We start from the raw sequence: 144179 nt of genomic DNA, 5'->3' as shown, positions 1-144179 counted from the left end.
AACGATCCGAACTTACCCGAGCTTAAACTTGCACTACAAGAAAAAGCACCTTTGGCGACCGAAATTGGCGACTAAAAAAAAATTAGTCGCCAAAAGTTATGGAATTGGCGACTAACATTTTTTTGTCGCCAAAAGTACAATATTTAGCTACTAAATTTTTTTAGTCGGGGTATATTCATTATTGGCGACTAAAAAAAATGTAGTTGCTAAAAATGCCAGAATTTGCGACAAAAAAAAAACTTAGTCGCTGTACATTGATTTTTGGCTACCAAAATATTTAGTCGCCGAATGGAAAATAAAAAAATTATTTTTTCTCTTTGGCGACTAAAGTTGCCAAAAACTTACTTTCAATGACAAAAAAACATTTAGTCGTGGTATATTGATTTTTGGCTACTAAAATATTTAGTCGCCGAATGGAAAATAAAAAAAAAATTTATTTTTTCTCTTTGGCGACTAAAGTTTTAGTCTCCAAAAACGTACTTTCAGCGGCAAAAAATTATTTTAGTCGCCTTTGGCTAACTTTTTCCAACTAAAAGTTTAGTCGCCAATTGTAATTAACATTTTCAAAGAAAGATTTTGAATTTTTGGTGGACTCCTTAATTAATTAATGACGAACCTATATTTTAGTCGGAGAAGGAATGTAAAATGAATGGCTAAGATCGATCACTTGAAGAACTAACGGATGGAGATCAATACCTCACCAATAAAATATTAAGGTAGGTGAAGAGAAGAAGAGAAGATGAAGGGGGCGAAGATGTCCCGCTGCGTCGTCATCCCGCCGCCGCTTCTCCTCACGTTCATCGGCAATCGGAGCACCTCCTCCTCCTCCGTCATCGCCATCGTTACTGCTGCGATCACCACTGTCGCCGCTACCACCTGCGTCACTGCCCTCTTTTCACGCCGCCGCCTCTCCCTCCTTCGCCGATCTTCACAGATCCACCACCACTACCGCGAGATCCAAAGGCTTCATCACTGAGAAGAGACTCCCTTGATGCTCCGTCTCGTGTATGCTTTCCCCCTCTCTCTCTCTCTCTATATATATATATATGTTTTAGTAGCAGATTTTTGTTTAACAAATTATGCAAAACATGACCCTACCTTACCAATTTATTTAACAAATTCAACGGGCAGTGATGACTCCAATGTGGTCTACAAGTTTGGGATTGATTTAAAAAAACATAATAGAAGAAAAATTGGAAATGTGTTTTTCAAAGTTACGATATTTTACTTTAAAGTTTTTGTTATCTGCATAGAATTTTACCAAGGCATGGATGTTAAGCATCCATAATGATGGGATTGTGTCAATTAAAATAGTGTGAGTGAGTTGTTTGATAGTTATAATGGAACTCGATTACACAAGTCTACCCTTCAATATAAAAGTAAACCCTAGTAAGTATTGAAATTAAATTTTAACAATAACTCTCATATTATCATTTTTAAAAATCTGACAATAACTCTAAATAAATTGTATTTTTAATTTTTAAACATCTCTTAAAAAGCCATTTACTGAAATTAATCTTTTAATAGTCAGTTACATTCACTACTACAAAAATAGTTAAAAATCACACTTTGACAAAAAAAAAAAAAAAGATCTCACTTTTATTGGAAGTGTGATAAAAAAAATTAGATTGATATTTTAATCACACTTAATTTGATTGAGTGTGATAATATTTATTTTTTATGTCACTTTTCAATTAAGTGTGATTATATATATATTTTTTAATCACACCTTTTAATTAAAAGTGCGATTATATATACACTACTACTTTTTAATCACACTTTTAAACAAGTGTAATTATATATACACTACTACTTTTTAATCACACTTTTTAAATAAGTGTGATTATATATATATTTTTTAATCACACCTTCTAATTAAAGTGTGATTATATCACTATTACAAAAACAGTTAAAGATCATACTTTGACAAATAAAAATATCTCACTTTTATTGAAAGTGTGATAAAAAAAATTAGATTGATATTTTAATCATACTTAATTTGATTGAGTGTAATAATATTTATTTTTTATGTCATTTTTAAATTAAATGTGATTATATGTATATTTTTTATTCACACCTTTTAATTAATGTGACTGTAGATAGTTTTGAATATTTGTTTTTATATAATAATATATCCCAAACTGGTGCCTTTTTCTCTTCCATTACTCTCAGCAGGCAAAACAAGATTGAATTTGTAAGGACAAATCGTTTTGAGACTTTTTCCAAATAAAACCCTAGCAGCTCATTGTATGCTCAATGTCAACATCTCTTCAGCCTCTTCCAATCTCCCTCACAATGGACTGGCCAACCCTTCTCCCTTACAAAGGTATGGCCTCTCTCTCTCTCTCTCTCTCTCTCTCTCTCTCTCTGTGTTGTTTAATGGTGGGGTAAGGGTTTTCGGTAACGTGGTAGTGCTGTGGTGGGGATGGAATGGTGTAACGGGAGGTGCGGTGTGAGAGGAGGGCTAGTGGTGCTATAGTAGGGAGGGAAAGGGTAGGCATTTCAGATTTGTGGTGTAGAAAAAGAGTAGTTTTGTGGTTGTAAATAAGAGGGAAAGAGACAATGGATCTATGGTAGTAGAGGGTTGGAGGGGCTGTGGCAAGGGGCGAAAGGGGAAGTGTAACCAGGTGGGATAGGGGTTCCTAAGGGGAATGAAGAGGTTGGGGAGCTATAAGAGGGTTGGGCGAGGGAGACGGTGTAAAAGCCCTTCTTGTGTTTGATAAAATACCTATGTGAAACATTGCCATATTGTTGGGTATTTTTCTCTTCTCTTCTCTTCTTATTCTTCGTAGAAACACTGCTGTGCTTTTGATTATTGGACTGGGTTGCTTATGGTCATTGAGATTTTCCGAGTCAAAGTTTCCACAAGGTGAAGGTAAGAAGATTTCCTCATTTTATATTGATAGTTATTTCTGTTTGGGCGCCAAGAAAATGCAAGAATAATCAATCAAACTATAGAAATTTTGAGTATTGGTGTTTCATTATATGGGTTCAGTTAAAATGAGCCTGTCTTTGGTATTTTGGGTTAGTTTAGTTTGATTTTTGGGGAAAATCAAATAAATAGCAAACAAAAGATTTAGAGAATTTATATTCTCGTGTTTGATTTTCTTGAATCAAATAGAATGCCCATTTTGGTTATTTCTGTTGGTTTTAGATGAAAATTTATCATTCTATATGTCCTTCTGGCTTGTGATCTTCAATATGTTTCCAGTCTAACAATGAGCTGGTTGTTATTTTTTTGGGTTTACTCGTGTAGTTTTAACTCTCAAAGTTGAGTGATAGAGTATTTGTGCCTAGTCAACAGGTTTAAGCTTAAAGTAGTAATGTTTCTTCATCTTTCTCTTTGATCTTTATTATTCTGTTGGAGGTTGGATAGCTTGTTTTGATTTTTCAAATTTTAGAGCATTTTTTAATTTCATTTAAAGGTGATCCCATTCTTTAGAAATTCCAAATTGAGTTGAAAAGAAAAGAATATGCACTATTTTCTCATTTAAGATTTTTATATTGGGGCCTAGTCTTGAAAACAAATTTAAAAAAAAAAAAATTTGATTTCATCACATTGATATGTGGAACCCATGGTGAGGGTATGGAATAATCAGAATGCAAGTAGTCTATTAGTTACTGTGAGAATAATATTAAGCTAACAATCTTTCTTTCTCAATTTAGGTAATATAATATCATCTAGGATAGAATTTATTATTTTGGTTGTTACAGGTATGTTTTAAACTCTCACAGTGAAGGCTATTGAATAACTTTGTATATCGGTGGTCCAATTGGTGAGTATTGTCAACTATACATGGGCATTTCACGATGAGGATCAGTAGAGCATTTGAAAACTGAATGATGTTAATAGATTGATTAAATTAAGAGCTTGAATTGTCCACATGGTTCAATAAAAGTGATGTGATCTAGTTAGTGCCTGTTGAAATGTAAACATTTGTTTTAGATTGAGGAAAGTGCTACACCTAAATATTTGGTTTTGTAGGCTCAAGCTTTTAACTGATGCAATGTGTAGACACCCTATTTTTGACCGTCCTCAAGACTTGGACGTTATCGTTTGAACACTCGATGATCATCCATGTTCGTGTTCGTCTTGAGTTCTCGGAGGTTTCGGCTACGCGCTTTGCCTCAAGACCTCTCGACTTGTTTGTTTTGTGTTTGGTTTTACATCAAACACTTATTGTTTGCTTTTGAGGGTGGGAAATAGCTTGTAGGCCATCCCCACACCTCACCGCCCATGGCTTGAGGCCACCGGCCTTGTTTCCTTGCCACCGGCCACTGGTGATGGCCGGTCGGCACTGCTGATGGTCGGTCGGCACAAAGTTGGCCGATTAGCCACTTTTTCTGACCGAGACATTTTCTTGAGGGGGGTTTGAACCTTTTGAACCCCTTGTTTTAGCTTCTTGAGGAAGCTTGAACCTTTTGAACTCTTAGTTTTGGCTTCTTGAGGAAGCTTGAACCTTTTGACCCTTTTTAGCTTCTCCAAGAAGCTTGACCCTTTTTTTTAGCTTCTCCAAGAAGCTTGATCCTTTTTTAGCTTCTCCAAGAAGCTTGAATCTTTTGACCCTTTTTAGCTTCTCTAAGAAGCTTGACCATTTTTTAGCTTCTCCAAGAAACTTGATCCTTTTTTAGCTTCTTGAAGAAGCTTGAACCTCTTGACCCTTTTGCCTAGCTTCTCCAAGAAGCTTGGCCCTTTTGCTCCAAGCTTCTAAGAGAAGCTTGGCCTTTTTGCTCAAAGCTTCTAAGAGAAGCTTTGCCCCCTTGGTTTCTCTATAAAAAGAGGGCCTCTCCTCCCTTTTAGGGGGCTAGAAAAATATGATATATAGGATATATATATATCACTCCCTCTCTATATCTCCCTCTCTCTCTACATTTGTGTGGGTTAGAGGGTTCAAAAGGGTCTAGTTCTTGCACATTTACACTACAACTCTTGGCCTAACACCTCCATCATCAACCTAAGGAGCTTGGAGGCCATTTTCAGAGGCTAGGGGACTGTTTTTTTGGACCAAGAGGCTGCTGTCCCCTTTTGGCTACAAAGGTAACTCCTTCTCCCTCTTTATTTCCCGTTTTTGCACACACTTTTAGCCTATCTTTCTTACTGTTTTGAGCTTTGTGTATAACATAAAAAAGTTCTATTTTTTGGTGTTTAAGATACTTCATTAAGGTCACTTTTGTGTTTGGGGTCGTTTACCCCCTCTTAGGCCTTGTTTGGCCTCAATTTTGTGTGTTTTTGGTGAGCTCCGGGACCACCTTGTTTGGGCCTCCTCACCACTGAAATCTTGAGGGATTTCAGTGGTGAGGATGGTATCTTAAGGTCCTAAGAAGAAGAGGGCCATCCCCTCTCCTTGTTGCCTTCAATATTGGCCATTTTAGCCTCATGTGTGAGCACCATTTTTGCGTTCATGTTGGCCGTGTCTTAAGTGTTATTTGTGCTTATTTTGCCATGATAAAGCACTTTTTTAACTTGGTTTAGACACACCATGCTTGCTATGCATACTTGTCTTGTAATGCCATGAATTGCCTTAACATGTGCCTAACATTTAGACCACTATGCTTACTTGTTTTGGCTTAGCTTTGTGAAGCTTTTGTGTATGTTTTAGTGTGCTTGAGGTCTGTTTTTGGTCATTCGGGTTATCCATGCTTTGCTTTGTATAGCTACCTGTAGACGTCCCCGAACGCCCCGGGAGGATGAGGTCCCGTTCTGTTCGTATTGGGCTCACTACAAGTTCCGACTCTCAAATTGTCACGGTTCTTAATCTGAACCAAAGAGTCCAAATCCGGCAAATCGTTTTGAGAAAACAGATTTTTTTGAAAGAAGTACCAAACATGGACTGCTTTGCCAGATACAGAGTCGCCACCTAAATATTTTATTTTTGGGAAATTTAGGAAACCCTGACTCGTTGCCTAAGGCCACGTGTCCGTCATCACCAAAGTTGCCTCGGCTCGGGAACTTGGGTACGATTGGGGAAGGTCACTTCGTGAGCACCCCCGCTCGCCCGATCAAAGATTGGCCTCTACTAACCATGATATCTAGTTTTGAAAACTTTATGCGTTTTTATTCCGGTTATTATATGTGATGCGCACAGCATACAAGTATAGACTGGATCGTCTGAATTGGAACAAAACATTTCATGTTTATTTTTGAAAGTAGTTTGATGGTGCTACCCGCAAGTAGGCTAAGACGTGGATTTGCTACCCTCGGGTGGGCTTAGAAAAACATGATTTTGCCACTATCTAGTGGGCTTAAAACTCACAGTCAATGCATTTATTCCAATTCAAATAATCCAACCTTCACCCACAGGCATTCAGGCAGTTATATCACATAAGCATATAGCCTCATGGTAAGCATGCTATCATGGCAGTCACTCACACACATGCAAGGATGCTAAAGCATAAACACTTACCGAGTACTCCAAGCCAAAACAAAAACTACATTAGAAATCCATGCATGATCTTAACTATACAGAGATGCCTAATGCAACACATGCAAAATGCAACTAAGATAGCCTCGGCTATTCTAAAGATGGCATGTGAAATGCTACAACTAACATGCATTCAACTTGGAATTGAAGTACAAATGCAGTTAGTATGATGCGCCGAGCCCGATGCATGCAAAACAGATGAATGAATGCAAACATGCTATCATACTGTATGCTAATTGAAACATGCCCTAATCTAACCATCATAAGCTAGTAAATAAAAGAGAGAAAGATGTGGGATTGGAAGACATACATCACACGCGCGCACACTTATTACAGTTGTGCCCTCGCTCAGAGGGTCCGAATAAATAATACACCCCCGAATAAATACAGAATCCTAATTAATTAATAAATTAATTTAGGAAAGCAGTAAATTGGCACGCAAATCTATGGACTGCCTCAGCTCTGTTCCAAATGATGAATGATGCATGCTCGGGTTGCCTTGTGCGCAGAATCCCTTGCGATGCCTCGGTTTGCCTCTATTTGCAATTATTCTTGGGATGCGTGCCAGGCTCTGAAAGGTTGTTGATTTCTGATTTGCTGCAACAGAGAGCAACAAAGGGGCATGGTAAAGTATTTTCACATATGTATGCATGACTACTCTTCAGGGAGTGTAGTCCTCGATCCTCGTGCCACCAATTACGTATCTCGATGCATGATGGCCGAGAAGTCGAATTGCATGACTCAATATGAAATGAATGCACATATGGACCCAACAAGGCCTAGACTCCATCATGGATAATCCGGACTGTCGGCGACCGGGAATTGAGACACGTTCCGTCACTCGGAGTACGAAACGTCCCTCGTTTCCCGTGCTTGGGCTAACTCCTATCCCAAGCACAATGCAATATGCATGATATGCATGAATGAAACCCTAACATGCAACCTAGCATACACAATGCTATGAAATGGCATACACAATGCACGATGTAACGAGGCATACACAATGCTCTAACATACAACCTAGCATACACAATGCTATGAAATGAAATGGCATACGCAATGCATAATGGACTTACACTAACATGAGTGGACCTCAGCCACACTCACATCAGTAGCCATTAGGTGAAAATGAGGCTCTCGAAATGCGTGCACGCATGCACACAAACTGAGGACCGAACCTAAGGCATATCATGTAACTCTAACAAGGCATGGCAAGGGATGCAAGATGGCATGCAAACTCACAAATTCCAGCACTGAAATATGATGCTAAACAGCCCCGAAACATGGAAAGATGGCACCCGATGCATGAGATGAAACCTGAAACTCGAAACTAGGCACATGGAATGACTTATAGCTATACAAAGCATGCATTATTTGATCATGAAGCATGAAGACAGAGCCAAGGCAGTTCCAAAACATGAACATTTCCAGTTCAAAGCATGGCCAAAAAGTGCTAGCAAGATGGACTAAAGTAGCATGCAACTTTGACTAGCAAACATGGTTTACATGGCAAGTGTGTGAAGCATATGGAATCTCACCAAACCAGCAAAAAATCAGTGAACAAAACATGTGAAAATAGGCCCAAATAACCACTGATATGAAACCATGGTATGCAAAAATAATGAGTTACTTTGGAGGGCCATGCAAGGAGTTATTAAGCACATGCAAGGTAGACATTTAGCATGGCATAAACAACTATGAAAATAAAATATGGTAGTCCTAAAACTCACCAAATTGACCCTGAAAAGTGACTTCGAAGCATGCAAGATAGGGTCTCTTTGGAAGGCCAAAATGACCACCAAACAAGTCAAGGAGAGAGGGGGTCACCCCCCTCTGATTTGGAGGCTCAAAATAGTGTGCTAGCCACTGAAAATCCACTGGATTTCAGTGGCTAGAAGGCCAAACAAAGCATGCAACAAGAGCTTAGGTGTAAGGCTCAAAACAAGGGACAATCAAGCATAAAAGGAAGCATATGACCTCAAACTAGAAAATTCCCTGAATCAAACATGAAGATGATGTCAAAATGAGACTTTTTCCAGTTTATAACAGATCTCAAAAATGAACAGATCTCAAAAGTAAACACAAATAGGGCTAATCTATCATGCAAAAATGGCCCTAAAAGAGAGGATAGAGACAAGGGACAGAAGCTGGCCTCAAGCAGTGAAGAGCCCTTCAACAAAGTTGAAGAGGGGCTCAAAATGAAGCACTTTACAGTTTATGACCAAGTCCAAAACAGCTCACAAGGAAGGCTACAATGTGATGTAAAAAAGGCCCTAAAAGAGAGATAGAAAGCAAGAGGCAGTAACTGGAATCAAACAGTGAAGAACTCTTTAACAAAGTTGAAGAGGGGCTCAAAATTAAGCACTTTACAGTTTGGCTCGAAGCCCAGAAATGCTTACAAACAGGGCTAACATATCATGCAAGAAATAGCCATAAAAGAGGGATAAAGGGAAAGGGGTAGCAGGTGGCTTCAAATAGAGAAAAACCCTTGATCAAACATGAAGATAAGCTCAAAATAAGACCATTTCCAGTTTGGGTCGGAACCCAAAAATGCTAGTAAATATGGCTTAGATATAGAGCAAAATAAGGCAAGAAAAGAGGGGAAGAAGACTTACCCTTGAAGACCAAACTTTAGCAGCTTTTGGACCAAATTTCTGAGCTCTCAACCTTTTCAAAACAGTCCCAAAATGCTGGAATGGAGGATGGAGGCCTTGTGCTATGGGTTGGTGTGTAAATGGCCAAGAACCAAGGGTGTTTTGAGGCTTGGAAGAGAGGGAGAGGGAGGATTGTATGCAATGGCCTTAAACAATTTTTGTAACCCTTAGAAATGGAGGAGAGGTGCTAGTTTTATAGAGGGAGAGAGTGGAGGAATGGGGGGGAAATCAAATTCAAATTTCCCCCCCCCCAAAGGCAGCCCCTCCGGATACAAAATCTGGGGAAAAACAGAGGGTACATCTGGAAGGCATTTGGAGAGGGGATTCTGGCCGGCCAGGTTCAAAAGGTTCAAGTGGCCGGTCGGCCGGCCAGGGGTCAAAAGGGTCAATGAAAATTGCTGGCCGGCCACCCCAAAAAGGTGGCCTCTCATGTGTGCACAACAAAAATATGTGGTCAAAACCTAGAAAATGTGAACCAGGAGAGAGAAAAGCCAACTTTTAGAGGGGTTCAAAAGGGTCAAGGACAATTACTGGCTGGCCTATACATATTGGTGGCCTCCCAGGTGTGTGCAACACAAATATGGGGTTTAGGGCTAAAGAAAGTAGCCATAGGGTGGTCAACATTAGCTTTTTAGTGAGGAAAATGGGCGACGGAAAGCGATGAAGAAATAAAGCTGGCTTTTCAGAACAATTGCTAGCCTCCCACCCTCCTATAAGCTTTCTAACAACGAAAATAAGGTCTCCACCAAAAATGAACCAAAACGGATGCAAAACGGTGGTTCGGGGACCGAAACGCGCGACCCGGGGCCCCAAAAATGGGCTGTTAAGCACCGAAGGTGGCATTCGACCACGAAGTTGGTCTCTCGGGCCACAGTGTTCCTCAAAAGGGAGGAAATAAGGTGTACACCAAAAAATGGAGCAAACGGAGGTGGTCAGGCGGTCCCAAACCGAGGCACACGGCCGTCGGCTCCGAAAAATCGGAAACTGGGCTCCAAATAGAAAAATTGGCCTACGGCCGTGAAACGTAGCCTACGGCCACTGAGAGATGGTCTACGAGACCTCTCCCTCCCTTCGGGAAGAGAAGACAGAGAAAACAGGACCTGGTTCGCAAACCGAGGCAAAGCGCAAAAGAGTCCGGAAGTCCGGAGGCAAGGCTTGCAGCCGGGGCTCTGAAACTTCTGAACGAGCACAATATGCAATATCACCGAGCGCTCAACTGGTGACGTCTGAGTCTTAAGGTCGGTCAAAAATGGGGTGTCTACAGTTGCCCCTCTTTGACAGAACTCGGAAGTCATAAGTGATGGGAGTGAATGTTAAAGCCTAGAGACGACCCATTTTTGACAAGGCCGAAGACTTAGACAAACGGGCGAGATAAACAGAGATGCGCCCGCAGGCGTGCCCTCAGGCAGGGGCAAAATGCAAAATGATATGCACAAAGACGGACGTAACTTATGATTATGCAAAGCAGCAAGCATATTGTAGACACCCCATTTTTGACCGTCCTCAAGACTTGGACGTCACCGTTTGAAAACTCGGTGATTATCCATGTTTATGTTCGTTTGGAGTTCCCGGAGGTCTCAGCTGCGCGCCTTGCCTCAGGATCTCCGAACTTGACCGTTTAGTGTCTGGTTTCACACCAAACACTTGTGTTTTGTCTTGGAAGGGGAGGGAATGCCTTGTGAGACATCCCCATATACCACCGGCAGTGGCTAGATGCCACCGGCTGGTTTTTGCTTCCATCGGCAATCTTTTATGCCGGTCGGCAAATTTTGTTGCCGGTCGGCAAATTTTGTTGTCGGTCGGCACTAAATTTTGTCAAAATGACATTTTTGGGCAGCCGACCACTGTTCATCTATTTTATGGAGATATTTTGTGCCAGCTGTGATAGTTGGCACCAACTCTGCCTCCCTCCATACACGTGTATGGAGGGATCTCCCTCTAAGCAAGCTTGTTGTATAAGCTTTGCAAGAGGGAGTCCTATAAGAGGAAGGCTCTCCTCTTGGCTCTAGGTTAGAGACTTGGAAGCAAAAACCAGAGCTTAGAGATATAGATACATCCTATCTCTATATCTCCCTCCCTCTCCTCCTTTGTGTGTGTTATTTGGCCTAAAAGTGTGATTTTACCTTACTTTTGCACCATTACACACACTATTACACCTTGCTCCGAGTTTGAGGGACTTGGGGGGTTGATTCTTGAGTTTTTGGACTGATTTTGATCAAAAGAAGAGGGCTAGACCATTTGTTCTTCAAAGGTTCTTCAAGGGTGAGCATCTTGCTTTATTTTCCCCAAACTTGCAATAGTTTTTTACCTATCTTGCTTGCTGATTTAGCTTTTGTGCATAACATGAAAAAGGCTTATATTTTCATGCTTTAGAACTTTCATTAAGGTTGTCTTGTAGTTTGAGTGCAAACTCACCTTGTTAGGCCTTATTTGGCCCCTTTTGTTGCCTCTTTGGTAAGGCTTTGTTTACTTCAGTGTTTTGATCTCCTCACCACTAAAAACCAGCGTATTTTCAGTGGTAAGGAAGGCGGTTTGAAGTCTTGCATAGGGGAGGGACACCCCTCTCCCTTCATTGTCTTGTTTCCTTGCTTTTTGGCTTAAAAGGGTAGCATGTATGCTTGATCATTTTTGGCCTCATTTCAGAAGTTTTTTGGGTGTTTTAGGTCATGTGTGACCTCTGTTTTTGGCCGGATTTATGTCTCTTTGCATGCTTAAAGTACTTGCTTTGTATTGCTCCATTTGGCCTAGAAATGCCCCTTGTGCTTAGGCCATGATTCTTGCATATATTGGCATGGTTCCATGAAGGTTTTGGTATTATTTTATCATGTTTGAGGTCTGTTGGTCATCTATTTCAGCCATGTTCGCCTTGTTTGATGTCATCTCTTTGTGTTTTGGCTTGTAAGCTTTGAGAATGTTGACCTCTAGCATGCATAGTTTGGACCATCCTCATGTTTTGGCATCATTTAGGACCATATTTCAGTCCATAAATCATGCTCATATGTGTGCATTTGTGACCTCTTTTGTGCCTTGAAGGCGTGCCCTCTTATGCCTACACATGAACCTTAGTGCATACACCCCTTTGGAGCCATCTTAGCTGCCATATTAGGAGGGTTTGGAGCCCTATTTTGCCTGTAAAAATTCTGTTTCTTACTTGTCTAAATCATGCTATGATTGGTCATGTTATGGGAGTGAGGTACCTCCTTTCTTGTGCCTTAGTTTCGAGACCATTGGCTTGCATGTTGGCATGAGAGTTTGTCCACCGTTTTAGGCACTTTTGGCCACTGTTTTAAGATGGTTTGATGTCTGCCCCTTTGTGGTTTATGGTCACCCTTGCATGCTTATCTCATGTTTGTTGCATAATTGCTTCATTAAGTGTTGTAACATGTCGATCCCATTGCCTAAATGGCCCATGTTTGCACTACATTTGCATCTCGTATGCCTAACATTGCATGCTTGCCATACTAGTTGCACCACACTTGGCATGCCTTGCATCTTGGTATCATGTCGCATTTTAAGCCATGTTTGCATAACATACATTGCATTATTTGGTTTGGGGTGTCAAGCCAAATGTGGGGATCAAGGGACATTCATACTTCAAGTGATGTAATGTGCCTTGATTCTCGGTCACCGAGGCCTTTGACTCCGATTTGGTAAGGCTTTGGTTCTCATCTTGTTTGTTGCATGCATCTTTACATCAAGTGGCAAATTTGATCCCTTGGGCTATCATGCACCATTGATGGCTCGAGGATCGAGGGCCATGCTTCCTTGAGTTTAAAGCATGATAGGAAGCATGACCATGCTTACATATGCCTGAAATCCCATGCCATACTGTCTGTCCTCTGTTTGCTGTCAAAACTGTCTTCTGCAGGAAGTTTCTGCTGACCGGCAATCTGTTTACAGCCGATAGATCCAAAAGCGGCCGGTGGGAATTGTGCACTACCGGTGGTAATTTCCCTTGGCCGGTGGTACTCTGCAGCATGCAAGGAACCTGTTCTGGGACTTTGGGAATTTTCAGAGAAGCAAGGCAGTATAAACAGAGGTGGCAGTAATGTGGTACGGGTTTTCCAGGCGAGCCGGGTTTCGAGCATGCATCATTCGCGCATCCCGAAGCAGAGGCTGCGACCACCCCTTTCCTTTCTCTTTGCATTCTTTTTTATTAATTAATAAAAAATTCTGTAATAATTTTATTTGCTTATCATTTGGACTGTAATATTTATTCGGTCCCTTCGAGCGAGGGCAATGATGTAATAAGTGTGCGTGAGTGTGTGTATGTCTTCCAACCTCACGTCTTTCTTCCCTTTTATTTACCTGTTTATGATGGTAGACTAAGGCATTTTTTAAATTAGTATACCTTATGCAACGCATGCGTGCATCCATACATTTGTCCCACATGCACTGGGCTCGGTACATCATGCTAACTACATTTGTATTTCTAGATTCCAAATTGAATACGTGAAATCAATTGGTTGCATTTCACATGCCATATTTAGGTTAGCCGAGCCTACTCTAATTGCATCCTGCATGTGTTGCATTAGTCAAACTTGACATGGACTAGGACATGTATTTTTGCTAACTAGTTTGTTGTTTTGGCATGGAGTACGATGTAAGTATTTATGCTTTAGCATACCACATGCGTGTGAATGCTGCCATGATAGTATGCCTACCATGTGGCTAAGTGCTTATGTGAGATAAACTATTTGAATGCATGTGGGTGAAGGTTGGATTGCCCGAGTTGGAAAAACTCGTTGAAATCTGTGTTTTAGCCTACCTACGAGTAGCAAATTTCAAAACATTTTTCGAAACAAAACGGATATGCAATGCTTGTTTCCAAATTAGGCAATCTAGTCTATACTTGTTTGCTGTACGCATAACATAGTAATTCTAGGCTAATAAATGGAATAAGAACACATAACGTTTTCAAAAACGGATATCACGGTTAGTAGAGGCCGATCTTCGGATCGGGCGAGAGGGGGTGCTCATAGCTGACCTTCCCCAATCGTACCCTAGCTCCCGAGCCGAGGCAACTCTGGTGATGAAGGACATGTGGCCTTCGGCACCGAGTCAGGGTTTCCTAAATTCCCCCATAAAAAATATTTAGGTGGCGACTCTGTATCTGGCAAAGCAGTCCATGTTTGGCACTTCTTTTCAAAACAAATCTGTTTCTCAAAACGATTTGCCAGATTTGGACTATTTGGTTCAAGATGAAGAACCGCGTAACAAAATTGAGTCCGAACTGTAGTAGCGAAGGCCCCCACACGGGCACGTCTACAGTTTCTGGCGACTCTGCTGGGGAAATTAGAGAGCTTGACTCGAACTCGTGATATCCCATTTTGACTTCATCTATGTGTCTCTTTGCATTGCATTTGCATTGGTGCGCCTAAGAACATAGTGTTTGCCATCTGCCATTTCTGAACGGTTTGCCGGAGGCTTGTCTTGTCAAGGCATGACCATAAGGTTGACCGGTTATGGGCTCTGACAGCATAGGAACACAAACCCCGGTTTACCGGGGCACCCTTTCCGACCATTCGACCTAGTGCATATTCGGATCCATAGTGACCATTCCAAATTAGGACATGCTGCTTACCCGATATTAGGTTGTTTGAGAACCGCTGCGTACATAGTGAAACCCTAGTTCTTGACAAAATAGGACAGGGAAACCCTACCCCAACATAGGGGTGTTTTGGCTCTCTTTACTTGCTATGTGCTTTTAGAGTGTTGCTCTACAGGAACGTGCATATCAGTTTGCAAAATTGAGTATTAGGCCTGAGGGCATCAGTATCAGTTTATGAGAATCAATTATCTGCGGGTATCAGGTTCAGTTTTGGGAACAGAGATTTTGGGGAACAGTGATCAGTATCGAGGAACAGTGTGTTCAGCTTACCGACTATGTATTATGAATATCCAACTGTGTATTATATGTTTATTTTATGCCGTTGTGCTGTCTGGTTGTTGGTTTATTTATCTTTTTGCTAGGTAGTTTAGCATCATTGCTTCCAACCCGGTAGATATTCCCCAAGCACTCTGGATCAGAGGTCGTCGGCTCCATCGATCTGAGGATCTGATAGCAGGACAACCGGTGTACTACTCTCTACCCCCGGTCGCTAAACGGAGGACAGCCAGGCAGAAAGTATCAGTTCAACAGTCAGTTCAGAGGGCCTTATCTACCCCACCTGAGTTCAGTAGGGATCAGGGTCCTGTTTCACCCACAGAGAGGGAACGCATACCAGTAATTCAACCAGAGCAGAATAGTATGGATAGCTTAGAGGAGATGGTGCGCCAACTTCAGGAAAGCATGAAAATGATGCAGCAGGATGTTGTCCGACAGGCAGAATTCGCCAAACAACAAGCCACAGTTATGAATGAGCAAGCGGAGTTAATCGGGAGATTGCAGCAGCAAACTGGGGCGTCAGCTTCACAGCAAGTCTCTCCCCCACTAAGGGTTCCAATACCCGAAGAGACGCCAAACGCCCGGAATGTCCAAGAAGATATAGACATCCCAATGGGGCCGGCTCCACCCCCGATTCTGCCTCAACAATCGAAGGCACCCACTCCTATCAATCTATCGGATTCTCCCTTCGAGTCTGAAGTAGACCCCGTGGCATTAAAAATTCACAAGCTTGAAAAGCTGTTCAAAAAATCTCAAGGTGTGAAATCCATTCCGGACATTGGAGACGGATACATTGACGCAGCCGTGACACTGCCAGATCGGTTTAAGATGCCACAAATTGATCGTTTTGACGGATCTGAGGATCCCATGGTACACCTGCGACTATTTTCAGACGTCCTAAGGCCAATGGGCCTCACCAGATTGCAGAAGCTGTCTTTGTTTGGCCGGACCCTATCGGGTGTAGCGGTCGCATGGTATGCCAAGTTGGAGGATGACGTCAAAAGAAGTTGGGACGAGATGGCTGAGGCCTTCATCTTGCAGTACTCGTATAACACACAAATCGAGATCACGACCCGGGATCTCGAGACAACGAGACAAGAAACCAAGGAGAGTTTCTCAGAATTTGTAACCAGATGGCGGGCTAAGGCTTCGATGATGACCTTAAGACCCACGGACAAAGACCAGATTCGGATGATTGTGCGCAATCTTCAGCCGAAGCTAATGCAAAAGACGATTGTAATCCCCTTCCCTACCTTTGCTGATCTACATGAAATGGGGGTGCAGATCGAGGATGCCTTAAAACAAGGCCTGATTGATAACGACCGGGAGCAACCCCGCAGGACTTTCAATCGAAATATTACTGCAGGCCCGAGTGGCGCTACAACTACCAGAACCTCCGAAGTGAGTATGGTCACCACCAACCCTTCCCCAAGAACTATAGCAGCTACACCATTCTCCGGTGCGTCCGGAAGCAACCCACAAACAGCCAAATACCGTCCCAGAAATACCAGAACCTTCGCTCTGCTTTATATGCCCCTGTCCAAAGCTTTGGGGATTTTGATCAGAAAAGGGCATCTGAAGCCCCTAGAGCCGCGGCCCTTACCGGAAAGACTCCCCGTTGCCCACAATCTAGCCAAGTATTGTGCGTTCCACCAGCAGCATGGTCACGACACCGACCTGTGCTTTCGATTGCGTCATGAGATCCAAGATCTGATTGATAATAGGGTGATTTTACCCCATGAGAAACCCAATGTTACCACAAATCCTCTCCCCACACATAACCAAGCTCCACCACCCAAAAGAATCAATTTCATCCACATTGGGGTCGCATCCTACGATCCTAGTATCTATATCACACCCTCCTACCTGCCTAAGCCGGCGGTTTCCCTTCCTGATTGCACCAATTTGTGCATGATGGACGTCTCCATAACCCAACCCAAGCCAGTGGTGGTGACCATCGAGAGTAGGAGGGAGAAGACTCCGAAGGAAAAGGGGGTTGTCAAACTAGAGTCTGCGGAATCTGGGAGTGGTGTTGGGAACGCTTACAGTCCGAGTGACTACATTTCACCAGTGGGTCAGAATAGACTAGATATCGAATTTCCAGCCGGGGGAGAGCTGTGTGCAATCCAAGGGGACAGTCCAGGACAGGGAACGGATGATTTGACAGCTGTGGAAGAGGATCTTGCCAAGTTCCAGTTTTATGATAACCAAGATCCAGAAGACTTAGCCGTCAACTGGTTCGATTATGAAGAATCGGCAGAGGCCATGGGATGGTTGGACGATCAGCCAGATGTGGTAGGAGAGTTTCAGTCAGAACAAGGCCCGGCAGGGGCAGGAATGTCAATAACAGCCGGGATGGTTGAAAAGCAGAATACATCGCCGGAGAGCGCCGGCGTCGAGAGTTTCGCTCGGGAGTGGAGTATTTTGAGTACAGGGATCATTGAACAATCCACTGCATTGACACAGTCAGAACAGGAAAGATTCGAAGATTCTGAGAGGATCAGGAAGGCGAAAGGCCACGTGGGGGTTGAAACTGCAACAAGTACAGAAATGGAGAATGCTGCGAGCATAGGGATAAAAGGTACTGCAAGTATCGGGACAGTTATGCCAGAACCAGACAGATGCCTGTCAGCTGCAGATGGTATGTGGTGGGAAGACGACGATCTATGTCTGGCCCACACGGACGAGGATTGGGAAGGGGACCAACCAGATGATACCTGGTATATCGGCGAAGTCGATCACATGACTAGGAGTGGACGGTATTTCAAGCCTCCACACCTAGATCAACCGGAGGCGTCTGGAAAAGATAAGGAGGCAGAGAAGCAAAAGGAAAAGCAACTCGAAGACGAGGCTGTATTGAGACAATTGAAAAAGATGCAAGCAGACATCTCCATCTGGGGACTGCTTATGGCTTCTCGAGTACATAGGCAGGCTGTCCTTTCAGCCATGGACAAAGCCAAGCTTTCCATAGACACCACGCCCGAGCAGCTGGTGGGCTTAGTCTTTTCGGGAGGAAGTTCCCCGGCATTGAGTTTTTCTGACAAAGAACTGCCACCTGAGGGTGCGAATCATAACAAGCCACTCTACATCTCTGTCGAGTGCAGAGATAAATGGATACCCGTGGTGCTTGTCGACACAGGGTCCGCCATCAACGTCTGTCCAGCAAGAACAGCCTACGCGATCGGTTTGAAAGTCGCAGATTTTGTGCCAATGGCCCAGGTGATTCGGGCGTATGACAACACAAGCCGGGAAGTAATGGGGACAGTTAAGATTCAAACAAAGGTTGGGCCGGGACAGCACGAGATAGATTTCCATGTCTTGGAGGTTCCTGCAACTTTCAACCTGCTTCTAGGGCGGCCGTGGCTGCATCAGGCAAAGGCAGTCTCCTCCACCCTATATCAAGTGGTGAAATACCTGTAGACAGCGCCCGCGTAGGGGACGCTCGCTACAGTTCGGACTCTCGATTTTTGTTGTCGCGGTTCTAAATCTGGACCAAAGAGTCCAAATCTGGCAAATCGTTTGAGAAAACAGATTTTTTTGAAAAGTAATGCCAAACATGGACTGCTTCGCCAGATGCAGAGTCGCCACCTAAATATTTTAAAATGGGAAAATTTAGGAAACCCTGACTCGGTGCCGAAGGCCACATATCCGTCATCACCGGAGTTGTCTCGGCTCGGGAGCTTAGGTACGATCGGGGAAGGTCAACTATGAGCACCCCCTTTCGCCCGGTCCGAAGACCGGCCTCTACTAATCGTGATATCCAATTTTGAAAACGTTACGTGTTCTTAAACCAATTATTAGCCTAGAATTACTATGTTATGCGCGCAGCAAACAAGTATAGACTAGATTGCCTAATTTGGAAGTAAGCATTGCACATCCGTTTGTTTTGGAAAATGTTTTGAATTTGCTACTCGCAAGTAGGCTAAAATGCGAATTTCAACGAGTTTTTCCAACTCAAACAATCCAACCTCCACCCACAGGCATTCAAAGCAGTTTAACACATAAGCACTTAGCCGCATGGCAGGCATACTGTCATGGTAACACTCACACGCATGCGGGATGTTAAAGCATAAATACTTACATCGTACTCCGTGCCAAAACAGTAAACTAGTTAGCAAACATGCGTGTCCTAGTTCATGTTAAGAATGGCTAATGCATCACATGCAAAATGCAATCTAGGCAGGCTCGGCTAGACCTAAACATGGCATGTGAAAATGCACAATTATCACATATTCGGTTTAGAATTTCGAAATACAAATGCAGTTAGCGTGATGTACCGAGCCTAATGCATGTAATACAAATGCATGGATGCACGCATGCATAGCATAAGGTATGCTAATTTCAAAAAATGCCCTAATCTACCACCATAAGCAGGTAAATAAAAGGGAAGAAAGAAATGGGGATTGGAAGACATACACACACTCACCCACACTTATTACAGATTTGCCCTCACTCAGAGGGTCCAAATGAATATTACAGTCCCAAAATAATAAACAAACAGAATTATTACAAAAATTCTAATTAATTAAAAGAAAAGATGCAAAAGAAAGAAGAGGGTGGCCGCAGCCTCTGCCTCGGGATGTGCAGATGATGCATGCTCGGAACTTGACTCGCCCGAAAAACCCGTACCATACTCCTGCCACCTCTGTTTGTACTGCTTTGCCTCTCTGAAAATTGCCCAAGTCTTGGAGCAGGTTCCTTACATGCTGCAGAGCACCACCGGCCAGATAGAATTCCCACCGGCACTCCAGAATTTCCATCGGCATTTATTGGATTCATTGGCACTCCATAGATTGCCGGTCGGCACTAAATTCTGCCGGTCGGCAAAAACTTCCTGCAGAAGACAATTTGACAGCAAACAGAGAACAGACAGTGCATGGCATGGAGTTTTTGGGCACATGTAAGCATGGTCATACTTCCTATCATGTTTTGAACTCAAGGAAGCATGTCTTTCGATCTTCGAACCATCAATGGTGCATGGTGGCTCAAAGGATCAAATTTGCCATTTGATATAAGGATGTATGCAACAAACAAAATGAGATCCGAAGCCTTATCATGTCGAAGTCAAAGGCCCCGGTGACCGAGGAGCAAGGTACATTACATCACTGGGAGTATGAATATCCCTTGACCCTCATATTTGGCTTGACACCCCAAGCCAAATGATGCAATGCATGTTATGCTCACAAGGCTCAAAATACAACATGATGCTAAACATGCAAGATATGCCAAATGTCATGCAACAAAACATGGCAAGTATGTAATGTCAACATGCAAGATGCAATTGGGATACAAACATGAACCAATTTGCCATAAAGTTAGCATAGAATAGCACATTAATGGGACAATCATGCAATCAACATGAAATAAGCATGCAAAGGGGGGGGGGGCCCTCAAAGTGATAAAGGTACAGACCTTTATTCACCTCAAAACAGCACCAAAAGTGCTCAAGATGATGGACAAACAACCCATGTTAACAAGCAAACTTATGGTCCCAAGATTAAGGCACAAAAGAAGACAACTTACCCCTACCAACATGACCTCTCATGGCATGATTAAAACAAGTAAAAACAAAATTTTGCAGACCAAGATAGGACTCCAAAACCTCCTAGAATGGCAGCTAAGGCGACTCCCAAGAGGCATATGCACTAAGGCTCATTCCTAGGCATAAGAGGGCACACTCTTAAGGCATAAACGAGGTCACGCATGCACACATACAAACATGATTCTTGGACTAAAATGTGGTCCTAGATGATGTTAAATCATGAGGGTAATCACAACCATGCATGCTAGCGGTCAACATGCTCAAAGCTTTCAAGCCCATAATACAAAGCAACCCAAACAAACATGTCAAGCATGACCAAATGGATAACCAACAGATTTTAAGCATGGAAAAACAACACTAAAAGCTTCATGGAACTAAGCCAACACACACAAGAATCATGGCCTAATCATGAGATGCACTTCTAAGCAAAATGGAGCAATACAAAGCAAGTATTACAAGCATACAAGGAGGCACAAATCCGACCAAAAACAGAGGTTACATATGATCTAAAACACCTAAAAAACTTTTGAAATGAGGCCAAGAATCATCAAGCACACATGCTACCCTTTTGAGCCCAAAAAGCAAGGAAACAAAACCATGAAGGGAGAGGGGTGTCCCTCCCCTATGCAAGACTTCAAACCATCTTTTTAAACACCAAAAATGAACTGGTTTTTAGTGGTGAAAAGACCAAAATGCTGAAGTGAACAAAGCCTTATCAAAGAGGCACCAAAATGGACCAAACAAGGCCTAGAAGGGTGAGTTTGCACTCAAACCACAAAATGACCTTAATGAAAGTGCTAGAGCAGGAAAATACAAGCCCTTTTTATGTTATACACAAGAGCTAAAACAGCAAGCAAGATAGGTAAAAATCTATTGCAAGCTTGGGGAATATAAATCAAGATGCTCACCCTTGAAGAACCTTTGAAGAACAAATGGTCTAGCCTCCTTCTTTTGATCAAAACCAGTCCAAAAACTCAAGAAACAACCCCCCAAGTCCCTCAATCTCGGAGTAAGGTGTAATGGTGTGTGTAATGGTGCAAAAGTAAGGTAAAAACCACCTTTTGAGCTAAGAAACACACACAAAGGAGGAGAGAGAGGGAGGTATAGAGATAATATGTATCTATATCTCTAAGGTCTGGTTTTTTGTTGCAAGAGTCTAACCTAGATCAAAGAGGAAAGCCCCTCTCTTATAAGACTTCCTCTTGCAAAGCTTATCCAACAAGCTTGGCTAGAGGGAGATCAGAGTTGGTGCCAGCTATCACAGCTGGCACAAAATATCTCCATAAAGTGGATGAACAGTGGTCGGCTGCCCAAAAATGTCATTTCGACAAAAAACAGTGCCGACCGGCAACAAATTATGCCGACCGGCAATAAAGTGTGCCGACCGGCAAACAAAAGTGCCGATGGCAGAAAAAGACCATTCGGTGGCCTCCAGCCACTGCCGGTGGTGTGTGGGGATGCCTCATAAGGCATTCCCTGCCCTTCCAAGGCAAAACACGAGTGTTCGGTGCAAAACCAGACACTAAACGGTCAAGTTCGGAGATCCTGAGGTAGGGCGCGCGAGCCGAGACCTCCGGGAACTCCAAACGAACACGTTCACGGATGATCACCGAGTGTTCGAACGGTGACGTCCAAGTCTTGAGGACGGTCAAAAATGGGGTGTCTACAGTTGCCCCTCTTTGACAGAACTCGAAAGTCATAATAATGACGGGAGTGAATGTCAAAGCCCAGAGACGACCCATTTTTGACAAGGCCAAAGACTTAGACAAACATGTAAGACAAACAAGATATGCGCCCGAAGGCAGGGGGAAAATGCAAGACAATGCAGAGAGCCGAACATAACTTATGATCATGCAAAGAAAGCTGTAACGAAGCATACATGCGACAGTTTTAAGCTAGCATACACCAAACTACACTACAATGCAGAAAGGATGTAAGAGAATTATGCAATTCTCAATACGTCTCACTCGGAGGATACAATACCTGTGCGGCTCGTCTGGTTGTACCAGCCTCAAATGAACCCTACATACAATATCGTGCCTGAAAAGAAAACAAACTTAACAGGTACAATATCGTTAGCAATATGCAAAGTAGTGTACTCGAAACGCGTGACAACGCAAAGCAAGCAGGGAGTATAACAATGCTGTGGAAATACGAATATGTAAGTGAAGCATGCGGTCTACGCTGGTAATGTGATTAACATGCGGTCTGTGCAAGTAAGGAAATGATTACGAACATGCGGTCTACGTAGGTAATGTAATTAATAAAGATGCGGTCTACGCAATTAAAACATGTGGTCTACGCAGGTAATGAAATTAATAAACATGCGGTCTACGCAATCAGGACATGCGGTCTACGCAGGTAATGAAATTAAACATGCGGTCTACGCAATCAAAACATGCGGTCTACGCAGGTATTGAAATTAAACATGCGGTCTACGCAATCAAAACATGCGGTCTACGCAGGTATCGAAATTAAATATGCGGTCTACGCAATCAAAACATGCGGTCTACGCAGGTATTGAAATTAGACATGCGGTCTACGCAATCAAAACATGCGGTCTACGCAGGTAATGAAATTAAACATGCGGTCTACACAATCAAAACATGCGGTCTACGCAGGTATTGAAATTAAACATGCGGTCTACGCAATCAAAACATGCGGTCTACGCAGGTAATGAAATTAAACATGCGGTCTACGCAATCAAAACATGCGGTCTACGCAGGTATTGAAATTAAACATGCGGTCTACTGTAGACACCCCATTTTTGACTGTCCTCAAGACTTGGACATCACCGTTTGAACACCCGGTGATCATCCATGTTTGTGTTCGTTTGGAGTTCCCGGAGGACTCGGCTCGCGCGCCCTGCCTCAGAATCTCCGAACTTGACTGTTTAGTGTCTAGTTTTGCACCAAACACTTTTGTTTTGCCTTAGAGGGGCAGGGACTGCCTTGTGAGACATCCCCATACACCACCGGCAGTGGCTGGAGGCCACCGGCTGGTCATTTTTTGCCATCGGCACTTTTGTTTGCCGATCGGCACACTTTATTGCCGGTCAGCATAATATGTTGCCGGTCGGCACTGTTTTTTGCCGAAATAGCATTTTTGGGCAGCCGACCACTGTTCATCCACTTTATGGAGATATTTTGTGCCAGCTGTGATAGCTGGCACCAACTCTCCCCCCCTCCATACACGATTTCCCTCTAGCCAAGCTTGTTGAATAAGCTTTGCAAGACGGATCCTTATAAGAGAGGGGCTTTCCTCTTGGTTCTAGGTTAGAAAAACAGAAGCAAAAACTAGCCTTTGGAGATATAGATACATATTATATCTATACCTCTCTCCCTCTCCCTTCTTGTGTGTGTTTCTTGGCTCAAAAGGTGTGTTTTACCTTACTTTTGCACCATTACACACACCATTACACCTTACTCCGAGATTGAGGGACTTGGAGGGGTTGTTTCTTGAGTTTTGGACTGGTTTTGATCCAAAGAAGGAGGTTAGACCATTTGTTCTTCAAGGGTTCTTCAAGGGTGAGCATCTTCCTTTTTATTCCCCAAACTTGCATTGGTTTTCTACCTACTTTGTCTACTGTTTTAGCTCTTGTGTATAACATAAAAAAGGCTCATATTTCCCTGCTCTAAGACTTTCATTAAGGTCACTTTGTGGTTTGAGTGCAAACTCACCCTCATAGGCCTTGTTTGGTCTATTTTGGTGCCTCTTTGATAAGGTTTTGTTCACTTCAGCATTTTGATCTTTTCATCACTAAAAATCAGTGTATTTTAGTGTCAAAAAGGATGGTTTGAAGTCTTGCATAGGGGAGGGACACCCCTCTCCCTTCATGGTTTGTTTACTTGCTTTTTTGGGCTCAAAAGGGTAGCATGTGTGCTTGATGTCTCTTAGCTTCATTTCAGCATTTTTTTAGGCATCTTAGGTCATATATAACCTCTGTTTTTGGTCGGATTTGGGCCTCTTTGTATGCTTGTAACACTTGCTTTGTATTGCTCCATCTTGCTTAGAAATGCATCTCATGGTTAGGCCATGATTCTTGTGAGAGTTGGCTTAGTTCCATGAAGTTCTTAGTGATGTCTTTCCATGCTTAAGGTTTATTGGTTATCCATTTAGCCATGCTTGACATGTTTGTTAGGGTTGCTTTGTATTTTGGCTTAAAAGCCTTGAGCATGATGGCCTCTAACATGTATGTTTGTGATTACCCTCATGATTTAACATCATCTAAGGATCATTTTTTAGTCCAAGAATCATGCTTATATGTGTGCATGCATGGCCTCCTTCATGCCTTGAGGGTGTGTCCTCTTATGCCTAAGAATGAGCCTTAGTGCATATGCTTCATGGGTGATACTTTAGCTGCCATATTAGGAGTCTTTGGGGTCCTATTTTGCATGCACAAATTCTGTTTTTGCTTTGCTTTAATCATGCCATGAGTAGTCATGTTAATGAGGGTGAAATGTTTCCTTTTTGTGCCTTAACTTTGGGATCATAAGTTTGCTTGTTCACATGAGTTGATTGTCCATCATTTTGAGCACTTTTGGCCACTGTTTTGAGAAGGGTGAGGGCCTGCCCCTTTGCCATTTTAAGCCCTCTTGCATGCTTGCTCCATGTTTGTTGCATAGTTGTTCCATTAATCTTTGTAGCACATCAATCCCATGGTCAATTTGCCCCATGTTTGCATCATGTTTGTATCTTGTACGCTTGGTATTATACATTTTGTCATGTTGGTTGCATAATGCTTGTTGTGCTTTACATCTTGGTGGCATGATACATTTGAGGCTTGTGAGCATTACATGCATTGCATTTACTTGGTTTGGGGTGTCAAACCAAGTGTGGGAATCAAGGACCATTCATACTTCAAGTGATGTAATGTGCCTTGATTCCCGGTCGTCGGGACCTTTGACTCCAACTTGATAAGGCCCCGGTTTTCATGTTTTTTGTTGCATACATCTTCATATCAAATGGCAAATTCGATCCTTTGACCCGCCATGTACCATTGATGGTTCAAGGATCGAAAGTCACGCTTCTTTGAGTTCAAAATATGATAAGAAGTATGACCATGCTCACATGTGTCTAAAAACTCCATGCCATGCACTGTCAGTTCTCTGTTTGCTGTCAAATTGTCTTCTGCAGGAAGTTTCTGCCGACCGGCAGAATTTAGTGCCGACCGGCACTATCTGGAGTGCCGATGAATCCAATAAAGTGCCGATGGTAATTTTGAAGTGCCGGTGGCAATTCTGTCTGGCCGGCGGTTCTCTGCAGGATGCAAGGAGCTTGCTCCAGTACTTTGGCAATTTTCAGAAAGACGAGGCAGTACAAACAGAGGCGACAGGAGTATAGTACGGGTTTTCCGGGCAGGACGGATTCGAGCATGCATCATCTGCGCGCCCCGAGGCAGAGGCTGTGGCCACCCTCTTCATTCTTTTGCTTCCTTTCTTTTAATTAATTAGGAAATTTTGTAATAATTTTATTTGTTCATTATTTTGGGACTGTAATATTAATTCGAACCCTCTGAGTGAGGGTAAACATGTAATAAGTGTGGGTGAGTGTGTGTATGTCTTCCAATCCCCATTTCTTTCTTCCCTTTTATTTACCAGTTTATGATGGTAGATTAGGGCATTTTTGAAATTAGCATACCTTATGATATGCATGCGTGCATTCATGCATCTGTTAACATGCACCGGGCTCGGTACATCATACTAACCACATTCGTATTTTCAAATTCCAAAATTGAATACATGAATCAGTTGGTTGCATATCGTATGCCATATCTAGGTTAACCGAGCCTAACTAGAATTGCACCTTGTATGTGTTGCATTAGGCAAAATAACATGAACTAGGCCACGCACATTTGCTAACTAGTTTATTGTTTTGGCACGGAGTACAATGTAAGTGGTTATGCTTTAGCATCCAATATGCGTGTGAATGTTGCCATAATAGTATGCTTGCCATGCGGCTAAGTGTTTACATGAGATAAATTGCTTGAATGCCTGTGGGTGGAGGTCAAATTGCTTAAATTGGGATAATGTGTTAAAACTATATTTGTTTTAAGCCCACTAGATAGTGGCAAAACCGTCACCGTCTTTTCTAAAAAGCCCACTTGAGGGTGGCAAAATCTGTATTTTAGCCTACTTGCGAGTAGCAAACCATTTTCAGAACGAACATGGAATGTTTTGTTCCAATTTGGGCAATTTGGTTTATACTTGTTTGCTGCGCGCATAACATAGTAATTATAGGCTAATGAATGGGATAAGAACACATAAAGTTTTCAAATACGGATATCACGGTTAGTAGAGGCCGGTCTTTGGACCGGGCGAAAGGGGGTGCTCATAGCTGACCTTCCCCGATCGTACCCAAGCTCCCGAGCCGAGACAACTCTGGTGATGACGGACATGTGGCCTTCGGCACCGAGTCAGGGTTTCCTAAATTCCCCCATTTTAAAATATTTAGGTGGCGACTCTGTATCTGGAAAAGCAGTCCATGTTTGGCACTACTTTTTCAAAAATCTGTTTCTCAAAATGATTTGCCAGATTTGGACTCTTTGGTTCAGATTAAGAACCGTGACACAAGTCGAGTCCAAATTGTAGTAACCCCAAATGAACAGAACGGGACTCATCCTCCCGGGGCGTTCGGGGCTTGTTACATCTACGCAATCAAAACATGCGGTCTACGCAGGTATCGAAATTAAACATGCGGTCTACGCAATCAAAACATGCGGTCTACGCAGGTATTGAAATTAAACATGCGGTCTACGCAATCAAAACATGCGGTCTACGCAGGTATTGAAATTAAACATGCGGTCTACGCAATCAAAACATGCGGTCTACGCAGGTATTGAAATTAAACATGCGGTCTACGCAATCAAAACATGCGGTCTACGCAGGTAATGAAATTAGACATGCGGTCTACGCAATCAAAACATGCGGTCTACGCAGGTAATGAAATTAAACATGCAGTCTACGCCAGTAAAGAAAGGATGTACCATTACATGGCATAATTGAAACAATTTGTGGAGTTCACAAAGCATGAAAAGGATATGGGGCGGGGCATTTTTTGCACGCATCGAGCGTTGCTCGCAGAAGCTGTGGCCTGAGGTCAACTCGAAGGTTCACGTTTCAAAGGTGTGATTTCCCGTATTGTGAGGGCGTCCAACGACGTGGCTGACCCGAACAAAGATGCGGAAGGTGCGTTAACCGCAAGGAGAGTTTCACTGGTACCAATTCTGATACTTTGCTACCTTGTCACTCTGCGCTTTACTTTCCTTTTTTACTAGTAATTTAAGCACATTGCACTGCCTCGGGCAGGTTTTATTCTTTTTCAAAGTTATATATTTTGCAAAACACGTGATGGGAATGAAACAATCCATTTTGTTCAAAAGATGTTGCATTTGTGGATCTTCTGTGCATCGCATCGCAGGGTATCACACCACAATGTGAACGGAATTGAACTCATTTTAGAAATGTGCAGTCGTAATAATCAGGTAGTGAACCGACTTACAACTCGATAAGCAAAACAAAGACACGATGCAACCAAACAAGTGTGAGTACAACTCGATAAACAAATCAAGAGCTCAAAGAGAGCGGAATACAACTCGATAAGCAAATGTTCAAAAACTCGACAAGCAGACAGGCGTGGCTCCGCAAGAACCGATCGCCAGGGAGGGGTTGGAGGTGGTGGAGTTCCCCAATTCTTAGCAAAACAGCTCAGGAAACCAGAAGGAAGCCCACCGGCTTGGAGTAGAGACCACCGGCTGCAAGAAATGGATACCGGCCATGAAATTTATTTGTCGGCAAACTATTATGGCCGGTCGGCACAAAGTTTGGCCGGTCGGCACTAAATGAGGGGATCAGCAGAATGTTGACACCTGTCCCCCCACTCAACCTTATCTCCTACAAAAGATCCCATCTTCGTAGTTTTCCTCATTTTCACACTGATTTGCTCCAATGGAAGAGTTTCTTGCTCAAAATCTCACAGCTTGGATTGCTAGGTTGGATGGCTCGGAAAAAGTGAATTTTCGGGGTTTCGGCATAAATGTACTATTCACTTTGGGTCGTACCCCGTTGCACCTCCCGTTTCTTCATGCCGCGGCAAGATTTTGGAATCCGGTGACACATGTCTTCAGCTTTGCTGGGCAAGAAATATGTCCTACTTTTGAAGATTTCCAAGTCTTAATGGAGTCCGAGCGCGATGAGGAGCTCCTACCCCAACTTAATTTTGGTCATGCCCAATCCTTAGGGCGCATGTGTGGACTCAGCATGCGCGATGCCCGGTCCCTAATTTGTGACGGGATGCTGGATATTCCGAGTTTGGCCAATCGATTTTCTGATGCTGGTGATCGCAACAACCATCACTGGCAAGGCTTCCGGCGACATGCCCTCTGCTTGTGCATGTTGTCCCATTTTCTGTTCGTCTCAGGCTCTGGAGGGGCTAGTGTCCGGCTGATTGAGATTGCCCAAGGCTTGAGAGAGGGCAAGAGCTGTATTGCCATGGCTCTGGCTGAGACGTTAATGGGCTTAGATGCCTTTTATCGTCATGAGACGACTAGGTTGGCGGGGAGTCCACTACTGCTACAGGTAATATTTCCCACCCAATCTCGCATTTATGTATCGCTCACATCACTCGGCCCTCAAGCTCGATTTTTTTCTCACAAAACCCCATTCTCACTTTTCTCTCCTCGTACATCTCTCTATTCTTTATTCTCTCATTTTTTTCAATCCCTCCCCAGGTATGGTTGATGGACAAACTGCAGATTGTGGACTCCTGCCCAGCATATTCAGCTCGCGGCTACTTCTTCCGGCATCGTCTAGTCAATGCCTTCGATGAGGAATGGTGGTTCGCTTGGATGTGCCGCTTGTCCGCAGACCGTATTGCTTGGCGGTGCCCTTGGCTGAACCTTCCGGCAATGAGTTACAATATGCCCCGGCAGACTGGGATTCAACTGGTTGGTCTCACTCACTGTGTATTCTACTTCCCATTTCGGATTCGACGCCAATTTGGCCATGATCAGACCTGCCCGCCAGAGGGGATAGAGTATCCTGCTGCATTCCCAGCCCGAGGCGCACAGCTTGCTCGGCAGACCACCGCATGGAGGATGAGAGAACTCTTGGCCCCCGCTCCTACTTTCAGTTGCACTTTGTCTGATGAGTGCATAGATTGGCTCAATGAAGAAGCACAGATCGGGCCCAGCTTGGCATCAGAGGCTTCGACCAGCTCTGGGAGGGGGCGCAGGAACACCTGACTTGACTATGCCCCAGATTTATTGCTTTATTAGTACTTTTCAAGTTTTCTTTATGAATGTAATAAAAAGCAACTTCGATTGTATACAAGAGCAGGAGCACTCTGTTTGGAAATCAATGAAATTGAAAGTTGTGGTACTGAAAATTTTCCACTTTGGTCCAAAAATGGTCAAAGTTGCAAAAAGATTATTTGAACAAAGTCAGCTTATATTAAAACTTTTCAAAGATATTTTCAATATGGATTAGAACTGGACACGCCTGAGATCTGTCACTGAGATGCACAACCCCAGATCCCTGCAACTGGAAAGTTGCCCCTAGTCTGAAGAGCGCCGCAGCACTGCATAGCAACAGAAAGTTGCCCCTAGTCTGAGTGGCACTGCACCGGAGATTCCAACGAATGCTGATGAACAAAGATGACTGAGATGATCAAATGGACAAAGTTGATCGGGGAAGTGTTATGGCTGAACTTCAGGATGAAGCTGCCTACGTATCCCAAACATGGGAATCAAGCCTCACGTAGTTCCGGCTCAGGTTCGCTGGAGTATTTTCACTCTCCTTTTGCACTCTAACTTTTGCCAAGACCGCCCTTTGCGGGTTTTCAGCCTTGCGAGCTCAGTTTTTATATTTTCTAATTCTTTTCGTGCTCTAACTTTTGCCTAGGTCGCCCTTTCAGGTTTTCGGCCTAGCGAGCCTCTCAAGGATAGTATTTCTTCAACTTGTCCATGTTGATCGGTTGAGAGAATTCTAAGCCATCTAAGTCCATCAGAACCACAGCTCCACTTGACCAGATAGCTTTGATGATGTATGGACCAGTCCAATTGGGTCTGAACTTGCCCCTCGGGTCGTGGATGGGTGCTCGGTTGTCTTTGAGTACCAAATCCCCTTCCTTTAGATTTCTGGACTTAACCTTCTTGTTAAAAGCCCGAGCAATCCTGCGCTGATAACTCTGAACGTGATACAGTGCTTTCAGCCTTCTTTCGTCAAAGAGCATAAGTTCCTCGAACCTGCTCTGCTGCCAATCTGCCTCAGCTATCTGACACTTGGCCAATACCCGTAAAGACGGAACTTCAATTTCAATAGGTAGAATAGCCTCCATTTCATAAACTAACGAATACGGAGTTGCTCCGGTAGAAGTTCTAATTGAAGTCCTGTAGCCCCACAGAGCAAACGGCAACTTATCTGGCCAATCTCGGTAGGTCTCCACCATTTTCCGCAGTATATGCTTGATGTTCTTGTTGGCGGCCTCAACTGCTCCGTTGGTTTGCGGCCGGTACGTAGATGACTTATGAAAAGCCACGTTATACTTTTCCAACAAGTCGACCACTTCTTTCTTAAAGTGGGATCCATTATCCGAGATGATCTCATTTGGCACCCCGTAGCGACAAATGATGTTGTTTCTGATGAACTTGGCGACGTGCGACGCCTTCAACACCGCGTATGATTGGACCTCGACCCACTTTGTGAAATAATCTATCGCTACGAGGATATACTCATGCCCGTTCGACCCCTTCGGGGTAACAGCTCCGATCACATCAATCCCCCATACGGAAAATGGCCACGGGGATGTCATGTTGTACAACTTGGATGGTGGGATGTTCATACGGTTTGCATGGATCTGGCATTTGTGGCATCGCCGAACAAAGCCGATACAATCCTCCTCCATGGTTGACAAGTAGTAGCCCTGTCTGAGGATCTTTCTGGGCAGCATTACTCCATTCATGTGTGCACCGCACTCCCCTCCATGGATGGCCTCCATTAGGCGCTTTGACTCTTCAGCTTCTACACAAAGCTTATGCATTCCCAGATGACCCCTTTTGTACAGCTTACCTCCGCAGATGATGAACTGAATAGCCATTCTTCTAATGGCCCTCTTATCCTTGGCGCTTGCCCCTAGTGGATACGTCTCCTTTTCCAAGAAGTTCCAAATATCGTAATACCAGGGGTTGTCGTCTTGGGCCTCATTTATGGCGGAAATTGACTCGTATGCTGGCGCAAACTTCTGATCAATAATGACTGGACGCATCCGAACTCCAGACGGGATGTCTATCATGGAAGATAGAGTTGCTAGTGAATCTGCGAACCTGTTGTTCTCTCTCACGAGGTGGGTGAAATTTAGCTTCTCAAACCGAGGAATTAACAAATCCAGGGTTTGGTGGTAGATTATCATCCTTTCCTCTTTGACTTTCCAGTCTCCTTTCACTTGAGATACAACAAGGTTCGAGTCCCCAATGACGTCCAACCGTCTTGCCCCTAGTTCTAGGGCTGCTTCCAGACCAGCAATACATGCCTCATACTCTGTCTCATTGTTCGAGACTTTGAACTGGAGCTTGAATGCTAAAGGGATACGGGAATCGTCAGGCGCTATCAGCAACACCCCTATCCCATACCCATACTGGTTCGACGCTCCGTCAAAGTACATCATCCAAGTTTCATCCTCGATGTGCAGAATGGCTTCATCTGGGAATAGGTACTCAACCGCTTCATCCCCCTCAACCGGGTGGTCGGCAAGGAACTCCGCTACCGCTCTTCCTTTCACTGACTTGCGTGTCACATACTTCAAGTCAAATTCGAAAAGCAATAGCAACCAACGAGCTAGCCTACCCGTAAGTGCTGGTTTCTCGAAAAGATATTTGATGGGATTCAAACGTGAAACCAACATTACAGAGTGAGCTAACAGGTAGTGCCGCAGCTTCTTGGTAGCCCATACCAAGGCCAAACAAGCCTTCTCCAGTGGTGTGTAGCGGGTCTCGTAATCCAGCATCTTCTTGCTCAGATAGTAGATGGCCCTTTCCACTCTGTCCTCTGACTCTTGCGCGAGCATGCAGCCCATGGTGGTCTCAGTTACTGAAAGATACAATATCAACGGTCTCCCCGGCTCTGGCGGTGACAACACGGGCGGGTTCTGTAGATACTCTTTGATCTGTTCAAAAGCTGCTTGACATCGGCCATCCCATTGGAATTTCTTTCCTTTCTTCAGGAGACCAAAAAATGGTTCACAAGTCAAGGTTAATTTAGAGATAAACCGTCTTATGAATTGCACTTTACCTAGAAAGCCTCGCACCTCCTTTTCAGTCCTCGGTGGTGGCATTTCTAAGATGGCCTTGATTTTGGAAGGGTCGACCTCGATGCCTCTTTGTGTAATCAGAAACCCTAGCATCTTCCCAGCTGTAACACCAAAAGTACACTTCTGGGGATTCAATCGCAGCCGAAACTCTCTGATCCTTTGGAAGAATTTTTGTAAGGCGGTGTAGTGGCCTTCTCTTTCTTTGGACTTGACAATCATGTCGTCCACATACACCTCAACCTCTTTATGGATCATATCATGCAATATTGTAGTTGCTGCCCGTTGGTAGGTAGCTCCAGCGTTTTTCAGCCCAAATGGCATCACTCTATAAAAATATGTACCCCACGGGGTAGTGAATGCAGTCTTCTCCCGGTCTTCGGGTGCCATTACTATCTGATTATAGCCTGAGAAGCCATCCATAAATGAAAGCAAGGCGTGTCCTGCCGTGAAATCTATCAATTCATCAATGTGCGGCAAGGGAAAGTCGTCCTTCGGACTGGCCCTGTTCAAATCTCTGAAGTCTACACAGACCCGAATTCTGCCATCCTTCTTTGGCACCGGAACAATGTTGGCCAACCAAGTAGGGTATTCAGACACCAACAGGAAGCCTGCATCAATCTGCTTGGTGACTTCTTCCTTGATCTTAATGGCCCAATCAGGGCGGATCCTTCTGAGCTTCTGTTTGACAGGTCGGGCCTCGGGATCAAGAGGGATCCGGTGCTGTACAATCTCAGGATCGATTCCAGGCATGTCTTCGTAGGACCACGCGAAAACATCTTTGAAATCTTTTAACAAAGCGACTAAGCGCTCGCGTTCCTCAGAAGACAACGTGGACCCGATCTGGACCAGCCGTGGGTCCTTCTCAGTACCAACATTCACTGTAGTGATTTCATCCATTAAGGGTTTAACAAACCTTTCCTGCTCTTGATCAATTAACCGTTACAAAACCGGAGGAATTTCTTCCTCGTCGTTTTCATCAAAATTTTGAAAATCCTGATTTAAGCAATAAATCAAAGGCACAGAAAAATACTCCGAAACCACATTCACGTCGTTCTCATTAAACACTTCCGAGCCGTCGGATTCCTCTGTTACAACAGACTCAAAAGAAAATGAAAAAGACAACCTAGATAGGACTGTGGTATCCGGGTTATCACCCCCAGGAATACCGGACTCAGACTCAGCTGAGCTGGAACCTGATTCCGACGCACAAGATTTGGTGGAATCAGATTCCGGCTCACTACCTGACCCGGTGCTGCTAGATAAAAAGCCTTCTTCATATTGCCAGATGAGAGAAGGTGCGATGGACGCATCCAAAATAGCTGATGGTAGGCCCGCAGCCGCTTCATTCCCAATCACACATACCGAGGAGCTATCCCCCAAGCACTTCTGTTTGATCGGAGGATTTGAAAGCAGACACGCCAGCGCTGCCCCCATTTCATTTTCAGCGTCCTCAGACTGTACTTCCTTACTTTGCTCAGCCTCAACCGATAGTTCTGCCTGCCCTTTGGCGATGTCATCCTCAGGTAACTGTAAATCAAAGAAAATCTCAAATCCCGGCACGCGCTTCTTCTCCGCGTTGAGCCACGGCTCCGGGAAACCACAGAACAGAAAGTCCTCCCCCTCCCGGATGAAGCGTCCGTTTAGGGTACCCCGAATAGGCTGGTGCATTAAGTCAAAGGGTTTCCCCATCTGTTTCGCCCTGGCCCTTCCGGCCATTTCCTTTCCTTTCCTTATCCAATCCTCTTTGGTGGGTAGGTAGCCCAAACCAAAGGTATGGGGGTTATGTGGCACTTCGGCCGATGCTGCGGCACCTTTCCTGCCGCTCTTGCCTAATCCCATCCCGGGGATGTGCTGGAGTTTGTTCATGAGATAGACTGCTTGGGCACTGACATACACCCCTTCGTTAGTTGCCATGATGTTCTGTACGACCCGAGCCTCGGCCAAGGTAAAACCCGATATGAACACATCTTCCATACCGTGTTCGATTTCTAGAACAGGCGTAGACACTTCCGATGGCGGATGAATTGACGAGTTTCCAAAAACAATGGCTACTCCCTTCCCATAGGGGTATTTCACCACTTGATGTAGGGTAGAGGAGACCGCCTTTACCTGATGCAGCCATGGCCGCCCCAAAAGCAAGTTGAACGTTGCAGGAACCTCCAAGACATGGAAATCTATCTCGTGCTGTCCTAGCCCAACCTTTGTTTGAATCTTAACTGTCCCCATCACTTCCCGGCTTGTGTTGTCATACGCCCAAATCACCTGGGCCATTGGCACAAAATCCGCGACTTTCAAACCAATCGCATAAGCTGTCCTTGCCGGGCAGACGTTGATGGCGGACCCCATGTCGACAAGTACCACAGGTATCCATTTATCTCTGCACTCGACAGAGATGTAGAGCGGCTTGTTATGGTTCGCACCCTCGGGTGGCAGTTCTTTGTCAGAAAAACTCAATGTTGGGGAACTTCCTCCCGAAAAGACTAAGCCCACCAGCTGTTCGGGCGTGGTATCTATGGAAAGTTTGGCCTTATCCATGGCTGAAAGGACAGCCTGCCTATGTACTCGAGAAGCCATAAGCAGTCCCCAGATGAAGATGTCTGCTTGTATCTTTTTCAATTGTCTCAATACGGCCTCGCCTTCGAGTTGCTTCTCCTTTTGTTTCTCTGCTTCATTATCTTTTCCAGACGCTTCTGGTTGATCTAGGTGTGGAGGCTTGAAATACCGTCCACTCCTAGTCATGTGATCGACTTCGCCGATATACCAGGTATCATCTGGTTGGTTACCTTCCCAATCCTCGTCCGTGTGGGCAAGACATAGATCGTCGTCTTCCCACCACATACCATCTGCAGCTGACAAGCATCTGTCTGGTTCTGGCACAACTGTCCCGATACTCGCAGTACCTTTTATCCCTATGCTCGCAGCATTCTCCATTTCCGTACTTGTGGCAGTTTCGACCCCCACGTGGCCTTTTGCTTTCCTGATCCTCTCAGAATCTTCGAATCTCTCCTGTTCTAACTGTGTCAATGCAGTAGATTGCTCACTGATCCCTGTACTCAAAATGCTCTATTCCCGAGCGAAACTCTTGACACCGGCGCTCTCCGGCGATGTATTCTATTCTTCGACACCCCCGGCCGTTGTGGACATTCCCGCCCCTGCCGGGCCTTGTTCTGACTGAAACTCCCCTATTACATCTGGCTGATCGTCTAACCATCCCGTGGCCTCCGCTGATTCTTCATTATCGTACCAGTTGATGGCTGAATATTCTAGATCTTGGTTATCGCAAAATTGGAACTTGGAAAAATCCTCTTCCATGGCTGCCAAATCATCCGTTTCCTGTCTTGGACTGTTCCCTCGGATTACACACAGCTCTCCCCCGACTGGAAATTCGACATTTGGTCTATTCTGGCCCACTGGTGAAATGTAGTCACTCGGACTGTAAGCATTCCCAGCATCATTCTCAGGCTCTACAGACTCTGGTTTGACAACCTCTTTCCTGTTCTCGATGGTCACCACCACTGGCTTAGGTTGGGTTATAGAGACGTCCATCATGCACAAATCGGTGCAATCAGGGAGGAAAACTTTCGGCTTAGGCAAGTAGGAGGGTGTGATATAGATACTAGGATCGTAGGATGCGACCCCAGTGTGGATGAAATTGATTCTTTTAGGTGGTGGAACTTGGTTATGTGTGGGGAGAGGATTTGTAGTAACATTGGGTTTCTCAGGGGGTAAAATCACCCCATTATCAATGAGATCTTGAATCTCATGACGTAACCGAAAGCACAGGTCGGTGTCGTGACCGTGCTGCTGGTGGAACGCACAATACTTGGTCGGATTGTGGGTGGCGGGTAGTCTTTCAGGTAAGGGCCGCGGCTCTAGGGGCTTCAGATGCCCTTTTCTGATCAAAACTCCCAAAGCTTTGGACAGGGGCATATAAAGTGGAGCGAAGGTTCTGGTGTTTCTGGGAGGGTATTTGGCTGTTTGTGAGTTGCTTCCGGACGCACCGGAGAATGGTGTGGCTGCCGTATTTCTTGGGAAAGGGTTAGTGGTGACCATACTCACTTCGGAGGTCCTGGCAGTCGTAGTGCCGCTCGGGCCTGCATTAGTATTACGATTGAAATTTCTGCGGGGTTGCTCCCGGTCATTATCAATCCATCCTTGTCTTAAGGCGTCCTCGATCTGCACCCCCATTTCATGCAGATCAGCAAAGGTGGGAAAGGGGACTACAATCATCTTTTGCATTAGCCTCGGCTGAAGATTGTGCACAATCATCCGAATCTGGTCTTTGTCTGTGGGTCTCAAGGTCATCATTGAAGCCTTAGCCCGCCATCTAGTTACAAATTCTGAGAAGCTTTCCTTGGGTTCTTGCCTCGTTGTCTCGAGATCCCGGGTCGTGATCTCGATTTGCGTATTGTATGAGTATTGCAGGATGAAGGCCTCAGCCATCTCGTCCCAACTTCTCTTGACGTCGTCCTCTAACTTGGCATACCATGCGGCCGCTACACCCGACAGGGTCCGGCCAAACAAAGACAGCTTCTGTAATCTGGTGAGGCCCATTGGCCTTAGGACATCTGAAAATAGTCGCAGGTGTACCATGGGATCCTCAGATCCATCAAAACGATCAATTTGTGGCATCTTAAATCGATCTGGCAGCGTCACGGCTGTGTTGATGTATCCGTCTCCAATGTCCGGAATGGACTTCGCACCTTGAGATTTCTTGAACAACTTTTCAAGCTTGTGCATTTTCAGTGTCACGGGGTCCACCTCGGACTCGAAGGGGGAATCCGATAGATTGACAGGAGTGGGCGCCTTGGATTGTTGAGGCGGAATCGGGGGTGGAGCTGGCCCTGTTGGGATGTTCGTATCTTCTTGGACATTCCGGGCATTTGGCGTCTCTTCGGGTATCGGAACCCTTAGTGGGGGTGGGACTTGCTGTGAAGCTGATGCCCCAGTTTGCTGTTGCAATCTCCCAATTAACTCCGCTTGCTCACTCATAACTGTGGCTTGTTGCCTGGCGAATTCTGCCTGTCGGATAGCATCCTGCTGCATCATTTTCATGCTTTCCTGAAGTTGGCGCACCATCTCCTCTAAGCTAGCCATACTGTTCTGCTCTGGTTGAATTACTGGTATGCGTTCCCTCTCTGTGGGTGAAACGGGATCCTGATCCCTACTGTACACAGGTGGGGTAGACGAAGCCCTCTGTACTGACTGTTGGACCGATGTCCTCTGCCTAGTTGCCTTCCGTTTAGTAACCGGGGGTAGAGAATGGTACACCGGTTGTCCTTCTATCAGATCCTCAGATCGATGGAGCCGACGACCTCTGATCCACAGTGCTTGGGGAATGTCTACTGGGTTGGACGCAATGATGCTAAACTACCTAGCAAAAAGATAAATAAAGCAATAAATAAACCAACAACCGGACAACACAACAGCATAAAATAAACATATAATACACAATTGGATATTCAAAATACAAAGTCGGTGAGCCGAATACACTGTTCCTCGATATTGATCACTGTTTCCCAAAAAAAAAAAAAACTCTGTTCCCAACACTGAACCCTGATACCCGCAGATAACTGATTCTCTTAAACTGATACTGATGCCCTCAGGCTTGATACTTAATCTTGCAGACTGATATGCACGTTCCTGTAGAGCAACACTCTAAAAGCACATAGCAAGTAAAGAGAGCCAAAACACCCCTATATTGGGGTAGGGTTTCCCTGTCCTATTTTGTCAGGAGCTAGGGTTTCACTATGCACGCAGCAGTTCTCAAACAACCTAATATCGGGTAAGCAGCCTGTCCTAATTTGGAATGGTCACTATGGATCCGAATATGAACTAGGTCGAATGGTCAAAAAGGGTGCCCCGGTAAACCGGGGTTTGTGTTCCCATGCTGTCAGAGCCCATAGCCGGTCAGCCTTATGGACATGCCTTGACAAGACAAGCCTCCGGCAAACCGTTCAGGAATGGCAGATGGCAAACACTGTGTTCCTAGGCGCACCTATGCACATGCAATGCAAAGAAACATATAAGCGAAATCAAAACAGGATATCACGAGTTTGAGTCAAGCTCTCTAAAACTCCCCAGTGGAGGCGCCAGAAACTGTAGACAGCGCCCGCGTGGGGGACGCTCGCTACAGTTCGGACTTTCAATTTTTGTTGTCGCGGTTCTAAATCTGGACCAAAGAGTCCAAATCTGGCAAATCGTTTGAGAAAACAGATTTTTTTGAAAAGTAGTGCCAAACATGGACTGCTTCGCCAGATGCAGAGTCGCCACCTAAATATTTTAAAATGGGGAAATTTAGGAAACCCTGACTCGGTGCCGAAGGCCACATGTCCGTCATCACTGGAGTTGTCTCGGCTCGGGAGCTTAGGTACGATCGGGGAAGGTCAACTATGAGCACCCCCTTTCGCCCGGTCCGAAGACCGGCCTCTACTAATCGTGATATCCAATTTTGAAAACGTTACGTGTTCTTAAACCAATTATTAGCCTAGAATTACTATGTTATGCGCGCAGCAAACAAGTATAGACTAGATTGCCTAATTTGGAAGTAAGCATTGCACATCCGTTTGTTTTGGAAAATGTTTTGAATTTGCTACTCGCAAGTAGGCTAAAATGCGGATTTCAACGAGTTTTTCCAACTCAAACAATCCAACCTCCACCCACAGGCATTCAAAGCAGTTTAACACATAAGCACTTAGCCGCATGGCAGGCATACTGTCATGGTAACACTCACACGCATGCGGGATGTTAAAGCATAAATACTTATATCGTACTCCGTGCCAAAACAGTAAACTAGTTAGCAAACATGCGTGTCCTAGTTCATGTTAAGAATGGCTAATGCATCACATGCAAAATGCAATCTAGGCAGGCTCGGCTAGACCTAAACATGGCATGTGAAAATGCACAATTATCACATATTCGGTTTAGAATTTCGAAATACAAATGCAGTTAGCGTGATGTACCGAGCCTAATGCATGTAATACAAATGCATGGATGCACGCATGCATAGCATAAGGTATGCTAATTTCAAAAAATGCCCTAATCTACCACCATAAGCAGATAAATAAAAGGGAAGAAAGAAATGGGGATTGGAAGACATACACACACTCACCCACACTTATTACAGATTTGCCCTCACTCAGAGGGTCCAAATGAATATTACAGTCCCAAAATAATAAACAAACAGAATTATTACAAAAATTCTAATTAATTAAAAGAAAAGATGCAAAAGAAAGAAGAGGGTGGCCGCAGCCTCTGCCTCGGGATGTGCAGATGATGCATGCTCGGAACTTGACTCGCCCGAAAAACCCGTACCATACTCCTGCCACCTCTGTTTGTACTGCCTTGTCTCTCTGAAAATTGCCCAAGTCTTGGAGCAGGTTCCTTACATGCTGCAGAGCACCACCGGCCAGATAGAATTCCCACCGGCACTCCAGAATTTCCATCGGCATTTATTGGATTCATCGGCACTCCATAGATTGTCGGTCGGCACTAAATTCTTCCGGTCGGCAAAAACTTCCTGCAGAAGACAATTTGACAACAAACAGAGAACAGACAGTGCATGGCATGGAGTTTTTGGGCACATGTAAGCATGGTCATACTTCCTATCATGTTTTGAACTCAAGGAAGCATGTCCTTCGATCTTCGAACCATCAATGGTGCATGGTGGCTCAAAGGATCAAATTTGCCATTTGATATAAGGATGTATGCAACAAACAAAATGAGATCCGAAGCCTTATCATGTCGAAGTCAAAGGCCCCGGTGACCGAGGAGCAAGGTACATTACATCACTGGGAGTATGAATGTCCCTTGACCCTCATATTTGGCTTGACACCCCAAGCCAAATGATGCAATGCATGTTATGCTCACAAGGCTCAAAATACAACATGATGCTAAACATGCAAGATATGCCAAATGTCATGCAACAAAACATGGCAAGTATGTAATGTCAACATGCAAGATGCAATTGGGATACAAACAGGAACTAATTTGCCATAAAGTTAGCATAGAATAGCACATTAATGGGACAATCATGCAATCAACATGAAATAAGCATGCAAAGGGGGGGGCCTCGAAGTGATAAAGGTACAGACCTTTATTCACCTCAAAACAGCACCAAAAGTGCTCAAGATGATGGACAAACAACCCATGTTAACAAGCAAACTTATGGTTCCAAGATTAAGGCACAAAAGAAGACAACTTACCCCTACCAACATGACCTCTCATGGCATGATTAAAACAAGTAAAAACAAAATTTTGCAGACCAAGATAGGACTCCAAAACCTCCTAGAATGGCAGCTAAGGCGACTCCCAAGAGGCATATGCACTAAGGCTCATTCCTAGGCATAAGAGGGCACACCCTTAAGGCATAAAAGAGGTCACGCATGCACACATACAAACATGATTCTTGGACTAAAATGTGGTCCTAGATGATGTTAAATCATGAGGGTAATCACAACCATGCATGCTAGCGGTCAACATGCTCAAAGCTTTCAAGCCCTAATACAAAGCAACCCTAACAAACATGTCAAGCATGACCAAATGGATAACCAACAGATTTTAAGCATGGAAAAACAACACTAAAAGCTTCATGGAACTAAGCCAACACACACAAGAATCATGGCCTAATCATGAGATGCACTTCTAAGCAAAATGGAGCAATACAAAGCAAGTATTACAAGCATACAAGGAGGCACAAATCTGACCAAAAACAGAGGTTACATATGATCTAAAACACCTAAAAAACTTCTGAAATGAGGCCAAGAATCATCAAGCACACATGCTACCCTTTTGAGCCCAAAAAGCAAGGAAACAAAACCATGAAGGGAGAGGGGTGTCCCTCCCCTATGCAAGACTTCAAACCATCTTTTTAAACACCAAAAATGAACTGGTTTTTAGTGGTGAAAAGACCAAAATGCTGAAGTGAACAAAGCCTTATCAAAGAGGCACCAAAATGGACCAAACAAGGCCTAGAAGGGTGAGTTTGCACTCAAACCACAAAATGACTTTAATGAAAGTGCTAGAGCAGGAAAATACAAGCCCTTTTTATGTTATACACAAGAGCTAAGACAGCAAGCAAGATATGTAAAAATCTATTGCAAGCTTGGGGAATATAAATCAAGATGCTCACCCTTGAAGAACCTTTGAAGAACAAATGGTCTAGCCTCCTTCTTTTGATCAAAACCAGTCCAAAAACTCAAGAAACAACCCCCCAAGTCCCTCAATCTTGGAGTAAGGTGTAATGGTGTGTGTAATGGTGCAAAAGTAAGGTAAAAACCACCTTTTGAGCTAAGAAACACACACAAAGGAGGAGAGAGAGGGAGGTATAGAGATAATATGTATCTATATCTCTAAGGTCTGGTTTTTTGTTGCAAGAGTCTAACCTAGATCAAAGAGGAAAGCCCCTCTCTTATAAGACTTCCTCTTGCAAAGCTTATCCAACAAGCTTGGCTAGAGGGAGATCCCTCCATACACGTGTATGGAGGGGGGAAGAGTTGGTGCCAACTATCACAGCTGGCACAAAATATCTCCATAAAGTGGATGAACAGTGGTCGGCTGCCCAAAAATGTCATTTCGACAAAAAACAGTGCCGACCGGCAACAAATTATGCCGACCGGCAATAAAGTGTGCCGACCAGCAAACAAAAGTGCCGATGGCAGAAAAAGACCATCCGGTGGCCTCCAGCCACTGCCGGTGGTGTGTGGGGATGCCTCATAAGGCATTCCCTGCCCTTCCAAGGCAAAACACGAGTGTTCGGTGCAAAACCAGACACTAAACGGTCAAGTTCGGAGATCCTGAGGCAGAGCGCGCGAGCCGAGACCTCCGGGAACTCCAAACGAACACGTTCACGGATGATCACCGAGTGTTCGAACGGTGATGTCCAAGTCTTGAGGACGGTCAAAAATGGGATGTCTACAATACCCCTATGGGAAGGGAGTAGCCATCGTCTTCGGAAATTCATCGATTCATCCGCCACCGGAGGTGTCTACGCCTGTTTTAGAAATCGAGCACGGTATGGAAGATGTGTTCATATCAAGTTTTACCTTGGCTGAGGCTCGGGTTGTACAGGACATCATGGCAGCTAATGAAGGGGTATATGTCAGTGCCCAAGCAGTCTATCTCATGAACAAACTCCAGCACATCCCCGGGATGGGATTGGGGAAGAGCGGTCGGAAGGGCGTCGCAGCATTGGCCGAAGTGCCACACAACCCTCATACCTTTGGTTTGGGCTACCTACCCACCAAAGAGGATTGGATAAGGAAAGGAAAGGAAAGGAAATGGCCGGAAGGGCCAGAGCGAAACAGATGGGGAAGCCCTTTGACTTAATGCACCGGCCCATTCGGGGTACCCTAAACGGACGCTTCGTCCGGGAGGGGGAGGACTTTCCGTTCTGTGGCTTCCCAGAGCCGTGGCCAACGCGGAGAAGAAGCGCGTACCGGGGTTTGAGATCTTCTTTGATTTACAGTTACCTGAGGATGACATCGCCGAAGGACAGGCAGATCTATCGGCTGAGGCTGAGCAGAGTAAGGAAGTGCAGTTTGAGGACGCTGAAAATGAAATAGGGGTAGCACTGGCATGTCTACTTTCAGATCCTCCGATCGAACATAAGTGCTTGGGGGATAGCTCCTCGGTATGTGTGATCGGGAACGAAACGGCTGCGAGTCTACCAACAACTATTTTGGATGCATCCATCGCACCCTCTCTCGTCTGGCAGTACGAAGAAGGATTTTTGTCCAGCAGCACTGGGTCAGGTAGTGAGCCGGAATCTGATTCCACCGAGTCCTGTGGGTTGGAATCAGGTTCCAGCTCGACTGAATCTAAGTCCGGTATTCCTGGGGGTGATAACCTAGATGCCACAGTCCTGTCTAGGTCGTCATTTTCTTTCTCTTTTGAGTTTGTTGTAACAGAAGAATCTGATGGCTTGGAAGTGTTTAATGAGAATGATGTGGATGTGGTTTCTGAGTATTTTTCTGTGCCTTTGATTTATTGCTTAAATCAGGATTTTCAAAATTTTGATGAAAACGACGAGGAAAAAATTCCTCCGGTTTTGCAACGGTTAATTGATCAAGAGCAAGAAAGATTTGTTAAACCCTTAATGGATGAAATCACTACTGTGAATGTTGGTACTGAGAAGGACCTGCGGCTGGTCCAGATCGGGTCCACGTTGTCTTCTGAGGAACGCGAGCGCTTAGTCGCTTTATTAAAAGATTTCAAAGATGTTTTCACGTGGTCCTACGAAGACACGCCTGGAATCGATCCTGAGATTGTACAGCACCGGATCCCTCTTGATCCCGAGGCCCGACCTGTCAAGCAGAAACTCAGAAGGATCCGCCTTGATTGGGCCATTAAGATCAAGGAAGAGGTCACCAAACAAATTGATGCAGGCTTCCTGCTGGTATCCAAATACCCGACTTGGTTGGCCAACATTGTTCTGGTGCCGAAGAAGGATGGCAGAATTCGGGTTTGTGTAGACTTCAGAGATTTGAACAGGGCCAATTCGAAGGACAACTTTCCCTTGCCACACATTGATGAATTGGTGGATTTCATGGCAGGACACGCCTTACTTTCGTTTATGGATGGCTTCTCAGGCTATAATCAGATAGTAATGGCACCCGAAAACCGGGAGAAGACTGCATTCACCACCCCGTGGGGGACATATTGCTACAGAGTGATGCCATTTGGGTTGAAGAACGCTGGAGCTACTTATCAACGGGCAGCAACTACAATATTGCATGATATGATCCATAAAGAGGTCGAGGTGTATGTGGATGACATGATTGTCAAGTCCAAAGAAAGAGAAGGCCACTACACCGCCTTACAAAAGTTCTTCCAAAGGATCAGAGAGTTTCGGCTGCGGTTGAATCCCCAGAAGTGTACATTCGATGTTACAGCGGGGAAGATGCTAGGGTTTCTGATTACACAAAGGGGCATCGAGGTCGACCCTTCCAAAATCAAGGCCATCTTAGAAATGCCATCACCAAGGACTGAAAAGGAGGTGCGAGGCTTTCTGGGTAAAGTGCAATTCATAAGACGGTTTATCTCTAAATTAACCTTGACTTGTGAACCACTTTTTGGTCTCCTGAAGAAAGGAAAGAAGTTCCAATGGGACGGCCGATGTCAAGCAGCTTTTGAACAGATCAAAGAGTATCTGCAGAACCCGCCCGTGTTGTCACCGCCAGAGCCGAGGAGACCGTTGATATTGTATCTTTCAGTAACTGAGACTACCATGGGCTGCATGCTCGCACAAGAGTCAGAAGACAAAGTGGAAAGGGCCATCTACTATCTGAGCAAGAAGATGCTGGATTACGAGACCCGCTATACACCGCTGGAGAAGGCTTGTTTGGCCTTGGTATGGGCTACCAGGAAGCTGCGGCACTACCTGTTAGCTCACTCTGTAATGTTGGTTTCACGTTTGGATCCCATCAAATATCTTTTCGAGAAACCAGCACTTACGGGTAGGCTAGCTCGTTGGCTGCTATTGCTTTCTGAATTTGATTTGAAGTATGTAACACGCAAGTCAGTAAAAGGAAGAGCGGTAGCGGAGTTCCTTGCCGACCATCCGGTTGAGGGGGATGAAGCGGTTGAGTACCTGTTCCCAGATGATGCCATTCTGCACATCGAAGATGAAACTTGGACGATGTACTTTGACGGAGCGTCGAACCAATATGGGTATGGGATAGGAGTGTTGCTGATAGCGCCTGACGATTTCCGTATCCCTTTAGCATTCAAGCTCCGGTTCAAAGTCTTGAACAATGAAGCAGAGTACGAGGCATGTATTGCTGGCCTAGAAGCAGCCCTAGAACTAGGGGCAAGACGGTTGGACGTCATTGGGGACTCAAACCTTGTTGTGTCTCAAGCAAAAGGAGACTGGAAAGTCAAAGAGGAAAGGATGATAATTTACCACCAAACCTTAAATTTGTTAATTCCTCGGTTCGAGAAGCTAAATTTCACCCACCTCGGAAGAGAGAACAACAGGTTTGCAGATTCACTAGCAACTCTATCTTCCATGATAGACATCCCGTCCGGAGTCCGGATGCGTCCAGTCATTATTGATCAGAAGTTTGCGCCAGCATACGAGTCAATTTCCGCCATAGATGAGGCTCAAGACGACAACCCCTAGTATTACGGCATTTGGAACTTCTTGGAAAATGAGGCGTATCCACTAGGGGCAAATGCCAAGGATAAAAGGGCAATCAGAAGAATGGCTGTTCAGTTCATCATCTGCGGGGGAAAGCTGTACAAAAGGGGTCATTTGGGAATGCATAAGCTTTGTGTAGAAGCCGAAGAGTCGAAGCGCCTGATGGAGGCCATCCATGGAGGGGAGTGCGGTGCGCACATGAATGAAGTAATGCTAGCCAGAAAGATCCTCAGACAGGGCTATTACTGGTCTACCATGGAGGAGGATTGTATCGGCTTTGTTCGGCGATGCCACAAATGCCAAATCCATGCAAACCGTATGAACATCCCACCATCCAAGCTGTACAACATGACGTCCCCGTGGCCATTTTCCGTTTGGGGAATTGATGTGATCGGAGCTGTTACCCCGAAGGGGTCGAACGGGCATGAGTTTATCCTGGTAGCGATAGATTATTTCACAAAGTGGGTCGAGGCCCAATCGTACGTGGTGTTGAAGGCGTCGCACGTCGCAAAGTTCATCAGAAACAACATCATCTGTCGCTACGGGGTGCCAAACGAGATTATTTCGGACAATGGATCCCACTTTAAGAAAGAAGTGGTTGACTTGTTGGAGAAGTATCACGTGGCTTTTCATAGGTCATCTACATACCGGCCGCAAACCAACGGAGCAGTTGAGGCCGCCAACAAGAACATCAAGCACATACTGCGGAAGATGGTGGAAACCTACCGAGATTGGCCAGATAAGTTTCCGTTTGCTCTGTGGGGCTACAGGACTTCAATTAGAACTTCTACCGGAGCGACTCCATATTCGTTAGTTTATGGAATGGAGGCCGTTCTACCTATCGAAATTGAAGTTCCGTCTTTACGGGTTTTAGCTGAGTGTCAGATAGCTGAGGCAGATTGGCAGCAGAGCAGGTTTGAGGAACTCATGCTCTTTGACGAGAGAAGGCTGAAAGCACTGTACCACGTCTAAAGTTATCAGCGCAGAATTGCTCGGGCTTTCAACAAGAAGGTTAAGTCCAGAAATCTAAAGGAAGGGGATTTGGTGCTCAAGGACAACTGAGCTCCCATCCACGACCCGAGGGGCAAGTTCAGACCCAATTGGACTGGTCCCTACATCATCAAAGCTATCTGGTCAGGTGGAGCTGTGGTTCTGATGGACTTAGATGGCTTGGAATTCTCCCAACCGATCAACATGGACAAGTTGAAGAAATATTACCCTTGAGAGGCTCGCTAGGCCGAAAACCCGAAAGGGCGACCTGGGCAAAAGTTAGAGCACAAAAAATTAAAAAATATTAAAACTGAGCTCGCAAGGCTGAAAACCCGCAAAGGGCGGCTTTGGCAAAAGTTAGAGCGCAAAAGAAGAGTGAAAATACTCGAGCGAACCTAAGCCGGAACTACGTGAGGCTTGATTCCCATGTTTGAGATACGTAGGCAGCTTCGTCCTGAAGCCCAGCCATAACACTTCCCCGATCAACTTTGTCCATTTGATCATCTCAGTCATCTTTGTCTGTCAGCATCCGTTGGAATCTCCAGTGCAGTGCCACTCAGACTAGGGGCAACTTTCCGTTGCTGTGCAGTACTGCAGTGCTCTTCAGACTAGGGGCAACTTTCCAGTTGCAGGAATCTAGGGTTGTGCATCTCCGTGACAGATCTCAGGCATGTCCAGTTCTGATCCACATCGAAAATGATTTTGAAAAGTTTTAATAAAAGCTGACTTCGTTCAAATAATCTTTTACAACTTTGACCATTTTGGACCAAAAACGGAAAATTTTCAGTACCACAACCTTCAATTTCATTGATTTCAAAACAGAGTTCTCCTGCTCTTGCATACAATTGAAGTTGCTTTTTATTACATTCATAAAGAAAACTTGAAAGTACTAATAAAGCAATAAATCTGGGGCATAGTCAAGTCAGGTGTTCCTGCGCCCCCTCCCAGAGCTGGACGAAGCCTCTGATGCCAAGCTAGGCCCAATCTGTGCTTCTTCGTTGAGCCAATCCACGCACTCGTCAGACAAAGTGCAACTGAAAGTAAGAGCGGGGGCCAGGAGTTCTCTCATCCTCCACGCGGTGGCCTGCCAAGCAAGCTGTGCGCCTCGGGCTGGGAATGCAGCAGGATACTCTATCCCCTCTGGCGGGCAGGTCTGATCATGGCCAAATTGGCGTCGAATCCGAAATGGGAAATAGAATACACAATGAGTGAGACCAACCAATTGAATCCCAGTCTACCGGGCATATTGTAACTCATTGCCGGAAGGTTCAGCCAAGGGCACCGCCAAGCAATACAGTCTGCGGACAAGCGGCACATCCAAGCGAACCACCATCCCTCATCCAAGGCATTGACTAGACGGTGCCGGAAGAAGTAGCCGTGAGCTGAATATGCTGGGCAAGAGTCCACAACCTGCAGTTTGTCTATCAACCATACCTGGGGAGGGATTGAAAAATTACAGAGTAAAAAATAGAGAGATGTACGAGGAGAGAAAAGTGAGAATGGGGTTTTGTGAGAAAAGACCGAGCTTGAGGGCCGAGTGATGTGGGCAATACATAAATGCGAGATTGGGTGGGAAACATTACCTGTAGTAGTAGTGGACTTCCTGCTAATCTGGTCGTCTCATGGCGATAAAAGGCGTCTAAGCCCATTAACGTCTCGGCCAGAGTCATGGCAATACAGCTCTTACCCTCCCTTAAGCCTTGGGTAACCTCAATCAGCCGGACACTAGCCCCTCTAGAGCCTGAGACAAATATAAAATAGGATAGCAAGCACAAGCAGAGGGCATGTCGCCGGAAGCTTTGCCAGTGATGGTTGTTGCGATCACCAGCATCAGAAAATCGATTGGCCAAACTCGGAATGTCCAACATCCCGTTACAAATTAGGGACCGAGCGTCACGCATGCTGAGTCCACACATGCGCCCTAAGGATTGGGCATGACCAAAATTAAGTTGGGGCAGGAGCTCCTCGTCGTGCTCGGACTCCATTAAGGCTCGAAAATCTTCAAAGGTAGGACATATCTCTTGTCCGGTGAAGCTAAAGACATGCGTCACCGGATTCCAAAACCTTGCCACGACATGAATAAACGGGAGGTGCAATGGGGTGCGACCCGGAGTGAATAGTGCATTTATGCCAAAACCCCGGAAATTCACTTTTTCCGAGCCATCCAAGCTAGCAATCCAAGCTGTGAGATTTTGAGCAAGAAACTCTTCCATTGGAGCAAATCAGTGTGAAAATGAGAAAAACTACGAAGCTGGGATCTTTTGTAGGAGATAAGGTTGAGTGGGGGACAGGTGTCAACATTCTGGTGATCTCCTCATTAAGTGCCGGCCGGCCAAACTCTTTGCCGACCGACCATAGTAGTTTGCCGACCAAGCAATTTCATGGCCGATAGTCATTCCTTGCAGCCGGTGGTCTCTACCCTAAGCCGGTGGGCTTCCTTCCGGTTTCCTGAGCTGTTTATGCTAGGCATTGGGGAACTTCACCACCTCCAACCCCTCCCCGGCGATCGATTCTTGCGGGGGCACGCCTGTCCGATTGACAAATTATTGTGCATTTGCTTATCGAGTTGTATTTCACCCTCTTTGAGCTCTTGATTTGTTTATCGAGTTGTACTCACACTTGTTTGGTTATATCATGTCTTTGTTTTGCTTATCGAGTTGTAAGTCGGTTCACTACCTGATTATTACGATGCAAATTACCAAAGTAAGTTCAAATTCGTTCACATTGTGGTGTGATACCTTGCGATGCGATGCACAGAAAGCCCACGAATGCAACCTCTTTTGAAAAAAAAAAAAAATGGATTGTTTCATTCCCATCACGTGTTTTGCAAAATGTGTAATTTTGAAAAAAAAAATAATAAAACCTGCCCGAGGCAGTGCAATGTGCTTAAACTACCAGTAAAAAGGAAAGTAAAGCATAGAGTGACAAGGTAGCAAAGTATCAGAATTGATACCAGTGAAACTCCCCTTGCGGTCAACGCACCTTCCATGCCTTTGTTCGGGTCAACGACGCGTTTTCGCACCTTCGTTACTTTAGACCCCACGGGGGAGTGCGCTTTTGAAACATGGACCTTCGAGTTGACCTCAGGCCACAACTTCTACCAATGATGCTCGATACGTACGAAGAACGTTCCTTTCCGCATCCTTTTCTTGTCTTGAGGGCTCACACAATCGCTTCAATTACGCTGTGTTACAGTGTTTTACACCCCCGCATTGTGAACGATATGTTCTCACTCACATATGTTCAAGTTTCATGCTAATTTCATTACCTGCGTAGACCGCATGCATGTAACCACTTTCGTTACTTGCGTAGACCGCATGTTTTGATTGCGTAGACCGCATATTAATTTCATTACCTGTGTAGACCGCATGTATTGCTTGCGTAGACCGCATATTAATTTCATTACCTGCGTAGACCGCATGTTTTGATTGCGTAGACCGCATATTAATTTCATTACCTGCGTAGACTGCATGTATTGCTTGCGTAGACCGCATATTAATTTTATTACCTGCGTAGACCGCATGTTTTGATTGCGTAGACCGCAATATTGTTCAATTTCATTACCTGCGTAGACCGCATGTTTTGATTGCGTAGACCGCATATTAATTTCATTACCTGCGTAGACCGCATGTATTGCTTGCGTAGACCGCATATTAATTTCATTACCTGCGTAGACCGCATGTTTTGATTGCGTAGACCGCATATTAATTTCATTACCTGCGTAGACCGCATGTTTTGATTGCGTAGACCGCATATTAATTTCATTACCTGCGTAGACCGCGTGTTTTGATTGCGTAGACCGCATGTATTGCTTGCGTAGACCGCATATTAATTTCATTACCTGCGTAGACCGCATGTTTTGATTGCATAGACCGCATATTAATTTCATTACCTGCGTAGACCGCATGTTTTGATTGCGTAGACCGCATATTAATTTCATTACCTGCGTAGACCGCATGTATTGCTTGCGTAGACCGCATATTAATTTCATTACCTGCGTAGACCGCATGTATTGCTTGCGTAGACCGCATATTAATTTCATTACCTGCGTAGACCGCATGTTTTGATTGCGTAGACCGCATATTAATTTCATTACCTGCGTAGACCGCATGTTTTGATTGCGTAGACCGCATATTAATTTCATTACCTGCATAGACCGTATGTTTTGATTGCGTAGACCGCATATTAATTTCATTACCTGCGTAGACCGCATGTATTGCTTGCGTAGACCGCATATTAATTTCATTACCTGTGTAGACCGCATGTATTGCTTGCGTAGACCGCATATTAATTTCATTACCTGCGTAGACCGCGTGTTTTGATTGCGTAGACCGCATGTATTGCTTGCGTAGACCGCATATTAATTTCATTACCTGCGTAGACCGCATGTTTTGATTGCGTAGACCGCATTATTGTTCAATTTCATTACCTGCGCAGACCGCATGTATTGCTTGCGTAGACCACATATTAATTTCATTACCTGCGTAGACCGCATGTTTTGATTGCGTAGACCGCATATTAATTTCATTACCTGCGTAGACCGCATGTTTTGATTGCGTAGACCGCATATTAATTTCATTACCTGCGTAGACCGCATGTCTTGATTGCGTAGACCGCATATTAATTTCATTACCTGCGTAGACCGCATGTTTTGATTGCGTAGACCGCATTATTGTTCAATTTCATTACCTGCGTAGACCGCATGTATTGCTTGCGTAGACCGCATAATTGTTAAATTCATTACCTGCGTAGACCGCATGTTTTGCTTGCGTAGACCTCATACTTGTCAATTTCACTGCCTGCGTAGACCGCATGCTCATAATCAATTTTATTGCCGGCTTAGACCGCATGTTCCACTTACACATCTGTACCTTCACAGCATTGTTATGCTCCCCACTTGCTTTGCGTTGTCACGCATTTCGAGTACGCTACTATGCATCTTGTTAACAATATTGTACCTGTTAAGTTTGTTTTCTTTGCAGGCACGATATTGTATGTACGGTTCATTTGAGGCTGGTGCAACCAGACGAGCCGGACAGGTATTGTATCCTCCGAGCGAGACGTATCGAGAATTACATAATTCTCTTACATCCTTTCCGCATTGTAGTGTAGTTCGGTGTTTGTTAGCTTAAAGTTGTCGCATGTATGCTTCATTATAGCTTTCTTTGCATGATCATAAGTTATGCTCGGCTTCGTGCATTGTCTTGCATTTTGCCCCTGCCTTCGGGCGCATACCTTGTTTGTCTTGCATGTTTGTCTGAGTCTTCGGCCTTGTCAAAAATAGGTCGTCTCTGGGCTTTGACATTCACTCCCGTCATTATTATGACTTTCGAGTTCTGTCAAAGAGGGGCAACTGTAGACACCCCATTTTTGACCGTCCTCAAGACTTGGACGTTACCGTTTGAACACTCGGTGATTATCCATGTTTGTGTTCGTTTGGAGTTCCCGGAGGTCTCGGCTGCGCGCCTTGCCTCAGGATCTCCGAACTTGACCGTTTAGTGTCTGGTTTCACACCAAACACTTGTGTTTTGCCTTGGAAGGGAAGGGAATGCCTTGTGAGACATCCCCACATACCACCGGCAGTGGCTAGATGCCACCGGCTGGTTTTTGCTTCCATCGGCAATCTTTTATGCCGGTCGGCAAATTTTGTTGCCGGTCGGCACTAAATTTTGTCAAAATGACATTTTTGGGCAACCGACCACTGTTCATCTACTTTATGGAGATATTTTGTGCCAGCTGTGATAGCTGGCACCAACTCTGCCTCCCTCCATACACGTGTATGGAGGGATCTCCCTCTAAGCAAGCTTGTTGTATAAGCTTTGCAAGAGGGAGTCCTATAAGAGGAAGGCTCTCCTCTTGGCTCTAGGTTAGAGACTTGGAAGCAAAAACCAGAGCTTAGAGATATAGATACATCCTATCTCTATATCTCCCTCCCTCTCCTCCTTTGTGTGTGTTATTTGGCCCAAAAGTGTGATTTTACCTTACTTTTGCACCATTACACACACTATTACACCTTGCTCCGAGTTTGAGGGACTTGGGGGGTTGATTCTTGAATTTTTGGACTGATTTTGATCAAAAGAAGAGGGCTGGACCATTTGTTCTTCAAAGGTTCTTCAAGGGTGAGCATCTTGCTTTATTTTCCCCAAACTTGCAATAGTTTTTTACCTATCTTGCTTGCTGATTTAGCTTTTGTGCATAACATGAAAAAGGCTTATATTTTCATGCTTTAGAACTTTCATTAAGGTTGTCTTGTAGTTTGAGTGCAAACTCACCTTGTTAGGCCTTATTTGGCCCCTTTTGTTGCCTCTTTGGTAAGGCTTTGTTTACTTCAGTGTTTTGATCTCCTCACCACTGAAAACCAGCGTATTTTCAGTGGTAAGGAAGGCGGTTTGAAGTCTTGCATAGGGGAGGGACACCCCTCTCCCTTCATTGTCTTGTTTCCTTTCTTTTTGGCTTAAAAGGGTAGCATGTATGCTTGATCATTTTTGGCCTCATTTCAGAAGTTTTTTGGGTGTTTTAGGTCATGTGTGACCTCTGTTTTTGGCCGGATTTATGTCTCTTTGCATGCTTAAAGTACTTGCTTTGTATTGCTCCATTTGGCCTAGAAATGCCCCTTGTGCTTAGGCCATGATTCTTGCATATATTGGCATGGTTCCATGAAGGTTTTGGTATTATTTTATCATGTTTGAGGTCTGTTGGTCATCTATTTCAGCCATGTTCGCCTTGTTTGATGTCATCTCTTTGTGTTTTGGCTTGTAAGCTTTGAGTATGTTGACCTCTAGCATGCATAGTTTGGACCATCCTCATGTTTTGGCATCATTTAGGACCATATTTCAGTCCATAAATCATGCTCATATGTGTGCATTTGTGACCTCTTTTGTGCCTTGAAGGCGTGCCCTCTTATGCCTACACATGAACCTTAGTGCATACACCCCTTTGGAGCCATCTTAGCTGCCATATTAGGAGGGTTTGGAGCCCTATTTTGCCTGTAAAAATTCTGTTTCTTACTTGTCTAAATCATGCTATGATTGGTCATGTTATGGGAGTGAGGTACCTCCTTTCTTGTGCCTTAGTTTCGAGACCATTGGCTTGCATGTTGGCATGAGAGTTTGTCCACCATTTTAGGCACTTTTGGCCACTGTTTTAAGATGGTTTGATGTCTGCCCCTTTGTGGTTTATGGTCACCCTTGCATGCTTATCTCATGTTTGTTGCATAATTGCTTCATTAAGTGTTGTAACATGTCGATCCCATTGCCTAAATGGCCCATGTTTGCACTACATTTGCATCTCGTATGCCTAACATTGCATGCTTGCCATACTAGTTGCACCACACTTGGCATGCCTTGCATCTTGGTATCATGTCGCATTTTAAGCCATGTTTGCATAACATACATTGCATTATTTGGTTTGGGGTGTCAAGCCAAATGTGGGGATCAAGGGACATTCATACTTCAAGTGATGTAATGTGCCTTGATTCTCAGTCACCGAGGCCTTTGACTCCGATTTGATAAGGCTTTGGTTCTCATCTTGTTTGTTGCATGCATCTTTACATCAAGTGGCAAATTTGATCCCTTGGGCTATCATGCACCATTGATGGCTCGAGGATCGAGGGCCATGCTTCCTTGAGTTTAAAGCATGATAGGAAGCATGACCATGCTTACATATGCCTGAAATCCCATGCCATACTGTCTGTCCTCTGTTTGCTGTCAAAACTGTCTTCTGCAGGAAGTTTCTGCCGACCGGCAGAATTTAGTGCCGACCGGCAATCTGTTTACAGCCGATAGATCCAAAAGCGGCCGGTGGGAATTGTGCACTGCCGGTGGTAATTTCCCTTGGCCGGTGGTACTCTGCAGCATGCAAGGAACCTGTTCTGGGATTTTGGGAATTTTCAGCGAAGCAGGGCAGTATAAACAGAGGTGGCAGTAATGTGGTACGGGTTTTCCAGGCGAGCCGGGTTTCGAGCATGCATCATTCGCGCATCTCGAAGCAGAGGCTGCGGCCACCCCTTTCCTTTCTCTTTGCATTCTTTTTTATTAATTAATAAAAAATTCTGTAATAATTTTATTTGCTTATCATTCGGACTGTAATATTTATTCGGTCCCTCCGAGCGAGGGCAATGATGTAATAAGTGTGCGTGAGTGTGTGTATGTCTTCCAACCTCACGTCTTTCTTCCCTTTTATTTACCTGTTTATGATGGTAGACTAGGGCATTTTTTAAATTAGCATACCTTATGCAACGCATGCGTGCATCCATACATTTGTCCCGCATGCACCGGGCTCGGTACATCATGCTAACTGCATTTGTATTTCAAGATTCCAAATTGAATACGTGAAATCAATTGGTTGCATTTCACATGTCATATTTAGGTTAGCCGAGCCTACTCTAATTGCATCCTGCATGTGTTGCATTAGTCAAACTTGACATGGACTAGGACATGTATTTTTGCTAACTAGTTTGTTGTTTTGGCATGGAGTACGATGTAAGTATTTATGCTTTAGCATACCACATGCTTGTGAATGCTGCCATGATAGTATGCTTACCATGTGGCTAAGTGCTTATGTGAGATAAACTGTTTGAATGCCTGTGGGTGAAGGTTGGATTGCCCGAGTTGGAAAAACTCGTTGAAATCCGTGTTTTAGCCTACCTACGAGGTTGGATTGCCCGAGTTGGAAAAACTCGTTGAAATCCGTGTTTTAGCCTACCTACGAGGTTGGATTGCCCGAGTTGGAAAAACTCGTTGAAATCCGTGTTTTAGCCTACCTACGAGTAGCAAATTTCAAAACATTTTTCGAAACAAAACGGATATGCAATGCTTGTTTCCAAATTAGGCAATCTAGTCTATACTTGTTTGCTGTACGCTTAACATAGTAATTCTAGGCTAATAAATGGAATAAGAACACATAACGTTTTCAAAAACGGATATCACGGTTAGTAGAGGCTGATCTTCGGATTGGGCGAGAGGGGGTGCTCATAGCTAACCTTCCCCAATCGTACCCTAGCTCCCGAGCCGAGACAACTCTGGTGATGACGGACATGTGGCCTTCGGCACCGAGTCAGGGTTTCCTAAATTCCCCCATAAAAAATATTTAGGTGGCGACTCTGTATCTGGAAAAGCAGTCCATGTTTGGCACTTCTTTTCAAAACAAATCTGTTTCTCAAAACGATTTGCCAGATTTGGACTCTTTGGTTCAAGACGAAGAACCGCGTAACAAAATCGAGTACGAACTGTAGTAGCGAAGGCCCCCACGTGGGCGCGTCTACACATATACAAATCTAACTACATTTCATGCAGTAAGGATCATGTAAATAAAGCTGTAACGAAGCAAATATTCACAATAAATGCGGCAGTTTTAAGTGGGAAGGCAAATCAAACTACATTTAATGCAGTTTATGATGCCATCTTAGCGAGCATGTGTGATAGATACACAAAAGTGAAGAGAGTGTGATGGACACACTATATGAATAAAGTGTGATTGATACACTAAGTGAAGCGAAGTGTGATAGATACAAAAAGCGAAACGAGTGTGATGGATACACTAAGCAAACACGTGATAGATACACTAAGCGAATGTGTGTGATGGATACACAAAGTGAGCGCGTGATAGATACACAAAATGAGCATAATGTGAAGCAAGTGTGATGGATACACTATATGAAGCAAAGTGTGATAGACACTAAAAGTGAATACAAAGTGTGATAGATACACTATGTGAAGCAAAGTATAATGGATATACAAAAAGTGAACGCAAAGTGTGATAGATGCACTAAGTGAACAGAGTGTGATTGATACACTGAAGGTGAATACAAAGTGTGATAGATGCACTATGTGAACAAAGTGTGATTGGTACACTAAAAGTGGACACAAAGTGTGATAGATGCACTAAGTGAACAGAGTATGATTGATATACTGAATGTGAACACAAAGTGTGATAGATGCACTATGTGAACAGGTGTGATGGATACACTAAAAGCGAATACAAAGTGTGATAGATGCACTAAGTGAACAGAGTGTGGTTGATACACTAAAAAGCGAACACAAAGTGTGATAGATGCACTTAGTGAACAAGTGTGATGGATACACAAAAGGTGAACACAAAGTGTGATAGATGCACTTAGTGAGCAAAGTGTGATGGATACACAAAAGGTGAACACAAAGTGTGATAGATGCACTTAGTGAGCAAAGTGTCATGGATACACAAAAGGTAAACACAAAGTGTGATAGATGCACTATGTGAACAGAGTATGATTGATATACTAAATGAATGAAGTGTGATTGATACACTAAATGTGAACACGAAGTGTGATAGATGCACTAAGTAAACAGAGTGTGATTGATACACTGAAGGTGAACACAAAGTGTGATAGATGCACTATGTGAACAAAGTGTGATTGATACACAAAATGTGAGCACGAAGTGTGATAGATGCACTTAGTGAACAGAGTATGATAGATATACTGAAAATGAACACAAAGTGTGATAGATGCACTATGTGAACAGAGTATGATTGATATACTAAATGTGAACACGAAGTGTGATAGATGTACTTAGTGAACAAAGTATGATTGATATACTAAATGTAAACACAAAGTGTGATAGATGCACTATGTGAACAGAGTATGATTGATATACTAAATGAATGAAGTGTGATTGATACACTAAATGTGAACACGAAGTGTGATAGATGCACTTAGTGAACAAAGTATGATTGATATACTGAAAATGAACACAAAGTGTGATAGATGCACTATGTGAACAGAGTATGATTGATATACTAAATGAATGAAGTGTGATTAATACACTAAACGAGAATGTATGTGATAGATACACTAAAGTGAATATGTGCATGGTAGATACACAAAATGAGAATGTGTGTGATAGATACACAAAAGTGAATGAAGTGTGATTGATACACTAAGTGAATGAAGTGAAGTGTGATTGATACACAAAACGAGAATGTGTGTGATAGATACACAAAATGAAAGAAGTGTGATTGATACACTAAATGAAGAGAGTGTGATTGATACACTAAATAAATGAAGTGTGATTGATACACTAAGCGAACGAAGAAAGTGTGATAGATACACTAAGGGTGCATGAGGTGTGATTGATACACTAAAGAAATGAAGTGCGATTGATACACTAACTGAATGAAGTGTGATTGATACACTAAATAAAGGATCTCAAACGGAACTTCTTTGAATAAACCGTACATACAATATCGTGTATGAATGAGGAAGAAACTTGATAGGTACAATGCAATACAATGCATGATGCTTAGGAACGCAATAAACAAGCATAGTGGCGCTTCAGAAAGCACCTCATGGGGTGAGTGGCAATGAACCGCTCTACTCTGCTGGGGATCTCCCCTCGTGCTCTTAGAACACTTACCTTCAACTCACAGTACAAAGGCTCTAAAATACTGACAAGGATTCTTCACGTAGAACACTTTGGATGTCGTCTTTCTTCCTGATCATATTCACAACTTTCCCTATTCTCCAACGGGGTGACAGACTAGGTTGGTTCGGTATCCAGAATTGAGGTGCATACACGCTATCTCAACCTATGGGGCTTCCGTACAGATTTCAAGCTGAGGACACGCCCCTGGGTATTTAAACCAGACTTTAGTCCCGGAAATCCCGAACCTTTGCATTCTAGGCAACAGCCATTCGAACTCTAGTTTCCATCGTCGCAGTTGGTCTCCTAGGAACTCATTGCAAACATGGCCACGATGCCTCTGGCAGGGAATGGTACTCAGGGAGAGCACTTTTGATTGCCATTCTGGCTTGAAGCAGACTTGATCTTGAGCTTGAGGTAGAGGCACACTCGTTCTTCAGAGCATTGGCAAGACCCGATGAGGTACACACGGAATGTAGTCTCGGAACTTACTGAAGTTTCTTTTCTTTTGCTTTGTAGTCTGGAACCCATATAGCTTCAAATAGGTCCTGGTTTTACTGTTCTGACGTGACCTGGGTTGAACCCTGTGGTCTTATGAAAGAACGAATCTTGTTTTGCACAGATGTGGAGAATGGCACGGCACTCGGAGCGCAAAACGATTTTATTTTGAAATTGATAAATGAGTTCTCGATCGGGTATTGAGCCTACGACTGAACACAGCGCACTACGACTCAACAACGGAAAACAAAAGGTAAACAACCTAAACACAAATACAGACACTCAAAAAAAAAAAAAAAAAAAAAAAAAAAAAAAAAAAAAAACGACTCAAGACAAGAATCGAGGTAAAACAAAAAGACACGACACTTATACGCACACATGGAGCCTGTTTCTCTGGGTATTGTTTCCCATCCTTTCTCATTTGTGATTCCCACATCACTCGGCCTTCAAGCTCGGTTTTTCTCACAAAACCCTTTTCTCACTTTTCTCTTATCGTACATGTCACGACCCGAACCCGCCCCCGTGGGTTAAGGACGTAACCGGCCAGTAATCATGAGATTACCTACGGCCTCAAACTGTTCTAAACGTATTTTAACAGAGTTAATGGGGGCCAAACGGAAGCAAAATTAAAAACTTTGTCCATAGAGCCGTGCTTATATGCACATCAAACAAACCATACTCAGATACGTTAATAACTCACATCAAAAGTACAGCTTCACAAAATTCATTACAGACAGGATCGTCCAAAACGAGTCAACCTATAACAGACTATGTACAGACATGCACTGGGTCCTTGCCAACAAGACAAAACATAGGTACATAGTAAAAGGGCAAGGATGGTCTCATGCGCGAGGCACAAGGCTGACTCTCCCAAAACTCCTGTTGTTCCTAGCAGACTTCACTGGGGCTGGGTTTGGACTTCCCTTGGCTCACCTACAAATACATGAATGAGCGTGAGCGATAGCCCAGTGAATAATATCAAATATAACAGTTACATAACAATATGTAGATCAACATGCTCCAAACGGCCTTGGGCCCAATTCATACTTCTGTTTAACAGCAAAATATATATATAACTATACGAAATGCAAGTCAAGTAACTGTAGTTCCAAACATTCTGGCCTTTGGCCCATCCGGGTTTCCATTCATGGCAAAACGGCCTTCGGCCCATTCATTCATGTCAAACGGCCTTTGGCCCATTCATTCATGTCAAACGGCCTTTGGCCCATTCATTCATGTCAAACGGCCTTTGGCCCATTCATTCATGTCAAACGGCCTTTGGCCCATTCATTCATGTCAAACGGCCTTTGGCCCATTCATTCATGTCAAACGGCCTTTGGCCCATTCATTCATGTCAAACGGCCTTTGGCCCATTCATTCATGTCAAACGGCCTTTGGCCCATTCATTCATGTCAAACTTTTGTCCACAATCCCAATTAACAACTCATAATATTTATAGGGGAATAACAATTGGACATTGACAAGTTTTCAAATATTGATGTTACTCACAGTGATCGGCTTGTGGATGCGCCCTGGAGCTTGACCCTACACATTTCATGAATACAAAAGGGTCACTAACAGTTCAATCCGTTCTTTAATTCACATATTCCTCTTTAGGCTTTGTTCTTATCTCATTAACTCATTTACAATGCTTAACACATGCCTAGGAGTGCTTACAAGTGAAAGAGAACGGAAAACGAATCACAAAATGCATGAACAAAATTCCAGGAAACAGGGTCCCCGCTCGAGCGTAAGATTCTCCGCTCGAGCGGACCCTCAAGGCCTGCAAGGTACTGGTTGCACAAAAGATACGCTCGAGCTGAAGGTCCGTCTACAAAAATCCACGCTCGAGCGTGAAATGTCCCGCTCGAGCGGGCATCCAACTCTGCAAAAATGCTGGGAGCACGATTTTCCCGCTCGAGCGGCCATTACCCCGCTCGAGCGGACCTCAAAAATCTGGGTTTCCCAGATCGTGTTCTTGAGCTCCAAATCAGTTTTCCATCTACATTTCTTGCATGCAATGGTTCAAATTACACATTTACACATGCTAACATGCTACTAATGCAGATTACAACATTAGGAAGCTCAATTACATGAATTATCTACATGCATGTCCCAAATTGTCTCAAACCCATCATCAACATGCTCAAATTCAACATTCAAGACTTATACTCCCATGATTTGTACATGCATGTGGGAGATGCTCATCATTCTCAACTTAGATGGTACAAATGGTGACTACAATATGAGCTTTACCCAAAACTCCACATGAATCATGTGTTTCAAGCTCAAACATGCAAATTCAAAGTAATTTCTTACATGCATGAGTTCTAAGACTTCAATCTCAACAAAAATCAACTCATTACATGTTCTTGATCACAAACAACCCTTGAACTTACAAATTACAAGTAAGATTTCATGAAATCACTTACCTAAGAGCTTCAACACTCAAGCCCTAGCCAAATCTTGAGCTAGATCTTCAAATTCCCAAGTCTTGAGCCCAAATTACACAAATCTCTCCCTTTTTCTCTCCATGGCCGGCCTCTCTCTCACTCTCAATTGTCTAACTCAGATTTTGAGTTTTAAGAGAGCTAAAGGAGAGTGCAATACAAATACACAACAAGCCCCACTAACAAATATTTTAATATAAAATAATGGGGTACTTAATTTCTTAATTTAATCAGTTTAAATTGACCAGAATCAAATTTCAATTAAATTTCACCGTAGGCCCTAAAAATTATGCCAACCACAATGGCGTAATCAATTTCGGGTTCCGTGGCCGATAAGGCCCTCAATTAAATTTCCAAAACAGACTACTCAAACAGATATTCCTACGATGAACAGATAAAATTTCAAACCACATATTTTCACATAGTGGAACACAAAATCATATCAAAATACATAATCACATCATGTTAAGGACTAATTAACATACTACGGAACAGGGGTGTCACAGTACATCTCTCTATTCTTTGTTCTCTCATTTTTATCCCTTCCCAGGGTGGTTGATTGATAAACAAAAAGTTGTGGGCTCTTGCCCTAGCACTCAGCTAGATTATTTTTTTTCTGCGCGCAGCTAGTGAGTTCCTTCCACAAAGGGGTTGCGTTGCAACTAAGCGTGTAGCGAATCTGCAGCTGACATCGGCTGTCGATGCTCTGCCGGGGAGTTTGGACGTGGTTAGATCTGTCCAGATGAGGGAGTGGGATATCTTGATCCATTCCAGTTCGTGCTTCGCACTTGGCTTGATACCTCGTTGCTTGGAGGATGAGAGAGCTTTCAGCTCTTTTGTTGACAGTTTCAGTTGTGCCCTTTCTGGCAGGGAGAGTGCCTTTCTTGGCAAGCATGGTGCCCTTTCTGGCAAAGGCATCGGCATCGGGGAAAAGACAGGAAGCCTGACTCAACTGTGCCCCTAGTTTATCATTTTGACCAATTTTTTTGTTTTGGTTTTCGACTAAAACAATTTTGACCGACATGAGAGTTAGATTAACATGCTTGTTCGATTTTCTGATTTGAAATCATGCAAGTTAGGTTATGAGCACTGAAAATTTTCCTTTTTTTGGGTCCAAGAAAAAGGTCCAGTTTTGGAAAAATGGAATAGTTTTCGAGAGAAACTCAGTCAACCTTAGTAAAAATTCTCAAAAACTATTTTTGCAAACGAGCACTACTCAACAAGCATAGAACCCACTCTCGAGATGCACAACCTCAGATTTGAAGGAAAATTGCCCCTTACTTGAAGGGAACTGCATGGCAACGGAAAGTTACCTCTTGTTTGAACGGTGCCACGGCGCATTGAATGGCAACGGAAAGTTGCCCCTTGTTTGAATGGCACCGCAGCGCATTGTAGTCAGTCCTCAGAGTGACGAACACAACCAAATTCTCGGATACAAAGAAGGCGAAGATGGTCAAAACCATTACATGGGCACAATCAATTTGAAGTGTTTTACGGCTGGACTTCAGGATGAAGTTGCCTACGCATCCCAAGGATGGGAATCAAGCCTTACGTAGTTCGGGGTTAAGGTACACTCGTGTATTTAATCTCTCCTTTTGCGCTCTAACTTTTGCCAAGGCGCCCGTTGCGGGTTTTCGACCTTGCGAGCTTTGTTCTTTCTTTTCCTTTTCAATTCTTTTTCTTTTCTTTTCTTTTTTCTTTTTCATCTTTTCTTTTTATTTTTTTTTCTTTTGCATTTTCTTCATCATCATTTTTTGCATTTTTCTCTTTTGTTCTTTTTTCATTCTTTTCTTTGCTCTAACTTTTGCCTGGGTCGCCCTTCCGGGTTTTCGGCTCAGCGAGCCTCTCAAAGGTAAAAGTGTAGCTTTGTCCATGTCAAATGGTTCTGAGATCTCGAATCCGTCTGAATCCAAGAGAGTGGCTGTTGTTCGCTGACGATGTAGGAGTCCATCCAACGGGGCTGAATTTGCCCCTAATGTTGTGGACAGGAACTCGGTTGTCCTTCAGCAATGTCTTCTTCTTGCCTCCCTTCTGGGATTTGGCATTCTTGCCGATCTTTATTGATTTGCGGAATGATCCATCTTCGACTCTTCGAGCACAATCGGACATTTTTCTGCCTCTAGGTCGAGGGCTGCTTCGAATCTGGCCACACAGGCCTCACATTGTGATTAACCGTTGAACATTTTGAGTTAAGGTTCAAGGTTTGAAAGAAAAGGGGGGTCGAGTCTCGAGGCTGAGAGAGATCCTAAGCTGCACAATCTCAAGAGCGATTCCACACAGGTCTTCACAGGACTACGCAAAACATTTTTTGAAATCTTTCAAGAAAGCGACTAATCGCTCGCGCGGAAGACAATGTAGAACCAATCTGGATCAAGCCAGGGTCCTTCTCAGTACTCACATTAACAAACATGATTTCATTCATTAAGGGCTTAGCATGCCTCTCTTTCTCTCAATTGATCAAATTTTTACAAATCCCGAGGAATTCTTTCCTCTTCGTTTTCATCACAGTGTTCAAAAGGTTTGAAAAACATAGGTCAATGCAATGAGTTCGAGGCACGGAAAAGTAGGCGAAAAGTACTGTCATTTCATTCAAGCTTCTGGCACAACTGGCGCAAGGCAGAAGCAAACACAAGAGTGCGAAAAATCACTACTGTTCCATTCCGATCTGTTGGCATAACTGGCTCTTTGGCAGAAATAGACTTAAAAGAAAGCAAAAAGACAAACACAAAACAAGCAAGTGATGTCCAAGGTAACACCCCCGAAATCACCCGACCCTAACAAAACAAGACTGACTCGATACAACAAGACAGACCCGAAACAAAAAGACTGACTCAAGACAAAGAGACAGACTCAAAACAACACAACAAAACTGACCTAAGTACCCGAGTCAGAAACTAGCATTTGCAAATGCTTAAAGCAGTGCCTGTCATTCCCACATCTGGAGTAAATCGAGTGCCACCCACAGCTGGTTCAACCTCTGATCACATCACATTATCTCCCTACAAATTCACTAATCAAGTGCTGATAGACTTTGCAGGACTTGGTGCGGCAATGACCCCGTTGTCAAACAGATCTTGTACATCATGGCGCAGACGAAAGCAACTGTCGGTGTCATGATAGGTTTGTTGATGGTAGGCACAGTATTTAGTCTGGTCATGCTTTGCAGGGATAGGATCGGGTAAGTGCTGTTGTTCCAACGGTTTCAAATGTCCTTTCCGGAGTAAGACCTCTAGAGTCTTTGACAAAGGCATATGAAGTGGGGTAAAAACCCTCTTGACTCGGGGTGGATATTTGTTTTTTTGCGAGCTGCTTCCGGACGCACCGGTGAATGGGGTAGCTATTTTTGATGCGGTGGTGGTAACCATGCCCACTTCAGAAGATCTTGCAGCTGCATCACCACTGGTGGTCGCATTTGAACTACAGGAAAATGCCCTCCTGGGCTACTCCTTCTCCTGGTCAATGAGGCCCTGCTTCATAGCATCCTCAATTTTTACCCCCATCTCATGTAAATCTGGAAAGGTGGGGAAGGGGAGAACAATCATTTTCTGCATAAGCTTGGGCGGGAGATTGCGCACAATCATCCGAATCTGATCTTTGTCAGTGGGCCTAAGGGTCATCATCGAGGCCTTGGCCTTCCAGCGGGCTACGAAATCAGAAAAACTCTCCTTAGGCTCTTGCCTTGTTGTCTCAAGATCACGGGTTGTGACCTCGATTTGCATATTATAGGAGTACTGCGCAACGAAGGCCTCGGCCATCTCATCCCAATTCCGTTTGATATCGTCTTCTAATTTTGCATACCAGATAGCGGCCACACCCGACAGGGTCCGGCCGAATAATGAAAGTTTCTGCAGCCTGGTGAGGCCCATCGGCCTTAGTATGTCTGAAAACAATCGGAGGTGCACTATGGGATCGCCAGATCCATCAAATCGGTCGATGTGTGGCATCTTAAATCTGTCCAGCAGCGTCACAGCTGTGTCAGTGTACCCGTCCTCAATGTCCGGAATGGATTTTACTTCCTGAGATTTCTTGAACATCTTTTCCAGCTTGCTCACCTTCAGTGCTGTAGGGTCTAACTCGAACTCAAAGGGTGAATCCGGTAGGTTGATCGGTGCTTTAGACAACTGGGGTAAGATTGGGGGCAGAGTCGGTCCTGTCAGAATGTTCGTATCTCCCTGGACATTTGGTGCCTCCTCGGGTACTGGAACTCCTGGTGGGGAAGGGGCTTGGTGCGCAGCAGATGCTCCATTTTGCTGTTGTTGCCTGGTGATTAGCTCAGCCTGCTGGGCCATGATCGCAGCCTGCTGTTTGGAAAATTCCGTCTGTCGGGCAGCGTCTTGCTGCATGAGTTTCATACTTTCTTGGAGTTTACGCATCATTTCCTCCATCCCTGCCATGTTCTGCTGTTTCGGCTGACTAACTGGTATATCTATCTCTGTGATAAAAATCACGGCCTCAGCCTGACTATTCACTGGTGGGGTGGATAAGGGCCACTGATCTGGTAACTGCTGAATTGGTGATCTGGGCCTGACTGGCCCTTTTACCCTGCCTCTAGCAAAGGAACACCGACTGCCTTTGAATTGAATCTCTGACCTGACAAAATCTATCAACACAAGTCCGATGAACCTCGGGGGATATCGGGGCCTTCTAAAGCTATGGTTCCAAGACTTCCCTAGCAAAAGAGAAAACATGCAGCATCTCAGCCTGATTTCACCTGAACATATATGAGCATAGTTGAATGAGTGTGCTCTCTACTGAATTCTGCCCAGAATTCTGCCGGTGAACTGATACCCTCAGGTAAAACTGATTCCCAGATACTGATGCCCGCAGGCCTGATACCCAGACTTGCAAACTGTTATATGCATTCTTGTAGGGACACACCCTAAAAGCACATAGTAGGCAAATGAGAGCCAAAACACCCCTATGTTGGGGTAGGGTTTCCCTGTTCTATTTTATCAGGAGCTAGGGTTTCACTACGCACGCTGCGGTTTCAAACAACCTATAAACGGGTAAGCAACCTGTCCTAGTTTGGAGTGGTCACTATGGATTCCGAATATGCACTAGGTCGAATGGTCAAAAAGGGTGCCTCGGTAAAACTGGGGTTTGTGCTCCCATACTGGCAGAGCCCACAACCGGTCAGCCTTATGGTCATGCCTTGACAGACAAGCCTCCGGTAAACCGTTCAGGAATAGCAGATGGCAAACACGGTGTCCTAGGCGCACCAATGCACATGTAATGCAAAGAAACAGATAAGTGTCGTCAACAACAGATATCATGAGTTCGAGTCAAGTTCTCTAAGTCCCCAGTAGAGTCGCCAGAAATTGTAGATGTCCCCGAACGCCCCGGGAGGATAAGGTCCCGTTCTGTTCGTATTGGGCTCATTACAAGTTCGGACTCTCAAATTGTCACGGTTCTTAATCTGAACCAAAGAGTCCAAATCCGGCTGTAGACACCCCATTTTTGACCGTCCTCAAGACTCGGACGTCACCGCTTGGAACACTCGGTGATTATCCATGTTTGTATTCGTTTGGAGTTCCCGGAGGTCTCGGCTCGCGTGCCTTGCCTCAGGATCTCCGAACTCGACTGTTTAGTGTCTGGTTTTGCACCAAACACTTGTGTTTTGCCTTGGAGGGGCAGGGAATGCCTTGTGAGGCACCCCCACACATCACCGGCAGTGGCTAGAGGTCACCGGCTGGTTTTTGATGCCGTCGGCAATGTATATTGCCGGTCGGCACTATTTATTGCCGGCCGGCACTAAATTTTGTCAAAATGACATTTTTGGCCAGCCGACTACTGTGCATCTGCTTTTGCAGATATTTTAAGACAGCTGTCTTGCTTTTGGCTCCCCTCCATACACGTGTATGGAGGGATCTCCCTCTTTAGAAGCTTGTCTTGTAAGCTTTACAAGACAAAAGCCTCTATAAAGACAAGCCTTGTCTCTTGGCTTTAGGGTTAGAGACTTTAGACATTTTTAGAGATAAAAAGACAGAGGAGAGCTCTGGTTTTAGGGTTAGGGTTTGATACATATCCTATCTCTCTTTCCCTCTCTTTAGTGTTTTAGGTGTTTTAGTCCATACTATTGCACACAAACACCTAGTGTTTCACCTTCCTTTGGTTACTGAGGTTCTAAGGGACTGGTTTTAGTGTTTTGGATCTGGATTCAAGCCAAGGAGGGCTATTGGAGCACCATTGTTGAAGAGGTCTTCAAGGGTGAGAATCTTACCCCTTTTTACCCCATTTTTGTATTGTATTTTGACCTATCTTTGAACTGTTTTTGTGCTTAGTGTATAACATAAAAGAAGTTCTTTTTTTTTAGTCCTCTTGATTGTTTATTAAGAGTGTTTTTTGGTTTGAGGGTGTTTGACCCCTCTTAGGCCTTGAAAGGCCCCATTTTGAGCCATTTTGAGCAAGTTCCGAGACTTTGGTGTTTGGGCCTCTTCACCACTGAAATCTTGAGGGATTTCAGTGGTGGAGATGGTGCCTTGAAGTCTCCAAAAGGGGAGGGCCACCCCCTCTCCTTGTTGTCCTTGAAAAGGACCATTTTTGGCCTCTTGAGGGAGCACCTAGCTAAGCTTCATGTTGACCATGCCTTGGCTGTTTTTTGTGCTTAATATGTCATATTATACCTCTGTTTTTACTTGGTTTTGGTACACCATGCATGCTTAGCATACCTACCATGTAATGCCTTGTTGTTGCCTTAATATGCCTTAGGTTGTTAGCCTTAGTTCTAGCATGTTTTAGGCTTAGTCTTGTGAAGCTTTTGTGCATATTTTACCATGTTTTAGGTCTGTCCATAGTTTTTTGGGTCGGATTTGGCATGCTTAGTATAGCCCCTTTGCATTCCGGCTTGTTGGCCTTAAGTATGTGAGTGTATAGCATGGCATTTTTGTATTGATTTGGTGATTTGGAACCATCTACCATGTCATTTCAGTCCCATTTGCATGCCTATATGTTTACCTTGGACGCATCTTTAATGCTTTGGAAGCTTGTGTAGTATGCTCCATGTTTTGGCCATTGCACATGCTTTGAATTTGAGCCACTTAGATGCCATCTAGGGGGCCCCCTTTGCATAGTCTAGGTCTGTCTTGAACCTATCTTAAGCCCTCTTAGCCTTGTGAGGCTTGGTTGGCTTGGTCATGGTTCAAGTCCCCTTGACTTGCTTCAAGTACTTGGACCATTTGCATGCTAATGTTTAGCCTATCTTGTTGCTTGGTTTGACACCATCTTAACATGATTTTCAATGCTTACTTTGCATGCCATTAGCCCACATTATGCCTCTTTCAATTGTGTTTGAGAGTTGCCTTATTTGTGCCTAAGTGCTAGCCCTTCAACATGTGCATGTATGTATGTGTATTTAGTCCCTATTTTGGTCACTTTGGCTACTGTTATGGGCCTATTTAGAGCTGCCCAAATCATGTTTAAGTCCACCTTTTCATTGGTTGGCATTGCCTCATGTTTGCTTGTATGCTTGCTTAAATGTCTTGCCATGCGATGTTGCATCCTTAGCTTGTATTGCATACATGCCTTGTTCCTTGAATTGGTGATGGGAATTGGGCCTTGGTTTGTTTGTATGGTTTGCATTTCATTTGACATGAAAGTTGCACACTTGGCTCCTTGGGCCATCATGCATGGAAATGCGTGATTGGTGGTTCGAGAATCGAGACACATGTCCTTTTGAGTCACAAACATGATAGGGGACATGATTGGTGCATATATGCCTTGAATTGTGCATCTATGCTTTGCCTTGCCCTCTGTTGCTGTCAATTGCAGATTCTGCAGGAACACTCTGCCGACCGGCAATTTCTAGTGCCGACCGGCAATCATTTCCCTGCCGATGGATTCATTTTGTGCCGGTGGCCACATGCTACTGCCGGTGGAAATCCCATTCAGCCGGTGGTGTTCCCCAATGTCCAAGGAAGAAGTCCTGAGGTTTTGGCAGCCTCCAGAGGAGTAAAGGAAGGAAAATAGAGGCAGCCTATGCATGGCGGTGTATTTCTGAGCAGGATCGAGCATGCATCGCATCGAGCTCTTCCCTCGGGGCGGTTTATCTGTTTTCCTAGCTTAATTAGTTTGTTAGCTGATTAAGAAATTTGTAATATTTAATTAGCTTGCGTAGTTAATTAATTTGTATTATTTATTTGGTCCCTCCGAGCGAGGGCAAATCTGTAATAAGTGTGCGTGAGTGTGTGTATGTCTTCCAACCTTACGTCTTTCTTCCCTTTTATTTACCTACTTATGATGGTAGATTAGGGCACGTTTAAATTAGCATACCTCATGTAATGCATGCGTGCATTCATCCATTTGTTTTACATGCACCGGGCTCGGTGCATCATGCTAACTGCATCTGTATTTCAAATTCCAAACTGAATATATGTTGGTTGTGCATTTTCACATGCCATGTTTAGGTTAGCCGAGCCTGTCTAGATTGCATTCTTGCATGCGATGCATTAGCCATTCTTAACATGAACTAGGACATGCATGTTTGCTAACTAGTTTATTATTTTGGCACGGAGTACGATGTAAGTATTTTTGTTTTAGCATCCCGCATGCGTGTGAGTGTTGCCATGATAGTATGCTTGCCATGCGGCTAAATGCTTATGTGATAAATTGTTTGAATGCCTGTGGGTGAAGGTTAGATTGTTTGAATTGGAGAAACTCGTTAAAATCCGTATTTTAGCCTACTTGCGAGTAGCAAATTCCAAAGTGTTTTCTAAAACAAACGGATATGCAATGCTTATTTCCAAATTAGGCAATCTAGTCTATACTTGTTTGTTGCGCGCATAACATAGTAATTCTAGGCTAATAAATGGAATAAGAACACATAACGTTTTCAAAATCGGATATCATGGTTAGTAGAGGCCGGTCTTCGGACTGGGCGAAAGGGGGTGCTCATAGCTGACCTTCCCCGATCGTACCCAAGCTCCCGAGCCGAGACAACTCCAGTGATGACGGACATATGGCCTTCGGCACCGAGCCAGGGTTTCCTAAATTTCCCCATTTAAAAAATATTTAGATGGCGACTCTGTATCTGGCAAAGCAATCCATGTTTGGCACTTCTTTTCAAAAAATCTGTTTCTCAAAATGATTTGCCGGATTTGGACTCTTTGGTTCAAGATTAAGAACCGTGACACAAATCGAGTCCGAACTGTAGTAGCGAGGGCCCCTCGCAGGGCACGTCTACAGTTTCTGGCGACTCTGCTGGGGATTTTAGAGAGCTTGACTCAAACTCGTGATATCCTGTTTTGATTACACTTATATGTTTCTTTGCATTGCATGTGCATTGGTGCGTCTAGGAACACAGCGTTTGCCATCTGCCATTCCTGAACGGTTTGCCGGAGGCTTGTCTTGTCAAGGCATGACCATAAGGCTGACCGGTTATGGGCTCTGACAGCATGGGAACACAAACCCCGGTTTTTCACCGGGGCACCCTTTTGACCATTCGACCTAGTGCATATTCGGAATCCATAGTGACCATCCCAAACTAGGACATGTTGCTTACCCGATGTTAGGTTGTTTGAAAACTGCTGCGTGCATAGTGAAACCGTAGCTCCTGACAAAATAGGACAGGGAAACCCTACCCCAACATAGGGGTGTTTTGGCTCTCTTTACTTGCTATGTGCTTTTAGAGTGTATCTCCACAGGGAAAGTACATATCAGTTTGCCAGTTTGAGTATCAGACCTGAGGACACCAGTATCAGCACTGTTGAGAACCAGTTATCTGTGGGTATCAGTTCAGTTTTGGGGACAGTGGTTTCTGGGGAACAGTAATCAGTAGTGGAATACAGTTGTTCGGCTACACCTGTGTTTGATCCGTTTGGGGCTGAAATGCTGTATGTTTTTCCTTTCAGTTCAGAGGGTCAGAGAGTTGATATAGAATAGCCAGTGTTCCCCCTTGCCGCGGCAGGGCTTGTGATGATGCAGAATTCAGAAGAGATCGTGGTTATGACAGCCGCATTAGAGCAAGGGATCACCCTGCAAGGTGAGGCCAACATTGATGTGTCACATCCACCCAGGTCGCCTGTTGCACACCCGGTTTGGACCCCCCAGCTATACCAGGCTCGCGAGCCTACTACATTTGAACTGATGGGGATGATAGGTGATCTCCAGAGGTTTGTGGCGGATCTCGCCTATGGAATGTCAGCTTCACCACTAGCCGCACCGTATGCCGGGAGTTTTGTACCCCAGGAGCCCCCGCTGTTAGGGCGCATTGTGATCGAACTTAGCCAACCGGAGATGGCCTCCAGCTATAGTAATGACATATCAACATCAACTCAAACCCCCGATCAGGCTGAGGCCAGAGGAAAAGACAAAATGAAGGTAGATGCCGATCCCATTGAACAACTATTGTGGGCAGTCGAGGCTTTGAAAGCCGGGGGGATGAACAAGCAACAGATATCCGCAGTTGTGGCAAAGACTGTGGAGGATGCTTTCCCCACTCCACCTGAGGGTAGTTCAAGCCAGTCAGAAAATCGGGATAGGCCCCGTCATGCCAAGCCAGTTCCTCCAATTCCCGCCCCTGCACCCGAGAAAGATCAGAAAGCTAAAGTGGCGCCTGCCGACCCTTTCGCTTGTGCAGCTAGTAAGAGCGCTCAGACCCCAAAGTACCTGCCCCGGGGGCGCAGGACCTTTCATGCTCTCTATATGCCTTTGTCCAAGGCACTTCAGATCCTTGCCGAGAGGGGACACCTTAAACCCTTGGAGCCTCGTCCTCTCCCGAAGAATCTCCCCGCTACGCATGATACTGCTCAGTACTGCGCGTACCACCAGCAGACAGGCCATGCTACCGACAATTGCTTCCGCCTCCGTCATGAGGTGCAAGATTTGATTGACAACGAGGTTATCCTCCCGCCCCCCTCAGTCAAGTCCGTTACCACCCAGTTATTGGATTTTGAGGACACCGATACTGCAAGTATGTAATCAGAAAGTGAACCACCTGCGGGCGGCATCTGGTATATTTTGAATGTGGCGTCCGGCACGCATTTTTAAGCATTTGTGAATGCTAGCTTTGTAAATTCTGGCTTGGGTATCGAGTCAGTCTTTTGTTTTGAGTCTGTCTCTTTGTCTTGAGTCAGTCTTTTTGCTTAAAGGTCTGTCTTGTTGTAGCGAGTCAGTCCCTTTTGTATAAAATACCAGGTGATTCTGGGGTTGTTGCCTCGAACACCGTTTTGTCTTGTAATTACCTGTTTTTGTTTTTGAGTCTGTTTCTACCGAGGGGCTAGTTGCACCAACAAATCTGAATGAAACAGCTGTTGCTATCTCAACTTCATGCTTGCTCTCAGTTTAAGTGCCAGAGGATTTGAATGGGCTGACAGTACATCTCGCCTGCTCTCCTGCGTGCCAAACTCATTGCATTAACCTAAGTTTTTCAAAAACCTCTCTTGAACACTGCGGTGATGAAAACGAAGAGGAAGGAATTCCTCGAGTTTTGCAAAATTTTGATCATTTTGAGAGAAAGAGAGGCGTGCTAAGCCTTTTTAATGAATGAGATCATGCTTGTCGGCGTGAGTACTGAGAAGGACCCTGGCTTGATCCAGATTAGTTCTACACTATCTTCGGCACGAGCGATTCGTCGCTTTCTTAAAAACTTTCAAAAACAAATGTTTTACACGGCCCTGTGAAGACTTGTGTGGGATCGCTCTTGAGATTGTGCAGCCTAGGATCGCTCTCAGCCTCAAGATTCAACCCGCCCGTTTCGAACCTTAAACCCGTTCAGAACATTCAACGGTCAAACGCCATGTAAGGCCCGCATGGCCAGATCAGAAGCAGCCCTCGAGCAGGAGGCATCAAAGCCGAATCAAAACGAGTAGATCTCACCAGAAGAAGCTCGTGGAGCAACCATGATGGATTCTTCTGCAAATCAGTGCAACAACCGTTCTCCTAGACACAGAGAGCCTTCAACTTCAAAAAAACCATTTGGCATGGACTTGTTACACTTTTACCCTTTGAGAGGCTCGCTGGGCCGAAAACCAGGAAGGGCGACCCAGGCAAAAGTTAGAGCAAGAGAAAAATACAAAAAAGCAAAAAAATACCAAAAAAAAGAAAACAAAAGAAAAGAAAAGAAAAATGCGAAAAAAGAAGAAAAGGGAAAGAAATAAAAAAAAAATGAAAAGAAGCTCGCAAGGTCGAAAACCCGCATCGGGCACCTTGGCAAAAGTTAGAGCCTGAAAAAGTGAAGGTTAAAATACCCGAGTGTACCTTAATCGGAACTACGTAAGGCTTGATTCCCATGTTTGGGATATGTAGGCAACTTCATCATGAAGTCCAGCCCCCAACGCTTTCATAGCGTCTCAGTCCATACAATGGTTTCAATTTCATCCCAAAGTCTAGTCGCCAACGCTTCCAAGGCGACTGTGTCCATATATTTGTTGTGACCGTCTTCGTCATCTCTGTGTCCGAGAGTTCGACCACCACCAATGAAGACTGTTTGCGGACTGCTGCGGCATCATCCAAACAAGGGGCAACTTTCCGTTGCCACGAGCCGTCGTGAGCCGCCATTCAAACCAGGGGCAACTTTCCGTTGCTATCCACCCCCTTCAAAACAGGGGCAATTTTCCATTGCCTCCGATCCGAGGTTGCGCATCTCAAAGAGTAAGTTCCATGCCCGTTGAGCATTGACTGTTTAAAAAATAGTTTTTGAAAATTTTTACTGAGGTTGACTATTTTCTCGAAAACTATTTCATTTTCCAAAACTGGACCATTGTCTTGGACCCAAAAAGGAAAAATTTCAGTACTTACAGCCTGACTTGCACGGTTTTCAAATCAAAAATCGAACAAGTATGTTAATCCGACTCTCATCTTGATCAAAACTGTTTTAGTAGAAAGCAAAAACAAAGAATGGTTAAAATGATGAACTAGGGGCACAGTTGAGGCAGGCGTTCTGTCTTTCCCCCGTCATCGACGTACTTTCCAGAAGAGCGCTCTACCCGCCAGAAGAAATAGCCGTGAGCTAACGGTGTTGAGCATGAACCCACACCTTTCTATTTATCCATCAATCACCCCGGGGAGGGATGAAAAATGAGAGAATGAAGAATAGAGAGGTGTAAGTTGAGAGAAAAGTGAGGAAAAGGGTTTTGAGAGAAAATCTGAGCTTGAGTGCCAGAGTGATGTGAGAATCACAAATGAGAAGGGGGGTAGGAAACAATACCCAGATTGAACTGGCTCCTCGTGATCCGAGGTCCCCCGTCTTCGTTAACGCATCTGTATGTCGTGTCTTTTGTTTTGTTTATCTCAACCTTTGTTTTAGGTCTTTTTCGAGCGTGTCTCGTTGTGTTTAGGTCGTGTACCTTTGTTGAGTCCTCCCCGCTGTGTCCAGTTGTAGGCTCGATACCCCGGTTGAAAACCCTTATTTAAGTTCAAAAATCGTTTATGCTCGGAATGCTGTGCCATTCTCTACATTTGGGCGAACCGAAAGAAGGAAGGGAAAATTTGGGGCGTCTGAGCATGTTTCAACCCTAGCTGGTTTCACCTTTGAAGGCCGTCTTGTCAGAATGGGATGTTTCGTTTAAAGTTTGCTGAGTGCAGAATGAACCAAAAGCTTTGTCACGGGCTGTATGCAGATTAATCCCCAACAGAGTAAGGGCTGTGTGTCCAGAATCAGGCAGTGGGCTGCTTGGGTTATTTTGCTGTTGGCTGTTTAGTTATCTGATTATTACAGTGCAAGTGTTCAATTTTCAGACAACTAATCAATTCCATTTACATTGAAGTGTAACATGATGGGATGCGATGCAATGCATGAGATATGTAAATGTAACACCTTTTAAGCAAAAAAAAAAAAAAATCTGTTCATTTCATAATCTTTTTCAAGTACAAAGTTTTGAGGAAAACAAAATCTACCTGCGGTAGTACAAGGTAATCTAACTACCAACAAAAAGGAAAAGTACAAGAAAGAAAAGAAAAATAGCAAAAACCAATGTCAAGCGACTCCAGGGGCCATCAGTCGGTCCTGGTCCTCTTCCTGGACGAAGGTCCAGGAGCATCATCGGCATCGTCGTCAGAGCCCGAGCTAGTACCGCCTCCGGTCTCCTCCTCCGATGAATCCGCCTCCGACTCTGCCTCCGCCTCTGACTCGTCATCCTCATCATCGTCATCATCGGGAACAAAAGCCCGCGACCTGCTCCCGGCATGAGTGCGCCCCGCTTTGGTGCGGGGGAATACTCGGCCCTCCTCATCTCCCCCTCGGGCAGGGATGGAAGGTCCAGCTGAAGCACCTCCTGCCATAGGAACCTGGAAAGGAGGCTGAAAAAGTACATAAAAAGGGAAATGCATCAGTATGCTGTGGACAGTTTAACGGTGCAGAATGCAGTGTATGAGTACGGTGTGTGTATACTGTGGACAGTTTAACGGTGCAGAATGCAGTGTATGAGTACAGTGTGAGAATGCCGTGAGCAGTTTATCAGTGCAGAATGCAGAGTACAGTGTATGAATGCCGTGAGCAGTTTACCAGTGCAGGGTACAGTGCAGAATGTAGTGTATGCAGTGTATCAGGTGTTGTGCTGTGCATCAAATTATGTGAAGCAGTATATGAATGGTTTGAGGCCAGTGTCAGAAGAACATACCGGAATGCTGTAGAAGGCCAGGAGATCAAAAGTCCGCTGCAACATCCCCATCATGGAGGCATTCATCTCCAATGACTGCCGGGTGTACGCAGAAGAAGCCTGCAAAAGTATCAGATGCATCAATATTCTGTGGAATATCAAATAAACTGAAATGAAATGACTATACAAAAGTGCAGTAATACATACCGGAGGCAAGTCGGGGACACCGACGAACTCGTGATCAGCTGGCGGAGGGGCGAAGGGGATCTGATAGGTCGCCCCACCCTGCCCCCGGAAAGTCAGTACAGCAGGCAGGGCGGGCCAACCAGCCCCCCCGTCCTCCCTGAGCTCCGCCCCTGCCACGGACTCGGGCCCTCCTCGAAGCTCCCGCTCCAGCTCCCGCTCCTGCCCCAGCCGCTGGGGCCACGGGCCTGGCCCCCTCCGCTCGACGGCCGCCGCTCAGAGGTCGCATCAGGTACGTCTGCACGTACTCTCGGTAGTCGCCGATGCCTCTAAAGCGGGCCTCCTCCCAGCCGATAGTGAAGTCGTCCATCTGCTCGGTGGTGAGCCTCTCGGTCTCCCTCATGTCCGCAGGAGGGTGAACCGGGACTATCTGCTCAGGTAACCCCAGGGTCTGGCATAGGAAACACTCACCCAGGTACCAAGCTTGACAGACCGGGCCCTCCAGCAAGATCCGGAAACGCGATGTCTCATCTGCACTGGCAAACCGGTCCCGTATCGCCGCCGACAACGGAGCCCACGGCTGCCAAGTGATCTGAAAATGCAATACAGTTTGTTATCTACTGTCTTTGAAATATGCAGTGGAAAGGCGAAGCTTAAATAAACTGTAAGTAAAACATACCTCCGCGGGGGTGATGGTGTCGAAGTATCGGCGGAAAAAGCCGAATGTCTCTCGTGGCCTCCGGGTGCATCTCCCGTCAAAGCGACGTGAAAAGGAGACGACCAGAGGAGTCTTTGTGACTGGTACGGGAGCGAGCCTAGGAAAGTAGGCGTAAACCCACAACTGCAAGGTAAATACCAGTGCATTTATCAGATAAAGCAGAATACAGAGTAAAGCAGAAATGACAAAGCCGCGTGTTGTGCAGTGTATTGTGTACAGTGTACAGTGTGAGCAGTGTACAGTCAGTGTAAAGCAGAATGTATGTGTGTGCCGTGTGTACAGTATACAGCAAGTATAAAGCAGACTACAGTGTGTGCAGTGTACAGAGTACAGAAAAGATAGAAAGGCAGAAATGAAAAGCGGAGAAGAAGTATACCTCCCATGCTCGCCAGTAGCCTCCGAGCAACTGTCCGCTGCCGCGGGAAGCTGAGCTCATGTACCCGTAGAGGGTGGCCAGAGCGGCGCCACCCCAATCATAATGCAGGATGTCTCGGACGTCCACCAGTGCGCTGAGAAGGCAGAGAGGCACGGTGTTCGCCCGGTCGGCGAAGATGGTCGTCCCGAATAAGAACATGAGGAAGCCGCGAGCGTACCTCTCCACGGCCTCCGGGGTCATCGGATCTGTATCAACGAGAGTGGGCTGGACCCTAAACTGCACCTCAAACCAGGAATACCGGACAAAGCCTGGACGAGCAAGAGGTGGCGCCTCACCCAGCAGATAGACCTGAGCGGCAGTCCACTCATCCATGTCGATATCAAAAGGGATCGGATCACCCCCTACCCCGATGCCTGTGAGCATCGAGAAATCGTAAGGGGTCATCGTCATGTCCCCTGCTGTGGAGAAGTGAAATGAATCGATGGTGTCCCACCACCTCTCCGCCAGAGCAGCGAGGAGAGGTCTGCATGTGGTAAGCCTGGAGAGTCCTCGGCAGAAGACGCAGAAGCCCGCCTGGTCCACTATGCGACGGACCGCGTCAGGAAGCTCGTCGTACCACTCCCGAGCGCCAGTGTTCCCATACCCGCAGATGGTATGGGAATCTCCCTGTAAACAGAAGATAACAATTGCAAAACAACATTCAAAATGCAGTTTTAAGAAGCATACAAATGTAGCATGCGTGCAAATTTGACAAATTTAAACAGATACCAGGTGCCGGTGTGCTTACAGTGAACTACGGCGTGTGATGTGTCAGCGTGTTTTGGTGGTTCAGTACAGATGTAGCATGCGTGCAAGTTTAACAGATCTAAAAAAAAATACCGGGTGTCGGTGTGCTTACAGTGAAATACGTGTGATGCGTCAACGTGTTCGGGTGGTTCAGTACAGTATAGCATGTGTGCATAGTTTGACAGATTCAAGCAAATGCTGGGTACCAGTATGTATGCAGTGAAATACAGTGTGTTTGGGTGGTTTAGGGCCAGTGCAGTGTGTGTGCATGTGTCAGTTTCAAGCAGATATCAGTTGTGTGTATGTTTACAGTCAACTACGGTATACGGCATATCAGCTAAAGCAGTTAAAGAGCATAAATAAGCTACGACAGTTTTTGTGCCCTACATTGCTGAAAGTAAAGTAGAGAAAAAAGAGTTACCTCGGAAGTGCTGAAGGATAGGTGAGAGGTAGGCTCGCGCAGTAATAGCTCGGGTGGCACGTGCCTCTCGAAGCTCCGAAACTGGCGGAGTCCGTCGGGGGGCAGAACATGGATCGCCGGCCGGTAGGTCGCCGGGTCGAACGGGCACTCGCGCAAAGGTAGAAGCTCGACCCCGGGATCCATCTCGTGTTCCGGGGGAGTCCTGCCGCGTGGAATGTCGTCCGCCATGTCAGGAATGATGAGAAAATAGCCGGAGGATGGAAAACCGGGCTAGAATACGAAGAGTCAACCCAAAAGTCAACTCCTGAGAAGGTCAAAAATGGCCGGAAAGGCCGGGATGTGGAAATGGTACGGAAATCAAGAGAAAAGCAAGGGGAACAAACCCCGAAAAGGTGGGAACGCCAAACGAGGCACCGAAACAAAGATTTTTTCGGTTGAAAATATCCGAAACGCGAAGGAAATCGCGAACCCGACGACGAAACGGGCGTAGAACGCGAAGAAACGGGCGAAAGAGGAGAGAAAAACGCTCTAGAGAGAGAGTGTGAGAGTTTTCGACGGAAGAGGAAATGAAAAATAGGGTTTGGAAGCCCTATTTTAAAACACCCGACGTGAATTGTCGAAACTGCCCCGACTTAGCAACTTTTTGCCGGTCGACAATATTTTGTGCCGGCCGGCAGTATATTGTGCCGATGGAGTTATTCTGCAGCCGGTGGACAGTCGGTGGCCTCCCCTTCCGGCCGGTGGTGTTTCCACAACCTTGTTTAGGCCATATGAGTAGTTTCTGGTCTTCATAGCTCAAGAAAGTGCAAGAAAGTACATCTCCGACGCTCAACCGGCCTCCGTTTTGACCTCGGGTCGTGTCTTCTGTACGTGGCACTCGAATTCGTGCAAGGTGTATCCTTTTTGTATCCTTTTAAATTCAGAAGTTGCCCCGCGTGCATCGCATCTTCATCGCACTGTCTTGTGCATTTCGAAATCACTCGCACTGTTTAGCGCATCGCACTGTTTGTGCATTTCAAAATCAATCGCACTATTTAGCACATCGCACTGTTTTGTGCATTGCATTTCAATCGCCCTGTTTAGCGCATCGCACTGTTTTGTGCATTTCAAAATCAATCGCGCTGTTTAGCGCATCGCACTGTTTTGTGCATTTCAAATCAATCGCACTGTTTTGTGCATTTCAAATCACTCGCGCTGTTTAGCGCATCGCACTGTTTTGTGCATTTCAAAATCACTCGCGCTGTTTAGCGCATCGCACTATTTTGTGCATTTCAAATCAATCGCATTGTTTTGTGCATTTCAAATCAATCGCACTGTCTTGTGCATTTCGAAATCAATCGCGTTGTTTAGCGCATCGCACTGTTTTGTGCATCGCATTTCAATCGCGCTGTTTAGCGCATCGCACTGTTTTGTGCATTTCAAATCACTCGCGCTGTTTAGCACATCGCACTGTTTTGTGCATCGCAAATCAATCGCGTTGTTTAGTGCATCGCACTGTCTTGTGCATTTCAAAATCACTCGCGCTATTTTGCGCACCGCATCGCACTGTTTTGTGCACCTTACTTGCATCTTGCATGTATCCTCTCGCGCTATCTTGCGCACCTCACCTGTACTTGTTAGTACATTGCATTGTTTTGAATACAGAACCGGCTTCGCATAGCTTATAAGTCCAATTGTCAAAATTTTGCATTCCGTGTGGCATGCGTGTCACACTTGTATCATTTTGCATCTTATGAGGCATGCGTGTCTCATTTGTTTCATTTTGCATTCCGTGTGGCATGCGTGTCACACTCGTATCATTTTGCCTCTTATGAGGCATGCGTGTCTCATTTGTTTCATTTTACATTCCGTGTGGCATGCGTGTCGCACTTGTATCATTTTGCATCTTATGAGGCACGCGTGTCTCATTTGTATCATCTTGCATCATGCTTCATTTGCATCGGCATGCATGTCACATTTTCGCTGGTATGTGTGTCGTCATTAGCATTAGCATGCGTGCCTCATTCTTGCATTGTCATGCATACTACCCGGTCTGGCGAGACCTTAAAAACGCACGGTCTAGGAGACCTTAAAAACGCACGGTCTAGGAGACCTTAAATCCTTGGGAGGTGCAAAACCTCCGGTGCCTGGTCTGGCGAGACCTTAAACATGCACGGTCTAGGAGACCTTAAATCCTTGGGAGGTGCAAAACCTCCGGTGCCCGGTCTGGCGAGACCTTAAACACGCACGGTCTAGAAGACCTTAAATCCTTGGGAGGTGCGAAACCTCCGGTGCCCGGTTTGGCGAGACCTTAAACACGCACGGTCTAGGAGACCTTAAATCCTTGGGAGGTGCGAAACCTCTGGTGCATTGATGTGCACAGTTTTTCGTGGCGTATAAGTCCAATTGTATCAGTTTGCATTCCATGTGGCATGCGTGCCTCGTTCTTGCATTGTCATGCATGTTGCTAAGTGGTCTGGCGAGACCTCAAACACGCACGGTCTAGGAGACCTTAAATCCTTGGAAGGTGCAAAACCTTCAGCGCATTGATGTGCACAGTTTGGTTGCATTGCCATGCATATCTTAAGCCGCGTGTTATCGCGCATTCCATACAACATGCATTTTATACATCATTTGCATTTCAAAAAAAAAAAAACACATGCATTGTCATGCATACATTTTGCATCCCGGTCTAGGAGACCCTAAATCCTCTGAAGGTGCAATTCCTTTGGTTTTTGTCGTGCCCGAACGACTTTCGGTGGTCTGGTAAAGCCACCTGCCTATGTTTGCGATGAGTTCCTAGGAGACCAACTGGGACGGTGGAAACTAGAGTTCGAACGGCTTATGTCTAGAACGCAAAGGTTCGGGAGTTCCGAGACTAAAGTCTGGTTTAAATACCCAGGGTGTATCCTCGGCTTGAAATCTGTATGGAAGCCCCATAGATTGAGGCAGCATGTCGGCGCCTCAATTCTGGATACTGAACCACCCTAGTATATCGCCCTATTGGTAAGATAGGGAAAGTTGCAATCATAGTCGTTGCATCATAGTGCATTGTCATGCATTTCCATTGTAGCTTGCATGCATCCATTGCATTTTCCCCAATAGATCGCATCATACTGCATTGTCATGCATTTTGTAAATATCCATTCCATTGCATATTTGTAGATATTGCATTATAGTTTGCATGCATTCATTGCATTACATCCACCTATGGCTTGCGCCTTTCCATGTTGAGCTTGGTCTGGTATGTGCCCTTACTTTTCACGTAAAACACAGTTCTGCATGTGTACGTGCCTATTCCACGCCGGTATGTTGGTTTGAGGGTTGCGGCACCTTTTCTGTGTTAGACATGGCTCGTATGCGTACATGCCTTTCCTAGGCAAGATTTGGTTTGGCCCACGTGCCATATCCATTGCATTGTAGTTTGCATGCATTCATTGCATCACCTTCCACCTATGGCTTGCGCCTTTCCATGTTGAGCTTGGTCTGGTATGTGCCCTTACTTTTCATGTAAAACACAGTTCTGCATGTGTACGCGCCTATTCCACGTTGGTATGTTGGTTTGAGGGTTGCGGCACCTTTTCTGTGTTAGACATGGCTCGTACGCGTACATGCCTTTCCTAGGCAAGATTTGGTTTGGCCCGCGTGCCATATCCATTGCATCGTAGATTGCATGCATCCATTGCATCACCTTCCGTCTGTGGCTTGCGCCTTTCCATGTTGAGCTTGGTCTGGTATGTGCCCATACTTCTCGTGTCGAAACATAGTTCAGTGGACCGTTCTGTGTTAGACGTGGCTTGTATGCGTACATGCCTTTCCTAGGCATGATTTGGTTTGGTCCGCGTGCCATATCCATTGCCATCTCCCCTCCATTTTCATTTATATATTACATTGTAGTGTAATTTTTGCATCCGGCATTAGGATCATTGTCCTTTCTCCAGCGATTCGTTTCCCTACTTATGTCAATCCCCCCCAATACTTGTTCTTGTGTCTGTCTACGATGCTCATAGTTCAGTTGACCGTTCTATGGTAGAAAGACTTGTTACCTCCATCAATCTATTTGACATAGGTGTGGTTTCGAACCACTCGTGATTGGATCGTGATTCAATTGCTTCACATATAGCTTGCATTGTTTCAATTGCATTGCATCTTCATTTGCATTGTTTATACATTGTTTTGTATATATTGCATATCATTTTGCATCCATTCTTGCATTGTCATGCATGTTGCTAACAATATTGTATCTGTTAAGTTTGTTTTCTTTTCAGGCACGATATTGTATGTACGGTTCATTTGAGGCTGGTGCAACCAGACGAGCCGCACAGGTATTGTATCCTCCGAGTGAGACGTATTGAGAATTGCATAATTCTCTTACATCCTTTCTACATTGTAGTGTAGTTCGGTGTATGCCAGCTTAAAACTGCCGCATGTTTGCTTCATTACTGCTTTCTTTGCATGGTCATAAGTTATGCTCGGCTTCGTGCATTGTCTGGCATTTTGCCCCTGCCTTCGGGCGCATATCTTATTTGTCTTGCATGTTTGTCTGAGTCTTCGGCCTTGTCAAAAATGGGTCGTCTCTAGGCTTTGACATTCACTCCCGTCATTGTTATGACTTTCGAGTTCTGTCAAAGAGGGGCAACTGTAGACACCCTATTTTTGACCGTCCTCAAGACTCGGACGTCACCGCTTGGAACACTCGGTGATTATCCATGTTTGTGTTCATTTGGAGTTCCCGGAGGTCTCGGCTCGCGCGCCATGCCTCAGGATCTCCGAACTTGACTGTTTAGTGTCTGGTTTTGCACCAAACACTTGTGTTTTGCCTTGGAGGGGCAGGGAATGCCTTGTGAGGCACCCCCACACATCACCGTCAGTGGCTAGAGGTCACCGGCTGGTTTTTGATGCCATCGGCAATGTATATTGCCGGTCGACACTATTTGTTGCCGGCCGGCACTAAATTTTGTCAAAATGACATTTTTGGCCAGCCGACTACTGTGCATCTGCTTTTGCAGATATTTTAAGACAGCTGTCTTGCTTTTGGCTCCCCTCCATACACGTGTATGGAGGGATCTCCCTCTTTAGAAGCTTGTCTTGTAAGCTTTACAAGACAAAAGCCTCTATAAAGAGAAGCCTTGTCTCTTGGCTTTAGGGTTAGAGACTTTAGACATTTTTAGAGATAAAAAGACAAAGGAGAGCTCTGGTTTTAGGGTTAGGGTTTGATACATATCCTATCTCTCTTTCCCTCTCTTTAGTGTTTTAGGTGTTTTAGTCCATACTATTGCACATAAACACCTAATGTTTCACCTTCCTTTGGTTACTGAGGTTCTAAGGGACTGGTTTTAGTGTTTTGGAGCTGGATTCAAGCCAAGGAGGGCTATTGGAGCACCATTGTTGAAGAGGTCTTCAAGGGTGAGAATCTTACCCCTTTTTACCCCATTTTTGTATTGTATTTTGACCTATCTTTGAACTGTTTTTGTGCTTAGTGTATAACATAAAAGAAGTTCTGTTTTTTTAGTCCTCTTGATTGTTTATTAAGAGTGTTTTTTGGTTTGAGGGTGTTTGACCCCTCTTAGGCCTTGAAAGGCCCCATTTTGAGCCATTTTGAGCAAGTTCCGAGACTTTGGTGTTTGGGCCTCTTCACCACTGAAATCTTGAGGGATTTCAGTGGTGGAGATGGTGCCTTGAAGTCTCCAAAAGGGGAGGGCCACCCCCTCTCCTTGTTGTCCTTGAAAAGGACCATTTTTGGCCTCTTGAGGGAGCACCTAGCTAAGCTTCATGTTGACCATGCCTTGGCTGTTTTTTGTGCTTAATATGTCATATTATACCTCTGTTTTTACTTGGTTTTGGTACACCATGCATGCTTAGCATACCTACCATGTAATGCCTTGTTGTTGCCTTAATATGCCTTAGGTTGTTAGCCTTAGTTCTAGCATGTTTTAGGCTTAGTCTTGTGAAGCTTTTGTGCATATTTTGCCATGTTTTAGGTCTGTCCATAGTTGTTTGGGTCGGATTTGGCATGCTTAGTATAGCCCCTTTGCATTCCGGCTTGTTGGCCTTAAGTATGTGAGTGTATAGCATGGCATTTTTGTATTGATTTGGTGATTTGGAACCATCTACCATGTCATTTCAGTCCCATTTGCATGCCTATATGTTTACCTTGGACGCATCTTTAATGCTTTGGAAGCTTGTGTAGTATGCTCCATGTTTTGGCCATTGCACATGCTTTGAATTTGAGCCACTTAGATGCCATCTAGGGGGCCCCCTTTGCATAGTCTAGGTCTGTCTTGAACCTATCTTAAGCCCTCTTAGCCTTGTGAGGCTTGGTTGGCTTGGTCATGGTTCAAGTCCCCTTGACTTGCTTCAAGTACTTGGACCATTTGCATGCTAATGTTTAGCCTATCTTGTTGCTTGGTTTGACACCATCTTAACATGATTTTCAATGCTTACTTTGCATGCCATTAGCCCACATTATGCCTCTTTCAATTGTGTTTGAGAGTTGCCTCATTTGTGCCTAAGTGCTAGCCCTTCAACATGTGCATGTATGTATGTGTATTTAGTCCCTATTTTGGTCACTTTGGCTACTGTTATGGGCCTATTTAGAGCTGCCCAAATCATGTTTAAGTCCACCTTTTCATTGGTTGGCATTGCCTCATGTTTGCTTGTATGCTTGCATAAATGTCTTGCCATGCCATGTTGCATCCTTAGCTTGTATGTCTAGGTTGTATTGCATCTTGCATACATGCCATGTTCCTTGAATTGGTGATGGGAATTGGGCCTTGGTTTGTTTGTATGGTTTGCATTTCATTTGACATGAAAGTTGCACACTTGACTCCTTGGGCCATCATGCATGGAAATGCGTGATTGGTGGTCCGAGAATCGAGACACATGTCCTTTTGAGCCACAAACATGATAGGGGACATGATTGGTGCATATATGCCTTGAATTGTGCTTCTATGCTTTGCCTTGCCCTCTGTTGCTGTCAATTGCAGATTCTGCAGGAACACTCTGCCGACCGGCAATTTCTAGTGCCGACCGGCAATCATTTCCCTGCCGATGGATTCATTTTGTGCCGGTGGCCACATGCTACTGCCGGTGGAAATCCCATTCAGCCGGTGGTGTTCCCCAATGTCCAAGGAAGAAGTCCTGAGGTTTTGGCAGCCTCCAGAGGAGTAAAGGAAGGAAAACAGCGGCAGCCTATGCATGGCGGTGTATTTCCGAGCAGGATCGAGCATGCATCGCATCGAGCTCTTCCCCCGGGGCGGTTTATCTGTTTTCCTAGCTTAATTAGTTTGTTAGCTGATTAAGAAATTTGTAATATTTAATTAGCTTGCGTAGTTAATTAATTTGTATTATTTATTTGGTCCCTCCGAGCGAGGGCAAATCTGTAATAAGTGTGCGTGAGTGTGTGTATGTCTTCCAACCTCACGTCTTTCTTCCCTTTTATTTACCTGCTTATGATGGTAGATTAGGGCACGTTTAAATTAGCATACCTCATGTAATGCATGCGTGCATTCATCCATTTGTTTTACATGCACCGGGCTCGGCGCATCATGCTAACTGCATCTGTATTTCAAATTCCAAACTGAATACATGTTGGTTGTGCATTTTCACATGCCATGTTTAGGTTAGCCGAGCCTGTCTAGATTGCATTTTTGCATGCGATGCATTAGCCATTCTTAACATGAACTAGGACATGCATGTTTGCTAACTAGTTTATTATTTTGGCACGGAGTACGATGTAAGTATTTATGTTTTAGCATCCCGCATGCGTGTGAGTGTTGCCATGACAGTATGCTTGCCATGCGGCTAAATGCTTATGTGATAAATTGTTTGAATGCCTGTGGGTGAAGGTTAGATTGTTTGATTTGGAGAAACTCGTTGAAATCCGTATTTTAGCCTACTTGCGAGTAGCAAATTCCAAAGTGTTTTCTAAAACAAACGGATATGCAATGCTTATTTCCAAATTACGCAATCTAGTCTATACTTGTTTGCTGCGCGCATAACATAGTAATTCTAGGCTAATAAATGGAATAAGAACACATAACGTTTTCAAAATCGGATATCATGGTTAGTAGAGGCCGGTCTTCGGACCGGGCGAAAGGGGGTGCTCATAGTTGACCTTCCCCGATCGTACCAAAGCTCCCGAGCCGAGACAACTCCGGTGATGACGGACATGTGGCCTTCGGCACTGAGTCAGGGTTTCCTAAATTTTTCCATTTAAAAAATATTTAGGTGGCGACTCTGTATCTGGCAAAGCAGTCCATGTTTGGCACTTCTTTTCAAAAAATCTGTTTCTCAAAACGATTTGCCGGATTTGGACTCTTTGGTTCAAGATTAAGAACCGTGACAAAAATCGAGTCCGAACTGTAGTAGCGAGGGCCCCTCGCGGGGCGCGTCTACACCGGCAAATCGTTTTGAGAAAACAGATTTTTTTGAAAGAAGTGCCAAACATGGACTGCTTTGCCAGATACAGAGTCGCCACCTAAATATTTTATTTTTGGGAAATTTAGGAAACCCTGACTCGTTGCCTAAGGCCACGTGTCCGTCATCACCAAAGTTGCCTCGGCTCGAGAACTTGGGTACGATTGGGGAAGGTCACTTCGTGAGCACCCCCGCTCGCCCGATCAAAGATCGCCCTCTACTAACCATGATATCTAGTTTTGAAAACTTTATGCGTTCTTATTCCGGTTATTATATGTGATGCGCACAGCATACAAGTATAGACTGGATCGTCTGAATTGGAACAAAACATTTCATGTTTATTTTTTAAAGTGGTTTGATGGTGCTACCCGCAAGTAGGCTATGACGTGGATTTGCCACCCTCGGGTGGGCTTAGAAAAACATGATTTTGCCACTATCTAGTGGGCTTAAAACTCACAGTCAATGCATTTATTCCAATTCAAATAATCCAACCTTCACCCACAGGCATTCAGGCAATTATATCACATAAGCATATAGCCTCATGGTAAGCATGCTATCATGGAAGTCACTCACACACATGCAAGGATGCTAATGCATAAACACTTACCGAGTACTCCAAGCCAAAACAAAAACTACATTAGAAATCCATGCATGATCCTAACTATACAGAGATGCCTAATGCAACACATGCAAAATGCAACTAAGATAGGCTCGGCTATTCTAAAGATGGCATGTGAAATGCTACAACTAACATGTATTCAACTTGGAATTGAAGTACAAATGCAGTTAGTATGATGCGCCGAGCCCGGTGCATGAAAAACAGATGAATGAATGCAAACATGCTATCATACTGTATGCTAATTGAAACATGCCCTAATCTAACCATCATAAGCTGGTAAATAAAAGGGAGAAAGACGTGGGGTTGGAAGACATACATCACACGCACGCACACTTATTACAGTTGTGCCCACGCTCGGAGGGTCCGAATAAATAATACAGTCCCAAATGAATAAATAATATAGCCCCGAATAAATACAAAATCCTAATTAATTAATAAATTAATCTAGGAAAGCAGTAAATTGGCACGCAAATCCATGAACCGCCTCAGCTCTGTTCCAAATGATAAATGATGCATGCTCGGGTTGCCTTGTGCGGAGAATCCCTTGCGATGCCCTGGTTTGCCTCTGTTTGCAATTATTCTTGGGATGCGTGCCAGGCTCCGAAAGGTTGTTGATTTCTGATTTGCTGCAACAGAGAGCAACAAAGTGGCCTGGCAAAGTATTTTCACATATGTATGCATGACTACTCTTCAGGGAGTGTAGTCCTCGATCCTCGTGCCACCAATTACGCATCTCGATGCATGATGGCCGAGAAGTCGAATTGCATGACTCAATATGAAATGAATGCACATATGGACCCAACAAGGCCTAGACTCCATCATGGATAATTCTGAGTGTCGGCGACTGGGAATTGAGACACGTTCCGTCACCCGGAGTACGAAACGTTCCTCGTTTCCCGTGCTTGGGCTAACTCCTATCCCAAGCACAATGCAATATGCATGATATGCATGAATGCAACCCTAACATGCAACCTAGCATACACAATGCTATGAAATGGCATACACAATGCACGATGTAACGAGGCATACACAATGCTCTAACATACAACCTAGCATACACAATGCTATGAAATGAAATGGCATACGCAATGCATAATGGACTTACACTAACATGAGTGGACCTCAGCCACACTCACATCAGTAGCCATTAGGTGAAAATGAGGCTCTCAAAATGCGTGCACGCATGCACGCAAACCGAGGACCGAACCTAAGGCATATCATGTAACTCTAACAAGGCATGGCAAGGGATGCAAGATGGCATGCAAACTCACAACTTCCAGCACTGAAATATGATGCTAAACAGCCCCGAAACATGGAAAGATGGCGCCCGATGCATGAGATGAAACCCGAAACTCGAAACTAGGCACATGGAATGACTTATAACTATACAAAGCATGCATTATTTGATCATGAAGCATGAAGACAGAGCCAAGGCAGTCCCAAAACATGAACATTTCCAGTTCAAAGCATGGCCAAAAAGTGCTAGCAAGATGGACTAAAGTAGCATGCAACTTTGACTAGCAAACATGGTTTACATGGCAAGTGTGTGAATCATATGGAATCTCACCAAACCAGAAAAACTCAGTGAACAAAACATGTGAAAATAAGCCCAAATAACCACTGATATGCAACCATGGTATGCAAAAATAATGAGTTACTTTGGAGGGCCATGCAAGGAGTTATTAAGCACATACAAGGTAGACATTTAGCATGGCATAAAAAACTATTAAAATCAAATATGGTAGTCCTAAAACTCACCAAATTGATCCTGTAAAGTGACTTCGAAGCATGCAAGATAGGGTCTCTTTGGAAGGCCAAAATGACCACCAAACAAGTCAAGGAGAGAGGGGGTCACCCCCCTCTGATTTGGAGGCTCAAAACAGTGTGCTAGCCACTGAAAATTCACTTGATTTTAGTGGCTAGAAGGCCAAACAAAGCATGCAACAAGAGCTTAGGTGTAAGGCTCAAAACAAGGGACAATCAAGCATAAAAGGAAGCATATGACCTCAAACAAAAAAATTCCCTTAATCAAACATGAAGATGATGTCAAAATGAGACTTTTTTCAGTTTATAACAGATCTCAAAAGTGAACACAAATAGGGCTAATCTATCATGCAAAAATGGCCCTAAAAGAGAGGATAGAGACAAGGGACAGAAGCTGGCGTCAAGTAGTGAAGAGCCCTTCAACAAAGTTGAAGAGGGGCTCAAAATGAAGCACTTTACAGTTTATGACCAAGTCCAAAACAGCTCACAAGTAGGGCTACAGTATGATGTAAAAAAGGCCCTAAAAGGGAGATAGAAAGCAAGAGGCAGTAGCTGGACTCAAAAAGTGAAGAACCCTTCAACAAAGTTGAAGAGGGGCTCAAAATTAAGCACTTTACAGTTTGGTTCGAAGCCCAAAAATGCTTACAAATAGGGCTAACATATCATGCAAGAAATAGCCATAAAAGAGGGATAAAGGGAAAGGGGTAGCAGGTGGCTTCAAACAGAGAAAAACCCTTGATCAAAATAAGACCATTCCAGTTTGGGTCAGAGCCCAAAAATGCTAGAAAATATGGCTTAGATATAGAGCAAAATAAGGCAAGAAAAGAGGGGAAGAAGACTTACCCTTGAAGACCAAACTTCAGCAGCTTTTGGACCAAATTTCTGAGCTCTCAACCTCTTCAAAACAGTCCCAAAATGCTAGAATGGAGGATGGAGGCCTTGTGCTATGGGTTGGTGTGTAAATGGCCAAGAACCAAGGGTGTTTTGAGGCTTGGAAGAGGGGGAGAGGGAGGATTGTATGCAATGGCCCTAAACAATTTTTGTAACCCTTAGAAATGGAGGAGAGGTGCTGGTTTTATAGAGGGAGAGAGTGGAGGAATGGGGGGGGAAAAATCAAATTCAAAATTTTCCTCCAAAGGCAGCCTCTCTGGATACAAAATCTGGGAGAAAACAGAGGGTACAGCTAGAAGGCATTTGGAGAGGGGATTCTAGCCGGCCAGGTTCAAAAGGTTCAGGTGGCCGGCCGGCCAGGGGTCAAAAGGGTCAATGAAAATTGCTAGCCGGCCACCCCAAAAAGGTGGCCTCCCATGTGTGCACAACACAAATATGTGGTCAAAACCCAGAAAATGTGAACCAGGAGAGAGAAAAACCAACTTTTTAGAGGGGTTCAAAAGGGTCAAGGACAATTACTGGCCGGCCTATACATATTGGTGGCCTCCCAGGTGTGTACAACACAAATATGGGGTTTAGGGCTAAAGAAAGTGGCCTCGGGGTGGTCAATATTAGCTTTTTAGTGAGGAAAACGAGCGACGGAGAGCGATGAAGAAATAAAGCTGGCTTTTCAGAACAATTGCTGGCCTCTCACCCTCCTGCAAGCTTTCTAACAATGAAAATAAGGTCTCCACCAAAAATGAACCAAAACGGATGCAAAACGGAGGTTCGGGGACCGAAACGCGCGGCCTTGGGCCCCGAAAATGGGCTGTTAAGCACCGGAGGTGGCATTCGACCACGAAGTTGGTCTCTCGGGCCACAGTGTTCCTCAAAAGGGAGGAAATAAGGTGTATACCAAAAACCGGAGCAAACTGAGGTGGTTAGGCGGTCCCAAACCGAGGCACACGGCCGTCGACTCCGAAAAATCGAAAACTGGGATCCAAACGGAAAAACTGGCCTACGGCCGTGAAACGTAGCCTATGGCCACTGAGAGGTGGTCTACGAGGCCTCTCCTTCCCTTCGAGAAGAGAAGACAGAGAAAACAAGACTTGGTTCGCAAACCGAGGCAAAGCACAAAAAAATCTAGAAGTCCGGAGGCAAGGCTTGCAGCTGGGGCTCTGAAACTTCTGAATGAGCACAATATGCAATATCACCGAGCACTCAACTTGTGACGTCTGAGTCTTAAGGTCGGTCAAAAATGGGGTGTCTACACTACCATGTAATCCCCCTTGGCTTGCCTTGTGTTTTAGACCATTGTTACATACTTAGCTTGTCTTGTTTACTTGGTTTTGCACCTTCTATAATATGATTTCAGAGCTTTCTATGCATGCCATGTATCCATGTTTATCCTCTTTTAAGTGTGCTTAAAAGTTGCTCTTTGGTGCCTAAGTGTTGGACTTTGTGTGCATGCATGCTTGTATGTGTTTTGGCCCTCATTTCCATGGCATTTGGCCACTGATTTGGGCCTATTTGAGAGCTGCCCATTTTGGTTTAAAACCATTCCCACATGTCGTTGCATGCTCATCCATCTTGCATGCTTGTTAGTTTGCATAACTTGTATGCTTGCACGTTTACATTGCTTGTTCACATGCTCATATTGCATGCTTAGCTTCCATGCCTAGGTTGCATAACATTAAGCATGCATCTCTTGCCTCTTGAATTGATTATGATGGAGGTTGAGGCTCATTGTTTGTTTTGTGCATTTCATTCCATATTGAAATTGCACACTTTGACTCTTTGGGCCATCACGCATTGAAATGCGCGATTGGTGGTCCGAGAATCGAGTACCATGCCCCTTTGAGTCATAAACATGATAAGGGGTGTGGTGGTGCACACATTTGCTTGAGATGATTGTCATGCCTTGTTTTACCCTCTGCTGCTGTCAGAACAGGTTCTGCAGGAAGAATTGGCCGGTCGACTACATACAGTGCCGACCGACCATGTATTGCTGGCCGAGAGCCACACCAGTGGTCGATGACCACATCCCCTTAGCCGGTGATTATTTAACTTGGCCAGTGGCACTCCACAATGTGTAGAGAGCATACCTTGGGACTTGTGCAGCCTCTAGAGGAGCAGAGCATGGTAAACAGAGGCAGCTTGTGCATGGCAATGGATTTCCGGGCGAAGCCAATCCAAGCTTGCATGCATCCCTCTTCCTGAGGCCATTTTACTGCTTTAAATAGCTTAATTAATTTGTTAATTAGTTAAGGGTTTGTAATATTTAATTAGCTTGTAGGTTAGTAAATTTGTATATTCTTTCGGACCCTCCAAGCGAGGGCAATTGTGTAATAAGTGTGCGTGAGTGTGTGCATGTCTTCCAACCCCACGTCTTTCTTCCCTTTTATTCACTAGCTTTCGATGGTTAGTCTAGGGCATGTTTCAATTAGCATACAGTATGATAGCATGTTTGCATCCATTCATTCGTTTTGCATGCACCGGGCTCGGCGCATCATTCTAACTGCATTTGTACTTCAATTCCAAATTGAATACGTGTTAGTTGTAGCATCTCACATGTCATTGTAGATTAGCCGAGCCTATCTTAGTTGCATTTTGCATGTGTTGCATTAGCCATCTTAACATGAACTAGGATCATGCACATGATTACTAACTGGTTTCTGTTTTGGCTTGGAGTACTAAGTAAGCTTTTATGCTTTAGCATGCCACATGTGTGTGAGTGTTGCCATGACAGCATGCTTACCATGTGGCTAGATGCTTATGTGATATGAACTGCCTGAATGCCTATGGGTGAAGGTTGGATTGCTTGAGTTGGAACAACTCATCAAAATCCGTGTTTTAGCCTACTCGCGAGTAGCAAATTTCAAAACATTTTCCAAACAAACGGATATGCGATGCTTTGTTCCAAATTAGGCGATCTAGTCTATACTTGTTTACTGTGCGCATAATATAGTAATTCTAGGCTAATAACTGGAATAGGAACACATAATGCTTTCAAAACAAGATATCATGGTTAGTAGAGGCCGATCTTTGATCAGGCGAGAGGGGGTGCTCATAGCTGACCTTCCCCAATCGTACCTAAGTTCCCGAGCCGAGGTAACTTTGGTGATGATGGACACGTGGCCTTAGGCAAACGAGTCAGGGTTTCCTAAATTCCCCCATAAAAATATTTAGGTGGCGACTCTGTATCTGGCAAAGCAGTCCATGTTTGGCACTTCTTTCTAAAAATCTGTTTTCCAAAACGATTTGCCGGATTTGGACTCTTTGGTTCAGATTAAGAACCGCGACAATTCGAGAGTCTGAACTGTAGTGAGCCCAAACGAACAGAACGGGACTCATCCTCCCGGGGCGTTCAGGGACGTCTACACAATGTTTGTCTTCATTATTTCTTGAAGGTTTGTCTTTGAAGGAATTGATGAAGGATTCTTGAATGGAGCTCTACACCGTGCATTTTCTCACTATCGAGAGAGTAAGTACAACAGAGTTTTCATACCTCGCATTTCCCATCTTGCGTTTATTAAATTTCAAGAAATTCCATAATTTTGCTACACTATCATTTACATCCTTGCCACTAAATTCAAACAGTTTGAGAGGTTTCTTTCTTCTCTAAATCTTACTCAGTAATTACCATCAATTTTTCATCATGTACCTGTCATATCCAATAACTATTATAATAATTTTGTACCTTCATCAAACTATAAATGGCTAATCAGGTTACTCAATCATCAAACTATTCAAAAATTCAGAACACCACTCACACCACTTGTCCTATATATAAAGTATACAAGTTGTTTAGTGTGAATTATTTGTCACACTCTTTGCATTAACTGATTCAATATTTTAAAACTCAACAATCCTTTTTTCATATTTTTTATTCGTAAATTACAAATAGTGTGTATATATATGTATGTATATATGTGCTATTTGTAATCAACTTTTTGGAAGTTAAGTGGAAGATAATGGACTAGCATTGCAATTTAGGAAAGATAAGAAAACTATTGAAGCATTTCATTAACATGTTGTGTGCATGAGACTTGTTTGGACAAATTAATGGGGGCTAGCAAAAACATGCCTTTGGACTTTGCAATTAGTTTTAGATAACACACAAAGTGATAAAAAAAATAAAAAAATAAATAATAAATAACTAAATACACAAGTTATAAATGTTTCATAACACAATATCGATACACATGCTCTTTCATGCACGTTTTGAGTTTTGGTTTTGCTAATGCTGTCATTCTTGGTGTGATGTTTCTTAACATAGTATATTTCTCTCTTGTTTTTTAGTTTTTCATTTGTTGAATTGTGTTTTGTTGGTACAATAAAACAACTTTCCAACACCTTTGATTATAAAAAAAAAAAAATTAAATGAGTGGGAAGTCGTGTATTTTCGTGGCTCAAGAATACTAAGAATAAGAGTGAACAGGGCCAGAGCTCTTGAGTAGGTTGATGATCAGTATGTTTGGCCTTGTCTTTTTGTAGTGTGTTTTGTGGCTGGTTGAGGTGTAGTGCTGGTAGGAATATATTCTGGCTTGTTTTTTGTTTCATCTTTTTATGTTCAAAGTCATTTCACATGGAAGCAAGCATGAGTATAGAATCACTGCGACCACTTTTCTTGTAATTCTCGTTTCACTACTACAAAAATAGTTAAAGATCACACTTTGACAAAAAAAAAAAAATATCACTTTTATTGGAAGTGTGATAAAAAAAAAATTAGATTGATATTTTAATCACACTTAATTTGATTGAGTGTGATAATATTTATTTTTTATGTTACTTTTCAATTAAGTGTGATTATATATATATATATATATATATATATATTAATCACACCTTCTAATTAAAAGTGTGATTGTATATATACTATTACTTTTTAATCAGAGGATTGGTGAGAGTTTGGGAAATAAGAGGATTGGTGACTTTTGATATTTTATTTTCATTTAATGGTATAAATGGCAGCATATTCATTCTTGCATAAGTGAACTATGTACATATTATGGAACAGCTAAAATCAACTCGATTTATTGGGTGCTATGATCATAAATCTCCAATTTCTTTGGTTTGCAAGGCTAAGTTACAAAACTAGCTTCTGAACATCACTGTTTTCAGAAATTATATGTTCACCATGATGAATAATTTTTTTTTTTTTAATGATTTTTAAGATATCATATGGTGGGTTTCTGTGTTTTTTGAAGATAGCATCATTATTAGAAAAGTGGCTCTTTGTGACTAATTTTTTTGCAACTGATTATTTGACCGTCGCAAAAAATAATATTTGCAATAGCAACCTGGATAATTTATTCTTTTATTTATTTTGCCCTTTTCTTCCTTTGCCCTAACATAGATTGATTTCGCCCTAGACTCTCATTTCCCCCAAATCTGATTTCGCTCGATCATATCTGAGTAAGAGAATATAATTTCCCTCTCTCGATTTCGCTTTATAGATCACCATGGTCGTCTGAAGAAAAGACCTCCAATAGTATGAACTCTCTCTCTCTCTCTCTCTCTCTCTCTCTTAGTGAGTCTTCGAATCATTCATTCATATTTCAACTTCTTTGTCTTTCTACTTCGATCACTTGTTTCTTATCATCTGAACTAACTGTAGTCACAACCATAGATCACCTTTCGATGAAGCGTTGGTTTGAATCAATCCTTCCTCATTTGCTACAGGTACAAGCTAAACCATTCAATTCTTAATTGTGTATTTTCTATGCTGCGAAAATGACGAACTTGCTCTGAACTTGCTTGATTTTAGTTTTGAATTCGAATTATTATTATTATTTTTTTGTCATGTTAGATTGGAGCATGTGTGTGGATTTTAGCTTATAGTCGTATTTTGGTAAATTTCAGATGTGCTTTGTAGAAGACTATAGAATTTGATTTAAGCATTGGTTTTTCTGTGCTGCAAAAATGATGAATGTGTATTTTCTATATCCAAATTTCTATCATCTCTTATGTAATTTTCTTAACAATAGATTCGGACCTTATAGCGTTCGATAAATTACAAAATTGAATAGATTATATAGCTGTTATATAGCTGTTCAATCTAATCCTTTATTGTTTATATAGCTGTTATGTTTAGTGAGTTAATCTTTTTTTTCTTTTTTCTATTCGATGAGATGCTCATGATCGAACAGATTAGTGTTTTTGATCTTTTCATTTGCATTGTTCTATGGCACTTGAAGGCCATTGTTCATCTATGAATGTTTTTCTTAGAAACCTGCAACAAGAATGGTTCGTGACAACATTTGATTTTCTATATTGGAGGCCATTGTTCATATCTTTAATTGTGCCACCAAATTCTCAGTACATATCTTTCAATACTCTATATATCACTGCACTTCGACCAATACTAATTCGTCTCCAACTATTTAAAACATGATAATTTTTTTTAATCATCTTTTAGTCTTCAGATCTTCAATTGTCATTTAGTTATGTTCATTATGCTTAATTGGGCATTACTATTGTTGTTATAATATATATTTGTGATTACAAATTAGGAGAAGCAAAAAAGGCAATGTATCACTATAAGCAAGCTAGTGCTGAATCAGACCCTGATGTCTTGACTAAAGCTAAAAATCTTCAGGTTCATCTGAGTAAGTGTACTGAGGCCAAGATACAACGAGATTGAAACACACTATTGAAAGAAACCAGGCTCGCCATATCAGCTGGTGCTGATTCTGCCCCACAAGTTAGCTATATACTTCAATTTCAACCTTTAAATGTTATGTTCTGTTTTCAAGGTTTGGTGCCACAGCTATAGGCTTGAAATTGACATGAGTGTTTTGTTTTGGTTATTGGTAAGATTTTTGCATTGCAAGCTGAGGCCCTGCTGAAGCTGCATAGGCTTTAAGAAGCAGATGAAGCATTGACAAAGGGACCAAATTTTGACATGGATGATTGCACTCAATTCTTTGGGCCTATTGGTCATGCAAGTCTGTTAGTGTGTTAAAGACGCTAATTGTGTTTTTTTTAAGAATAATTCAAAAGGTAAAAACTTACGGATAAAGAAAAGAGAGAAAAAGTTTCAAGCGATCAAAAATAAAATGTCTACGTGGATAAGATTAATTTGGAGTATGACTCTCACTCAGAATTTTTTATATTCATAGATACAATACGTATTAGGTTTAATCCTTTTAATACCATAATTAATAGAAATGAAAATCATATATATTAGCCAGTTTGCGACACGTATATCGGTTTATAACTGATTCATGATTTGGTTCACAGTTGATACAATTGGTTCATGATTGATTATAGTTGATTTAGCTACTATAAAACTTTTTTTGCTACTGGTGATTTAAAAATAAGTAAAATAAAATTCACAATTGTATCATCTGATTCCGGATACATATTGCTCAACATTTCTAATACCACAACCAATAATTTGTCTCTTGCTACCATTATTCACAAACCTTGATTCTTCATCACACAGTTAATTTTCTAACCACTTCACTATGCAACTTTCTACGCATATAATTTTGTCTAGTGTAAACATGAAAACAGTTGACATTTTCAAGTATATTTAACATAAAAAGCTTATACTATTAATTTAAACTTGTTTTTAACTTTGAATTGTTAAGCCAAGATATGGTTTTTTTAATATATATATGGGCAATGGCATATGTTGACAGATTTGATGATGCGGTGGCAGCGGCTCAAAGAGCAGCACGGCTGGACTCAAGCAGCAAGGAAGTGAACATGGTGGTTAGGAGGACACGGGCGGTGGCAATGGCTCGATCCAACGGTAACGATTTGTTCAGGGGATAAAGATACTCAGAGGCTTGTGTTGCATATGGAGAGGGACCCGACCATGACCGCTACAACTCAGTGTTGTTGTGCAATAGAGCCACTTGCAGGTCCAAACTTGGTCAATTTGAGAGAGCAATCAAGGACTGGACTGCTGCCCTTAATGTGCGCCCATCTTACAGGAAAGCCAGATTAAGAAGAGTCAATTGCTATGCCAAGGTAACTAACTAACTACTAGTAGCCTATCCTATATGTCTATTTGTTGCAACATTTTTTGAGTTTTTTTTTTATATTTATGAGCAGAATTTAAAAGGAATTGAATGCTCTTCGCACTACTAGAAATATGATGGTCTAAGTGCTTCATGTTTTACATGTTAATGCATCCTTTTTCTATGCTTGAAAATAGGTTATGGCAAGCAACACAAAGATCTACATTGTGCTCGAGTATGTTGGCGAGGGCGAGCTTTTTGACAAAATAGTAAGGCATTGTTTTTTGAGCTTCTACTCTCTGAGTACCTATAATTTCATTCATAATATAATCAATTGTGTAATGCATCACATCTTAATTTAGGCATTTGCTCATGTCATGTTTACCATTTTGTTATGGTAATGTGTGTTCTATTGAGGCTCATTTATGTAAATCATGTGGGTACCGAGTCTTGTATTTGTCTGATAATATTCCCTTATTGACCCTTTTATAACTAGGCCAAACTAGGAAGACTTAAAGAGGATGAAGCTAGGAGATATTTTCAGCAGCTCATCAATGCTGTAGACTATTGCCACAATAGAGGCATGTACCATAGAGACTAAAAGGTTTAACAAACTTTCTTACATGTTTCATTGATTAATTAATGTATTTATTCTAATTTTTTCCTATAAAAAAGAATTTATTATCTAACAGTAATTTGGTTTCTTTGGCTATCTATTTGACCATGACTCTGAAATTTGCATTACCCTGCATCTTTTGCGGCCCGAGAATCTGCTTCTAGACTCATTTGGTGTTCTTAAGGTTTCAGACTTTGGATTGAGTGCATTTTCCCAGCAAGTGCGGGTAAGTATTATGTGAGTTTGCAACAATTTCCTCATCTAAAAGCAGATTTTTAGCAGGTCGGTGTTAATAAATTGAACGTTAAATTTTTAAAAGTGGTTGCAGCACTGAGTCAATTTTGCAGTCTATTTGGTTTACTAAAATCACCTAGTCCAGAAACTACCTTTCCAGCCAGGAGCAGTGTCCTGCTCTAAAAGGAATTCCTTAGGAATAATGTGGCCATTAGTTTTTCTTCTATCCTTCAGTGGCTTGTTCATTTCTTGTTTCTATTAATTTGGAAATGAACTTTTTTTTATGATTTGTGTCTTTCATTTCCCTCTTTTTATATTAGTTTCCCCAAATCAAGGAGGCAGTTTAGTTTTATTAGTTGACTTCTTCATAAGATTCTGTATCATGCATCATCTAGATTTCGACACTTTGAAAACATTCAGTGACCATTTTTTAAGACTTGATCTAATCCACATTGAGGTTATATGATCTCAATGTCATTCAGACACATAAGTTATGGATTGCCTTAAACCTAACCCTCATTCATTAATATGAGTTAGTGCTGTGGCTTTGCTTAATCAAAGACTAACTACCTTTTTACTGTAGGAAGACGTGCTGCTTCACACTGCCTGTGGAACCCCAAATTATGTTGCTCCTGAGGTATCAATTATGATGACATGGAAATGGATGGTCGCTTTGATGCAAAAAAACTTTCCTTTTCTTATTAGTTTCTTGCATTTGTGATACTTCTTTCTTTCTTTTTTTTCCCCTTTCTATCAGGTGCTCACTAATAAAGGTTATGATGGTACAACAGCTGATATATGGTCTTGTGGGGTCATTCTGTTTGTTCTTATGGTTTGATACTTACCTTTTGACGAGCCGAACCACATGGCTTTGAAAGCATTCAAGAACTTAGTTTTTTCAAGTTTTTTTAAATTTTTTAATATATGTAATCACAGTTAAATTTTTTTTATTAATTTCTTTGTATATACTTTTGAACATTTAACTTTCATTTATGAAATATATGACGTTATTCCATTCAATATATGGTTGTGATTCAAAATATAGTATATAGTGTGTATTACATTCTTCAAATGCGCGTACAAAAATAATATTGATTATTCTTCAAATATGTCGAATTCTTTTTTTTTTATCACAGGTTTTATTAGTTATTAATCACACTTAAAAGATGTGATCTAAATGTTTTTAATCACAGTTAAAAGATGTGATCTAATGTGATCTAAATGTTTTTAATCACACTTAAAAGGTGTGATCTAAATGTTATTAATCACACTTACAAAGTGTGATGTAAATGTTTTTAATCACACTTAAAAGTTGTGATCTAAATATTTTTAATCACACTTAAAAGGTGTGATCTAAATATTATTAATCACACTTAAAAGATGTGATGAAAGCATTTTTTAATGACACTTAAAAGTGTGATTAAAAATGACCCCTTTTAATCACACTCCCAAAGACCACACTTCAATAAAACTTAAAAAGTGTGATTAAAAAACATACATCACATAAAAAAAGTGTGATCTTTATCTGTATTTGTAGTAGTGATTCTAAAACATTTTTACAAGGAAATTTTATCTTTTCGCCTTGTATCACTATTTGATCATCTATGTGTAAATGTAATATATATATATATATATATAGAGAGAGAGAGAGAGAGCGAGGGAATGAGGGAAGGAAGGAGGAGATCAATCTTGATTGGGTTAGGGCTGGTTATGGTATTGGGAATTGCTGTGTACATGAGGTTTTGCTAATTTTATATTGAATTTTTGACTTTAACCTCTATTTCATTTCATTTGATCTCTTATTGAAGGGTTTTAATGTTTTGGTCTGCCTATTACTACAAATAATGAAGGAAACAGGGTTTGACCTAATATAAACTATGAAATCCTCACATTTCAATTAGGAATCCTTCAATTTCAGCAATTTTGTGTTGTGTTGTGTTCTTGTTAAATTGAGCCAGGTAATTTAGACTTTATGACTTTTCAGTGAAAATTGACTTTTGTTGTGTATCTTCTTCAATTAAGCACACTACATTGCATCACAAAATGGATTTGTAAAGACATGAGCTGTAAAATACTTCAAAACCTTTTTGAATTTTTTTTTTTCTGTCTCTATTTTTGTGGATTTGAATCCATGTCATATAGATCATAGAAATAAAAGAAGAAAATAATGTGGGAAGTTGTTGAGGCATCTCTCTCTCTCTCTCCCCTATTTGTGTTTGGCTATTAGTTACAAATCACATTCTTTTCTTTGATCTTTTTGTAATTAATTTTCTCATATTACATAAAAAAATATATTTCTTTTGTGTTTCTTAATATACATTCAAGGTTTATTTCATGCATTCTAGTAGTAAGTGATGTTTCTATTTGTTGGCTTCATATAGAAGACAGTTTGATCTTGCTAATAGAGAGGCTATGAAGGAATCTGCAGAGTGGTGATTCAAATATGATGAGGAGGTCAAGAAGGCTACCAAGTGTGCTCAGGACCTAAACAAGGTAATCACATGAAAATAGTAGTTTATATTCATCTCAAGTATATTGATGGAATATTTGAGTATTCCTCTAAAGTTATAATAATACTTAATTGTGTAAATTACGTTGATATTTTTTATATTTCAGTCCTTATGTCATTTTGATATTTATAATTTCAGTCTTTATAATTACGTTGATATTTATATTTTCTGAGTTTGTTTGTGTATTTTTGTGATTGATTATCATACGAGTAATTGAATTTGGGGCTACAAAATTATTCAATTGAAGTCGAATGTGATTCCACTCATTTTTCATGGGTTGGAGTCGAATGTGACTCCAATCATTACCACAACCACTTTGTAGTTTCTTTAAACCTCTCTGGTTTTCAAATATTGGGTCGATTATGACCTGAGATAGCTAAATTGACCCAATTGAAGTCCATTGATTTCAGCAACAATGGTTTCACAGGCTCAATCCCTTCTGAATTAGGTAATTGTAGTCACATTGAATACTTGGAACTCTCCCAAAACAGCTTCACTGGTGATATACCAGAGAGCTTTGGGAATTAGCTGAATTTGAGATTCATAAACTTATATTCTAATTTCATGAAAGGTTCAATCCCTGAATCTCTGTTTCGCATCCCACATTTGGATACTGTTTGGCTCGATGTGAATGAACTTAATGGTTCGATCCCATTGAATGTTGCCAACATGAGTGAGGTTTCATCTCTTTGGCTATATGGTAATCAATTATCAGGCACCATTTCTTCCTCCATAGGAAATTGTACCAAATTGGTAGAACTTTACTTGAATGATAATCAATTTGTTGGGGATTTACCGGAGAGTTTGACTAATCTTAAGGAGCTAATGTACCTTGATGTTAGTAATAATAGTCTAGAGGGTACTATTCAATTGGGTTTGGGTAGTTTCAAGCAAATGGACACTTTGGTCTTGTCTTTTAACTATTTCAGTAGTGGTATTCCACCAGGGTTGGGAAATTGTAGTAGCTTAACTCAAGTTGTCGTTTTTAACTCATCATTCACAAGAACATCTATAATTCTGTATGCGTAGCTCCATTTCATATCACTTTATTTATTTATTTTTGGTGGGTAATATTCATCTAAATTAGTGATGAACATGTATTTAAATGGTTCCCAATAAATAAAAGTCACAATGGTTCCCAATAGCTCCATTTCAAGTGGGAGAAATATCAAATGTGGGACGACTGGTGGGTATTCATTGTCATTGTATTTCTTTGTATGACGATATGATATTAATTATGTTGCCTTCTTGTTTCTTTCTATGATAGTGGAATGGAATTGGGCCCTCACAAAATGATGGTGGGAACTGCTAGTAGTGGTAAGGCTTTAAGGTGTGGATTGTGGGATAGATATGTTATCCAGGTTCTTAATGAGGAAAAGATATTGGTGTTGTTTGTATGGTTGTGGGTGTGCATTTTTGGCTTTGATTTTGACTCAAATGGTTGCTATATTTGATTGGTTTACATACTCCCCACAATGAAGATTTTGACATTGAAAAGCCTTTTGCTAGTTAAAAATTTTGAGTAAAGAAAATGATTTCCGCTTGGATTCCAATAGGACAACAATGCATTAAACTTAATCGAAAAAGGGCGTTAAGGGGGGGAAAATGCGAATCAGCCCCCGAACGACCATACGGATGTCACAGCCACCTTCCCCGTCACAAATAGGACCTGTGACAACAGACGGAATGTAATTAGCACACGTAGTTTGGGAGTTAGAGCTGAAAATGCATTAAACTTAGTCGAAAAAGAGCGTTTTGGGGGCGAACATTCATAACAGCCTCCGAACCACCGCGTGACTCATACAGATAGTTTTCCCTTGACAAATAAGACTTGTGAGAACTGATGGAATGTAATTCGGACCTATAAATAGGAGTTAGAGCCGAATACGCCCAAAACATAGTCGAAAAAGGGCGTTTTGGGGGCGAAAATTCAAAGCAGCCCCCGAACCATCGTGTGACTCACATAGACAGTTTCCCCATGATAAATAGGACTTTTGAGAACTGACGGAACGTAATTCGCACCCGTAAGAACGGAGTTAGAGCAAAAAACGCCCTAAACTTAGACGAAAAAGAGCGTTTCGGGGGCGAAAATTCATAACAGCCCTCGATCCACTGTGTGAGTCACACGGATAGGTTCCCCATGACAAATAGGACTTATGAGAACTGACATAATGTAATTCGGACCCGTATGTAGGGAGTTAGAGCCGAATACGCCCTAAACTTAGTCGAAAAAGAGCGTTTCGGGGGTGAAAATTCATAACAGCCCCCGAACCAGTTTATGAGTCACATGGACAGGTTCCCCATGACAAATAGGACTTGTGAGAATTGACGGAACGTAATTTAGACTCATAGGTTGGGAGTAAGAGCCGAATACCCCTAAACTTAATCGAAAAAGAGCGTTTTGGGGGAGAAAACTCAAAACAGCCCCCGAACGACCGTGTGTCTCACACGGATAGCTTCACCATGGCAAATAGGACTTGTGAGAATTGATGGAACATAATTCCAACCCGTAGGTTGAGAGTTAAAGCCAAATATGACCTAAACTTAGTTGAAAAAAGGCGTTTCGAGGGCAAAAATGTAAAATAGCCCCTGAACCACCATGTGTCTCAGACAGATAGCTTTGCCATGTCAAATACGACTTGTTAGAATTGACAGAATGTAAGTCGGACCCGTAGGTTGGAAGTTAGAGCCGAATACATCCAAAACTTAGTCGAAAAAGGGCGTTTCGGGGGCGAAAATTCAAAACAGTCCCCGAACGACCGTATTGCTCACACAGATAGCTTCACCATGAAAAATAGGACTTGTGAGAATTGACGGAACGTAATTCGGACCCGTAGGTTGGGAGTTAGAGCCGAATATCCCTCAAACTTAGTCGAAAAAAGAACGTTTCGGGGGTGAAAAATCAAAACAGCCCCCAAACGATCGTGTGTCGTATATGGATAGCTTCACCATGACAAATAGGACTTGTGAGAATTCGGACTCGTAGGTTGGGAGTTAGAGCCGAATCCACGCTAAACTTAGTCGAAAAAAGGGCCTTTCAGAGGCGAAAAATCAAAACAGCCCCTGAACGACCTTGTGGCTCACACGGATAGCTTCTCCATGACAAATAGGACTTATGAGAACTGACGAAACGTAATTTGGACCCGTAGGCAGAGAGTTAGAGCTGAATACGTCTAAAACTTAGTTGAAAAATGGCGTTTCAGGGGCGAAAATTCTGAACAGCCCCTGAACGACCGTATGGCTCAGATGGATAGCTTTGCCATGATAATGTACAGGTCCCCCATGACAAATAGGACTTGTGAGAATTGACAGAACGTAATTCAGACCCGTAGGTTGGGATTTAGAGCCGAATACGTCCAAAACTTAGTCGAAAAAGGGCGTTTCGGGGGGCAAAAATTCAAAACAGTCCCCGAATGACTGTGTGGCTCACACGGATAGCTTCACCATGCCAAATAGGACTTGTGACAACTGACGGAATGTTATTCAAACCCGTAGGTTGTGATTTAGAGACGAATACGCTCAAAACTTAGTCGAAAAAGGGTGTTTCGGGGGCGAAACTTCAAAACAGCCCCCGAACCTCCGTCTGACTCTCACGGGAAGCTTCCCCATTACATATAGGACTTGTGACAACTGACGGAATGTATTGTAGATGTAAAGTAATGAAAAATTATGGAGAAAATATTCCGAAACTAATATGAACTCAGTTTACGCCTTGTTAGAAACTTGCTAATTTTTTGAACGTACACACGTGTTATATTATATTTAAGCTTTCATACAAGTATAAAAGATGCTCATGGTGTTTCTGAGGCCATGTGCGTCATGAGATATCAAGTATTCTTTCTTTGATGAACCATTTATAGGGTGTCTCAACATAAGTTTGTACATATTTCCTTTTATGATTGAAATTTATTTTTGTTATTATTTTTATCACATGTTCTAATATCCTTTTTGAAATGGCACTGACATACATTAATAACCAACAATGGTTTTGTATTGAATCTAATGATTCAAGTGCCTTTTGCAAACAAATAATGAGGAAGTTGGTAAAAAGAATACTTTCTATTCACATTGGGTTTTGATATTGGTTTGGCCACAGAATTTGGATATATGTTTCATACAAATAGAAGATTGTTACATTAGCTTTATGTTACTAATGAAAGATTTTGTAATGATTGTTCTGCATTTAACAATGTCCCTTATAACAAAAGACTTTAGAAAGACTGTAGAATGACTGATAATTGATTCATCATGGAAGGTTGCTTCTCACTTATTTTTATTTGTCACTTGTTGCCAAATTCATTCATGAAGTTAGGCATTTTTTGATCTAATTCTAATGTTTTTTTTTTTTTTTTTTTTTTTTGAAGATGACTTTGATGCGTGGACTTCCAAAGATATTTTGGTGTATGGAGAAGAAATTGTACTTTTGTATAGAAGTAATATAATACTTTTGTAAATGTCATTTCATATGGTATAGTAAATGTAATTTTGTATATGGAGGGCTTTACTTTTTGTATGATTCTATATTTTGTATGGAATTATTATTTTAGTTTGAACAATAGTTGGTTTGTATGTACTTCGACAGTTAAAGTAATTTATTTTTTGTATACGGATGCAGATTGTGGAATGATTAATAGTTTATGTATTATTTTATTTATGTACGTATTATAGGTTGCATGGAATACAGACAGGTTATGGACACATTATAATATTTGCAATAAAACATAATATCATGTTTTTGTCGACTAAATGTTTTGTAGCCAAAAAAAGAAGGAAAAAAAAAAAAACCTTTCGCTACTAAAAGTTTTGTAGCCAAAAAATAATCAAATATTTGGCTACTAAATTTTTTGTAGCCAAAAGAAAAGCAACTATTTGGCTACTAAATATTTTGTAGCCAAAAGAAAATCAAACCTTTGGCGACTAAAATATTTCGTAGCTAAAAACAAAAGCTGAAGAATAAAAAATACTTTTGTCGACTAAAAATTTAGTAGCAAAAAATGTGGGAGTTTAGGTGACTAAATTTTAGTAGCCAAAAATGTGAAAGTTTAGGCGACTAAATTTTTAGTAGGCAAAAGAAACACTATTTGCCGACTAAAATTTTAGTAGCCAAAAAAGATTGACTTTAGGCGACTGAAATTTTAGTAGCCAAAACACTAATATTTGCTTTAGGCGACTAAAAAATTTAGTAGCCAAAAATTTTTCCGTGACTAAATTATTGGCTTTTGGGGACAAAAAAATTGGTCGGCAAAAATATATTATTTAATTAATTTTCCAACCTATTGGCGACTAAATATTTAGTCGGCAAATGAATACATTTGGTGACTAAACTTTAGTCGCCAATTAGTTTTGCCGACTACTCTTTGGCTACTAATTTTCCGACCAAAAAATTTAGTCGCTAAAGACTATAGGCGACTAAAAATTGACTTTTAATTTAGTCGCCAAAAGTGAAAATTCTTGTAGTGTTGGCTCATTTACTAAATGAGCCGAGTCGAGCTGAGCCCTTCATACCGTGGTGGAGTTAGGAAATTAAATCAGGATGGGCACTTATTAATTATAACTTTTTTTTTTTCAAAACCAACAATAAGAAATAATAATAATTTTTAAATTTTAATAATAAGCGTAAAAAATTAAATAAATTGTTACAAAAGTATTTCACATAAAATTTTACAATTAATTTTGAGTAAAATCAAAAAGAAAGTATTGCGTGTAACTAGTGTATCATGGACAATATAAAAAAGTCATATATTTAAGTCGTAAAATAAATTATATAATGGTAAGATAAATCAAATTTTTACAAAATTTGAGTAAAAATTTCATATAATAGTGATATCACGTCATTATTGACTTATGATATCACCAACCAATAGTAAAGCAACACATGAATGGTGAACTCCACATGCAAATATAACTAACACTCTAATAATTTTTACATATATATATAATGAGATTAATTATATTTGCATGTCAATAATAATGGATATTACCTTTATATTGAGATTTTTTTCACAAAATTTTTATACATAATAATATAATTTGTTATAGTCACTTCATTTTCAATAAAACAATCACTATTATTTCCATAAATTTAAAAATGTCCTTGATATTTTATTCTAAATATTATTTTTATTTAGGGAGCTTTTTTGATAAATCCTTTTTCTAAGAGTTTTATTCCATCCAACCCATATTCTTTTTGACTATTCCATTAGGTCCTATTTGAGGTAAGAAGACCAAAATACCCTTGTCATCTACTTATGTTCCATTTAGTCCATATTATTTTCTTATGTTTCAATAAGTCCTATGGGTGACATAATTACCAAAATACCCCTAATGTGAATGTTCACATCCCATGGGTGACATAATTACCAAAATACCCCTAATGTGAATGTTCACATCGTCAATGTGAATGTTTACACTGTCAATGTAAATGTTCACACCATCAATGTGAATGTTCATATCATCAATGTGTAGGGGCTCGGCCCAGCCCAGGCCGGGGCCACCCTATGTAAAGCCTCATGGGTGCTTGCCAAAATTCGGGCAGGACCGGACCGGCCCACGGGCCAAAAAATTAGGCCGAGGCCCTAGCCCTGCCACAAAGGTATTCAGGCTTTGGGTGCCCCGGTGGGTCGAGCTAAGGGGCTAAGGCCTAGACTTGGGCTTGGGTCGGGCTTAGGTGAGCCTCGCCATTTTTTTTTTTTTTCCCCTCAAAATTTTATTATTTTCCACAAAAAAGACACCGGGCCTCTGGCAGGCCGGGCCTCGAGGCGAGCCTTAAATGGGCCTTATGCGGGTCGAGCTTCAAAGTGATGGCCTAGGTCCTAGCCCAAGTTCTCGGGCTGGGCTTGGGCCCGAGCCCGGGCCCAAACGAGCTTGCCTCGGGCCTCGGGAGGGCTTCAGGTGGCCCACGGGCCGCGGGCCAATTTTACACTCCTATCAATGTGAATATTAACATGTCAATGTGAATATTCACATTGTCAATAGGTCGAACCCGCTCCAGGCCGCGGGTCAATTTTACACTCTTATCAATATTAATGTTAACATGTCAATGTGAATATTCACATTGTAAACGGGCCGGGCCTGCGGGCGGGTTTCGGGCCGCCGGTCAATCTTACACTCCTATCAACGTGAATGTTAATATGTTAATGTGAATATTCACATTGTCAACAGGCCAGGCCAGGCCCGCCCTGGGCAGCCCACGGGCCGCGGGTGGGTTTCAGGCCGCCCACGGGCCGCGGGCCTATTTTACACTTTTATCAATGTGAATGTTAACATGTCAATGTGAATATTCACATTCCCTGCTCGGGGGCGAGTTTCGGACCGCCCACGGGCCACGGGCCAATTTTACATTCTTACCAATGTGAATGTTAAAATATGAATATTTACAGCCCGCCCCGCATCGGACAACGGGCAGGCTTCAGGCTGCCCACGGGCCGCGGGCCAATTTTACATTCCTATCAATGTGAATGTTAACATGTCAATGTGAATATTCACATTGTAAACAGGTCGGGCCGGGTCCGCGGGCGGGTTTCGGGCCGTCTACGGGCCGCGAGTCAATTTTACACTCCTATCAACGTGAATGTTAATATGTTAATGTGAATATTCACATTGTCAACGGGCCGGGCCGAGCCCGTCCCAGGGAGCCCACGGGTCACGGGCGGGTTTCGAGCCGCCTACGGGCCATAGGTCAATTTTACACTTCTATCAATGTGAATGTTAACATGTCAATGTGAATATTCACATTGTTAACGGACCGGGCCCGCCCCAGCCCGGGGGCGATCTTCAGACCGCCCACGGGCCACGGGCCAATTTTACATTCTTACTAATGTGAATGTTAAAATATGAATATTTACATCATAAAATTACTAATCGTTCAAAAAATATTTGTAAGGGTATCACAATGAAATATAAGGGCATAAGAATCTTAAAAAAGAGTGTAAATTAAGAAAAAAGACTTTATGGAATAAAAGTATACATACATGAGACCAAATGGGTTAATAAATTTATTCATGAACTTTTTAAGTTGAAACACTTCTAAATGAGATTTATCAATAAAAATCTCTTTTATTTAAAATTTTAATTATATACCTATGTAAAAAATAAATAAAAAATAAAAATTCAGAGAAGACACGTGATCGCATAATCCCCATGTTACTCCACTTCATAAACAAATCACAAATCAGTTCATTAATAGCGCTACATACATAATCAGTTTTGATCCACTCAAACTCCATTTCCTTCGTCCAGTTCCACCACATCAAAAGAAGAGTAGAGTACAAGTTGCTCGTGTAGATTACAATTTATATGTTAAGATTTGCATTCCTTCCTTTTGTTGATGTCTGTTCTATTCTATGACATGTCATTCTTTGTGATCTACATTAATATATATATATATATATATATTGTACGGAGAAGAAATAATTCTCCTCGTATAATCCTGTTGACTATGTCCTCGCTCCTCCGTACGACGTCGCTTTGTCACCTGAAAACACAAACGTGAGCTAGCCGGCGGGTGTGTGCCGGAAATCTCTCCGATGCCTAAGTCAGAAAACTTGACAAATAGACAAAGCTCAATGTATTCAAGAAGCAAAATTGTAAGTTGTGTGCTGTTACCCCCATCCAAGGTAATGCTTGTGAGTTTTTATAGGTTTCGAGTGGCCCAATCCTAGTAAGACTTTTATTTCTCCATGCAGAGTCCTCCTAGGATTCATACTCCTAAAGGATAATGCTTATCCTTTTACACCCCCCCCCCCACTGCTTAAACCAAGTGGGATGGTTTTCATCATGGCCGAACTTCCATACAACCGAGATAAACTTGGATATGCCGAGCCACAGATTAAGCCGGACTATCATTGGTTCGGTTCTCCCTTCACTCTTCCTTACCTCGGTTCTCTCCTGTTCAACCCATAGTACGTTCAGACCGAACCCACGATTCTGGACCGGTATAACTCCAAACTGTTTCCGGACCGAAGTACTTTACAACTCCTAAGCCGAAGTAACTTCTTCTTCTTTCGACCGGAGTAACTTTGTCCCTATTGGGCCGAAGTAACATTACAGCCTCTTTTACACAGTCCTCTGTACTTCGGGCCACAAAATTCATCTTATAGCTCAGCCCAATTTTCACCAAAAATTACCCTCTCAATTGCCCCTTAATTCCATCTGCACAGCCTGATTGGGATTACCAGTCTACTAGCCGAGCTGGAGTTTTTTAAGCTTTTCCAGCCGAGCTAAAAACCCTTTAGCGTCTCCAGCCGAGCTAAAAAAAACTCCTAAGTCTTTCAAGCCGAGCTAATTTTTACTCCGAGCTCTGTTTTGTCCGGTCAAAACGTCTCTTCAATCACTAACTGTAACGCTTCACTTTCCAATGACACGTGGCAGGTTCTGATAGGCTGTGAGCTGTCACCACGCCGCCTTCGTACTTCGAAATTTTTGAACAGTCCCGCTCCCTTTTTGCCGCTTTTTCTCTCTCCTCTTTCACAAAACCACCCTTTCATTTTTCTAATCATTTACTCTACTCCCTTCTTCTTCTCTCTCTTGTTCCTGAGCCCTGATTTTGAGCTAGCTGTGTTCGTGCCCTCCATTGCTGTCACTGCCTCCATCTTCAAGCTCCTTCCTTCTTACTCTGGTAAGCAAATCTAACCTCCTCGCTTTGTTTGTTTTCATATTTTGCTTTCTATGTTTTTGCGAAACATTTTTCCTCCGTTTCTGCTTTGCTGCTGCTGTTTTTCTATAAGAAGAACTTCAACTGTAGAACACATGTGTGTGGATTTATTTCGTAGAAAACTAGTCTTAGATCCAAAATCATGTAGCAACCGAACTAGGATACTGTTCGTCTTATATAGGTAGATCACTTTAGCAAATAACCGAACTAAAACTTGGAAGAATCAGTAGTTTCAGTGGGTTACCAACTCCTGATTCACCTTAGCCGAAATAAGATCACCGAGGTTTGAACATATTAAACTAGGAACCTTGGTTTCAACCGAACTAAGTTTTTGGGGCTAAGCCAGCTTTCTTAGTTTCTAAACCGAACTCAGAAAGCTACCCCTAGAGGCTCAACCGAAGTAACTTTATTCATACATCAACCGGTTTAGGCCTTTGGGGCTAACCCAGCTTTCTTAGTTTTTTAGACCGAACTCAAAAAGTTGCCCCTAGACGATGAACTGCTCAAACCGAGCTATCAATCCTCTTGATGAACCGAGGTAGAACCAGCTCGCAAGGCCGAAGTAGGGCTCTTGTATCTTGCTTTTAATTTGTAGCACGGTCCAATGATCAGTGCTTAACCCCTTTGTTTTCTACTTTGCAGACTTAGGTTACCCAGGCACTCCTGTGTGCGCTCAACCGAGCTACTGAGCACGATTTTTGCACCGATATAATTTATTCGTAAATTATACGCCAGATGGGTAAGTATAGATATTTGGTAGAGACCCCTGGTGGCATGGCCGAATTCCGAAGGGATTATGGTATTCCAGACGATGTACACCTTACCCTTGCCAAGAAGGATATCATACCCTGGGGTGAGGCAGGCTTTGTACCCTTTACCCTGCTTTCAATAATAGAGATCAGACTAAGGTTCCCAGTCCAGCCTTTAATTTGTGAATTTCTTAGGCAAACCAGACTATGCCCAACCCAGCTATCCACCAATACATACCGGATAATAATGGGTATAGCCGAGCTAAACCGCCAAGCAGGCCTGAACCTCGGTTTAGCCGAAATCTTCCACCAGTACTCCATAGGTTCCAAAGAAGATGGCTGGGTTTATTACCTTAGGATACGCCGTCGTAGAGAAAAGATAATACAAGACACGCCGGATAAGGACGTTAATGATGACGACTTTTTCTGGGTATCGGGCAATTTTGAAGATCAGCAAGCCCAAATCCCAGGCCGAAGTATTAACTGGAAGAAAGGAAAACCTGGTAGAGTTTACTTCGGTTTTTTTTTTTTTCTTGTACTTTGGTTTCGGATGTCACAACTGATCTAACAGTTTGTATCCTTTTTGTAGACTTAGCTCATCTTGCTTCCTATTATAGTTACCCAAGTCTGAACATACTCCGAGCCGCATTACGTGTTGAAGAAAGGAGTTGGGCTAAGCTTCTAAACTTTGAGCCGACCTACAGATATAGCGGTCGCCGAAAAGCCCGAGTGACCGATTTCCTCCTTGAAGACGCACCTGAACCGGACCCAACCCTGCCTGAAATACGACTTGTTCCATTAACTGCAGAAGAAGAGATGGCAAAGAAAAGCAGAGTCAGGGCCCTTCTGACCGAAACAACTAGGCCCGAAGTAACACCACCCAGCCAATCGTAACCTGCTGTTGTGGCCCTCCCTTCTCAACAGCCGTCCTCTTCTCGCCGAACCAAGCGCGCCCGGACTGCTGAGACCGAACAAATTTTGGTTGATGAAGCAGAACCCGTACTTCCGCCGAGCTTACCGCCGAGCTTACCACCGAGCCCCCAACTGGTACCTTCTGACTGAACTACCGGCAGCTGGGCCCCAAAACTTACCTTCAACGACCGAGACATCCGAGATACAGATTCGGTTGTTGCTGAAAAAGATCATTTGTTGGCCCTCAATTTGGCCAAGGGTGTGTGCCTCCCCAAAGACATGGAGCACCACCAAAAACAACTGAATACCGAACTAAAGGCCATCCGGTCAACGACAAAATCCATGATTCTGGTAATCAACTTCAGTCGTTTTGCTGTCTACTTTCTTTTTTCAACTTCTACTTCGGTTTAAAGGGAAATCTTAGCTTTGTCAGGCCCTTCAGAAAAACCAAATCACCCATAGGAAAGTGCTGGAGCTTAGGAAAGTAACTAGGCAAGCAGCGGCAGAGGCTGAGGCGAAAGCGGCTGAGCTGGAGAAGGCCAGAAAGGAAATGGCCGAACTCCGAGGTGAGGTCGGCCGACTGACCGGAATGGTTAGTTCGGCCGAAGCCGAAAAACAAAAGACTGCCATTGTTCTGAAGGACAAGTACCTGCGCGAGCTGTTAAAACTTGAAAAGAAAAAAGACGCCGAAATAACCCAGGCGAAGGAGAGCGCCAAAGAGGCCGAAAAGAGAGGCTTCCAGAAGGCAGAAGATGTTTATGTCAAACAATGTGAGGCCGCCAAGGAGCTTTTCTTTAAGTGCGGCTGGAGGGGAGCCGTTGAGAAGCTCGGTCATGATCCTCAAACCGAGGTTTTCGACCCTCCAGCCTACTTTATACCGAAATCCCTTGCGGAGTATGCAAATGTCATGCAGCAACAGTTTCTTGAGGGCTCAGACTCAGATGAAGATTCTGCTTCTGACGATGCTCCGGTTGTTGATGTGGATCAGACAGTTCGGTCGGAACCTATGGTGGAAGACGTAGCTGTTGATCAGCCTGGTGAAGCCGTGGTTCCGACCGAAACCACCCTTGTTACCGACACCGAGCTTCCGCCTGAAACCGGTCTTCATGCTGACGCTGATGCTGTCTTTGACGCCGAAATCGAAGATCTCTTCTCTTGACTCTATACTTTTTCTCTTTTTGTTGCCTTTTGCCTTTGTAACCGGGCTATGCCCCTCTGTAATTACTATTTAATGAATGAAAATTTTGTTGGACTCTTATTCCGGTTTCTGATTCATATGCTTGCACTTGTAATGTCTTCTATTACTCTAACTTTTATTTCGGTTTTAGCTGGTTAAACTATACTTACAGTAGCCAACCACTCCTTAGCCGACATATTTACTTCGGCTGAGGGGTTTTCAGTTTGTTTAATCCAGCCGATCCAATTTCAGCCATACCCTTACTTCGGTTGGAGAGTAACAAGAGGGTTTATTCCAGCTAACCACTCTTCAGCCATACCCTTACTTCGGCTGAAGAGTAACAAGAGTTGGTTTATTCCAGCCAACCACTCTTCAGCCATATCCTTACTTCGGCTGAAGAGTAACAAGAGTTGGTTTAATCCAGCCAACCACTCTTCAGCCATACCCTGTAACAAGAGTTGGTTTAATCCAGCCAACCACTCTTCATCCATACCCTTACTTCGGCTGAAGAGTAACAAGAGTTGGTTTATTCCAACCAACCACTCTTCAGCCATACCCATACTTCGGCTGAAGAGTAGAAAGAGTTGGTTTAATCCAACCAACCACTCTTCATCCATACCCTTACTTCGGCTGAAGAGTAACAAGAGTTGGTTTATTCCAGCCAACCACTCTTCAGCCATACCCATACTTCGGCTGAAGAGTACAAAGAGTTGGTTTAATCCAGCCAACCATTCTTCAGCCATACCCATACTTCGGCTGAAGAGTACAAGAGTTGGTTTATTTCAGCCAACCTCTAAGTCAGTTTTTTCCAGCTAACTTAGAACAATGTTTTGGTTATTCCGACCAAACGTCCTGCAGCCTGGATCCTTATCCTGGGCTTAGGAAGGGTGTTGGTTTATTCCAGCCAACCACTCTTCAGCCATACCCATACTTTGGCCGAAGAGTATAAAGGTTTGGTTTAATCCAGCCAACCTCTAAAGAACAATGTTTACAATGTTCCTATCTTTACTAAAGCTAACTTTTACAAAGAACAATTTTATGCTGAAAAAGAATCGCTTGTTTTATTGAAGAAAGAAAAAATTACACATTTTTGAAAAGGAAAAGCTAAAAGTAAAATAACTTGAGATTGGCCATGTTCCATGGCCTAGGGATTGCTTTGCCGTCCATGTCTTCTAGGTGGTATGCCCCTTTGCCTGCTAACCCAACCACTTTGTAAGGACCTTCCCAGTTTGGCCCTAACTTGCCATCTCCTGGTACCAAGGTGTTTCCCATTACCTTTCGCAGTACCCAATCGCCGATCTTGAATTGTCTTGGATGTACTTTTTTGCTGTATTTTCTGATTAACTCTTGTTGGTATAAAGCAATGTGAACCAGTGCTCTTTCTCTTCTTTCTTCTGCGAGGTCGAGTTCCAGTGTTATGGATTCTCCATTCAAGTCTGGATCAAAATTTTCGCTTCGAATTGTGGGGAGGCCAACTTCCAGTGGGATTACTGCTTCCATTCCGTAGGCTAAGGAAAATGGTGTTTCTCCTGTTGATCGCCGAGGTGTGGTGCGGTAAGCCCATAAAACATGAGGAAGTTCATCCGCCCACTTGCCCTTTGCCTTTTCTAGCCTTTTCTTTAGTCCATCCAGGACGACTTTATTTGATGCTTCTGCTTGCCCATTTGCTTGAGGATATGCCGGTGTAGAGTTGTAGAATTCTATCTTGTATTCTTCACAAAAGCTTCTGAAGATTCTGCCGTCGAACTGAGTACCATTGTCTGAGATCAGTGCTTTTGGTATGCCAAACCGAGTGATGATATTCTGCCAAACGAACTTCTTCACATCTTTTTCTTTAATTGATGCCAATGCTTCTGCTTCCACCCACTTTGTGAAGTAGTCTGTTGCTGCGAGAAAGAATTTTCTGCCGCCGGGCGCTGTTGGAAATGGTCCTACTATGTCCAAGCCCCACATTGCGAAAGGCCATGGGCTAGTCAATGGTAGGAGTTCTCTTGCTGGTTGATGAATTTGATGTGCGAATTTCTGGCATTTTTCACACTTCTTTACATATTTCTCTGAGTCTACCTGCATATATGGCCACTAATAACCTTGTGAAATGGCCCTGTAAGCTAGCAACCTTCCCCCTTGATGGCTTCCGCACACTCCTTCGTGTATTTCGAACAATAATGCTTTTACTTTGCTGGGATGAACGCACTTTAGGTAAGGCCCAGAGAATGACTTCTTGTATAATGCCAAAGATGGAGATAGCCAAAATCGCTGCGACTTTGCCCTTATTCTGTTGGCTTCTTTTTTCTCTTCTGGTAGGATGTTTTCTTTTAGGAACAGGATGATGGGATCCATCCAAGAGGGGCCTAATTCTGCGCAACATACTTCTTCTGCTTCGGGGTCTTCTATGCTTGGTCTTGGTAAGTAGTCGATAAGTAATGGATGAGGGATGGATGTATCAGCCATTGAGGCAAAGCCTGCTAGTTCGTCCGCTCTGCTGTTCTCCTCCCTGCCAATTTGTTCTATCCTTACTACATCAAACTTCTTGATCTCTGTTCTGACCAGCTCTTGGTACTTGGCCATTCTGTCATCCTTTGCTTCGTATTCGCCAGAAAATTGATTTACCACCAGCTGCGAGTCGCTGTAGACCATTAGTTCGGTGGCCTTTAAGTAATGTGCTGACTTGAGTCCTGCGAGAAGCGCCTCATACTCCGCTTCATTGTTGGATGCTGGGAAGCCAAGGTTGATTGCTTGCTCTACAACCAGGCCGTCTAGAGAGATGAGGACTATGCCAAGTCCTGCACCATGCCGATTGGATGCTCCATCCACAAAGAGCTTCCACATCTCTCCAACGAATAGTTTCCAGCAAGTGGAGGGGTCAGATGATGTCATGGGGTCAAGGATGGTGTTTTCTTCAAGGTCCATGCTTGCTGTCTGCCCTTCGTCCTCTGTTTGTACTATTGGTGAGCCTTTGTTTGACTCTTCCTTGTTGTCCTTAGTCTGGTCTGCCTTGGCGCTTGATTGACTACCTTCTTCTAGGGGTTGCGCTATTCCGGCATCAACTTCCATCCCTAGTTCGGTTGTGTTAGTTAGGTCGACTGGGCAGATATGATGACTTCCAGGAGTAAACTCTGCGACGAAGTCTGCCAAAGATTGGGCTTTTATTGCGGTCTTGGGTTGGAACTTGATGTCGAATTGTCCCAACTCTACTGCCCACTTCAAAATTCGCCCAGAAAAGTTCGCCCTCTCAAACAAAGCTTTTAATGGAAAGGCTGTGAGGACGACTATGGTGTGGGCATGAAAGTAGTGTGCCAATTTCCTGGAGGCCATCATTAAGGCCAATGCTAATTTTTCCAAGGGCAAGTACCTTGTTTCAGCTCTCAGCAATGTCTTGCTAACATAAAAAATGGGCAAGTGTTGTATTCCTTCTGCACGAACCAACACTGCGCTAACTGCGTGCTGAGAGACTGCCAGGTACAAAAAGAGTTCTTCACCAGGTAGTGGGGTAACAAGTAATAGTGGGGAAGACATGTACTCCTTCAAGCTTTCCAGAGCTCGGTCGCATTCTTCGTCCCACTCAAACTTGGCCTTTAAAGCTTGGAAGAATGGTCGTAGTCTGTCTGATGACTTGCTTATGAACCGGTTGAGCGCAGCCGCCATGCCGGTGAGATGCTGCACTTCTTTGACTGAGTTTCGTCTCTCTAACTCCTGGATTGCTTTGATCTGGGAGGAGTCTGCTTCTATACCCCGGTTGGTCACAAGGAAGCCCCAGAATTTGCCAAATCCTACTCCGAATGCGCACTTGGATGCATTGAGGCGTAACTTGTGCTTCTTCAGGACTTCAAACATCTCTCCTAAGTCCTTGAGATGGTCATTCTCATCCTTGCTTTTGACCACCATGTCGTCGATGTAAGCCTCCATTGTTCTGCCTAACAATGGTTCAAACATCTTGGTGACCATCCGTTGGAATGTCGCCCCTGCGTTCTTTAGGCCAAAGGGCATGACCTTGTAACAGTATAGTCCTCTTGGAGTTGTAAAAGACGTGACCTCCTGGTCTGGCTCATGCATGGCGATTTGGTGATAGCCTATGTATGCATCCAGAAAGCTAAGTCGGTTGTGCCCTGCTGTCAGGTCCACCAGTTGATCTATCCTTGGTAGAGGAAAGCTATATTTTGGGCAGGCCTTGTTGACTGTTTTGTAGTCGACGTAGACTCGCCATTTGCCATTCTTCTTTGGCACTACGACTGTGTTGGAGATCCATTTTGGGTAGTGCACTTCTCTAATTGCTCCTGCCTCCAGCAGGCTGCCTACTTCTTCCGCCACTATTTCCGCGTGGTGGAGTGCCGATCTACGCGTGCGTTGAATGACTGGTCTGGCGGATGGGTGGACATTGAGTTGGTGACTGATGAAGTTTGGATCAATGCCTGGCATGTCGTAGGGCGTCCAGGCAAACACTTCGATGTTAGAGGTCAAGAATTCCAAGACCTCTAATCTCTCAGTGCTGGATAACGATGAGCCAAGCAAGAAGAACTTATCCGGGTTCTTCTCATCTATTTTTACCTCCACCAAGTCCTCCACCGCTTTCTGATCAGCCTCTTTACCGACGTCCGTGAATAGTTCATTACTTTAAGGTTCCTCCACCGAATGAACGTATCCTTTGGCAGCGCGGCTGCCATTTACCGTGGCGAAACACTGTTTTGATATGATCTGATCTCTATATACTTCTTCAATTATACCGGTGTCATTGGGGAACCGCATTACCTGGTGGTAGGATGACACCACCGAATGCATGGCGTGCAGCCATGTTCTGCCCAAGATGATGTTGTAAGTGGAGGGGACCTTCAACACCCAGAACTCTACTTTTTGTTACACTTCCTGCTCTGACTGGAAGAATTATTTTGCCGACAGGCCATTCTGGCATGGAGTTGAATCCAATTAGGGGAGAAACTGCAGGCGCCAAGTCTTTGTCTTGCAGCTTCAGTTGTTTAAATGTGTCGTAGTACATGATCTCACATGAACTACCCTGGTCAATTAGAATCCGCTTGACGTCAAAATCCTTGACTCGGAGAGTGATGACCAGAGTATCATTGTGAGGACAGTATATTCGATCCAAGTCCTTATCCGAAAAGGACATAACATTTGTTGCCTCTGTCTTCCCCTTCTTGATGGCAGGTTGGGCACTTAACACTTCCCTAAAGTGCTCAGCCTTCTTGATTGATCCCCTGAGCTCGCATACACGCTCAGGTTCAAAGACTCCATGTATTACATTGATGATGCCTTGTGGTGGGGCGTCGATCGGCATCCCATTGGGGTTATTATGATCATGGGGGGCTGGCTGTGTCCCTCCTTCAATATATTTGTCCAAGTGGCCTGCTGCCACCAGTTCTTCCAAGTGTTGTCTTAGTGGCGTGCAATTCTCAGTTCGGTGCCCCTTTTCTTTGTGGAAGGTGCACCGTGATCTGTCGTCATAGTCTTTCTGAGCTTCACCCAGCTTGGCCGGCCACTTGACGAAAGGCTCATCTCTTATTTCACTAAGAATCCGATATATCGGTTTCTTAAACACCGTGGTTATGGCAGTTCGGATTCTCAACAACCTTTTATCTGGGTCTTCTCCGTTATCTCGTCTGCCACGTCCGTTTCTGCTCTGGCGATCTACAACATTGACCTTTGCTAAGGTCTTCTTTTCTGGTACTGCGGTCGCACTTGATTTTGTTTTGGCTCGTGCGCCATCCTCTTCTACCCTGATGTGCTGGTGCACTCTTTCCATCAGGGCTTCCATAGTGAGGGGTGGCGTCATGGTGATCGAGTCCCTTAGTCTGTTCCCGACTGGAAGGCCTCTCTTATACTGCGCAATGGCAAGATTGGTGGGGCAGTCTCCAATCTGATTGAATGTCTCCCAGTAGCGACTGTTGTAAGATCTGAGGGTCTCTTTTTCACCCATGTCGATGGAGAGAAGCTGGTCGATCTCCACCGGGGTTTTAGTGTTTGTTCGGAACCTTGTTACGAATGCTTCTGCCAATTGCGCCCAAGAAGCTATGCTGCCCTCAAGGAGTTTTTCGAACCAAGTCAGGCCAAGGTCTCCAAGACTTGACGGGAAGAGTATGCACATCAAGGCTTCGTTTCGCCTGTATACAGCCATGACTTGGCGAAAGTGGCTCAAGTGTGAGTATGGGTCCGTCTTCCCTTCATATGTGGTGAATTTCGGCTGAAGGAAGCCTGATGGTAGGGGCGCGTTTTCGATTGCTGGAACAAACGGTGAAGTCTGCAGTCTTGCTAATGCCTTGTCCGTTGGTTCATAGGCAGGGCGCGGTATTGGCATTCCAACCTCGATGCTTCCATGCGTCCGAGGAGCCAACCGCTGTAAGGCTGAAACCCTATGTGGATCCCTTGCCCTGGCATCCTCCTTGCATCGTGCTTTCTCTTCGAGCACGATTCGTAGGTCGGATGATCTGGGTAATTCTGTCTGTCTAGATCTGGTTTGGTGCGAGTGCGAGGGCCAATACGTGCTCCCTTCAGTGTATGATCTCTCAGATCTCGTCCTCTCAGACCTGGAGTGACGAGTTCTGGAAGAAAAGGATTGAGTGTCGCCTGTCCTGAGGCTTCTGCTTTCTCCTTGTGAGGGTGTAGTATTCCTACTACGATTTTCTGAGTGGCGAGGGGGCGTCTTGTTTTTGCGCCCCTCTCCTGTCGCCACTTCTTTTTTCTTCATCTGGCGTTTCAAGGCCTCCATGTCCGCCGCCATCTTTCTTATCAATTCATCTTGCTCTTTCACACGATCTTCCAGGGCTTGAGGGTCAATCCTTCGTCTTTGCCGGTCGGGACTCTGAGAGTGACGAGGACTGTTATTCCGCCTTCCCCTGCCACCCCTCCTGGAGTTATGTTGTTGGGGCTCCAAATCCGCCATAGGAGGGACAGAGGGTAATCCTTCACGCCTTGCACCCCCATCTGGAGTTAGCCCGTCGACGGCGGACTGCGGTAGTTCTTCAATGTGTGCCATTGATTGAGAAAATGAGAAGCTTAGTCAAGAGGTTTTTGTTCTTGTCCGTTTTTCCCACAGACGGCGCCAATTGTACGGGGAAGAAATAATTCTCCTCGTATAATCCTGTTGACTATGTCCTCGCTCCTCCGTACAACGTCGCTTTGTCACCTGAAAACACAAACGTGAGCTAGCCGGCGGGTGTGTGCCGGAAACCTCTCCGATGCCTAAGTCAGAAAACTTGACAAATAGACAAAGCTCAATGTATTCAAGAAGCAAAATTGTAAGTTGTGTGCTGTTACCCCCATCCAAGGTAATGCTTGTGAGTTTTTATAGGTTTCGAGTGGCCCAATCCTAGTAGGACTTTTATTTCTCCATGCAGAGTCCTCCTAGGATTCATACTCCTAAAGGATAATGCTTATCCTTTTACACCCCCCCCCCCCACTGCTTAAACCAAGTGGTATGGTTTTCATCATGGCCGAACTTCCATACAACCGAGATAAACCTGGATATGCTGAGCCACAGATTAAGCCGGACTATCATTGGTTCGGTTCTCCCTTCACTCTTCCTTACCTCGGTTCTCTCCTGTTCAACCCATAGTACGTTCAAACCGAACCCACGATTCTGGACCGGTATAACTCCAAACTGTTTCCGGACCGAAGTACTTTACAACTCCTAAGCCGAAGTAACTTCTTCTTCTTTCGACCGGAGTAACTTTGTCCCTATTGGGCCGAAGTAACATTACAGCCTCTTTTACACAGTCCTCCGTACTTCGGGCCACAAAATTCATCTTATAGCTTGGCCAAATTTTCACCAAAAATTACCCTTTCATATATATTTTGCAGAAATAATTTATATCAGTAAATTACTATAACACCCTTGGTAACATTACATGTTTTAGCTATAAACCCCTTTTACCTTCCTTTTATTGTTAAAAGGACTAAGAAAAAAATTATATTTTCTAAACCCCCTCATAATTATTAAATTTTGCATAAAGGACAAAATTTATTATTTAAATATTTTATTAGACTATTATACCCTCAACTAAATTTCCTCACCTTCTCCACCCACTCTCTCCCTACCTTCTCTGCTCTTTTACGAGCTCTCTGTTATGATTCTCAACATTCTTCGATCTCCTCCTACACCGATTCAGTTTTTCGATCACTCTCTGGCGTTTCATACGCCACCGCCGGTGTCTTCCTTAAGGCGGTGGAACATGATCGAAGCCTCAACCAAGCAAACGCACAAACAAATTCTCTTTTTTCCTTCTCTCTTCCATTCCTAGGGTTTGGATTGGATTCGTTCGAAGCTCTCGTGATTTCAACCAAAACTGTGAATATACCTAAATCACTCTCAGTTGCAGAGAATTTTCTTTGAATGGCGCATAGGTTTCGCAGTGGAAGAGATCGTCGGAGATGATCAGAGAAAGCTTCGACGACGTCGACGTCGACGTATCGCCTTCCAATTCTCATGAAGTTCATGTTCTTGCCGTTGATGATAGCCTCGTCGATCAAAAATTCGAATTATGAAAGAGTATAGAGACGAATCGTGCGACTGCTCAAAATTTTCATATTTGAACACAGTTCTTCTGATTTTTCATATATATATGTGTGTGTTTGTGTGTGTGTGTGCGTGTGTGTGTGAGGGAGAGATTTTTCATTTGGATAGTGTTGTTAAGTTCTTAAATTGATCTATTGATGAGTTGTTACTATGTTCTCTCAACTTTTTGTTGTAAAATTATTTTTGATTTTGATAAATTTTTTTGTCGTGAGTGAGCAATATGGATTGTGTATATATAATAGATAACAGAGAAGCCAAAGAGGTGATACGAAAGAGGCAAGTAACTGTGAAGAAACAGAAGAACAGTGGCTGTGAATGATCTAATTTCATTTGATAGAACTAGAGTAAAATTTTACTCTGATTCTATTGCTTTGTTTTTTTCATTTGACAGAACTAGAGTAAAATTTTACTTTTATACAGAGTAAAATTTTACTTTTAGTTTCAGAGTGTAAAATTTTACTCTTATTCAGAGTAAAATTTTACTTTTATATAGAGTAAAATTTTACTTTAGTTTCAGAGTATAAAATTTTACTCTGAAATACATAGTGAAGATGGCTTAATAGGAGAGCTGATAGATATGAGGGTAATATAGCAAAAGAAACAAGTTTTAAAATATCAGGGGGTTTTGAAAGTACTTATATAATTCTTGTCCTTTTGAAAGACAAATTAGATAGTGAGGGGGCTATCACCAAATCCCCCTTATTTTTTCAGCAATGCTAGGTATCATAAAAAGTTTTTTATGAAAATGGTCATGAAAGACTTGTGACCTTTGAATTACACTTACAATAAAGCACCACACACACTAATCAAGGTAATCTAAGAGTCACAAATTTTTCATGATCCTTCTCATGATAAAATTTTCATGATCTCTAACATTTCTCTTATTTTTTTTATTAGCAAAGAAAAATAAAATTACTGACAAAATAGCAAAGTACAAGATACAAATATAACAATATTAATAAAGAAGAAAGTGCGAAAAACATCATGGTGAGTAAGGGCATCACAGTTATATTTACACCAAAAAACATCACCTGTTGTTGAAATCAGAATTTCTTAAAAATGGTGTGAGCTTTAAAGAGTTAGGCATGTAATAACCTAAAAACCACAACCTCCACTATTGTTGGTAATGAGACGTGAACAATAACAACCAAATCCGCAAAGAATCCTCCCACTTTCTTGGCAGATCCGAAAAAGAAAAAAAAGAAAAAAAAACACAGTCGTATTTTTTACAACTAACAACTTTAAATAAGACTATGAATACATATATCTTATGTAAAAATACTAGAGATCTTAACGTTGTGTTTAGATTATAGATTTGAAAAGAAAAAAAAAAAAGGTAAGTGAAATGTGAACAGCGATAGAAGCACGTGAGGCTCAGGGGGTCATGTGCCTCCCTCAACTTTTGGGAAATTATATTTATACCTCTAATACAAAAATATATTTCAATGTAATCCTTTTAAGTAATTTCTTGAAATTTTATATCTCTATGTTCTTTATAAAAAAAAATCTATTTATTTTGTCACTCTAAATATTTAATTATGCTAAAAAGTATTCGTATAAATTTTATGTTAGAGAAATGTTATATGTCACTGATTTTTTTATTATATCGCATCTTATATGAATATTTGTAATTGATTCATTTTTTTACATAGAGTTATTACATAATTAACAATAACTAATAATATATTGTCATTTAATTCGAAATTCTTCAAAATGAAAACGAAAAAAGTTATATATAACAACCCTTGTGTATTATTTATTCACCTTTCTCTCTTTTCTTTCTCTATCCCTCTCTATGTTTTTTTTTTTTTTTGTGTGTGTGTGTATCTTAATATAATTTTGCTCTCATATTTTATTAAAAATATGACTATATTTTAAATTGTGATGATTACCATACATAAAATTAAATTAATAATAATAAAAATAATGATTAGTTAACTTGAGTTTGTATTTAAATATACCTTTTGCAATCTTACTAATTTACCATCAAATAAATATTAAGTTAAGCTGGACTGTTATTTTTGTTAAAATTTCAATCGAATTGTGCCCTTTTGAGTCAAAATTCTGACTCCAGCATTGAGTGTGAATAAAATATAACTATGTTTTACATACATTTTTTCTTTTCTTTTTTCAATCTCTACCCAAATTCATGAACCAACTAAAAGAATTACCAAATATTGTGTACAATATTTTGTAATTTGTTTGGTACCAGTAACATTGCTCTATTTTATGTGATTGGTATAAGGAACATTGTTTGGTTTCAAAAAATTAAATTCATTTTTCAGAAAATTCAATTTTTTTTTCATTATTTTTTTTTTAGTTTTTTTTTTTTTTTTGTAAAAATATTTTATGCAAATTTTTTATGTTTTAGGTACACCTAATCTAAATACGGTTAAAAAGTATAATATTTGTGAATTTTTTTTAAAAAAAATTTACCAAATATAAAAAATACAAAAAAAAATATGAAAATTTAATACATTTTCGTATTTTGTTATATGCAATGAATTTTTAAAAAAAAAAATTGAACAATTTCTTATTTTTTTTAAATTTTTTTTAAAGTATTGTAAGATTAAGTGAATCTAAAAATGAAAAAAAATAATTAAAATATTTTTAAAAATCATAAAAAATATAAAATTAAAAACTCAAAAAACTGTTTTTGAAAATTGAAAAGTAAATAAGATGATTGATAGCAGGTTATATATGTTTTTTTTTTTTTTTTTTTGACATGACTGTTAGATCCGTTTAAATTTTAAATTTGTGAATAAAAAAAAAATTCTATTTCATACACAAATTGAAAATTCAAACATTAAATTAAGAGCAGTTGAATCTCAGTGGGGAGAAGATAGGCAAAATGAATGTACCCATTTGTCCTTGGTGCGGTGTCCTGCCTAGTGCATGCACCTCTTTATTTGCTGCCATTTCAATCCTTAGGGAATGAATGATAATTTCGTGTGTAAATTATAAAGACATTTCATATTTGTTTAGAATATAAATTATTTTTTATAATTTTAAAAATTATAAATATATTATTATCAGAATTTGTTGTTGAACAAAATTGGAAAAAAAAAATAAAAATAAAAACAAAAACGAAAGCAAAATTCTTAACTATCTTTTATACAACAATGAAATTATTAGAATTATTAATTGAAATATATTGCTCACATTATTAAAAACTATTAATGGACTTAATGGTTAATTAATAAAAACACTTATTTGTTACGAGATAAGAAATTTTAAAAGATTTGATGTAGTTTTTATAACCATAAAGGCAAATTAATATTTGGATAAATTACAAATAGATCTATTGAGATTTGTTTAAAATACAATTTGTTCTCTGTGATTTTGGAAATTATATCACACCTTTGAAATTTTTAATTTCATAACAAATTACCCATTTTATTAACAAATCACCGTATCAATTAATATTTTTTAATAACTTCAGAAATTTATTTTAATTAATAATTAAGATAATTTTATCATTATATAAATGATTAGTTAGGAATTTTATTTTTTCTGTTAATTCTGTTATATAAAAAATTCTGATAATGGACTATTTGTTATTTTTCAAATCATAGAAGGTAAATGTCAAGAACTATATTTATAATTTATCTTTAATATTTTAAGTAAATTTTAAAAGATTTATTTAAAATTTACCCAAACTTTTTCATTTTTTATGATTGATGAAACTTTCAAAATGCAGTTGCTATGATTTTGGTTTGTAGAATTGGTCACGTACGTTTATGTTTGTGTGTACGTGTATGTAGACATATATGTGTGTACGTGTGTACGTTTATCTACGTACACGAGGCTCACGAGCATTTATTTCTGCCACGTTTGAGTTGCTTCCATCAACTAGGGGTGGGTATGGGTCAATTGGGGGTACGGAACTTCTAATCCGTTATCCGTCTGTCAAATTGACAGATTGAAAAAAATCAATCCGCATCTGTCCGTCCATTCAACGGATGTGGATTGAGCGGATTGACGGATTGACGGATTGATGCGAATCGGTTTGGCGGTTTAAAATTTTATAAATTTTCAACATAATTCAACTTATGCACTTTCTCAAAAAAAAATAAAAAATAAAAAATAATAATAATAATTACAATCAATGACTTAATGGAGTATTACAATCGCTGCATGCCTCATCTGAAGAAAGAAAGTTTGAAACTTCATTCACATATTACAATTACAGTATGCCTCATCCACATAAAGTATTATAATTTGTGGTTCTTAAAATATAAAAACAATTTAAATCACAAAAACTATGAATAGAGCAGTAGTACAGATTGTATGTCTCTGTATTGTTGCATCCACATCTGCTTTTTGAAAACAAAAACAAACCAACATATGTAATCTTTTTTATTTATTATTTTTAGAATTAGATTTAAAAACTAAAATATATAGATAAATAATACATTTATTTTTTTCAATTCAAAAAATATATTTAAGTTGAAAACTCTTTTTCAACATAATATATTCAATAGAATATTTAAATTATTTTTCAATTGAAAACACAAATAGAATATATAAACAAATTGAAAATACAAAGTCTTACAAATTACTAGGGATGCTCGGCAGTTTAGCAGTTCAGCGGTTCGGTTGCGACCAAATGAACCTCAAATCCACCATCCGTCCAAAACTCGGCAGATTGAAAAAAATCAATCCGCAACCGTTCGCTCGTCATCATGCATCCATCCAAAATGCGGCGAATTGATTCGGTTCAGTCGGTTTGGACGGATCGGTATATTCGCTGCTCACCTTTACCATTAACCACATAAATATAAAATATAGAAATTTGTATTTGATTGAGTTTTGAAATTAATTTTAAAAGGTACATTTTTTAAAAGAGTTTTCAAAATTTAGAAATTTGTTTAGTTGTATATTTTAAATATAATTTTTACAAAATTTGAGTTTTATAGTTTGGGATGATTTAAATTTTTTTTATATAGTTTAATAGATGAGTGTAAAAGAAAAAATGATTAATTGATGTGTAGGATGTGAGAGAATGAACAATGAGAGGGAAAAAAAATAGTTGATTAATATGTAGAATGTGAGAGAAATAGAGAAGAAAAAAAAAAAAAAAAAGATTGATAATATTTTTAAAAAAATTATAAACCAAACAAATTTTATGTTTTGAATTCTTAAAATTTGATTTCAAAATCAAACCAAACCCATACTATTTTGTGAATTTCAGCTCCAAAAAGCAATGGTCACATCCTGCATCGCCTACTATGCAATCAATAATATGGGGCTTTTCCCAAACTAAGCCTACCTATTAAGTTATTCCTCAAACTAAGTCTAGTTTGGCCGAAATTTTCAAAATAAGCTGAAACATGTTTACAAAACACGCTTTCAGCATGATTCTGGTCCAGGCGCACAAAATGAATAAAATCGTAATAGCGTGGTTACAAAACACGCTTTTAATTAAGAAAACGTTATTCCTATTAGCGTTTTCATTTGTAAGTAAAAGCGTTATTTCTAACCACGCTTTTAACATATATTAAAATGTAATCAAAATAAAAGTTAAGTGGGGTTGTAATTCAAATGGTAGTGTTCTACGCTTTGCATGGGAGAGGCACGTGGTTCAATCCCCGCATCTCCAAACTCCTATCATGATAAAAAAAAAAAATTATTAGTGAATTAGAGCAATATACGTGTTATTTTTTTAAAAAAAAAATATTTGATAATATAATATGTGTTATGATAAAATAATTTTAATTATTTATTCAGATAATATTGTCTCATCGTTTTATAAAATTGTTACTTGAATACTTATATATATTAATTTTAGTTAAATTATTTGTGCATTTTGATAATTTTAGTTCCATCGAATTAAAATGTGTAATTATCATATAATAATTTTGTATGAACCGAGTCTTTCGTGAATACTTAGACCGCTTCGTAGTTGTCTTTGTGGACAACATCTTGATTTATTCGACCTCCAGGGAAGAACACGGGGAACACTTACAGATAGTGCCTGACTTGCTTAAGGTGCACCAATTGTATGCTAAATTTGAGAAGTGCGAGTTTTAGCTAACTGAAATAAAATTTTGGGGGCATGTTGTGTCGAGAGAATGAGTAACTGTGGACTCTTCTAAGATAGATGCCGTGCAAGATTGAGAATAACCTAAAAATATTTTTGAAATCTGGAGTTTCCTGGGGTTAGTCGGGTATTATTGTCGTTTTGTAAGTGACTGTTTTAGACTAGCCGCACCGTTGACCAGGTTGACAAGGAAACGTGCTAAATTTGTATGGAACGAGACTGTGTGAGAAGTCGTCCAAAACTTAAGATTAGATTGACTACCACATCGGTTTTGATAATTCCAGAAAGAGGCTTAGGTTATACCATGTATTGTGACGCGTCCTGGGATGGACTTGGTTGTATATTGATGTATGAGGGAAAGGTTGTGGTCTTGGGTTCACGATAATTGAAAATTCATGATAAGAACTATCACATTCATGATTTAGAGTTAGCAGTGGTAATTTTTGCTTTGAAAATTTGGAGGCATTATTTGAATGGTGAAAAGTTTGATGTTTGTGGGTGTTGATTTCTGACTACACAACTGAAGGGGAAACTCGGTTGGCGAGCACCAGCAGAATAAATTAAGCTCGAACAACCTGTCACAGAAAGATAAGAATCCGGTGGTGGTTCGTCCACCCGGGGGTACTCCGACGCTCAAGTCAGTAATCAAATATCTCTCAAAGATAGCAAATTGTGCTTAACTCAGAAGAAAGAATTTACTGCTCATAGTATATCACACATACCTGAGACCCACGGGGTGGCCTTGCTTTTATAGCCAGCACTGACTTGATCCCTATAGAAGACTCACTTCAATGGACTTAGGCCCAATACTTATCCTGGACTCTCAGCTAAATAGGGATAAAGTCCCTAAGAGCTTTATCTTTATCCAGATTGAGATCATCCCCTATTCTAGGACTCTTGTCCCTTATCCACTCATCTCGGATTACGGTATCTCTACAGATAACCTTGGTGTAGACACCCCATTTTTGACCAACCTTAAGACTCAGATGTCACCGATTAAGCACTTGGTGATGTCGCATATTGTGCTCGTTTTGAGGTTGCGGAGTCTCGGCTGCGAGCCTTGCCTCCGGACTTCCGGGCTCTTTCGTGTTTTGCCTCGGTTTGCGAACCACATCCCGTTTTCTCCGTTTTCTCTTCCCGATGGAAGGGAGAGGTCTCGTAGACCATCTCTTAGTGGCCGTAGGCTACGTTTCATGGTCGTAGGCCATTTTTCCCGTTTGGAGCCCGGTTTTCGATTTTCGAAGCCATCGGCCGTGTGCCTCGGTTCGGGACCGCCTAACCACCTCCGTTTGCTCCGGTTTTTGGTATACACCTTATTTCCTCCCTTTTGAGGAACACTGTAGCTCGAGAGACTAACTTCGTGGTCGAATGCCACCTCCGGTGCTTAACAGCCCATTTTCGGGGCCCCGGTCCGCGCGTTTCGGTCCCCAAACCTCCGTTTTGCATCCGTTTTGGTTCATTTTTGGTGGAGACCTTATTTTCATTGTTAGGAAGCCTGTAGGAGGGTGGGAGGCCAGCAATTTTTTTGAAAATCCAGCTTTATTTCTTCATCGCTCTCCGTCGTCCGTTTTCCTCACTAAAAAGCTAATGTTGATCACGCCGGGGCCACTTTATTTAGCCCTAAACCCCATATTTGTGTTGTACACACCTGGGAGGCCACCAATACGAATAGGCTGGCCAGTAATTGTCTCTGACCCTTTTGAACCCCTCTAAAAAGTGGGTTTTTCTCTCTCCTAGTTCACATTTTCTGGGTTTTGACCACATATTTGTGTTGTGCACACATGGGAGGCTACCTTTTTGAGGTGGCCGGCCAGCAATCTTCATTGACCCTTTTGACCCCTGGCCGGCCAGCTATGGGCGGTGGCCGGCCGGCCACCTGAACCTTTTGAACCTGGCCGACCTTGATCCTCTCTCCAAGTGTGTTCCACCTGTACAATTTGTTTTCTCCCAGATTTTGTATCCGGGGGGTTGCCTTTTTGGGGGGGGGGAATTTGAATTTTATTTTCCCTCCTTTCCTTGCCTCTCTCCCTCTATAAAACCAGCACCCCAGCTCCATTTTGAAGGGTTACAAAAATTGTTTAGGGCCATTGCATACAATCCTCTCTCTCCCCCTCTTCCAAGCCTCAAAACACCCTTGGTTCTTGGCCATTTACACACCAACCCATAGCACAAGGCCTCCATCCTCCATTCTAGCATTTTGGGACTGTTTTGAAGAGGTTGAGAGCTCAGAAATTTGGTCCAAGAGCTGCTGAAGTTTGGTCTTCAAGGGTGAGTCTTCTTCTCCTCTTTTCTTGCTCTATTTTGCATGCAATCTTAGCCTTTGTTGCTTACATTTTTGGGCTCCGACCTGAACTGTAAATAGTCATATTTTGAGTTCCTTTTCATGTTTGATCAAGGGTCTTTCTCTGTTTGAGGTCTCCTCCTCCCCCTTTGTGTTTAAACTCTCTTTTAGGCCTATTTTTGCATGATATTTTAGGCTTATTTGTGAGCTGTTTTGGACTTGGTCATAAACTGTGAAATGTCTTTTTCTGAGCCCCTCTTCAACTTTGTTGAAGGGCTCTCCTCTGTTTGAGGTCAGCTGCTACCACTTGCCTCTTTATCCCTCTTTTAGGCCTTTTTCTTGCATGCTGATTTAGCCTCACTTTTGTTCATTTTCGAGACTTGATGTAAACTGTAAAGTGCTTCATTTTGAGTGCCTATTCAACTTTGTTGAAGGGCTCTTCACTTTTTGGGGCCAGCTGCTGTCCCTTGTCTCTATTATCTCTTTTAGGGCCATTTTTGCATGATAGATTAGCCCTATTTATGTTCATTTTTTAGACTTGTTATAAACTGGAAAAAGGTTTGTTTTGACATCATATTCATGTTTTATTAAGGGAATTTTCTTATTTGAGGTCTCATGCTTCCTTGTATGCTTGATTGTCCCTTGTTTTGAGCCTTACACCTAAGCTCTTGTTGCATGCTTTGTTTGGCCTTATATCCACTGAAATCTAGTGGATTTTCAGTGGCTAGCACACTGTCTTGAGCCTCCAAATCAGAGGGGGGTGACCCCCTCTCTCCTTGACTTGTTTGGTGGTCATTTTGGCCTTCCAAAGAGACCCTATCTTGCATGCTTTGAAGCCACTTTCCAGGGTCAATTTGGTAAGTTTTAAGACTATCATATTTGATTTTCATGGTTGTTTATGCCATGCTAAATGTCTATCTTGCATGTGCTTAATAACTCCTCACATGGCCCTCTAAAGTAACTCATCATTTTTGCATGTGTTGGCTTCATTTCAGTGGTTATTTAGGCCTATTTTCACATGTTTTGTTCACTGATTTTTGCTAGTTTGCTGAGATTCCATACGCTTCACACACTTGCCATGTAAACTATGTTTGCTAGTCAAAGTTGCATGCTACTTTAGTCCATCTTGCTAGCACTTTTTGGCCATGCTTTGAACTAGAAATCTTCATGTTTTGGGACTTCCTTGGCTCTGTCTTTATACTTCATAATCAAATAATGCATGCTTTGTATAGCTATAAGTCATTGCATGTGCCTAGTCTTGAGTTTCGAGGCTCATTCCATGCATCGGGTGCCATTTTTCCATGTTTCAGGGCTGTTTAGCATCATATTTTAGTGCTGAAATTCACATGCTTGTATGCCATCTTGCATCCCTTGCCATGCCTTGTTAGAGTTGCATGTTGTGCCTTAGGATCAGTCCTCGGTTTGCTTGCATGTGTGCACGCATTTCGATAGTCCTATTTTCACCTAATGGCTACTAATGTGAGTGTGGCTGAGGTCCACTCATGTTAGTGTAAGTCCATTATGCATTGTGTATGCCATTTCATTTCATAGCAATGCGTATGCTAGGTTGCATGTTAGGATTGCATTCATGCATGTCATGCATATTGCATTGTCCTTGGGATGTGAGTTAGCCCAAGCACGGGAAACGAGGGACGTTTCGTACTCCGAGTGATGGAACGTGTCTCAATTCCCGGTCACCGACACTCCGGATTATCCATGATGGAGTCTAGGCCTTGTTGTGTCCATATGTGCATTCATTTCATATTGAGTCATGCAATTCGACTTCTCGGCCATCATGCATCAAGATACGTGATTGGTGGCACGAGGATTGAGGACTACACTCCCTGAAGAGTAGTCATGCATGCATATGTGAAAATACTTTGCCATGCCCCTTTGTTGCTCTCTGTTGCAGCAAATCAGAAATCAGCAACCTTCCGGAGCCTGGCACGCATCCCAAGAATAATTGCAAACAGAGGCAAACCGGGGCATCGCAAAGGATTCTCCGCACAAGGCAACCCGAGCATGCATCATTCATCATTTAAAACAGAGCTGAGGCGTTCCATGGATTTGCGTGCCAATTTACTGCTTTCCTAGATTAATTTGTTAATTAATTAGGATTCTGTATTTATTCGGGACTGTATTATTTATTCATTTGGGACTGTATTATTTATTCGGACCCTCTGCGCGAGGGCAATGTTGTAATAAGTGTGCGTGTGTGTGATGTATGTCTTCCAACCCCACGTCTTTCTCCCTTTTATTTATCAGCTTATGATTGTTAGATTAGGGCATGTTTCAATTAGCATACAGTATGATAGCATGTTTGCATTCATTCATCTGTCTTGCATGCACCAGGCTCGGCGCATCATACTAACTGCATTTGTATCTCAATTCCAAGTTGAATACATGTTAGTTGTAGCATTTCACATGCCATCTTTAGAATAGCCGAGCCTATCTTAGTTGCATTTTTGCATGTGTTGCATTAGGCATTTCTGTATAGTTAGGATCATGCATGAATTTCTAACATAGCTTTTGTTTTGGCTTGGAGTACTCGGTAAGTGTTTATGCTTTAGCATCCTTGCATGTGTGTGAGTGACTGCCATGATAGCATGCTTACCATGAGGCTATATGCTTATGTGATATAACTGCCTGAATGCTTGTGGGTGAAGGTTGGATTATTTGAATTAGAATAAATGCATTGACTGTGAGTTTTAAGCCCACTAGATAGTGGCAAAATCATGTTTTTCTAAGCCTACCCGAGGGTGGCAAATCCACGTCTTAGCCTACTTGCGGGTAGCACCATCAAACCACTTTCAAAAACAAACATGAAATGTTTTGTTCCAATTCAGGCGACCTAGTCTATACTTGTATGCTGTGCGCATCACATAGTCTAGGCTAATAACTGGAATAAGAACACATAACGTTTTCAAAACTAGATATCATGGTTAGTAGAAGCTGATCTTTGATCGGGCGAGCGGGGGTGCTCATGAAGTGACCTTCCCCAATCGTACCCAAGTTCCCGAACCAAGGCAACTTTGGTGATGACGGACACGTGGCCTTAGGCAAACGAGTCAGGGTTTCCTAAATTTCCCCAAAATGAAACATTTAGGTGGCAACTCTGTATCTGGCAAAGTAGTCCATGTTTGGCACTTCTTTCAAAAAAATCTATTTTCTCAAAACGATTTGCCGGATTTGGACTATTTGGTTCAGATTAAGAACCGTGACAATTTGAGAGTCTGAACTTGTAGTGAGCCCAAAACGAACAAAACGGGACTCATTCTCCTGGGGCGTTCGGGGATATCTACAACGAGCGGAGGTGCTCACGAAGTGACCTTCCCCAATCATACCCAAGTTCTCGAGCCGAGGCAACTTTGGTGATGACGAACACGTGGCCTTAGGCAAACGAGTCAGGGTTTCGTAAATTTCCCCAAAATAAAACATTTAGGTGGCGACTCTGTATTTGGAAAAGCAGTCCATGTTTGGCACTTCTTTCAAAATCTGTTTTCTCAAAATGATTTGCCAGATTTGGACTCTTTGGTTCAGATTTAGAACCGTGACAATTTGAGAGTCCGAACATGTAGTGAGCCCAAATGAACAGAACGGGACTCATCCTCCCGGGGCGTTCGGGAACGTCTACACTTGGCCTAGCCGAGATTACCTCAGCATCATGACCAGACCATGTGGCACCTCAGCTAACACTTCGGCGTTACTTTGACCACATGTTGTCATTCACAAAATATGTCCCCACAATGTTTTCTCTAATCATAAGAGTCTAAAATATTTTTTTTCCCAAAAAAGATTTGAATTTACGCCAACGAAGATGGATGAAATTTATGGAAGATTATGACTTTGAGTTACACTATCATTTGGAAAGGCTAATGTAGTGGCTGATGCATTGAGTTGGAAATCTGTGAGTAGCTTGGCAAGTGTAGCCATTGGGAAATAGCACATGCTAGGCGATATCGGCGAGTTTGATTTGCAATTGGGCGAGTCTAGTGAGGGTGCTACTTTATTTACCATGGTTGCTCAACCCACATTGATTGGTAAAGTCATAGAGGCATAATAGGGTGATTATGAGGTATAGACAATCCGTGATAAGATCTCTAACAGGGAGGAAGAGAAGGGTTTGAATATACAATCAGATTTGAGTATGAGGTATCTAGACCATTTGTTTGCGCTGGAATCTTGTAGACAGGAGGTTCTCTGAGAATTTCATCACTCATGCCTAGCGGTACATCCAGGAGGAACTAAAATATATCATGATCTTAGTCGCTAGTTTTGGTGAAGGGGTATGAAGCGGGATGTCACTTTATTTATTTCGAAGTGCCTTACTTGTCAACAAGTGAAGTTTAAGCACCAAAAGCCAGCTGGTTTGCTACAACCCTTACCGATAGTCGAGTGGAAATGGGAGCATGTTACCATGAATTTTGCACTTGGGCTTTCTAGAACACAACAGGGCAATGATGTCGTTTGGGTGATTGTGGATAAGTTGACTAAGTTTACGCACTTCGTTCCGATGCGCACTAACAACTTAGTTGAGCATTTGGCAGAGTTGTACATTAGAGAGATAGTTCGACTTCTTGGGGTCCTTATGACCAATATCTCGGATAGAGATCCTCATTTTATTGCTCAGTTATGGCAAAGCCTTCAAGAGGCATTAGGAACTAAGTTGACCTTTAGCACCGCTTATTATCCTTAGACCGATGGGCAATCAGAACGTACCATTTAGATTTTTGAGGCATGCTTAGAACTTGTATCCTTAATTTCAAAGGGTCTTGGGAAAAGCACTTATCGTTGATTGAGTTCGTCTATAACAATAGTTATCAGGCTAGTATTGACATGGCATCGTTTGAGGCCTTGTATGGCCGACCTTGCAGAACACTGGTTTGTTGGGTCGAGATAGGTGATGTACCGATGCTGGGCCTGAAGATTGTTAGAGAGACGATCGAAAAAGTTGCTCCCAATTGAAAGAGGTTAGCTATGGCTCAAAGTCGACAAAAGAGTTATACCGATAAGAGAAGACAACCTCTATCTTTCGAGGTTAGTGACCATGTGTTTCGTAATATATCATTGAGACGGGATTTGATGAGATTTGGGAAGAGTGGTAAGTTGTCTCCAAGCTTTATTGGACCTTTTGAGATTCTAGGCTAGATTGGAGAAGTGGCATACCGTTTGGCCTTACCATTACAGCTTTATGGGGTTTACAATGTGTTCCGTGTATCTGTGCTTAGGAAGCATGAACCCGACCCTTCACATGTACTTGATTGGGTTGATTTGGAGGTAGATCGGGATGCCTTGTACGAGGAGTGGCCGGTTCAAATTTTAGATCCCCGAGAACAAGTGTTGATTGGCAAGACCATACTGTTGGTGAAGGTGTTATGGAGGCACCATGGGGTTAAGGAAGCAACTTGAGAATGGGAGGCGGAAGTCCGTTCCAAGTATCTGGATTTGTTTAGAACACTTAGTTTGTTCTAAATTGTAATTTCTCTTGTGTTCGAAAATAAATCATTGAGATTGTAAACTACTTGTTATTATGATTGTCGTTGTCTTTTGAGCATGAGAATTGTTGTAGGATTGTTACAATTATTAATGAACTTGTATTTTTGATTATCATATTAGTGATTGTTGGATTGTGGCCTTGGCCCATGGAAAGATTCTAATAATGGTAGTAAAATGTTGTTGTTGAGATTGAGATCTCCATATTATAATTGATTTATTGCTATTACAGATTCATTTTGCCATTAGTGTGGTTGTTGTCACTTGAAGCCTTGTTGTTGTTTTGTTTTTGTTCCTTGGACGTGTTGGTGAGAGGTGTAGCCAAATTTTGGGGGCGAAATTTCCTAAAGGGGGAGAGATTGTAATGTCCCGAGTTTTGGGCTTGAATAGTATTGTGTAATAGAGTAGTATCCATTTCTTTCGGTGTTTTGTTCATCGTTTTGAGTCATTGAAATTTCTTTCTACTCTTACTTAACCTTCTCATAACTTTCTTTCTAAAATCGCTCGAGCGGATGCTCACAGAGTTTTTCAAACTTTTCTGAGTTTTCTGGGCAGAAAACTGCTTGAGCAAGTTTTGGGTCCTATTCGAGCAGATTTTGGTGGAAATTAATGGGTAGCTCTCTGAAGCAATTGCTTATGAGGCTAAAATTTTCACTCGTGCAGAATTGAAACCACTTGGGCAGATTTCAACGCGTTTGTCTCGATTTTTGTGTTATTTTTCTCAAAATTGATGTCAAAAGTGTTGTTGCACAGATTTTCTCTTCTCTCTCTCTCTCTCTCTCTCTCTCTCTCTCCATATATATATATATTCATATTTTCTCTCCATTCTCTCTAAAAACACACCTATAATCCAACTTCTCTATAAGATTTAGACCAAATCTTCAAGAGTTTGAAAGGGTTTTTTACACCAAATCGAATAGGGCGACGAAGGCTACGTTTATAACAGATTGGATCGTGTTTTTGTTGACTTTGATTTTAGGATTTTCATCCTCTTCATCTCCCAAACTTGAGATAGGGATCATCTTTGAGTTATATATACATTTTTGCAAGTTTATACATGTTTTGAGTTTTTCATCATGTTGTGAGTTATGATTTTGGATTGTTAAACCCTAGATGATGTTAGAGGCGGATTTCATCTATTTTTATCAAAAACTTTTGATAATATGAGTATGTTCTAGGGTGTGGGTGTTGTTTGAGAAAAATCTTTTCAAAAATGGAATAAAAACCTTATTGATTTTGGAAAAAAGTTATGATATTGTGAAATTGATGCTTGATAATTTGCCGTGTGAGTAAATGATGGAGGAAATTCTATAGTTGTATCAAATGAAGAGATTTCATGAAAAAAATGAGAAATTTTAGAATTGGAAAGCTTGAGCAATAGTTGGTTGTTGTTATTGTGGAAAGATCAAATGCTAAAAAGGATGTTTAATATGTGGAGAATATATGAATGTTGATATTGTTATTTTGTCTCTTAAAAAAAAAAATACTATGTTGTTATTTTTATAAGAGATATGAAATTTGATCACAATGGAGGATTGTGTGGATGAATTAAGAAATTGAGAAATTTCAAGGCATTGATATAGAAATATATTGCATTGGCACTTGATTTAATTATCATCACATTTCAAATTGGCATTGTTGAGATGTTTAAATGGGACTTTATTATTGGATTGGGCATTTGCATCGCCATTCCATTTTATCATTGATGCAATTGATTTTGAATATTGCATTGGAAAACAATATTGCTTTGAAGGAAATTATTTTGTGAAACAAGATCATATTGATTTCTTTTGGGGTAAATACGTTGGTAAGTCCGGATTGGGGGTATAGTTGGTATTGGTTAAGTTGGCCTGAATATCCATGGTTAAAGACCGAAAACACGCATAAAGGAGGTCCCACGTGCTTTCCGATTAGCTACCGGTAAAGTAGGGATTGGTAGTGATTGTTATGTTTACTTGCACACCCTAACCTAGGGATTACTTAAGTTGTATTTACTGTGAGATCCCTAACTTGTGTAAACCCTATTAGGTCCCTAAATTTTTAGTTATTATAATAAAGCCCTTAGTTTTTCTTTTATTCACAAATTTAACCCTAGAATCGAAGATGCATCGCAAATAAACCTGTACAAAACCAAATCGACCTCGATAGCTTAGTAATCGTTTTTACACACTAATATAAATTATTCAACTATAAGGCCCTTGACCTTTATAATTTTATTTAGACCCTTATTTTTAAATTATTTCAATATAGACCATCGATCTCTTATTTATTTTCAATTTTAGCTGTAAAGCTGCAAACACGTGCCAACCAAAAATTTAAAAACCTTGATTGAACCTGGGAACTTAGGGATCATTCCAAGCCCTAATAATAATTAAATTAATTCCCTAACTATATTTGCCAATCAAAAACCTTAGGCATTCGGTTATCATTACGACTTGCTGTTTAATTCGAAATAAAGAAACTTTAACCGAATTGAAGTTTCAAATCCTAATTAAATTAAATACTACATTTAAATAAATGTTCTAATACATGAATTAAAACCAAAGCCCTCACATTTTTATTAAATCGCTAATTGACCCCAAACTAGTACTAATATATATACACACACTTGTTCCTTTAAACCCATATTATACACTATATTTTGCAATTTCTAACAATTGTACACAAGAAAAAAAAAAATTAATTCCCACAAATCAGCCCACATGGCCACCCATCCTAGGGAATAGAAAATTATACAACCTTTTCAAACCATATCCATGAAATCAAGGAAAAGTGCTGGCAAGTACCCCCAAAACATGGAACCATGCCTCCATCCTAAGTTCACTCCTAACCAAATCCTAACTAGATCACGATTAATTGTATAATTAAGGCCTCTAATTATTCACCATTCCATTATATTCCAAGTAAATCTAAAATATCCAATCCAATTCCAACCAATTGGCACTTTAGACATTTTGCACCAATTTTCCTATAAAAGAAACCTCACCCTTAGCATTTTACATACAAGAACACACATACAAACACTTCATTCGGCTGAGAAGAAAAGTGGGAAAGAGGGTGAGTTTGGTGAAAGAAAGGAAAGAAAGAGAAGGTCTTGTTAGTTAACCAACCATGCCTCACGTATGCCACAACACAACTCTCTCTTTTATTTTATTTTTTTCAAAATACATATTATTAGCATCTTGAAATAATATTTTCAGATGTGTTGTAATGGTGTTCATTTGTTTAAAGTTGATGAATTGGGCTTTAATCATTCTTCTATTTATATTTCCTCTTAATAGATGTAAAATTACATTTTTCTTCCCAAATCTCACATTTTTTTTAAAGGCATACCACCACTATAAGAATCTGAGTTATTGATACATTATTTAGTATGTTTTCCTCACAAAATAAATGGAAAATTTTCTTTAATTGGCCTCTTTTCTCACAAATCTTCTTATTTTGAGTATTGTGCATGAAAAATCTATTTTACAACCAACTTTTGAAATTTATAGAAAAATGTAGAACAATCTTCTGGACATCAATTTTATGTCAAAATATTCCCCGAGGAGTTAGCTTTCAAGGAAAATTGGTTTCATTGAAAAAGAGTAAGCGGTTTGTAAGAAAATCTAATTTTCGTAACGGTCGATGAATCTGGATAGTGCTGGAGTGTTTCTTAAATAAATAAAAATCTAGAAACGCTATCCATTTCCAAAATATGTTCTAAAAACTAGATTAAATTCTCTATGAACCATAGGAAGGTCGAGTTTGGGAAAAATCTTAAATAGTCCTTCTGATTTTAATCTTTAAGTGGTACTGAATATGGAAATTCTGTTTTGCATTGGTGTTTTATGCTCTTGTGTTCATGAATATGCATATTTGTACATGATCATGTATTGGTATGATATTACATGCGTTATGGTTATATTCCTTATCTTCTTCAATTGATGATGTTCTTGTTTATGTGGATATTACTATCTTGTTCTAACTTTATTTTAAGACATCTAACTCAACGGAAACCTTAATTGGGTTGGTATTGGGTTTTAGATCACTTGGATAATGAATAGATTAACATGTTATGTATGGATTGATGGTATATACTCTCTAAATGAAGATTAAATCTTGCGCAAGTGGTTGTCGCGTAATCCCTAGAATGGGACAGATGTATTCGGTGTAAGGTCTCGGTGTCCTATATTCGGAATGGATGGGGAGTTTTTGGGCCATAAAAGTAAAAACCTGGACCCTTATATAACATCGAGGCCTTTTCCCAGGTGGTGAAATCCCTAGCAAAACTTCACAGTTAAGCGTACTTAGCCTGGAGTAGTTCTGGGATGGGTGACCCATTAGGAAGAACAAATCTGTGCAAGCATGGCCCCAAGTAGACAATATCAATGACTGTGGAAGCCAGAAAAATATATATATATCCACTTATTGGGGTTAACTCAAATAAGGCCTACAATGGGTCCAGCCCAAACAAATATCACACCCCCTATCTATATAAAGGGGGGGCATCCTAGAAGAAAGAAAAGTGATCTCTCTCTATACTACACACCAAGCACTCTACATTTCCTAGACCTTCATTCTGTTTATCAAGTGACTGACTTCACCATCGGAGTGCCTCCGGCCAGCAACCTCGGTTGGGTGGCGCCGATCATGCTCATCTTTGCAGGTCTACCAAGACAAAGCTCATCTCTTCGTTGCATCTGTACAATCCATGTGAGAGGATATTTCTTGGTCTCACAATAGGCGCCATCTGTGGGAATCGTCTTAGAGAGTTCAACGAAGTAAACTGTAAGTAGAAATGCAACCAACAACACTCTGATGGTGATCTATTTTCTCTCTGATTAAACTGATTATACAACCGTTTTACAATTGTTTCTTGATTTGTATATACATATGTGCCTGGTTACAAACTCTGTGAAAACTTTTGTTCATGGTAAATATTGATGGAAAAGCTTTAAAACAAAACAGAATTCATAAATCTCCTTTGGTGTCTTCATTTTCTCTCTCTAAAAATGGGTTTCACACCTTTTTGTGTGAGCATAGCTTTTCAAGAATATAACATGAGTTGCTCGGCCAAATCCACCCTGGGACTTTCTTTAATTAATTTCTTACCTCACAAAATTTATTTTAAAGTTGATTCTTGGAATATACATAGCCGTGCATGTGCTAACAATAAACAGGAATGAAAGCATGCGTTGTGGTTCAACAACCGAACACCGAGTAACTCTTGCCTGGCGTAATTGAGTTATGCGCTGAAAACATAAGACCATCGTGGTGAAGATAGTGCAAAACCAAAGTCACAAAACTGGATCACTTTGAATTCACCTGGACCCCTTGCCAAAAAAAAAAGTCTGGGTTCTTCGGCGGAGTTCCGGACTTCTATACAACAAATGGATATACCAGAAGATCTATGGCTATGAACAATCCACAAGGCTTGTACCCAATTTCCTTAACTTCTCCGATCCTTCATCGCCACCACGAATTGATCGACAACTAATCACTCGCCGAGTTCCAATCCAATCAACAATTATTCAAGAACTCCGACCCCAACATATCATTCCTCAGTTTGTTACCCAATCGCACGATATGCCGCATATGGGCGATCTCAGGGAAACTCGCTTTTAAACTGGAACCATTATTCTTTTCTCTTTGAATAATTATTGTCTTTGAATAGCTATTGCCTTTAGTATGATTTCTACATTTATGTTTATCGCCCTCAAATTAAGATGTTTGTAGATAAGTCTAGTACACCATCTTTGATGGCCGACTACCGACCACTTGTTTTGGCAAGCCAAGAAACTAACAAATGCCGCCAACTGTTCCAACAACCTAAGAGGAGTGACGATTAGCACCAATAGTTGGGTCAAGCTCAGCAAGTACTGAGCGGATGGTCGTGGAAACTGAAGTGATGTTAACACAAGTGCTCCACTCCCCGACAACAAAACAGCTTTGCCATGTGTAGCCGAAGAACAAGAAGACCCAAGTCTGGGGATTCTCTCTAGAAATCTCATCAACACAACTCAACAAGGCTACTCGTCAACGTTACAACCCTCACTTATATTCGGCGTTCGGGCCCATGCATACGCGTTTCGGCAATGTAGTGATTCATAGCAACTTGCTCGGCAGAGCAACAAAGCTACTTGGCAACTCTAAAACCCCGAGCTCCATTTGGCAACGAGAGCAGCTTCGATTATTCGCCGCCGAGCACATTCTTCCGTCTACCACACCTTAGCTAAGGACAAGAGCCAAACAAAAATAAAAACAAAAACAAAAGCAATCAAATAATCTTATTTTTGGTCAACTTTCGGAGGTCCGACAGCATCCAAACAAATATGGAATGAGGCGTCTGCATGATGGAATGAGTACTAGGCTGAGAGATGAATCTGACGCCACAAAAATGAGGCAAATCGGACTTACGACGAAGGAGTTAGCAGGGCTCAAAGTGAAGAGTTTGAACTTGAAGAATTATGCCTTTCACGAAGTTCTGCATGAAGGTGGTACAGGAAGATGACATAAAGAATTTATTGTGCGCTTTTCGGCGCAAAGTGTTACGTTGCATCCTAGCTTGTTTGGATCAATCGGGTGATCCGATAACTTCAAGAATGTCTACCCTCACATTTTTCGCCGTATAGAATCCATTTTTCGGGTCCCATTTTGCAAATTCTGAGTCTTGTATTGGGATCAATAAGCTGGCCAATCGGGAACATTAAATGATAGTTCACCGGTCAGATCGTGTCCGATCAACGTGCAATTTTGATAGCATGCTCCTAGAGCTAGGCTATAATCATCCATCTTCACCGATCATTCACCTCAACTTGAATTTCTTTTACATTCAGCTATCACAACTACGCATATTCAACAACCACCAACAAACCAACTTACATCCACAGGCCCAACGAACAATTCAGCAACTTATTGGCTTATTCGGCAATTTTATTGGCTTATTCGGCATATTATCAACAAGGAGTTTCGGTAACTTATTGACTTATTCGGCAATTTTTATTTTCATTCTCTCTGCATATTATCACTCAGGTTTGACAATTTCTATTTGGCATATTATCAACAAACTTTCGACAACTTATTCGGCTTATTCAGCCACTTACTCGGCATATTAGAAACTACAAATCTACATATTATCAATTCATAACTTATTCGGTATATTACCGTTGCAATCCACAGATCATTTGGCATATTATCAAGAGCAAATTAATATCAACTTTGCATTTTATCTAGCATGGACAACTTGTTTGGCACTACGATCTCGGATAAAAATAGCACCTCGGCTTATCGAAATCCATATATGAACATACCACAAGATTTGTATCGGCTCAAAGAGTCCAAACCCACCAACTCGAGAAGTCAAGGAGTAACCAAAGTATGCCGAAAATTGCAATACGGCTCACATTTTCTAACAATTGAAATTTTTGAAGTTGTCAAACTCAAGTTTTGCCCATACTAACGTGAAGTACTCATTGAGACGAATCCAACGCAACAAGCCGTGTCAAAATCGGAGCTCAAACGAAGCTGTACGAGCCACTCAAAGTTTGCCCAGAACATGCCCAGTTTCGTTGGAGAAGACAACCCAGAAGCCACTGCAAAAATTATCATGTGTTTCGCGATTGAGTTACACCTTGTTGATTCAAGCCCTCAGATCCATTTTGAATAAAACTATGCCATCAGGTGTTCGATTCCGCCGATCCAATAGTCGTTTCCAACTATTTGGAGCCTTCAGAACACATCCGTACGGTCTAAATTTCCAAATTCTAAGTCGCATATTGAGATCAATACATCGGCCAATTGGGAACGTTAAATGCAAAATCAACGGTCAAATCCTTTTCGGTCGGCATGCAATTTCCACAATAGGATCTTGGGGTGAGGAAATAATCATCCGTCTTCCCCGATCATTCATTGCATTACCTTGGCCATTTATTGCCCATTGGGACATCCTAGTCAATTTTTTGCTTTTTAATTGGGGCATATCAGCCAATCATCATCTCGGCACCTCTACTATACATGCATACTCGGTCAACTTGGTCCAAACATTACAATGACATTTACTTGAGTTACAAACTCCTGCTCCTTTTCACACAG

General features: G+C 42.4%; 1 long non-coding RNA gene across 2 annotated transcripts; it reads left to right on the top strand.

The window, feature by feature from the left end:
* Positions 1-95458: 95458 nt before the first annotated feature.
* LOC114320063 (uncharacterized) lies at positions 95459-99788 on the top strand. Of its 2 annotated transcripts, none has more exons than XR_014337002.1 (7): positions 95459-95630; positions 96547-96651; positions 97595-97707; positions 97808-97928; positions 98116-98187; positions 98415-98760; positions 99356-99788. It is a non-coding gene; the product is annotated as an uncharacterized LOC114320063 (long non-coding RNA). The 2 variants fall into 2 exon arrangements; XR_003649671.2 differs by having other exon boundaries at positions 99352-99788.
* The last annotated feature ends 44391 nt before the right edge of the window (positions 99789-144179 follow it).

This window comes from Camellia sinensis, chromosome 8 (genome assembly GCF_055761805.1).
Source record: "Camellia sinensis isolate YWXY chromosome 8, ASM5576180v1, whole genome shotgun sequence".
NCBI lineage: Eukaryota > Viridiplantae > Streptophyta > Magnoliopsida > Ericales > Theaceae > Camellia > Camellia sinensis.
The sequence above is the reverse complement of the archived record's forward strand: the minus strand, read 5'-3'. Positions and strand labels throughout refer to the sequence as shown.